Genomic DNA, 122,599 nt, shown 5'->3' on the forward strand with positions numbered 1-122,599 from the left:
AAATTAAAATGTGTGGAAGTCTCATCAGTGAGTAATCATCGTCACAACTTGATTACCTTCAGATATCACTCATTATTATAGTTTCGATCCAAAAAAAATCCTGGGTGCTACATTCCGTTATCGAAACTTGACCTTCTGTTTTTATACGATAGACTTCGCAGTCAGCTGTTAGAATACAGGACAATTGCAGGGCCAGTTGCTACGATCCTATTGATTCCAACAGTTTTGATCCAAATTTATCAAATAGTTTAGAAAATGGATTGCACGCATGAAAATATATTCTCTGTTTTATATTAGCCGGTATACGATCTACGATCATTTACAATAACAACTTTTTTCCCTTCCAGCTCACATATTTCTGCTGATTTCTAAAGTGCGTGAACAAAAAAATATAATATTCATTTCACCTTTAGCCGTCATTCTACCCATGCCATGGCAAAGGTGTCAAAAAAAGCTGATGGCGCCGCCGACTGCAGGAGTCAGTGACCTTATCGAAACTTCATTACGACACAGCATCGAGAAGAAAAATAAATTCACTTGCCAAGATTGCATTATCATATTTCCCTTCGCAGCTACAAGCACAGCACGGATTTACAGCAGGTCCTTGATGAGCCGCTGCACCACAGGAACAACCGTTAGCCTGGTGAGAAACCGGCGAGAAGTTCAAAAACGAATGGCAAGATTCAATTTTTCGGCGGAAACCGGTCCCGGTTATTTTTGGATGCATAAGTTCTGCACGCAATTGCATCCCGGCTGAGCTGTTCGTAGGAAGGCAGCTTTCACATATAAATGCAATGTTACACGTGTCTTGAAAATGGGTCATTACCCGTTTTTTTCATTTCTGGTTGCAGGTAGAAAAAAGAAGAAGCAGTAGGTCTTTCTTAAGAACCCTTTCGCACGTTACAGCCATTCGCAAAAGTATCGCGTTGCAGTACAGAAGTGCAAATTTTCAAACCAGGAGAGAAGCTATGAAGTTTCGACTGCTTATTTTGGGAGTACAATTACTCCTTCTGTGCGCAATGTTAATCGGCGGTAATGTGGTGAATTCTATCGTAAGAATAGTCGAGATTGGGATTGTTTTGAATTTTAAAACTTGGGGATTTGTTTTGTTTCACAGAATCGACTGGAATTGGAACGTGTACAGTCACAACTGAAGGGAGCTGATTACAAATTACACACAAGGAAATCGGCGGGATCGAAGTCGCCTCTTCAGGGTTTAAGATACTCAGTTTCCAGCTTAGAGAACATTTCGGGGAATGTGGCACGTGAAGATGTGATTGTGAATGTTACAAAAAGTGTACAAAAGCATGTTAATACAGTTCGTTCCACAACACTGAAACCTAGTAAGCGAGTAAAAGTTAAAGTCGCTCCAAAGGCTTCTTCAAAGAGTCCAGTTTCGCAACCTCAAATTGGCCCCGATGGTACAGGACAGTTCATCCCACCAACACCACCGGCTATTCTTGCGGCTATCCTAAATAGTATTTTAGTTCCTACCACACCTACGATTAGTACGACATCAACAGAAGAACCCAGCACTACACCGAATGGATTTACTACATCGACGCTGGAGCCTACTACCGTTGATACAACTGCAACAACATCGACCACAATTGATCAAACGTCAACTACCTTATCTTCGGTTACAGACACGACAACCACCGAAGAATCGAGTACTACGACAGAAAGTACCACGGCTGCCACTGAGAGCACTTCAACTAGTCCCGAAGGAGTGAGTACTACGTCCATTTCTACGTCTACAGAAATAATCACCCCAACCACTAATCAAGAAACAAGTACTACAACTGAAATCACATCTACTCCTACTCCTACTACTCCTATTACTGAAGTGAGTACCACGACAGAAGTTATTACAACGAGTACTACAACAGAAAGTACCACGGCTACCACTGAAAGCATTTCAACAACTACCGAAGAAGTGAGCACTTCGAGCATTTCGACGTCTTCAGAAATAATTACTCCAACACCCAATCAAGAGACAAGTACTACAACTGAAATCACATCTACTCCTACTCCTACTACTCCTATTACTAAAGTGAGTACCACGACTGAAGTTATGACAACGAGTACTACAACAGAAAGTACCACCCCTGCCACTGAGAGCACTTCAACTAGTACCGAAGAACCGAGTACTACGACCATTTCTACGTCTTCAGAAACAGTTACTCCAACTCAAGAGACAAGCACTACAACTGAAATCACTTCAACATCCACTGTTGCTAGCTCAACCACTACCGAAGAAGTGAGTACCACACCCGAAGCTGTCTCCGATTCAACTACCACAGATGTAACAACTACTACGACGGAAGTTACCACAACTTCAACGGCAGGACCACTTTGTGGTTTACCCTCAAACAATTTAGCAAGCAGTCAAATTAATACACTGGCCGAGATTACAAATACCGCTGTCGTCAACGACAGTCCATTCGGAGCAACCGGAAACCCGATTCAAACTGCTTCGAATCTATTTGCAGCCACATCGAACGGGCTTCAGGGGCTGGCAAATCAATTTATCACTGCTTCTTCGATGGCAGTATCGCAGTTAAACGATGCACCTGAAGACGATGCACCTACTGGAATAACATCTCAGATTCAGAACATTGGAAATCCAATAGTCGAAGGACTCCCGAACGCCAATATCATCCAGTGGAGCGATACACCCGTTGTAGGAAACGCTGAAACTGCTATACAAAACCTAGCTAACCTGCAGAACGAAGCTCCCCCTCAAGGCGTAGCACAAGACAGTAGCGTTTTAGGATTCTTTCAACAGTTGGGTTCACAGATCAGCAATGGTGCTGTCATAGATGGGATAGCTTCGCAAGTTCAGACCATTACAACGCAAATTTCCGAAGGTTTGTCGAGTGCTTCAAATGGTGGTACAACCGATAAGGCGAATACCACTAATACTACTAGCCTTGATCAAATAACAATACCGCTGCAGGATCTTACAACGCAAGTTCCCAGTGTTCTCTTGAATGCTTCAAATGCTATTGTGGATTATGACAACAGCACCAATAGTAACGGCTCGAGTGTCAATGAAATTTCGTCCCAGTTTCAGAACATTGGAAACCAAATAACCGAAGCAGCCACGAATGTTATCAATGCCTTCCTAGGTTCTACCAGAAACTCTACCGGTAACAACACTACTGTCAGAGCAATAACTTCACAACTACAGAACATCAGATCTCAAATATCTGAAGGGCAGGCAGCTAATGCAACCAGTACTATCCCCGACTCCAACAATAGTGTGGTTAGAATTAGCTCAAATTCGCGGGACATTGCAAACCAGTTGCAACCAGTTGTTTCCGATAATCCAACTACAATTACTAACCCAGCCCATAAACTGCTTGCCGAAAATGGGACAAAACTTGATCCAGAAACACAAAACCTGTTGAACGAACTCAGTCCAATCGGAGCCGCTGAGTCGGTCAAAAATTTAGTTGAAACCTTAAATGCTAATTCTTCCCAAGTCAAAAACCCTGTTGTGAATCAACTGCAGAACTTCGGTTCACAACTGTTGAACATCAATAGTGCACTCAACTGGAATGCTATCAATAAAATACCGGTAATTGGTGGCTGGTTTGAAACCAACAGCAATGAGAAACCATTACAGATTAGTCACAGACCAACGATTGATTGTCCCGCATGTGAACAGGTATGCGGAACAATCAACAATGCTGCAGTCGCATCCCGTCGATTCCGTATAGTAGGGGGAAATCCAGTTCAACCACCCAACAAGTATCCTTGGACCGTTCGCTTTCTATACTTCAACATCGACGCTGGTCAAGGTTCATTGATCAACGATCGAGCAATTCTCACCACGGCATCCGTTGCAAGGGCTATGCCACTCTACTCTCAAGCAACTGCACTCCTCAACGTGTACGATCTCCAGTCCAAAGCGGAGGAAAGACTAACGAAACAAGTGGCGAACATTTTCCCGCATCCTTCGTTCAACCCGCAACAGCCATACGACAAGAACATTGGAATTGTGATCGTTGATAGTCCCGTACCACTTTCGAAAACTCTTGTGCCGATTTGTCTGCCTACGTCATTCGATTCGTACGGTGGAACTGAAGCCGTAGTTGCCGGCTGGGGAGCCAACGTTCTCGGTGGTCCGTCCTCACCAGTGCCCCAGGAGGTACCAATTCCGCTCTACACGGACCAAGAATGCAAATTGGCCAACAGCAACCTAACGAACAACAATCTCTGCGGAGGTATTATTAAGCCTGCCTCGGAAGCCTCCCTGAAGTCGACTTGTGAGGTAAGTCGTCTAATTCGGTTGGTTGCATCACATATTTAATCTCTCTTCGTTTTATTGTTTAAGGGTGACGACGGTGCCGGACTGATGTCACCTTCTCGGATCAACCCGTCACAGCTAACTCTAATTGGCATTACAATTGAAGTTCCCGGTAAAGGGTGCGCTAACACCCATCAACCAGCGACGTTTACCAACGTACAGAACTTCATGGATTTTATTATTTTTTATGGAATTGGATGTGGCTGCTAGTGATATGATTCGATTTTACACGAAGAAGTTCCAGTTTGCGTACAATTATTTTATTCATATATTTTTTGATCTACCGACGTGACGGTGTGCTGTTCCACACTAACACAAACAGATTCTAATAAAGTAGCGTAAGTCTTTATGAGTTTAAAGAAATTGAGTCCTACAGGTGTAATTGCAGATGTGAAGGAAAAAGGCACATTGAAAGCTGTCACCGTGAGCAGGATTATTTTTTCGCATACATCTTCCTGCTAGCTGCAGAATTCTTCGGACCAGATTCCAACCAGAATGTTTCCATTTCACCTTTACCCTACAAGTAGAAATACAATCACAAGGGCGCCAGTTGTAAGCTAAAGCTAAACAATCTTTAGTTTCTTAGCTTACCTTTACCGCCACTTTTCCTCGAAACGTTAATTCATAACCTTTCTTCTTCAATTTAGCGGCAGTACTGCCGGATACCTGAATCCTGTTGATATCACCACTGCTCTCCATGCGGGATGCGGTGTTCACCGTATCGCCGAACAGACAGTACCGCGGGACTTTAATACCGACGATACCGGCTACGATTGGTCCTGAATGAAAGCCGATTTTCACTCCAACTCCCGGCAAGTTCAAGTTATAAATGCTTTGCAGCATTTCCAATGCCAGATCGGCCGTGTGCTGTACGTGGCAAGGATTGTCATCCGGCGCACCGCTTACCGCCATGTACACCTTGCCAACTGTCTCCACCTTGTACGCCATCGGTGACTGGATTAACTCGTCGAAAGCGCTAAAGGCCGCGTTCAACGTGTTCACCGTCGTCATGGCGTTCTTGATGGAGTCATCGGACATGAGCGATTCCTGAATTTCTGCAAACAGTACGGTAACTGCTTCGAAGCTCTTGCATGTATCCAATAGATATAGCTGGCCCTCCCGTAGCCGTTCGGCTATCGATCGAGGGATCATGGAGTACAACAGCTCGTCACCCTGCCGTTTCCACGAATCGGCCAGGGCTAACGATGTTTCCAGCTCTTCAGCTCGCTTTTCCTCACGTTCACACATCAGATCTAGCCGGGAGTTGTGCGAAAATCCAGTGAACACCATCTCTCTGCTAAGGCCATGGGTGTTTAGATCGTTTAGGTATAGACCAACCTCTCGAAGCTCTTCCAAACTGTTGATTCTGGAAAGAAAACAATAGTGTTCAGAACGATTGCTGAACTATTCGGTCACACTGCCATACAAAGGGCTACAGAGAAACACCAGTGAATTGATATCCTTAATGTATCGCATCTCACCCTTCAGTAGAATGCTTCTGAGTCCCTGAGATCCTCGACGGGCTACTGACAGTAATCTCGTGGGATCATCAAGCTCATACTGAGGCACCGAATCGACCGGTGCAGCAGCTTCTTCCATCCCGTTTAGGGTTGAACCTTTCAACAGTTGAATTTCAAAGTTCACAGTTTGAAGACGTTTCATCTGGAAGATATTCCATCATTAGCGTAAATTGTTAAATATTTATCATGAAAATTATAATAGTAAACTACATTTTCCCATGTAAACGTAATCCCAGTGGGTCGCCGTAGCTTGAAGTAATCGGTAACTTTAGATCCCATCAGTTCGGTAGGGGAACAGTTGACATTGTTCAGCATCCACGATTCGATTAGCTTCTCCCCGGCGGCAGTGATCTGCATCTGCTCGTTCAATATCAAGGCGAATGGGAAAAGATCCAGCAGAAGGCTGCTATCGACCGGTGCCAGCTGCAACTGCGACGGATGCGCCTCAATGTGGATACGTTTTCGCATCTGTAAGGTGGAGATTTACGAATAGGTATCGCATCAAATCACATTAGTGTATTAAAGCTTGAACTTTTACGCGTAAATACCAAATAAGTAGATTAAATCAGACAGTTCATACTCACATACTCCCGGTTATCGAAATCCAAACGATACTTTACAATGACTGTCTTCAAACCACCTTGAATTGAGATGGGGCCTGCCGTGCCTCCAGGAACATCGTTCTGACTTTCCAGCACCTTAATAGAGATATCCATATTGTACAACTGTTTCGCGATTTCCATCAGTTGCCCGCGTAGGTACTTGGAAAAGCCGGATCGAGTGCTCCGGTAGACCAGTACAGCACCGTTTTCGTCCATCTCGATCAGCTGCATCGAAGGGCTTTTCATCTTCCGGTACGTGAAGCGCATTTGCAGATGGATGTTGTCCACCGAATGTAAAAAGTCACAAAAGTATCGTCCGGTTGCCTTGATCAATTCATCGTAGCCGAAGTTACTGAAGAACCGTACGAAGCAGCGCCCAAAGAAGACCATGAATTCGTCAATGCTCTTTCCGGTGAGTGCCGACAAAGCCGCTGCCAGATCTGGTATGAGACTATCCGGGTATTGCTAATGGTGAGAAAAATATATTCAAGTTAAAGAAACACCAACAGCACAGACGTTCTCAGGTGATGCGCCCAACACATATGCAAATGACACGGATAGTGTGAAAAGCTCTGATTAAGTAATCGGTTGCCTACCTGATACGTGTTGAACACCGTCACCTTGCAGCCAGTAGCCTGTAACGCCAGCTTCCATGTATGCTCGCCATGCTCAACCTGCAACATTCGGGTGAAGATTGTGCCGAGAAGAGCAGAAGGTTGGAAAATTAATTTAATTTCCAGTGAACATCAGATTTTTCTCTGTACTATGGTAGGTAGCAGGTGTACAAGAAAAAGCAGACAAATGCTCCACAGCATAAATCACGTGGAGTGGGCGGAATCAGTTACAGGTACACTCAAGCGGGTTTTCACTGGATGAAAGATGGTGATGAATAATATACATGTTTGCTACTGATTTCTTTGGTGAAAATTTGAGCAGCAACACGGATCTATGGAGTATTGAAACAGTGGCAGCTGTAACTAAAACTTACCTCAATCTCAATATTGCTTTCAAAGCTGATGCGTACAATCCCTTCCGCAAGGATTTTTAGAAAGGCTTCTAAAGGCAGTGCTTAAAAGCTTGAAAAATCAATATCGTAGCACGAATCACATGAATAACGGATCAGACATCAGCTGCCACCAACAAGATTTGCAAAAAGAGCCCAAACGATGACCACTTTTTATTGTTCACGTTTAAATTAGAGGAACGTTTTTGTGCTAGATTTTGCTTTTATCAATATTTGTCAGCCAGGTAAGCTTTTCACTCCAAAATTTCAGTATGCAGTCGAAAAGCGAAAACCATTGGACTAGTGTAACCACTTGGTACATGCCAAAACAGTCTGCTCTCCATCAATTTTTAATCATATCCTGCAGCATTTTCTCCGCTTGAAAGCAGCAACTACACTAAGTGCCAAAATATGGGGTTTGTAAATTGGACTAAAATACTGTGGCAAACTAAAATCAAAATAGTTTGCCTTGCTCTTCAGAGCTATTTACGATTTTTGTAGATCATTGTCAATTTACTACCTATAATTTATATCGTAATTCCGAATATTACAGACTACATATTAGGGGATAGTATCATTTTTTCAAATGTATTGTTTAAAAAAGCAAGTGGTAAAAACGAATCAAGAATTTGGTTTCGGTGCTGGGTTCTCGCAAGTATAGACGGTTTAAAATTTTCTGAATGTGTCACTGCTGAAAGCTACTAACTCACAATGGAAACGACAAGTTGTTTCCAACTTTGAAATGCAACTGTGTCTGTATGAACCCGGTTGTGACTGGAAGCTTCCGGAGCCGGCGACACAGTGCTCAGCCCTTCTAGGGTGCCAACGACTTATGAAGCCCCAAACTCACGAAGTTTGCCTGGAATGCAGAACCAGCGCTTTGCCACAGGCTGTGCGATAGCTGGAAGTGTTGAAATGTGGAGTTAAAGTAGAAGCTTTAATAATGCTCTTAAATGCTTTGCAGGCAGGGCGACAAGCGACACGCCGTATGTAAGCAGTTCACGTTCGTGTGGTTTGTGTCTTCGCTTCAAGCTCAGTCACCTCAAAAATATACAACATTCATATTTCTCTATTCGCGGTTTCGGCCTTAGATATAGGCATTTCTGTAAATGTAGAAGAGATCGTATGCCGTCAACGGGAATTCAAGCCACACGAATTGCCTATTGCCGTGCATGAATGGAGAAACGTTCATACTGCATATTTTCAAGGCAACAAGGATGAAAGCGAAAACACACACCACTGACACATGAATTAGCTGTAGGGTAAATGATTTTTCAGCCCGTTCAGCATTGCGCGTACTTTATTTTGGCCCTATTCTACTATGTGTATTTTATTCAATGACAGATACGTATTTCGCCTACGACTTGCAGGCTTCCTAAGTGTCTGTTTTCGAACTTCGAAAACAGACACTGAGGAAGCCTGCAAGTCGTAGGCGAAATACGTATCTGTCATTGAATAAAATACACATAGTAGAATTAAATTGGATAAGTTTTCTTATTTTTTATTTTTAGGTTTCGTATTCTACTAAGACGCTCCAAAAACTTCAGCCTTTCCGTTTAATTTTGAGTAAAATAGAGAGCCCGCAACACATGGCCAAAAATACATCAATTACTCTATATAACATCTACTTCCGATGAATACTTTTTTTCACTTTAATTGGCCGTCTTACGACAAGGCCTGCGCAATATAATTTCTCCATCTATTTTGATCCATGGCAGCTGGTCTCCAGTTCCACGAGCACCCAGTGCTCGCTAGATTTCGCTCCACCAGGTCTTGCCACCTCGCTTGCCGTGACCCTCTTCATCTTGTTCCTATCGGGTTCGAAGTCGAAAACCATTTTTACAGGATAGTTGTTCGGCATTCTAGCCACATATCCTGCCAAGTATATCCATCCAGCTTCAACCACTTTCTGAATACTGAGTTCGCCGTAGAGACGCTCGACTTCGTGGTTCGTTCTTCGGCTCCATATACCATTCTCTTGCACTCAACCAAAGATGGTTTTAGTACCCGCCGTTCCAAAACTCCGAGTGCTCGTAGGTCCTCTTCTAGCAGTGTTCACGTTTCGTGTCCGTAGAGAACAACCGGTCTAATTAGCGTTTTGTACAGTGTGCACTATGTACAGGGGCTCAGATTATCCGACCGCAAGTGTTTGTGGAGTCCGTAGTGGGCCCGTCTTCCGCTGATAATACGCCTTTCAATATCACGGCTGGTATTGTTGTCCTATGTTGCCAGTGACCCACACTATACGAACTCGTCGACTACCTCGAACTCATCCCCGCTGATCACCACGGTACTGCCCAAGCGGGCACTGTCGCGCTCGATCCCGCCCGCCAGCATATACTTCGTTTTAGACGTATTTATCTTCAATCCAATCATCTCTGCTTCGCGTTTTAGTCTGATGTACTACTGATCTTCCCCCGCCTCAAATGTTTTGCCGAAAGCATCCACGTCGTCGTGCCCCGCATTTCGATCGCCGCTCGTCTTATAACACCTTCAAGCGCAATGTTAAATAGCAGGCAGGAAAGACCATCTCCTTGTCGAAGTCCCCGGCGAGATTCGAATGGGTCCGACAATCCACTCGAGATTCTCATACAGCACAAGATCCCATTCATCGTAGCCATGATAAGTCTAGTAAACTTACCCGGAAAGCCGTTTTCGTCCAAAAATTTCCATAGCTCTTGTCGGTTTATGCTATCATATGTGGCTTTGAAATCGATGAACAGGTGATGCGTGGGAACTCGGAATTCGCGGCACTTCTGCAGGATCTGCCGCAGGGTGAAGATTTGATCCGTTGTAGTCCGACCCTCCATGAAGCCGGTCTGGTAACTTCCCACATTCGCGGCACTTCTGCAGGATCTGCCGCAGGGTGAAGATTTGATCCGTTGTAGTCCGACCCTCCATGAAGCCGGTCTGGTAACTTCCCACAAATCTATTGGTAATTGGCGATAGTCAATGGAAGATGACTTAGAACAGCATTTTGTAGGCGGCATTCAGGATAGTGATCGCTCGGTAGTTCTCACAATCCAGCTTATCGCCTTTCTTGCAGATAGGGCAGAAACCCCGTCTTTCCACTCTTCCGGTAGTCGTTCCGTATCGCAAATCTTGACAATCAGTTGATGCAGACAGCCTGCCAACTTGTCCGGGCCCATTTTGATGAGTTCCACTCCAATGCCATTCTTTCCCGCTGCCTTGTTGTTCTTCAGCCTTCAGCTGGATGGCTCCTTTAACTTCCCTTGTAGTCACTTCCTCTGCTATCATGATCTTCCGCCTGCACGCCATTCAGGTGTTCATCGTAGTGCTGCTTCCACCTTTCGATCACCGCGCGTTCGTCAGTCAAGATACCTCCATCTTTATCTCTGCACATTTCGTTGAGTCTCTAATAGAACCTCCGTGTGTCGTGAAAGCGGTACAGCTGCTCGAGCTCTTTGCACTCCTTCTTCTCCTAGTGGCGCTTCTTCTCCTGGAATAGTTTGCTGTCTTCGCTTCTGTTTGTTTCGCTCCACATTCTGACGGATGGCTCTACGCAGCGTTTGTACCCGAGCTGCGTCATCCGATCCGAAAACATCCGATAGAATTACAGTAACTTACTTCTACTTACTTACTTACTTACTTACTTACTTATTCAGCCGAGAGCCGGGGTGGCTCTTGCCGTATCAAGAATTCCTCTACATTGTACTCGGTCCTGAGCTACTCGTCGCCAATTCGTTGCGCGTCTCGACACACGCAAGTCGGCTTCTACCTGGTCGAGCCATCTAGCACGTTGAGCCCCTCTATTCCTGATGCCGGTGGAGTTTTTGAAGAGAACGGATTTCACTACACAGTCGTCCGGCATCCTTGCGACGTTGCCGGCCCATCGGAGTCTCCCAACTTTCGCCAGGTGTACGATGGGAATCTCTCCAAGCAGTGCTTGTAGCTCGTGATTCATACGTCTCCGCCACTCTCCGCTTTCCGTTTGTACTCCGCAAAAAATAGTCCGCAACACCTTTCGTTCAAAAACGGCAAGTGCACGTATGTCTTCGGTAAATAAAGTTACTGTCTCAAGTTCGTAAAGGATTATCGGTCTGATTAGCGTTTTGTACATCGTCAGCTGCTGCGTCAGTTGTGCGGCGGGGTATACTCCTTGATCGAAACGTCTTGCGAAAGGAAAAGTAGACTCGATTTCCAGCTTGAATGCGTCGTTGGATCTCCTTACTCGTATTCCGCTATATCGTACACCGCTATTCACTACAAAGTGGTCGTCGGCGGTGACCAGAGATCCCAAATATACGAGCTCATCAACCACTTCCAGTTCATCGCCGTCAATAGTCACTGTCCGTGGGAGGTAAACGTTACTTTCTCGGGAGCCTCTTCCTACCATATATTTGGTTTTCAACGCATTAATTTGTAACCCTATCCTCCTAGCCTTCGTTTTTAGTCTGGCGTAGATTGCCTCCGCCGTCCCACGGTTTCTAGTAATGATGTCGAGGTCGTCTGCAAAGGCTAGGAGTTGGCTATTCTTGCTGAAGATCGTTCCTCTCGTTTCGATGCCCGCTCGCCGGGTCACACCTTCAATAGCGATATTGAATAACATACAGGACAGTCCATCCCCTTGCCGCAACCCTCTGCGCGATTCAAAAGGACTTGAGAGTGTTCCTCGAAACGCGCACGTAGCACATCACTCGTTCCAGAGCAGCTTTGATCTGCCGCGTCAGTTTGTCCGGAAAACCGTACTCGTGCATTATCTGCCATAGCTGTTCACGTTCAACGGTATCGTATGCTGCACTGAATTTTACGAAAATATGATGCGTGGGCACGTTGTACTCTTGACATTTCTGAAGGATTTGTCGGAGAATAAAAATTTGATCCGTAGTAGCACGGCCCCCCATAAAGCTTACAATTGGGGATAGACGCCGCAACAAAATCTGGGAGAGCACCTTGTAGGCGGCGTTGACCAGCGTAATGCCGCGGTAGTTACAGCAGTCTAGCCAGTCGCCCTTTTTGTAGATGGGACAGACTACGCCTTCCATTCACTCCTCTGATAGAATTACAGTACCACCCCGCTAATCCGACAAATTCATGGCCGGATCTACGAATTTTGACTCGATAATCCGGCAGCCAAACTAATGTCAGTGGGGGTTTGAAAATTGTCGTCAATACGTAATAAAGGTGTATTATACCAAGTAATGCTCAATTTCATCTATAAAGTACCTTTGGATTCTTGGTTAGCTTAGAAATAAGTGCCAGAACGTAATTCTATTGAGAAGAGTGATGAAAAAATGGAGGTCCTGCCAAAATTGAACGCAGTTATAAGTAGCACCATTTAATGCTGATTACAAGGAAAATTGCACCGTCCAAAGTGCGCAATCGCTCATAAAAGTGCTATTTTACATTAAATCGTTTCGGTTTCTTCTGCGCACTTTTTCGTTACATTTCAAGCAATAAGTGCGCCGAAGAGGCAAAACGATTTAAGCTAAAATAACACTTTTATGAACGATTGCACACTTATTGATTGGACAATTTTTTTTGCAGTCAGTAATACCATTTCCAATTAACTAGTTGGAATGAGTAACATCTTGACTCAAATGAAAACCCCCAATGAAGGCAGTGTTCGATTGAAAGAAGCCAAGTACAATGCTTTTTAATTCAGAATTTTCCGGATTAGCGAGATCCGGATTATCGAGTTGTCGGATTATTGGGTGTCGGATTAGCGGGGGCATGGTGTTCAAAATACCGTTATTAAAAAATAAAATATGCCATTCAAACGGCAAATGCCAGTTGGTTTGTATTGCCATCCTGCAGCTCTGAGCCAATTTTTGAAAAAATCGTTCGACGAATTTTTAAGTTACGCCCTTTTGAAGTTTGAAAGGGTGGATTGCTCATATAAAGTAAACAAAAATCTTCAATGACACTTCCAAAATGAACTCAAATCACAGCCACTATTGATTTTCTTGCAACGTATGCTAGTTGGTGACCATTTTAGGAGTTGTACGCTGTACTGGGACTAACCGGGAATGTTCCGGATTGAATTGTCACTGTGGCAAGTGGCCAGCATCGATCATGAACTAATACTGATCATGCGACACCTTGCTAAACAGCAATATGCTTGGCTTTCTCAGGTATGGTAAATTTATGGCAGAGCCAAAAATTTTTAGTACCGGGATCTTATTTCTATATGAGAATTTGAACTCCAACTTTGAAAGGCTTGATGAGCTTCATGACCGTGTATTTCAATAACATTTTTTAAAGAATGAATGCTTTATCTTATGCGGACAGTAAATGTATTTTTGGGAAGAACACAGTTTGCTTATCATTTTCCCCAGTTCATCCAATGTTCGTTCTTCACAAAAACGAATTTACTCTCTACTCTACTCTCTCATAAGATTTAACGATACTTTCACGACAGAGGAGACTCATGGAATACGTGGGTCATATGCGGCCGATTTTTATAGTTCTTTTCAACACCCGTGTAACCGCTTAGTAGGTTTCGAGGAACGTTGTGGATTGGAGTCCCACTACCACAAACTACCCAATATTTTTAGCCGCAGATCGAAATTTTCTCAGTATTCAGTTTAACATTTTTCACACTAAACGCTCCTCTGCCTTAATGCACCTTCCAGCATTGGACAAAAGGTAGAATTCACAACGACAACTCGGTAAGCGTAAGTACCTATACCCCCCCCCCCTTACTTTCCACTCTTTCCTATCCATTCCCAAAAAATCCTTCTTCATTACTTTCCCTTACCGTCCCTTCATCAATTGTCGAACCATCGTTTCAAAAAATATTAACGGGAAATTAGCAGTCATTAACTTTTCGTCGTAGAACTCAATTTCGGAAGCAGTTTTTGGGCCCAAAAGCGGGATTCTGTTTATAAAAATGTAAATACTGCATTCTTCTTGCCAATCTGAACACAGCGAATATATTTTCATGAACAGAATTTTTGATTCAAACAAAAAAACTGCTTTTGAAATTGGCAAAATCAATGACGACTAATTTCACCTTAATGTATGACTGACCGCATTTCTCTTTAGTTAACTCATCGCTTATAACATGGTAAACCATTTAGTAATTCGCTTAGTTCACTTAAAATAGTTACTCTCAGCTAAATATTTTCAATTTCGGTATATTTTTTCCTGAATCGACAAATCAAAATACGATTATCGTTTAACTTAAACCTATCTAAAAATAGAGGTAACAAATCATCTATTTCTATGTCGCTTACGGGAATGAATTCCATTCTTTTCCAAAGTCATTAGTTTACGTTGTTTGCTCGTGATGATATAGATAGGTGGCACGCACCCTCGATAGAGACATTTCATTTCCATTAATCATGTCAATTAAACTGATAGACTAATGCTGCAACTAATATCATCCATCAGTCTAACAATACACTAATAGGCGATAATGATTGTCCCTAGTGAATTATAACTATCGTAACAGATAACGAAATCTGATGTGTTAATTGACTTGGTCGTAAATATCCTGAAAAAAATTTTACATTGACATTTTCCACACATTTTACCTAAGAAGGAAATCAGAGAAAATGTATCTTCAAACATACTAGTCTTCAATACTTTGAATCGGCACTAACTGTTTGTGGTTTAAATTTTTACTGATGGAAACCTTGTTAACTTTATAATTATTTCTCTTCTCAATAATCTGGTTCATTCTTCAAAAGCTTTAAATTAAATGAACAAGTGCTTAAAATTCAAGTCCAGCAAATGAAGATTATTTGTGATGGGAATCATGTTTCCAGGAAAAATTAACATTTTACATCCGAAACTGCTTAATAAATGCTCTGTTTACATGTTTCAAACCATCATTTACCACGCACAGAATAAATATTCGGGAAAGGTAGTTTGGGGTGCTCTATGCTTGAATAAATATTTTTCTAATCTGGCCAATATTGTTCGCAAAGCAACCTTGCCATACGAAAAATCCTACGCGAGAATTTTCTTTACACCACCGACATCCGTCGGTGTTTCAGCTTTCACTGCAGCTTTTGAATGAAAATTCCAAATTTAGCTCGAGGGGTTCACGGTACACCACCAATTGAAAAAGTTTCAAAACGGTTTAAGCGCCGACCCAGAGGGAATAGAAACGGTGTCTTTTCAGTATGTAATCTCCATTTATATTTAACCTTAATCTTAAAAGTTGATAAAATACAGCCAACGGTTATTGACAATGGTAGTTATTCGTAAACGATGTACATGGGTTTTCCAGTAAGGGCATAGCCCTCTAATGTGACATTCTTTCAATATGAGTATCGTGAATTTAATGTGCCTAATAGCTAAATAATTAGAGTTCTCCCTAAAGGACGAATGATACACAAAATATAAACATCATGAATTTTATAACAATCTTGTGTTAGACAAACGTCAACACAAACCCATCAGCTTTCTTAATGTGTGAAGCTTCTTCTCCCACGTGACGGACACTCACGGTAGAAATACTTCTTAGCCTCGAAGCGGTCGTGTGTTCCTACTTTAAGAACCACCCGGCGATTAATAGGTCATCAAACAACACCAATCGTCCCCAAAGTTGATTTAAATGACTATCACTCCCGATATCGGCCGATAGCATGTGGCACGCCGCCAATTGTGTCATAGCTCAGGCCACACGTAGGCCGGTAGCGTTCGATTCGAGTGTAAATACGGTGAGACATAAAACTAAATTATATCCGAAATGGCTTATCACGAATGGACTTGCTGTCTCATGAAAACGATTAACCCATCCGGGCCCGAACATCACGCAGTCCGCTGGAAGGACTAAAAAGCTTGCATGGGAAAACAAGACGGATGCAATCGGAACTCGTTCGAATTAATAACGTTTGAATAGAGAGTCATTAATTTACATGCAGCTTCAATTCCATTATTCCCCACGTTAAACTTTAGAGTTTCTCATTATAGCAAAAGGTTCTTCGGTAATTATAGGATGTTTTTTCAATCCCCAAAGTAACACAATTTCGCTGTTTTATTTGTAGGTAGGTATCTAATTTGTTTTGAAACAACTGTCTTTTACGACTTTTCTTGCATGCTACAAAGATGCATCTTATTTCAGTTGGGCCTCTAGAGAAACGCTGTAAGCTTTGTAACTATGCGTTTTATTATTCCTCATTCTTCAGCACGATTAAATAATAATAAAACATGAACAAGATGCTTGCTCCTACACATAAAGCAGAATAGCAGAGCTGTAAAAACCAAGCTTTAAAGGACTAGAGTTAGCGGAATTGCACTCTGAGAAGCATCATTCTCTAAGCTACGAGAAATACCACAGTGAGGTTCAAATGGATGGAAAATACTCTTTTTAGTGAACAGCATGTCTTTTATTTTTTATAGTATCTTCTACTAAACTGCAGGGCGATCAATCTATTTTGAACAGAGCATGTTTGTATAGGGTAAATGACATTGGCGGAACTAGTGCACATTTCTAGGGGTGGCAATAGTCCCCGGCATTTTTTTCAACCTTTTTTGCGTGGGCCGGGTCCATTTTTCTAGGGGGCTAAATCTCTCCTAGGGGGCGGGGGGGTTAGCCCCCCTCCTGTTTCAGCCAATGATAAATGATACATTTAGTCCCATTTATTACACGTAATTTATTTCAGGCCTTTCCATTTATTTACATCATCAGTTACCCTATGCTCTATATTACGTGCTGCTCGAGCCAAAGATGCTAATACCTGATACCCTCCTATATAAACGTGATGCTTTAGTGAGTTGACAGTTATAGAGATATCACCCTGTAGGATATTGGCACCAAAATCGAACGGATGTGTCTAAAATACATTTGCTGAACGCTCAATCTAAAATAGATTAATCACTCCACACTGTCTATTCGGCCGTAGTCCACACGTTATTTCTGGTAACAAAAGAATGCTACCGTGGGTTCAGAAAAACAAAATTTATAAAATTCTGCTAATTTTCGCTTCAAAATAAAAATGATCATAAACGCAGTCGATTTTTTTGTTAATAATTCTCATAGTGTCTAGTATCGCTTAATCAAAGATCGCCGTATTTTATTCATGTTTTCAGAATCTTTTGATAAGAATATCATCTTGAATCACTTGACCATAGATGTGATTCATACAAACACAACTTAATGTTTTTCGGCAAGCAATATGATTAATTAAAAATTGTTTTCAAAAAACTTACATTTTTCCACCTGCTGAAGACAATCAAACAGCAATAGTTTGGGACATCAGTAAAATTCTGGACTGCTTAGGAAAGCACCTTGGCGATTAAAATGCGTTTCGATTGATTAAAATTAGTTTCAGTGCCTTAATTTTCAATGTAAAAATCAGAAGTTTACCCTAACAAATAGTGACTTTTAGGGGTAACAGCTTGAAGAATTAAAGTACACAAGAGGATTGGAATGTGGTTATTCCCCACTTAGTCAACCCATCGATTATAAATAATTATGTAAAACAATCAGTGATTTGCTTGGACTGTCTGAAATAGGTTCCCTACCCTATAAGAAGAATTCATTTATGGACAAGATTGGCACGCACAGTTTCATTCTAGGGTTTGTTTCTAATTCTCGTCGTAGCCACTCTAATTTTCATCATTTCTTGGATGGATTTAATGAATACTCCAAAAGTTTTTTTTGCTGATTTGACTCAAACACGCTTACCTTCCGAACCATGTACTTTGAATTCACTAAAAAGGGATTACATATTAAAGCATTTTATTGAAATTACGCAACTGACTTTATTTCTCAAATTCGTCGTACCGATTTAAAATCCATCCATCAAAATTTTTCATCGTCCGAACTACAAATTACAACAATGTTTACGGAATTAGCGCGCATGTATTTGTATAGGATGGCATGACACATGTTATTCTGCAAAAGTTTCTGCTGGTCGTGCAAATTTTCCCGGCTGCAGAATAACGACAATGCATTGCGTGAGTTATTTTCATTTTGTGAATGACGGAAATTGAAATGATTAGTCCACATTTTCTTCTTCGTCGCACGAAAAAACGTAGGAAATTTGGCTGCTAGGAATTCTTTAATGAAAATAAGCATTTGAATAGATCTCAGCGCACTTTGATTGATCAGGTATGATAGTCAACAAACTAAAATATTAGGGAATAACTAATTTTGCATTGTGTGTCATAATAAACGCTGATATTTTTAATAATTTGTGTTGGATAGGACGGGAATAGGCAATTACGACGAAGCAGCAACATACCCTATGTTGCTCTCTTGACGGTACCATCTCAGCCAAGCAGAATTTCCAACATTTATATAAGGGACAGTTGTAAAGTTGGTTATAGTCTACATTATTATAGAACTATTTAAGCATTACCTTTTGATAGTTATGGCGCTATTAAACTGTAATACCGTTGGTAGTAAAATGAGCAAAATTTAATTCACTTCAATCAATTCATCAAATAACACAAAAGAACTTAAACATAAACTTAAATAAACGAATAAACAATTACAAAAAGAAAAAAATTTGAGCTTATCCACTCAAATTGATCTGATCCAGTTGTAAGAATCAGGATTTTCTGCTGACATCTTGTAATAACACGCCTCGGAAGAACTTTTTTGATGGATTTTCTCATTTTGTGTATTTTTTGTGATCATTCGACATTTCCTGAGATGCGAAATATAGCCCGCCAGTGGCACAAGCTGTCCTTCAGGGAGCTTTTGAGCGAGGGACAGTATAGGTTATGCGGAAGAACCATAAAATTAGCCCTAGACTTTGGTATGATTTTATGTATGTCTATCGATTGAGTTCAGCACGAATATCCAGGGGAAACATAACCCTTGGTCTCTGGTAGCACCCCGTAACCTCTCAGGAGATTGTGCGACTACTATTGGCGGTAGTTTTATTTAGGTAGGTCGGTACTCAAAGAGTTCCAAGGAGCTTCGACTTGAACTTGAGCTTGAACTTGGACTAGGTCTCGGTTTTGATATTGGTCTTGGTCTTGGGCTTGGTCTTGGTCTTGGTCTTGGTCTTGGTCTTGGTCTTGGTCTTGGTCTTGGTCTTGGTCTTGGTCTTGGTCTTGGTCTTGGTCTTGGTCTTGGTCTTGGTCTTGGTCTTGGTCTTGGTCTTGGTCTTGGTCTTGGTCTTGGTCTTGGTCTTGGTCTTGGTCTTGGTCTTGGTCTTGGTCTTGGTCTTGGTCTTGGTCTTGGTCTTGGTCTTGGTCTTGGTCTTGGTCTTGGTCTTGGTCTTGGTCTTGGTCTTGGTCTTGGTCTTGGTCTTGGTCTTGGTCTTGGTCTTGGTCTTGGTCTTGGTCTTGGTCTTGGTCTTGGTCTTGGTCTTGGTCTTGGTCTTGGTCTTGGTCTTGGTCTTGGTCTTGGTCTTGGTCTTGGTCTTGGTCTTGGTCTTGGTCTTGGTCTTGGTCTTGGTCTTGGTCTTGGTCTTGGTCTTGGTCTTGGTCTTGGTCTTGGTCTTGGTCTTGGTCTTGGTCTTGGTCTTGGTCTTGGTCTTGGTCTTGGTCTTGGTCTTGGTCTTGGTCTTGGTCTTGGTCTTGGTCTTGGTCTTGGTCTTGGTCTTGGTCTTGGTCTTGGTCTTGGTCTTGGTCTTGGTCTTGGTCTTGGTCTTGGTCTTGGTCTTGGTCTTGGTCTTGGTCTTGGTCTTGGTCTTGGTCTTGGTCTTGGTCTTGGTCTTGGTCTTGGTCTTGGTCTTGGTCTTGGTCTTGGTCTTGGTATTGGTCTTGGTCTTGGTCTTGGTCTTGGTCTTGGTCTTGGTCTTGGTCTTGGTCTTGGTCTTGGTCTTGGTCTTGGTCTTGGTCTTGGTCTTGGTCTTGGTCTTGGTCTTGGTCTTGGTCTTGGTCTTGGTCTTGGTCTTGGTCTTGGTCTTGGTCTTGGTCTTGGTCTTGGTCTTGGTCTTGGTCTTGGTCTTGGTCTTGGTCTTGGTCTTGGTCTTGGTCTTGGTCTTGGTCTTGGTCTTGGTCTTGGTCTTGGTCTTGGTCTTGGTCTTGGTCTTGGTCTTGGTCTTGGTATTGGTCTTGGTCTTGGTCTTGGTCTTGGTCTTGGTCTTGGTCTTGGTCTTGGTCTTGGTCTTGGTCTTGGTCTTGGTCTTGGTCTTGGTCTTGGTCTTGGTCTTGGTCTTGGTCTTGGTCTTGGTCTTGGTCTTGGTCTTGGTCTTGGTCTTGGTCTTGGTCTTAGTCTTGACATGAACTTTGATTTCAACTTGAATTCGAATTATGAGTTTACTTTTTACTTTTCAATGTTTACTTTACTTGAACAAGTATCAGTCATCCTTGGTAGTGGCACAGTTGGTTCTAACAAATGCGTTATTAGCTGCGATTCGAACATATTACACAGTGAGTTGTCTTTTTACAACTACAGCATAGCCATAATTGGAAGTCAACCGCAATCATGAAGTATTATACAGCTATGTAATTAAGGTAACGTGTGATCATGAACAGTAATTGACAGGTCAAACAAAACAGTGGATGAAAAACATTCTATATTTTGCGATGTTAATTAGTGTGATCTGTCAACTATGGCCACAGTTACAGATTCCACAATATAACTACGTAAATTGCTGTGTTTTGTTTTCTTATAGGCTATTTCGGTATAGCTTTGGATGTAGCTTTTTTCCGTGTTCAAGTCGGAGATTGTGCGGAAACTGCACACGTGCACGAAAACACACAAGGCACACTAGATGTTGGAAACGATACAAACGTAAACATGAGATAGACACATTAGAAACGGCGACAGATAAATCACTTGACAAACTCAACGGAAGCGTAGGTATATCTTTGGTGAAACTTCATCAAGCGACAAGTTTACGAGTGTTCTCGATATTCAGTAAACTTGTATGCTGGTTAGAAACTTCTGAGTCCCGATTTTACTATTCCACTACTCGGTACTCATCGGAAAAAAAGCTAAATAAAAGTTTTAAGGCGTAGAATCGGCTCAGAGCTCTAAGCTTGGAACTCCAAGGAAAAGCGCATACAGAACCATATAGAGTAACGAGTAAAGGGAAAATATCAACAGTTTCGAGCTCAATTCAAAACATAGTAAATCCATGTCTCACGGCACTGACAACACAAACAGTTTGGCACGAAAAGGTGTTCAAACAAATAAACGTCACAACGGAAGAAGACAGCACAACCTTGGCAGTTCGGTACTTACCAGCACAGCTTGCTGCATTCCTACCAGAATTATACCGTACATTGCGTCTTGTATATGTCGTAAATCGTAAATTTCTATAACCAGGATGTGCCGTGACACTATTTCTTTGGGTATTTTTTTTAGATTGCTTTCAATACTTGATTACAGGTATTTAAAATCGCTTCCACTGAAAAAGTTTTTAACTTCTAGGTGCTGCGAAACGGGGGTAGATTGCGGCAGATTGATAGGAAATTGCTTGTCAGAATTTTTTTTTCTAATTAATCATATAAGTATTCTAGTTCACAATAGTACGACTGATGTTTAGTCGCATTCTCTAAAATTATCGAAATCAAACAAAAATGTAGGACTGTTGAAAAAATACAAAAGAACTAAAAAAAGTACTAACGAGCGACCGCTTATGTCAAATACAGTTATATAGTGCAAATATATAAGAAACATTTTAGTATGTAATAAAAATTAAATTAATCTTTTTACCTTTGTTATAGTATATAACAAAGGTTTAAAAATTGGTCGAAAAACACGAAACTGATCCGAGGCCCGGAGGGCCGAATCACATATACCAATCGATAGAGCTCGACGAACTGAGCAATGTCTGTGTGTGTGTATGTGTGTGTGTATGTGTGTGTGTGCAGCTCATTTTCTATCGCCTGTTTCTCGGATATGGCTGAACCGATTTATGCGTTATTAGTCTCATTTGAAAGGTATTATTGCCTAGTATATCACTATTGAATTGCTTCGTGGTCCGATGTTTCGTTTAAAAGTTATAAGCAAAAATGTGAAAACTACGTGACACGGTTTTCTCCGGAACCACACAACCGATTTCAATGATCTTAGTACCAAATGAAAGCTCTTGCTAAATTATAAAAATTTTCAGGAAGTTTTATTGAAAACAAACAAGTAGTTTAAAAGTTATGCTTTAAAACGTGTTTTGACAACGTAATATTTATCGCCTGTTTCTCAGAGATGGCCAAGCCGATTTATGCGCTATTAGTCTCATTTGAAAGGTAATATATCCGGATAGATCACTATTGAATGGTTTTTTGATTGGACTTTTAGTTTGAAAGTTAAGAGTAATTGAAATTACACGTTAAAATTTACAATACGTAACGATTTTAACCAAGATAATTTATCTAGTTTCAATTGTTTTAGTATTAAACGAGAGGTCTTAACACTGCAAATGTATTTACCAAATTTCATAAGGATTGGTTCTACTGGTCAAAAGATATTTAAAAATGATTGATGAAATTTATTCAAGAAAACCTTAATGACCAAACCTTTAATTGGACTAAACATTTAAAACAGAATAATATAGTAAAAATGTGTAATTTTTCAACGGATGTTTCTTTGCAGCAGTTAATTAATAAAATATAGCACATTTTCTTACACTTTTAGGGTGACCGTGAATCCACCTAATAGGGTGACACAAATTTTTGTTTTTTACATGCGTCCAAAAAAATAGCGTCTTCACAAAAATTCTAGAACACTAAAATAAGCAACTTTGCTGCATATAGTAACTATCTGTCTCTTACTGGTTGCGAAATTTAATGATTTGTTTGAAGAAACCACTTTAAAATCAAGCAAAGCAAAGCCATGGGTGTAAACGTCCTTCAGAACTTGACCCTTCTTTATCGACAGACTTCGCAGCCGGTTATTAGAGTACAGGAAAATTACGGGGCTAGGGCAAAGATCCTATTAACTCTGTAGCGACACCGATCAGTCGAGATTCGAACATACGACGATTGGCTTGTTAGGCTGGCATTGTACCCCGAGACAAACAGCCACTTTAAAATCAGTTCTACTCAAAAATTCTGTGCACGCTGTTTTCATTGCTTTCATATGTTCTATAAAGTTATTTAGTAGGTTAAAATACACACTGAAGATTGTTTATCGCTAGGATGCATATGGATGATAACTAGCACAGCATTAACAAACAATTGAATTAAGTTCCGAAGACGTGTCGATATCTGTATGATCATTTCCAGCTCAAAACGCTTAAAAAGACATTTTTTTCTCGACTATTTTCGATTGGAATTGGAATTTGAATGTGAATATAGTTTCTTTCTAATCCTAATATTTGACGGGCAATATTTCGAAAGGTCCAATGTGCAAATGAGATTCTTTTTGCGCCTCCTCTCTTACGCTTATTACGGCGGCATAAATGCACTTGAATGCATCTATTTTGCATGGAACGGTTGCCGGTGTTATTGGAAAGCTAAAATCCCTTAGAAAAATTGGGTTGAAATGCATTTATGTCTCCGTAATAAGCATAAGAGAGGAGACGCATAGAGAATCTCTCATTTACACATTGAACCTTTTGACATGTTGGTCGAGATTTCCACGTTTATCTGTAAGTAAAAAATAAAAAGGTTTGACAAAACGGGTCTTTTCTTTTAAAAAGGAGGTACTGCCACTAATCGTAGGGGGTATCAATCGGCACCAAATTTAAGATGTTTGCTTTCTGACCTATAATGAACAATCTGACAAAATTTGGTTCGAATTCGTGAAGGTCGATTACACGGTTATCGGATACTTTGCATGTGTTAACTTTAATAGATAATTTTTAGATTTCACGTCTGAATAACTTGAGAATGGCTGGGCCTGGAAACAGCTTATTTAAGACTTTAGTTCAAAGTGATGTGTATAGAATTTGACTCTGTCAGTTTTATAAAAATTACAAATTCAAATACAAATTAAAAATAATATTTGACCTGGAAATGCCCATTTCAAATGACATATAACTGGTATAACAAAGGTTCCTTTCACCACTAGGTGGATTAAATCGGGTTTTACCTTTGTTATACTATAACAAAGGTTTAAAAATTGGTCGAAAAACACGAAATTGATCCGAGGCCCGGAGGGCCAAGTCACATATACCAATCGATAGGGTTCGTCGATTTGAGCAATGTCTGTGTGTGTGTGTGTGTATGTATGTAATGATTTTTTCTATCGCCTGTTTCTCAGAGATGGCTGAACCGAATCGTTCGCTATTACTTTTGTTTGAAAGGTATTATTGTCTAGTAGATCACTATTGAGTTGCTTCGTGACACGACGTTTCGTTTAAAAGTTATAAGCAAAAATGTGAAAAATACGTGACACGGGTTTCTCTAGAACTACATGACCGATTTCAGCGTTATTACTATCAAATAAAAGCTCTTATTAAAGCAAAATTATTCAGCAATTTTTAATTGAAAACAAACAAGTAGTTTAAAAGTTATGCTTAAAAAACCTGTTTTGACAAGGTAATAATTATCGCCTGTTTCTTAGAGATGGCCAAACCGATTTATGCGCTATTAGTCTCATTTGAAAGATAATATATCCTAATAGATCACTATTAAATGATTTTTTGATTGGACGTTTAATTTGAAAGTTATGAGCAACCGTATACACCACACCAAAATTAACAAAAATTTATAATGATTTTAACCAAGATAATTTACTTAATTTCAATTATTTTAATATCAAACGAGAGGTTTTGACACTACGAATATATATGCAAAATTTCATAAGAATTGGTTGTAGCGGTCAAAAGATATTGACCCTCGAACACTCGCGCCAACTTTTGTAACGCAGTTACTCGCGCGCACAACAGCCCCAAACCAAAGAAAACGTGTGCACTAGAGTTTTGACTGGGAAAACTTGGTTTTAGGTTTATCGAACCTTTAGAATAGTTTCTTGAAATTGAAAGCTCTATCGTCTGGTCGAATCTAAATTTTGATTAATCCCCCTAAAAGTGAATAAAAAAAAATATTTTTCTTTAGTGTCAATATAACACATTGATGTGTTCTGCAAAGTTATAGAGCATATTATTACAAGAAATTTTGCTAAAGACAGTAACCTTCCATCTCTGCAGCTAAGATAGAAAAATCTTATTTATTGTATATGAATTTGTAAAATCAGGTTTTATATTTTTGCTCTTTTTGTAATTGTAGTATGATTTTTTCATGTAATACAAAGTTGTACAAATAATAAAAACACACAACTTTGCTGAATATAGTATACCTCTATATTTGCTTGTTTAGGAACTGTAGAACTTTGATTATAAAAAATACCCTAATTTTGACTACGAATTACTCGACTACCAGCAGACGGTTACATTTTAAACATTTTACATTGGGTAGTTTTGCTGCATACAGACACCATTTTTCCATATGGAGAAACGAGAGAAAATTCAATTGCGGTACACCTCGCTTGCTGATTGCTTCGTTTTTGTGATGGCGGTTTATGCTGATCTATTTTCCCAACAATTTAAACTATTAATGCATTGAATAATTATGACATTTTGCTCAGAATAAGTTTATTGAAGAATATACGTTAGTTAAACAACGATTTGTAACTTTATAACAATATGGCGTTGAAAAACCTACACGTGTTGTACAAAATACAACAGCGTGAGTAACCAAAGGTTAATAAAAATTGATGAAAATTATTCTAGAAAATTATTCTAGAAACTAGGAAATTATGCATAGTTCAAAAACCTATAAACTAGACCTTTACTACGCAATGTATAGGTTAAAGAATAAGATTACGCAACGTTGACCAATAGATGAATTATGTTCCGAAAACGTGTCGATTTCTATCTCAAATAGCAAGTAAGACCGTATAACAAAGGTTCCTTTCACCACTAGGTGGATTAAATCGGGTTTTATGTATTAACACTAACAATAAAACGTGCAACATTATCACTAACGTAAACTGATATTTAGAAAATCTGCCACAGACCTACCACCGAGCATAAATCCCGCATCAGCAACAGCACTCCATCTTCTGTGTGCCCTGTGTGTTTCGCCAAATCTGCCAGTACCGGCCACTACTTTTCCGCAAGCCACAAGCACAAACTTTTCCGCCTCTGGAAAGTGTTCTAATGTTCACTGCAGTCTGCAGAGCTTTTCCGTTGTCGTACCACCACACGGTACGGTGCCCTCAGTTGGGAATCTGAAAGCCAATTGTCGCATACATGATACCGACATACGTAGCAAAAATGTACATTAACATGAATTATAAACCGCTTTTGAAATTTTAATTTGGTTGTAGGATGTACTGCAGGAAGATGAACATTTATGGCAAACTAATTTCTAAAACGAGTGCTACGCGGCAGTTGAAGCGTAGCCTAAGGTTGACTGAAAGGGATAGGTATAAAATTTGTTTATTTTTAATTTTTAGCAATCATCTGAAATTAAATAAGGGAAGTGAAAGAAAACTAGCAACCCTCAGATGCAAAGTACCATAACCATGTAAATCATTTTTTGTAATTTTCAAATTAAATATTTTAGCAAAAAAAAAATATGCTAGAATAATCATTATTGAAATTGAAGCATTTTGTCTAAAGAGATACCGAAATTTTATTTTAAGTTAAAAGAAGCTGATAGTAAAAAGAATTCTTGCGTGACTTTTCAAAAAGTCTCAAGGTTCAAACGAAAACAAACCGAGTGAGAGTTATTGTGCATGGGAAAATAAAGTCCCAAACGGTTTATTTATGTTTATTTCAGCAATATATTTCACGGTCCAAGTGAGATTGGATAGGGTGGTTTTGCATCTGAAGACATCGAGTTTTGCATCTGAGAACATGGATTTTGACATTTCAGCTTATTTGTCTTTATTAGGATACTTTTGGTCATTCTCAAAAAAATAGTTTTTGACGAAAATTGTATAAAAATAATTTAGCAAAAGTTGTTTGATATTCGCGGAGGTTCGCTAAAAATATTTGTCAAATAAATAACAATTGATGAAAATTTTGGATCAGAATGATTTCTTTTGTAAATGCTGCTAAACTATTAAAACTACTCTACTGACAATAATTATGCATACTTCACTCACCTGCACGAAATGCTGTACGCTCTCCAATAGCATACCATACATGATGCTTAACTAATGCGGCCTGTCAGGGCCGATATTAAGGATGGTTGGTTGCACTTTGCTTAGACTAATTGAGACGTATCGCAGACAATCCGAGGTCACCAAGAGCTGCTTCCTGCCGCTAATAGACTCCTACGTCGAATACTCTTCACGGGGGAGAAAGGACCTGACAATAGATAACTGATGTTTTGTCATCATTGAATGTCCTCTTTTGCACACTTCAACAAGTCGTTTCACGCTTCTGTTCTCGCTTGTCTTATAAAACGGTGACTTACTTTCGCAACTCTATACACCGTAAAATTTATTTTTAGTCCTACAGTCGCGTTGATTTTTTTCCTTCGCTTATCGAAGCTTCACTCCATCGGGAGACCAATCAGCGTCACATCTGCGAACGGACGGAAATTAAATCAAAATCATATTCCTGCGTTCATCGTGCTGCACTTCGGTAGGTATTATATTTCGCTCAATCACAACAATTCCATAAATGATTTCATCAAAAATTTGATTAGTAAATATTGCTCGATTGCTGGTGTTGATGGGTGCCAGTGGATATTTCCTGATTACTATTTTATTATGAGCAACTAACTTCAACCTACTTTCTACACTGCTTTCCAATCAAAACCTCAATCACCAAACTGTAATTAGTTATGGTCTTTCTGGGAATCGAAGAAGCACGAATTCGCAAACATCAGTTATCATTCTAGGAGTAAAATTGAAATCAGTTCTACGAAAGTGGTAAAATAATCTTTTACCATCCAAAAGGAAGAAACACACACATTTTTAACTTCCGATTTTCACCTTCTGATTTTTCGATTTGAATGATTGGCCTTTTCGGAAGACATTAATCGACCTTGCCCGTTTCCGACACCAACAACGTGAAAACGTCTGTCATCAAAGGGAAAACTTTTCCAGCCAGCAGCGGTTGCGGAGCGATGGCAGGACGGTGACGCGCCGTGGCTGCTGTAATTGATATTGCTCTGTTTACTTTTATCTTGCCAACACTTTACAGTGTTCCGAGCAAAAATAGCAACCTCGTGGTTCGTGATGTGTATTGAAAAAGTAAGAGACGTGCCATTTTCCGGTCGTTTAACAATAGTCAATAGCGGAAAAATAACCGCTATTCTTTCGGTGATGGTGGGGTGCCTCGACTGGTGGTGTTTAAAAGTAGGATTACAAATTCAATTATGATATTGATTGTACCTCATCACTTGGATGGCTTTTTATGTACAGAACGAACAACGTTCCTGGCAATCAAAATCTTATGAGGGCTCTTCTCCTTTTATATCACGGACAATAGCGTGTAGACTGTTTAATACTGTCGTTGACGGTTCCTTAAATTTCACAATAAGAACGCGTGGTAATAAATTGAATATTCAGTGTTAGGAAACACACGGTTGAAATCAAGTTATTTATATTTGAATTATCGGTTGATTATCTGGATTATTAACATCGCTCACCATGATTAAATGAACATCAGTATGAAAATCCCAATTCAGCAGAAAAAAATGTACTACTTTGATACTGAAATTTGAAAAAGTAATTTGTGAAAATCGCGAAGGTTTCACCCCATTAGTAGATTAAAATGATTGCTAAATAAACGCAGATTGAAGCGGTATATCTAAAATCAGAATAACCCCTTACGTTTTACTGGAACATAAATGTAGCTCGGAGCAAAGCGACTGATATCGTCACGTAATCAAATCAAGACCGCATATCGTATCTGAGAAATCCTCACAAGTCAAAAACACTCTCGTTTAGGTTGGTTATTAAACGCTAGCAAACAAATAAATTCACCAAGACGCAAGAAAGCGGTAAAATATTCAAGAGATCAATCTATTTTATCCTTTATTAGATAAATCAGATTCAATCCCTGTACTATAACTTGTTGCGTTGACCCAGTTCGTTTGGTAGGAAGCCGAATAAATTGCCTAGTAGGTATATGTACAACCGTAAAAAGCGAACCTATAACGGTAACGTCTCGTTACCCTTGCGATTTATTTTTCTACTAGGACGAACAGCCAAAAGCCAAAAACATGTCACGTTTCTCCTTACGCATGATAGCACTCGGTGTAGTTGACAAAATGGTATGTACAAGGCTGCTAGAGAATAAGAAATCCAACAATAAAGATGCGTAAACATCACCTTTTTCAGCAAATAGATAGCCTTTTGTTGGTGAGAAAAAAAATGAAACGAGCGTTTTCCCAGGACAATGTAAAGCAGACCATACGACTTCCGGTACAGGTGATAGGACCATGGTGAGCGTGTAAGTTTGAAGTGTGCTACCTGTCACTGATAATAAGGAAGAGGCAAAAAAAAGTTGAGTCCTTCTCACTACCACAATATATTTTTCTGATTTGTTTTTCTTATAATTATGAAGGGACAAACAAGTCCAGGAAACTGAATTCGTGAATTTAAAATTACGTACACTAGAATTAAACAGACAGACAAGAAAACATAAAACAATTCAATTTATCAGTCTCTGTCGATAATCAAAACTGTACAGTTTTCTAGTGCCTACTGATATTTGGCTACAAATGGTTACAACGAAAGGAACGCTTTTTTAGCAGAACACTGATAAATCAAGATTTTTCCACCCGTCGTCGTCGTCGGGGGAGGGTGGACAAAATTGTAAATGTTTTGCTTGCCGTTGCTCCTGCTTTGAAGTGCTCATCTTGGAACACGACGCGACGACACATGCAACAAAGTCAAAGCTCTGTTACCTACCGGTTTGGTGCAACCTGTCTCATAGCCTCCCAATTTTTAAAATTCCTTTTCTTGCAAGGTTAGAACAAATTCAATTTTATGCATTCAATATAACTTGATTAATCAATATTTTAAACTATCAATTCTGGGTATCACAGTGGCAAATTCCATTCATGGTAAAGGTAATTTCCTCGATAATCGTAAAGATCTGTTCTCGATGTGCCCGACGAAGTTGTGAATTTTATACATTTGTTTCTTTCCACTTGGAAAACTTACGAAATCATTCCACTAAGTTATTTTTTTTTCTAACTTTGGTGGCAAAGTTTCATGGTTTCATTTGAATAAACACATCGTCGGTGGAATTTCCAAGACGACATTACGAAAGATCTCAACTATCTTTTAGGTGAACTCGCAAATGTTTGTCTGAGTCTGGTCCCTTCTGAGAACAATGCCATGTGCAGAGCAAAACTGTTCGAAGCAGCCAGACATGTTTTATTAGAGTCGCAAAACATTTTTCGTTTTGTAGCCTGAAAACGGAACAGAAGAAATTGACTTTTTTTTGTCTAGAAAAGTTTGCCATCGGCAGACTCGTGGAGGATATTCTTGAGGGTATAACGATTATGTATACAAGGAAAACCGGTGTCAATCAGCAGATCTCTGCATTTTATTCGACGAACTGGTTGGGGTTTACCTGCCGAGCTTTTGGAATGGAAAAAAACAAACAGCATGGCAAGCACCAATTCGAATTATTTCACATTTTTCTGTTGTATTCGTAATACAACGCTTTCATCATTTTTCATCTTTCATCTTTCATCTTTCATCTTTCATCTTTCATCTTTCATCTTTCATCTTTCATCTTTCATCTTTCATCTTTCATCTTTCATCTTTCATCTTTCATCTTTCATCTTTCATCTTTCATCTTTCATCTTTCATCTTTCATCTTTCATCTTTCATCTTTCATCTTTCATCTTTCATCTTTCATCTTTCATCTTTCATCTTTCATCTTTCATCTTTCATCTTTCATCTTTCATCTTTCATCTTTCATCTTTCATCTTTCATCTTTCATCTTTCATCTTTCATCTTTCATCTTTCATCTTTCATCTTTCATCTTTCATCTTTCATCTTTCATCTTTCATCTTTCATCTTTCATCTTTCATCTTTCATCTTTCATCTTTCATCTTTCATCTTTCATCTTTCATCTTTCATCTTTCATCTTTCATCTTTCATCTTTCATCTTTCATCTTTCATCTTTCATCTTTCATCTTTCATCTTTCATCTTTCATCTTTCATCTTTCATCTTTCATCTTTCATCTTTCATCTTTCATCTTTCATCTTTCATCTTTCATCTTTCATCTTTCGTCTTTCACCGTTCATCGTTCATCGCTAGGGCAGAACGTGACACGTTGTATCGAAAAAGAGCCAGCTTCCTGATTGGCTGCCTTCATGCGTGAACTGTAGAAACAAAAAATCACCAGAGAAGCGCAAAATTGTTACTGCATACCACAGCGGAGACAGCAAACCCGACTCTTCGCGGTGAAGGAGTGCGAAGAACTTGAGCAGCTGTACCGCTTTCACGACACACGGAAGCTGTATCAGACACTCAACGGTGATCGAACCTCGAACTCTGGAAGCAGCACTACGATGAACAGCTGAGCGGCGTGCAGGCGGAAGACCACGATAGCGGAAAAAGTGACCACATTGATGTAGTAAGCAACGAAGATGTGCCACCCCCATCGATAAGGGAAGTTAAAGAAGTCATCCAGCGGATGAAGAACAACAAAGTAGCGAGAAACGATGGCATTGGAGCAGAACTTATTAAAATGGGCCCGGACAAATTGGCCAATGGCCAGCTGTTTGCATCAATTGGACGTCAAGAGTTGGGATACGAAGCTACTACCGAAGGAGTGGAAAGACGGGGTTATCTGCCCTATCTACAAGAGAGGCGATAAGCTGGATAGTGAGAACTACCGAGCGATCACTACCCTGAATGCCGCCTACAAAGTGCTGTCCCAAGTCATCTTCCATTGACTATTGCTAATAGCCAATAGATTTGTGGGAAGTCCGGTCCAGGCCGGCTTCATGGAGGGTCGGTCTACAACGGATCAAATCTTCACCCTGCGGCAGATACTCCAGAAGTGCCGCGAATTCCGAACCCCCACGCATCACCTGTTCATTGATTTCAAAGCCGCATATGATAGCATAAACCGACAAGAGCTATGGAAAATACTGGACGAAAACGGCTTTCCGGGTAAGCTTACTGGACTTATCACGGCTACGATGGATGGAAAGAATGAAGCACGAGCTCGCGCGTCTCTGTGGCGAACCCAGTATTCAAAAAGTGGTCAAAGCTGGATGGATACGCTGGGCAGGACATATTGCTAGAATACCGGACAACTATCCTGCAAAAATGGTTTTCGCATCGAATCTGGTAGGTACGAGACGAAGAGGGGCACATCGAGCGCGGTGGCAAGACCAGGTGGAGCGAGATCTGGCGAGCACTGGGTGCCGGCGGAACTAGAGACCTTCTGCCATGGACCGAAATAGATGAAAAAATTACGCTGCGCAGGCCTTGTCGTAAGACGTTAGGCCAATTAAGTAAGTAAGTATACCACAGCAAACTCCTACACTACCCAGTTTTTCACTTTACTAGGTTTTTTAAGTTTTTAGCGTGTTGACATCACAACAACTCAATAAAAGTGTAAGTGTAATTCGGTCTGATTGGATCTATTTTTGTGTAATTAGGGATCAACTAGGACAAATGTCTTCTTATGATCAACTGGAGCTGGAGTTCAAACATTCTTGAAAACGCTTTACGTTGCCGTTGTAAATTTTAAAAGGGAACTACCAAAACAAAATGCAAAATAACAAGCCATGTCCTAGGTTCATTGTCAAACAAACAGAGGGATACTCGCATTAATTCCTTCGTCCAATCAAAAACCACTTATATTTTCAAAAAAGCAACATGGCCACACCGCAGCGATTGAGTGTAATTTTAAGTTTTCAGTATGAAACCGTACAAATGTAAAAACCTTCAGTATAAAACCCTACAAATATAAGTTCCGCCGCAACATGCATAACAGAGGGTACTGGTGTGCAAGCATAATGTGTAGGACGATGGTTTTTAAAGGATTATCTTCTACTGATATGACACAGTCAGTTTGTCAGTGGTTCATCGTTCATCTTTCATTTTTAATTTTTCATCTCAAAGTGGTAAATTATAATTAAAGCTATTAGGATGATTTGTCAATTTTGGACAGATGACACATTCCACGCACTTATACACGAAGAAATCGGCATTTAAAACTGCATATTTCAACTCATATTATACTGGATATAAACCAGCGATTAACTACAAAGAAAACGTAGTTCTCAACACAATCAACGTACAGAACGTTTAATAATTAGCACATTGAAGTGTACACATATTAAAACATGGTCGAAAAAGCGCTATTTCTGCGATAGTGTCCCGTTACGAAATGTAACTTATTATACCTACCTAAATAACAATCTAAATCAAAAAGTAAATACTACATTAGAAAGTACATTTAACAGACATACATAATTTAAAACTTGTTTAATAACTTAGTCACAGACGTATTTTTTGCTAGCGGGAGCAAAATGTCAATGAAAGTCAGGTCCTCGTCGTAACGGGACACGCTGGAATGTATAAGATGTTAAGTGCCAAATAGAATGCTGCGTCAGTTGACGGTTAATTCATGGGAAAACGCGTACTCTATTTTGAACATTAACGGCAAAATCAAATAAAAGTGTGGAAAATAAAGTAGGTAGGGTTTATTTCTAATTCCCATCGTAGTAAAGAAAGCCACTCTAATTTTCATCATTTCTAAGGTGGATTTAATGAATACTCCAAAAGCTCTGCTACTGATTTGACTCATATACACTTACCTACCAATCCGTGCCCTTTGAATTCACTAAAAAGCGATTAATAGCGAGTATTTGATTGAAATTACGCAACTGACTTTATATCTTAAATTCGTCGTACCGTTTCAAATTCCGTCCATCCAAATTTTTCATCGTCCGAACTAAAAATCACAATAATGTTTACGAAGCTAGCGCGCATGTATTTGTGTAGGACAGCATGACAAATGTTATTCTGCAAAATTTCTGTAGGTTATGCAAGTTTTCCTGGCTTCAGAATAACAACAATGCATTGCGTGAGTTATTTTCATTTTATGAATGGCGGAAATTGAAACGATTAGCCCACATTTTCTTCTTCGTCGCACGAAAAAACGTTGCAAATTTGGCTGGTAGGAATTCTTTAGTAAAAAAAAGCATTTAAATAGATCTCAGCTCACTTTGATTGATCGCGTATGAGAGCAACAAACTAAAATATTAGGGAATAACTAATTTTGCATTGTGTGTCATAAAAATCGCTGATATTTTTAATAATTTGTGTTGGATAGGACGGCAGTAGGCAATTACGACGAAGCAGTAACATACCCTACACTTAACTAACGCCTGTCCAAAACACATGAATTGGCCAAATTATTAAAGTCATCAACTTTAATTTTCTTCGCGAAAACGATATAGTTTAAAGTTCAACAACTACAACACCGACGCGACGGTGTAATGTAACCAAGATACAAAGGCAGACACGTTCGCCCCTATTGAACACCCCCGAGGGTGTTTAATCTTCTAAGTTTTTCACCGGCTTTCCATCCTCCGGTCGTTCAATCGGTCGTTCATTGATTGCTCGAATAAACTAGGTAAAGAGTAACCCTCGGGAAATGATAAACATTGAATGAATAGGATTTAGACTTAATTCTGCATTTTGAAATGTAATTTGAAAGATTTCAATAAATTATTATACTAAATTATTGGCTTGTAGTTTAAAACTTCAGCGAGCTTCAGAATCCATGAATGCATTTCACTTTACAATGATTGTATTTTTTAAAGTGATGAGAAAACCGTACGGTTACAACACTAGCAGACTGTTTTCTATAGTAAGCTCCCAGTGGGTCGCATGTTAAGTAGGTACATTATTGTTATCCTCCGACACGGCAGCTTGCATTTAGAGTACGGTACTGTCAATCAAAGTAAAATCATAAACTCCCCTAAGTGACAAAACGTGTGGGATTAGGATAAATTGGTCCTAACCCTCCATAGTATTGCATTTAAGCATGGGTTGCGAGTTCCACTTTGCACGAGTTTGAAACAACAATAATTGCTGACAGCAGCTGTCACAACATGGCGGCACTGCTGAGGTGTAGTAATGGCACGAAAAGGTTCCTAGCGGTCAACCTGCTTCAAATAGAGGATTAAATTCATCATTTAATTATGGTTGATATGAAGTAATCAACCTAATTGTATGGAATATTGATAATTCAACAGAAATCACGATACACATATCGCCATCTTCTAGGATTTAAAATAATTGAAATATTTTAATGGCTCGCGGAACAAACATGACGCATGACAGAAACCGCTTGCACAAAAACAGAAAGAGAACAAGGAATTGTTCAAGTAACCAAACGCAAGTCAACAAAACGCAAGCTTCTATCAAAGAGCTAGAAATCTGCCGTGTAAAAATGGCCCAAGGGGTAGAACTATTTATTTCATAACTCTATTTAAATATAGTTTATTTACAACCAACTAGTACAACCAAGAGAAGACTTATATGCTATTTTCTGTTTTCCAGTGTTTTGTAACATAACCTGATCAGGGGGCCATAACAAAGTTATAGTGTACTGTAGATGTACTAGTAATGGTGGAAATTCGAAACATTTTATTATTTTGGGATCCCGACTTGAGACCTTCCTCAGTATCAATACTAAGTATTGATAAGTATTAATACCGAGGAAGATCTCATGTCGGGATCCCAAAATAATGAAATATTTCGAACTTTTACCATAACTTTTATATTTCGAATTTTCACCATAACTATTACTGGTACATCTACCCTATTAGTTTTATAACACATCATAATATTTATAACATCTTCTGTTACAAATTGGTAACAGATCGATCAAGAAGCAATACCAAACTTGCCGGAGGGACTGTCGGTAACGCACTGCTTGTTCCTACCGTTCTAACCGAGTAGATAACAGACTATCTTCTCAGCTGTAGAAACAAAGAGCATTAATACAAGAATAATGTCAACGCTTGAAACAAGAAAAAAGAATAAAACAAAACTTAGACTACCTAATATAACGGGCGGTAGTAGTTTAGTGAGTAAAACAATCGGTTGCCAACCGAAAGAGCGAGCCAACCCAATATATTTTTGGACATCTAAGCCTTCTAGTTCATCCGATTAATCCTTTTTCTCAACAGACACTTCCTCCCTTTCCAAAAAAGAAATTAAGTTTGTAATAGAATCTTAACTTATTTAGTGATGAACGAGCAATTAAGCTTCCGTTACTAAATAGTCTTATAATTATAAAATATTACATAGCCTGTAATAATTTTCATACGAAGTCTATAGAAATATCCCCTCCAGTAAGGTGTTTGGGTAGGGTTAAACGACATACTGCAAAAGCGCTTATTGTAAAGGTCGGGCCACTTGTGTAGTCATGGTTGGGCCACCAAAATTTTTAGCACAGAAGGGCAATATTCACCAGAGAACGTCAGTCACGTGAAATGTGATAAAATAAAGCAATATTAATACGATAAAAACCTAGATAGAAAACCTAACCTAGACATTTTGGAAAAGACGATTGTGGTAATATTGAATTTACAAAATCGTCAAAATTTGTGCTTATATTGGCCATTTTTCACAGAATTTATTCTTTTCATGTCTAGTATTTCAATACGTATTTCTTGAATTTTCAGCAGAGGCCCAACCTGTACAACATATCCCGCAATGACAACATTTTTTGTCTTCACATAAATGCCTATAACTTTATTATTTTTCAAGCAATCAGTTCAAGATTTTCCAGACATTCACCTTATCCTTAGACCTTTGCAACGATGAATTCAGGCGGGCGAATGCAAAAAGGTGACCCAAGCACGACGACATTTCCCTAATATTGGAAAATCCACCTGTTTACCCAAGCAACAATGTGAGTTTTATTGTAATCTTATGGTGGTCTTCATGACCAATTTTGGTCTTCAATGCTATCATAAGTGTGTAATAAAACTAAAATTGTTACTTGGGTAGACTCCCACGCGAAAATTATTAGCGTGTTTTTTTTCTGCGTCTCACATACACATTTGTAATTTAGCAATTTGACGCCTCTGTTCACCTTTGAATAATGATTATTCTAAAAAAAAGATGCGAAAAAATACTTGAAGTGCAGTATAAGTTTTCTTTTAACAAAACTACCACAAAATATGAATATAATTAATCCGCATTCAGAATGTCACTTGGAATGCTTATTAGCCAACAATTTCACACATTCTATGTCGGGTTGAGGGATGGTGACAAGGAACAAGCCTAAAATCAATAAAATCAATTTTCAATTACATAATTACATATTCAGAACATTTCAGAACATAGTGCGACACGTATTCAGAACTTATTTTGTACACCTATGGTTTAGGGATAAAAATCATCATTTTAACCCATTCCCTCCCAGCGTTGCGAAAACGCAACTAACTAAACTAAACTACTAAACTACTAAAAAACTACCTGAAACTGTTAACTAACTAACTAAAAAATTGTTAATGGTAATAGTTAGTTGGGAAAATGAGGTTTGGCAAATAAAAAAACTTGAGATTTGGATTCAAACAAATATGGGTACAACATTACGATCAAACAATAATTACGTACAATTGTAAAGGTAATTTGTTACATTTTTGATATCGTCCGTAGAGATGCAACCAGTTGTCGTACGCTGCAATTTTTGTAGAACTCATCACAATTTATTTCACTAATGTTGAACAATCTGTCTAACAGTTTATATCACACTACAAGACATTTCCTGAGTAGAATTATTATCTATGAATAATTAAGCTTTAGGTTAGGGCATTTTTAAAAACATGAAGAGAAATACCCTACCAGTAGAAAAATGTCATTTGATTTAAAAATGCTCTGGAATTAATAAATGTAAAAAATACAAAATCAACCTTAAAGAAAAAACCAAAACACAAAAATTGTGCACAATCTTTTTACCGTCGTTACTACATCACTTTTCTTTCCTTCGAAGGCTAGGCTACAACCACTACAACCGTGTTAGCTTAATTTACCAGCTCATATAAGCCCGTACCTTGCTAATAAAAACGCTTCCAGTTAAGATTTTATTACCATCAACATTGCTTCCGATATTTATCTCATTAATGTGGCAGACACGAGTTAACCATATCCTCCAAAACTTCTAAACTTCGAAAACTTCTGTACGTAGGCTGAGACTGTGTCCCCGCTGTCGTGTTCCCAGCACCACAAAGTTCCGCAGAAAGCGGTTTCTCTAACTAGCACTTCCACATTAATACACAGTGTAAATCCCTGCAGCGACGTGAGGCCGGAAAAGCCGAAAAACAAAACCAAAACCGTTTCTGAATGAGAGGCACACACACGCACCAATCACCAAAAGCCCGCAAAAGTACTGCCACCTGTGGGACTACATCCCCTTTCTCCCAAGCACCCACCACAGAACCACCACCAGCAACGAGCAACCGAAACCAGGAATTGCAATCAACCGTCGAGAGTGAACTTTTTACCCACGCACCGATTGTGAAGAAAAGCACCAACAATTTAAGCACATCCGCTCGCGACGGCCTCTCACAGCCGACTGAAGTTGACCGTCGGCGGAGTGTTCCTATTTTATAGCAAACCACTCAGCAGTAGGCGCTTTTCACTCCCTCCATTTTCAGGCCGCAAGCTGTGAGCGATCGAGTGTCACGAAAGGACAGCCGATGGATGGGTGGCACCATATCCGGTGCCGAACCACAAGCATTGTGCTGCGATACCCTGTATGCTGAGTGGGGCTACTCTAGTTTTTCCGAGGAAAAATGACGAATGGCTGCCGAACCGAAGACTTTATCGTGGTAGTATCACGCTGAGTTTTAGCCTTTTTGCTTGCTGTGTGAAATTAGTGATGCTCCTGCTCTGCCTGCAGGTCGCCATAAGGCAAAAGTGGAGTGAGTGAAGGATTCATGCAATACAATCGCGATCGACGGGAAACTGTCAGTAGTTAGTGAGCTAATAGTTATTCTTTCTAGCAATCGCGTGATCAACCGCTGTCAGGCACCGGAATTGGGACAAACCGATTCGATTGATATTATTCCTTCTCCTCACACGGAAAAACTCCATTAATAGCACAACCGACGGGTTGCGGTGTGAAATATTAGAAAGTTTTTGTCAGTTTCACTTTTTTTGACCGACCAAGGTATTACTATAGCTAAATTGTGATTGGTTTTGACAGCTGAATTAATGACTTGAAGGATTTGAGGAATTAATGATTTAAAGGATTCAAATTAATTTTTTTTTTTGTTGGCAGCATTTGTGGCTTGAGTAGCACGTTCCTCACAATTGATTGAAAGTTTTGTGCCAAAAACGCAACTGACTGGCAATTTTACTGTACGAATTATTCGAAATTGCAAGTTCCTTTTCAAATTGTGATAGTGGCCATAATCATTTTTGTCGATCAAAACGAAATTGCCACATTTCCAAAACCCCACTGTAAAGTCAGGTCAATTTCTCACAGAAGTAGAATTTTTGTCTATCTAAACTCAATCGTTTATTTATAAACATGTGAACATATTTATTACATCCATCTATAGCACTAATAATAAAAAATAGCCAAATATATACAAATTATTTTAAAAAATCATAAAGGAATCGACGATCATAAGAAGTTACCGGAGTGATTCGCGATTGGAGCTCAACTGGCAAATTGTAAACAAATCGTTTTATTACACCATCAGGCTTAAAAAGGCTGATAATATCCTTGACAAGAATCCTTTCTTCTGTTTTAATCGTTAGAATTATTTAAAACAAGTTTTTAGTAATGAGCAATAGAAGTGTTTAATCAAAACAAAGGACAATTTGCAGTTTAGCCCCTTGCATTGTTATGAAGTGACAGGCTTATTTGCAAATTGTTTTGTAAACAGGCAATAGTAAAGAGCGAAACTGCGTTGTTTTCAAAACACAGGCGCATTGTAAACAGGCGAAACTAAATAAAAAAGTCAACACAAGGCGAAACAGGGCTGGACGAATCTGATTGTCAAAACGCTTTGAGGCTCATTCCAAGGGGTTCAACTATAAAACTTAGATTTTGAGCTTGAACGCACAAATTTTATGCAATATTGTTGCGAAATTATAAGATTGATTTATTCTACACCAATTTATGTCTTTAAACTTGATTTTTGTAACTTTTTTTAAACTGTTTTGTTTAAAAATGTTCATGAGATATAAACTATATTTTACTCCGCTGCTCTACGCATCGACTGTTATAGAGTCGAGTTAATAGATAGCATTATAATCAGAGAGCTTCACATTAAATATTACATATAGAGATGAATCGATAGAGAAGTGAGATATGTTTCCAAACAACCGCTGTTACCAGTTTAATTAATTATTTGTCAATCATAATCAATTCAAGCTAAGCCACTACATCCCATTTTTGACACCGAATCCAAATGCCTAACATTCATCGCACCACAGCACCAATTAAAAAGATACTGCTGCCAATGTTTATGTTCATTCCCCCACTGAAGCACAAGCGATTCGTTTGTAACTCACGGGTTACCCATGGAGAACGTTCGACATTTGCGTTCGGACTCAATACCAACATTCCAAACGAATCTAGCATATTGAGTTTTTTCATCTTCTTGCATGGTTGGAGAATTGAAATACATATCTATTATCAACTCGCACTAGTGTAAACACACGAATGGATAGGATGATGTTAGGAATCATCAACACATTCATTCTGACCTACCTCAATGACCACTATAATGCAAAGTCATTTCTAAATGATAAATTAATAAAAATATACTAATTAGATGCAAAAATTCAATTTCAGTTGAAATACTATAGATCAAACTTTAAAAATCATGCGAAACTTTAAGAAAAGCATTCTTCCCATTGGCTGGTAGTATATTGAAACTGCAACGATAGAGTCACACGTCTTAGGAACGCCTAAACCAATTTTACATTTCTTCGAAATCGGTCAAATGTAACCCGGCCAAATCATATGCCATGGGCAGAAACATATTACGCTGACCAACAAATAAATTCTTGATTAATGCAAATTTCATATAAAAGAAGTTTTGAATTTTTAAATTATATTACACGAATCATTAGATTTGAAATTATTTCTAGGCTTAGGCATAACTGCTGCTTTGCATAAAAGTCCACCAGAAACATTTTTTTTTATTTTGACGAACACTGTTATTTACATCATTCAAAACGAAGGGATATTGAATTGGGGTAAATCCTCTAATTGATTCTTCCTCTACCACCACTTGGTCCACCATTGAAAACATAACTCGTAAATATTCCAGTCATAGCCAATGTGGCTTTATTCAAATCCGGAAGCGGAAAAGCCGCCAATATATTTTCTCCGTTGTTGGTGGGAAAGAAAATCTGACAATCATTCAAGGTTGCTCGTAGTGCTTCGTTGACGGTTCATTGGTAGTACTATAGAATGCTACACAAGATTTGTGTTTTTTATTTTGGCTTTCATTCCATAGCCAGAGTAATCCATCAATGGGATATGAACAAAGAAATCAATCATTCAATTCCGAATGCCAATCGGTTTGTTCGGGAATTGAACATTGGTTATTGAATAAAATTTCCAAACAAACTTAGGTCGAACTCAAACTGTAACTGGTACAAAACCGATTGAAACTTTTTCATCGAAGAATTTTAAAATATTGGCTTTCTATATTGGATGTTTACAATCGTTGGAAGTATCTTTGCTAATAAAGGTGTAACACTCCGGACTCTCAGGGATAAACTAATGGCATTTAAACCAGAAACCAAAAAACCAAAACCAACAAAATTTCATTCCAATAAAAAATATTCGAGACAAACCGTTTTGTTAGTTGAGTTGGAATTGCGCATACAGTGCACTTAGGTACACCCCTTTCCTTCCAAGTTAAAACCAACTTTTATTTTGCACTTTTTTTCATGTTTCGGTAACGGTAAATGGTAAACGGTAAAATTTTGACATGAATTTTCTAGCATGCATAAACCATGCTCAAAGTATCGTTTCCTACCATTATCTCAATTTGTTCAATTTTGTCATTTACACCCCTTTCCTTCTAACCCCCTCAAATGAAAATAAACCAAAAAAAATTGTTTAAACAAGGCCATTGCAAATCATTTTAAAAGTTTTTGTCACCCCCCCCCCCCCTGCCCCCTTGGAAATTGGCTTGAAAAATCGCAGGGCAAAATAATAATTTGTAGGATATGAGTCAAATTTTTTTTATAAAATCAATAGTCTGCGGGCTCTACAGCCTGACAAACTTGAAAAATGAGTGTACGAGTTTAGTTAACGCTTCTAGCATGAAATAGAAATGTAAATTCAAACAGCGGAATTTCCGAAAATCGGCCAAAAAATTTTTTTTTCTTCGTTTTTGTGTGTTTTTCGTAGATTTTTGCATGGAAATTAATAACTATATATTAAAAGCAAGAATAGATTTGGTTTTCACGTTTAAACTTAAAAAAAATGCCTAAAATCCATTTTTTTTTTGCTCGGTTAAAAAATTCTCTTTGTTTTTTTCGGCCCCCCTTCAGTGGATTTCTACTACTACTACTACTACTACTACTACTACTACTACTACTACTACTACTACTACTACTACTACTACTACTACTACTACTACTACTACTACTACTACTACTACTACTACTACTACTACTACTACTACTACTACTACTACTACTACTACTACTACTACTACTACTACTACTACTACTACTACTACTACTACTACTACTACTACTACTACTACTACTACTACTACTACTACTACTACTACTACTACTACTACTACTACTACTACTACTACTACTACTACTACTACTACTACTACTACTACTACTACTACTACTACTACTACTACTACTACTACTACTACTACTACTACTACTACTACTACTACTACTACTACTACTACTACTACTACTACTACTACTACTACTACTACTACTACTACTACTACTACTACTACTACTACTACTACTACTACTACTACTACTACTACTACTACTACTACTACTACTACTACTACTACTACTACTACTACTACTACTACTACTACTACTACTACTACTCGCATGGCCATGAGCCGGAACGTGCTGTTCAGCTACGTTTGAATCAAAACCGCTAAATTTTGAATCAAACCCGAGAGTTACCTTTATTTGTGAAGGTACACTCCGTTTTGATTCGAAATTCAACGGTTTATGAGCGCCTTGTCGCCTCTGCAATTTATAGTCTCTGTAGGGCTACAACCCCTGGCATTTCTTCGACCATTTTATTTGATCGGCCAGCTCCATTTTTCGAGGGGGGTTGGCTAAATCTCTTCCAGAGGGGGCGTTTCGTTTGGCCCTCAACGCTGAAATTAAGACCTCCGTACCTGCGAATCGACAGGGAGACATTAGCCTGAAGTCATCGCTTACTACTGCTAGATCCGTAGCTATTCGGCATAATTCTAGCCAACGCGTTGCAACGGATTGAAGGCAGCGATCTGACAGACATAGTCCTCGTGGCTATTCAAATGAAGCCGATCGTCGATCATCACTCCTAGGTGTTTCAGTACTCGCCTCGAGGCTAAAGCGTGCTCTCTAACAGTGATTACCACCCGCTGCACCGCTTTGAAATTACTGACCAACAACACTTCCGTTTTATGGTGAGCTATTTGCAGCTTCTTTCCTTGCATATATTTCTTAATCGTACCGCCTGCCGGCCTGGCCAGCATTTCTACCTCTTCCAGCGTTTCATCTGCTACCGATAGTAAGATATCGTCTACAAAGCCAACGATCCTTGCCTCGTTGGGTAGTTTAAGAGTTAACACACCATTGTACATCTCGTTCCATAGCGTTGGTCCGAGAATAGAGCCTTGAGGAACTCCTACCTTTTGTCCAAACGACTACTTGTTAAGCATAGCTACCAGTACCCCCCCCCCCCCTCCCTCCTTTCTCACCTTTCCGCTCTTTCCTCTCCTTCATCAAAAATTTTCATTTCTTTCCCCTACCGTCCCTTCATCAATTGTAGAACCACCGTTTCAAAAAATATTAATATATATGTATGACCGCATTTCAAGGTCAAGGATAAAAACATGAGATTAGTCTATTAGGCCTTTACATAAATATGTATTAATATGTAATTCCTCGAATTACCTGAAGTCGCTACTGAACACGCGTAAAGCCTTGAGGCGAGACGAATCTCTTCTCGGAGACTGCTGGGATAGCGTTAATGCAGCCTTCAGCAGCGCAGCGAAAGGTGCCATCGGGTTCGCCGAAAGGAGTCGTCGTAATGACTGGTTCGACGATGAATGCCAGAGGATGTTAAACGAGAAGCATGCAGCGCGGGGACGATACTGCTGCAGGGGACCCGTCAAAACGTGGAACGATACAGACAGAAACGAAGACAACAAACTCAGTTTTTCCGAGCGCCACCTGGAAGAAAATAAGTGCGAGTGCGTGGAACAACTATTCAGCAAAATTTTACAAGAAACTGAACGTATCCCGCAATGGCTTTGTGCCGCGAGTCCAAACATGTCGCGATAAAGACGGAGGGATCTTGTCGACTGAACGTGAGGGGATTGAAAGGTGGAAGCAGCACTACAGTGAATACCTAAATAGCACGGAGACGAATTCGCAAGGCAATAGGGGGAATGACTAAACTAGTACGGCGGATGACGGTGATGTGCCGATTCCCACAATAGGTGAAATGATCGAAGCGATCCAGCAGCTCAAGAACAACAAGGCAGCTGGCAAAGATGGCATTGCAGCGGAGCTTATCAAGATGAGCCTGGATACGTTGGTTACCTGTCTGCACCGGCTGATGGTCAAGACCAGAGAAACAGAACAGCTACCGAAGGCGTGGCTTTCTCAGAACATCTTTCGCCGTCTATCACCGCTAGCGAGTGGATTCGTGTGAAGATCAAACCGATTTTGTGGACGTGCGATCGATAACTAAATCTTTGTGTTGCGATAGTTCCTCCAAAAATGTTGCGAATATCAAGTCCCTACGAACCTATTCATAGATTTCAAGACCACCTATGATACTATCAACCGTGTGAAGAGCTATGGAAAATTATGGACGAAAACGGCTTTTCCGGGAAACTGACAAGACTGACCACGATGAATACTGTACAGTGCTATGTGAAGATATCGGCCGCATTATTAAGCCCGTTTGAAACACGCAGGGGACTTCGGCAAGGCGATGGTATTTCCTACCTCCTGTTCAACGTCACACTAAAAAGTGTTGTGAAACATGCGGGTTTTAACACGCGAGGCGGGACCTTCAATAAATGTAGTCAATTTATCTGTTTTGCTGACGATGTGGATATTGTCGGAAGGACGTTGGTAGTAACCACGTGAAACGTGAAGCTGTGAAGAATGGATTAGTGGTGAATACGTCTAAAACCAAGTACCTGTTAGCAGGCGGAACTGAGCTCGATCAAGCAATCGCATAAGCAATAGTGCGGTAGTCGACGGGGACGAGTTCGATGTGGTGGATGAATTTATATACCTCGTGTCGTTGATGACGCCGTATACTTATTACGCCCGCCGTGCTTATTACGGACACCACGAGATCTTAAGGTCTGGCAAGCTTTACTCCCATACTAAATGAATAAAATACAAAACGCTAATAAGACCGGTAGTCCTCTACGAGTACGAAACGTGAACAATGCTCGACGGGGAGCGGGGACTTGAAAGTGTTCGCCTCGAATCCGGTTGATAGCAGATGCAGAGGTGCGCAGCTAGATGGTTAGACCAATTGAAGCAAGTGCTGGAAGTGTGGAATACACTGCACCAGGATAAGTATGTAAGTAAGTATGAATACGTAAGAAAAAGAACGACTGTCAATTTAGTTAAACCTGAATCAAAATATTTAATTAGGTATGATAAAAATAATATGAATAATATAAAATAATCCGAGTTTGTTAATAAATCCCGTCGAATTTGTTTCGCTGGATACTGGGACGTTCTGTGATCGGATCCTTATAAAATCAGTTTCGAAATAAGCTTATAATCCATAGAATCGAAATCAAAAATAAAAAATTTCAAGTTTTAAAATAAGCTTTCCGTTAAAGGTACGTATTCTCATATCACTACCCTATGCTATTAGTATATTTTTCAAAGTCATTAGATTAATAAATGACGGATTACAACTGCCAAATTTATGCAAAACCGGGTTAGCAATAACGGTTTAATATGGCAATAATCCTTCATTCCGTCCTTGAATCTTTGGATTCAAAGAAAATCACCTAACAACAAAATGATTATTACTGATAACAACTTTCTGGTGCAAAAGCGTAATAAACTATCAACCATGTCGTATGCAAATTTTTCTGCTTGCTCGTTTGTAAATTAGTAAGTGTATATTAATAACTGCGACCGCCAATAAATCAAGAAAAAGATGTCTGCAAACATATTGAAGACACAGCGGCGTCAAGATCGTTGACCAGTCGCAGCACCGTTTAACTGGCACGTGATTAGTTCTCAATCGTCAACATACACTGCACTCTGATTGGGGTCAACGTTTATTTACAACGCTTGATTGGTAGTCTATCGCACATAGTATACGCAAATTTTACGCCCATAATAATCTCAACAGCAAACTGAACCCGGTCGCAGCCACGATCACAGTGGTCGACAGGATGACCGAAGTAGCTGCTCCTTTTTCGGCCTTTTCATTTTCCTGCTTCAGGAACTCGTACAGTGGAGCATAATATTCCAATAGAGCATCCGTCTTCAGTTCCGTTTCACCCGTCATAATCCGTAAGGCCTCCGACCAGTGCTCGGAGCGACCAAGACGCAAACCAGCCCGTAAAAGATCACCGGCTGCCGTAGATCCATCGATGTCACACTTGTGCAGGAGTTTCTCCGGATTGTTTGGTTCGTATTCACCGGCTACCTGGCAGAGTGCTTTATGTAGTTGTAGATCCAGAATGTGAGCGATGAAGTATCTGTCGAAAGAACAATCGAATTAAATTCAGTAGAGAATGGCTATGTATGTAAAATTACGAAATATATTGACTGTCGAAGGGTATATGGTACTTCGCACCAGGATCGAAAGCATCCAAGTCTCGTTCGACCGGAGCTGACACCATCTGGTACTCTTCTCTGAGCTCCCACCAGCGTTTGTTCCAATCCGGGAAATCGACCTTGCCGGCGAACACCTCCCAGCGCCACATATCGATCAGCAGTCCAAACGGCAAAAATGCTACCCGATCCAACGCCTTCAGGTACAGTGCGTTGATATCGTTCTCTTGACTATCTACGTAATCTTCGAGCAGACCTATCTTGTTGAAATGTTTCGGCGTAGCCACCGACAACGCGATCGTATCGCCGACAGCTTCGTGAAAACCTGGATTCGCACCGGCTCTTAGGGCCACCGGTAGATCTTTATACAAGATGTAGTAGTTAATGTGGCCCATTTCATGATGTATTGTAACAAAGTCCTCCATGTTCATGCGGGTGCACATTTTAATTCGGAAATCCACTCGATCGCAGAAGTCCCAAGCCGAAGCGTGACAAGTTACTATACGATCCGTGGGCTTCTCAATCACAGCTCCAAGACTCTCGTCGTAACTCATACTGTTATCAGGGAGCCCCAACCCGGTATAGAAGTCGTTGGATATTTCAAACAACTGCTTGATGGTGTAATTCTTTGCCACTAATGTTTTGGTAATATCCAAGTCAGACGCATTTTCGAACGGTTTCGTACGTTCGTATAGATTGACCCATGATTGAGCCCACATATTACCCAGCAAATGGGCCGGAATGTTCGGATCATCAGCGTCCATCTTGTCCCCATAAATACCTATTAATTTACGACGCACGTATTTGTGCAATTCGCCGTAGAATGGTTTCAGCTGCTCCCACAACTGCTTCATCTTGTCGACAAAGTTTTCCTCTTCGAAGGCTAATCTCCACAATTCTCCCATATCGTCACTGCCGGCAATCCCGGCCGCCTTGTTCATATACTTAACGTAGTCCGCATAATCGTTCTTCATAAATCGTCCCGTTTTATCACGCCATTCTTTCCAGGCATACAGCAGTTCATCATAATTCTCAGAGTTGGCTAGAACTCCGTACAGATCCGGATCCAAGCTCATGCTAGGTTGGGAACAGTTTTGATCATTATAGGGGCAAATAAGAGTACTACTGTATATATTTTGCATTCGGCCTAAAGCACTATTCAACTGTAAAATAATAAAAACCAATTAAACCGATTCAATAGATAGCAAAATTAACATACCGCAACGAAATCCTCGGAAGGAAGCCTGTTAACTGATATCTGTGTCAGCTGCTGCAACTGTCGACGAATCTCCGCCTTTTCATAGTCCGAAATTTCAACATCGGAAAAATATTTTTCAAAGTTCTCCAGCACAAATTTAGTATTTTCGGTAAGGATTTCCGTTAGCTCTTGTAGTAGTGTTACATTACCGACATCGACCTGTGTAGCATATTGAGCCTTCACCTGCCGGTTACAAGCTACCTCATATTGTGCATTGTACTTTTCGATGATGGATTCCATTTCAGCATTTTTAAACTTTTTATTCTCCTGTTGCAGGAAGGTACGTAACGGAGCAAAATACTCCAACAAAGCTTGACCGCTAATGTCTCGCCCGTCGGTCAACTTCTCCAGAGCGAGCCTCCAATCTTCACTGTAACCAAGTGCCAGACCTTCCTTGAGCTTGTCACCAGCGGCTTTGCTGTTGTAGAAATCACATTTATGCAATGGATTGGTGGTACTGTTGGTTGGATCATACTGGCCTGCCTCAATGCAAAGTGACCGATAAAACTGAAACTCTAAGATGTGCGCTAGGAAGTACGCTATGTACTGTGAGCTGGCAGGGATATGATACTTTGCTCCTGGATCGAAGTCGTCTTCCGATCGCGGTACCGGCGCGTATACTTTTTGATACTTCTCCCGCAGATTCCACCAATGGTTGTTCCAGTTACTTTCATTGACCGCGCCACTGAATACATCCCAACGCCAAAGATCAATAAGATATCCGAAAGGCAGGAATGCCACTCGTTCCAATGCCATTTGAAACAGTGCATTTATGTTGTCTGCTTCACTATCTGCGTAATTATCGAGAAGCCCAACTTTTTGCAGATGCTGTGGGGTTGCCACGGAAAGCGCAATCGTGTCTCCGACCGCTTCGTGGAACGCGGGAGTTGCTCCCGTTTTGAACAACTGCAGCTGATCCTTGTACAGAATGTAGTACATAATGTGACCCATCTCATGATGAACGGTAATAAAATCTTCCATATTAACACTGGTACACATCTTAACGCGAAAATCTTCACCGTCACAAAAATCCCACGCCGATGCATGACACACCATCTTCTGTTCAGGCTTCTCAATAATGGCTTTCGGCCCATAACTCATTGCACTGCTCGGCAAACCCAAACTCTGGTAAAACTCGTCTGACATTTCAAACATCTTCCTAGCGTTGAAATTCAGCTCTTGCATCTTAGCGGTTACATCAACCTGACTAGCATCCGAGAAGGGTTTAATCCGATCATACAGATTCACCCACGATTGAGCCCACATGTTTCCCAACACATGCGCAGGAATCATCTTGTTATCGCGATCCATTTTATCCCCTAAAACATAGAAAAATGTCTAATCTTTTCATTCTCGCAATTCCATAAACTCACCGTAGAGATCCAGCAGCTTATATCGCACATAAGTGTGCAGCTCATTATACAGAGGCTCAACCTCAGTCCATAGCCGTTCCAACGTACCCCGGAGATCCGAATCATCATACCGTGCACGCCACAGTTCTCCATAATCGCTGTATCCATTTAATGTGGCTGCTTCATTCACAAACTCAACATACTGTTGGTAGTCCGCTCGCATTTTCCGTCCCGACTCTTCCCGCCAGCGACGCCACACGTAGCTCAACTCATCGTAGTCGGTCGAAGTGGCAAGCCTTTGCTCCATCTCCGGATCCAAGGTCCACTTCGGATCAGCATCCGTGCACTGCTGATTGTCATACGGGCATATTTCTGCCAACTGGTAAGCCATATCCAGTTGTCGCATCACCTTGTTGTACTCTTCCAGTTTGGCCTCCGGCAGGGCTGCCGTTCCCAGATCTTTTAACAGGCGCAGCTGCTTTCTAACCTTCTCATCCTGGTAGTTCTCCACAACTGCATCCTTGAAGTAGCGTTCGTAGTAGTCGTTGCGGAACTTTGCATAGGCCAGGGTGGCCGTATTCTGCGGAAGATAAGAATTGTAGTTGAATTTGTTAGTGAATCCATTTTAGGAAATATTTATTAGCAAATCAATGTCAACAGTAATTTGCACACAAATTAAATGATTTTCCCCTAACCAGGTGTTCAGTTTGCCGAAGCAATTATTTTTCGTATAAACGAGACAAGTAATGGAATGTGCCGTGTAATAACAATAAATAACAACAATAAATAATGGACGTCATACGAATAGCCGTTTTATTGATTATGCCAAGCAATCTCTGTATTCCAGACGATAAAGTTTTACGCCACTTCATCCGCCAGTGCGAGCATGTTATGGCGGTGCTATTAATCATAGAAAATCTATCAGTCAAAATTGACACCGAGAGTTATTTTCGCTCCAATGTACTATCGTAATAGGTACAATGAAATTAAAAATTGATTGATTTTCAACGCAATTCAATCAACACATGACTGCATTACACTTTTAATAGACCATTTCGCCATTTATGACTCATGATGGCTAATTGCTAGATGTCAAAAATCGTTCTTCCATCAAAATGCTAGTATTTTTAAGAATCACAGTTTTCAATTTTGATTGTAGTGCTTATTAGATGCTTATTAGATTAGATATTAGATGACGGGCAAAGCCCATATATTTTGACAATAAATAAATAAATAAATTTTGATTGTAGCGCTTGAAATGCAGCCCTGCGTAATTCTACTAGCGGCAACAATTTCTAGTTTTGATTTGTGATTTTTCACATATGAATAAAAGAGTTAGAGCAAACTCTCTCATAAGATTTACACGGCAAGAGCAAAGCAAACTGTTTTATTCATATGGCCTACTAAGAGGGGAGATGTAATGTGAAAATTAATGGATGTGTTCGCTCAGGAATTCGGTGGTGGATCAATAAAAAGAACAATGGACTGTATTTCCTAGTAGGACATGAGTTAACAGCGATAGCAGAGCCGTTTTACGACGGTCTAAAGGAGTCGACGTTGTCCCGATACCAATTAATTCAGAGGAGAAAGCAAGCGTTTTGGCGTCGTTGGTCTGCAGAGTACTTGACTAGTCTACAGAAACGGAGCAAGTGGTTCAAGGATCCCACTTTGTTGCGTAATGGTTTGTTAGTTGTGTTGAAAGAGGATAACATACCTTCACAGATGTGGAAGCTGGGGCGCATAATTCAAACACACCCCGGTAAATCATACGGGTGGTAACCGTGCGAACAATTGATGGTATCTACAAGCGAGCAACGACGAAGATAGCTGTATTGCCGACAATGTTGCTATTCATCGATAAAAGTACTGATTCGGTTCGAAACACACTCAAAAGTGATTCCATAACGTTAAATTCTCTGACAAAGCTTTTCTAGCTGAGAATTATTTAATGAGAATGAGAGAAAAGCGAATTACCACTCACTCTTTTTCATGCAATGATTTGATCGCTAATGATGTTAATCAAAAACGAATACCTCGCATTTTACTCATCGCGATGAGTAGCTATGATTTATCAATTTTGGAAAACAGGCAAAAGCGCTATCGGATATTGAATTATACCGTCAAAAAAACTTGTACCTAACACTTATGTTGGTTTTTGGGTTTTTTAGTTCGACTATTAGCACCTGAGGTACTTGGAATATACATTTTTGCGACAGAATACATAAATGCGCTTCAAAACATTAACGTTCTTCTATACCCAGAAGACTTTTAATCTCATAAAATTATTTTAACATCTTATTCATAATTTTTCTACATTCACGTTTAGTGCAGCAACGTTTGCAAATGTTTACAATATACAAGCGATTTTTCAGACTTGTTGGCAGGATCAAATTTTGAACAGTGGCCGACGATATTTTTATTATCAACCTTCATCGTTAGTCACACAAGAAGATTTTAATATTGCACCAGGTTTGCATTTCATTGAAACTAAATCTTGAAACCATTTTGTTTGTCCGTGTGCCGCTTGAAGTTACTGGTTGTGTATGGCGTCGCAAGTATATGTTGACGTTTGACAAGTACTAATTATTATATGTGGTACGAATATCGTTTTATTTTTGAACGAGCAATATTTTTTTTTGTAATTTGCCAAAAATATGCTTGTTTACGTTTCATCGCAAAATACATTCTTGGTTGGATGACAGCAAGTAACGATGATTAGCAATGAGTGTGAGACAGAGATACCGAGCGAGTATTTGCGAGCGTAATCCATTCATATTTTGCTCATCAGTTTTTGCGTCGGCGATTCATCGCGAGCAATCAGGATACGATCGAGTTGCCAGTTGATAAAATTCAAATCGCTGACGAGCAGGTGATGAGCCTTCATCGTGATGAGAATTTGCAACATTGATTGCCGATAGAGGACGAAACTGTTAGCGAGCTAGTTGGATCGAGCCATTCGGCTCCCGGGGGAGAATGTTGACGGAAAATTTTACCGTGTACGAGATTTAATAATCGTTGTTTAACGTGCAGCACAGCCCTATGCTGTGTCTTGACACTTTGTTTTTATGCTTTTATTTTCTTGCTGTGTGTATTTTGGTTACTGTGTGAAAAACGATTGCTGTACTTCACTTGAAAGAAGACCGTTAATAAGTGCGGAAGTAAATACTAGAAAATACAGTCCATTGTTCTTTTTATTGATCCACCACCGAATTCCTGAGCGAACATTTTGATAAATACACTCACTACACCGCAAATGCTTTCGGCTCTACCACCACTTTCGTCAAATGCGTGGCAAGCGCATCGGAAATCACTTTTCGTTTATTCGAACGTTTGCCGGAATGAAACCAGGAGTTTTCTTAAAGGCAATCTACCCCTATGGCGGATTGTTCACTTTTTAGCTTTTCTGCTGCTAAACTCGGTTCACTTCACCGGTTTACGGACGATCAGTTCACACTAATCCACACGAAATTCACTATCCGGGCTGATAGGACCAAAATGTTCGCTCAGGAATTCGGTGGTGGATCAATAAAAAGAACAATGGACTGTATTTTCTAGTATTTACTTCCGCACTTATTAACGGTCTTCTTTCAAGTGAAGTACAGCAATCGTTTTTCACACAGTAACCAAAATACACACAGCAAGAAAATAAAAGCATAAAAACAAAGTGTCAAGACACAGCATAGGGCTGTGCTGCACGTTAAACAACGATTATTAAATCTCGTACACGGTAAAATTTTCCGTTAACAGGATGAAAAATCTAAAAATGCATTGAACGTAACTTACAGAGTGTGGGTTAGAGCAGCACCTGCCATTAAACGACCCAATATATTTTTGGTCTCATATCGAAAATTCCCAGTTTCTCGAGTTTACTACCATTCTTCTCATTAAACGCTCCTCAACTTTACAAAACATGGCTTATAACCGAGAACTGGGACATTTTCCTGAATAAACTTAAGATGACGTGTTACGTGTGTATCACGAGAATACTCTCGAGTCTTTTAAAGTCATGTAGGGGATTAAGACAAGGTGATAGACTTTCGTACTCGCTCTTCAACAGCGTCTTTGAGGGTGCCATATAGGGAATTTCGGAATTTTCGAAAGGAATGTGCCGCGATTAAAAATGTTCCAAAATTATCGTTTAATATTTGAAATTAGAACCACTGGTAACCTCAAATGTGGATACAAGGTGGTCCCGAAGTTCGGTGTGGTTCAATAAGCTTTTACAACGATGGTTCAAAAATAAATAAAGCTACAGGAGCTGGCATCACCTGTCCTGGAATAGATCATTAAGTTCCCATAGAAAACTGGTTCAGGCAGAAGCTAAGTCGTCTTAGAATGCATCTATGCGTCCATGGATCTGCCTAAAGAGAAATTGCCGACACGCGAATATATGTACTTTCTCTGACAGCCAGACAGCACTCAAGGCGTTAAAAGACGCAATGTGGAATTCGTCCAAACTGGTGTGGGAATGTATTCTTTCATTGTGACAGCTAAGTCATAAGAACTAAGTCAATCTATACTGGGTTCTGGGTCAGTCTGGAGTTGAACGGAATGAGGAGGCCGATTCACTGGCAAGAAAAGGATCATCTGCTAGATTTATAGGGCCACAATCATTTTGTGGAGTTTCGCCAAATGCTATATTAACGGAACTTGACGACTATGACAATCAAAGAAGTTTATAGAACCTAATATCGGACAAAACCAAACACTGCTGAGGCTCAACAAAAAATGTTGTTTGGCCGAGCAAACATCATCTCATGAAGACTTTTTTCCTGTTAGTATAATAATAATTCCGTCTTATATTCTAAATATAAGTGTACTAATCACTATACAAGTTTTGGCTTTTCACATTAGGACTTGGACCGTACACAATACACTGGGACTGCACAAAGAACATATTCTGAGTTTATACCACTGAAAAAATCTTACCTGTTCTTCTTGTGCTGTTACGTTCTCCGTGTCGGTTGCAACATTCCAGTTGGCAGTAACCTGACGGTTACAGTAGGGACGAACTTCTTCATCATACTGTTGCAGTACTGCGACAATCTCTTCATCGTTTAGAACATTGCTTTGAACTAACACTTGGGGGATTCCAGAAGCCAACGGTAGCAGGCAGATCACTAGAGGCAAAAGCTGGTTGAGGTAATGCAAATTGTAATTAAAAATATTTCGACATGTCTTGAAATATATATTTCCTACAAATAGATATTGAATAAAACTAGCTCTTAAATAACGAAATTGATAATCGAATGTTGAAAGTTGAGACTATAGTCATCGGCTTATAAGCCATAACTAAATCTATTATCCACATCACGTACGCCGCACCAATTAGGTGCTGTGAGGTATGCGACAATATACATACACCCTTTTGGTCGTTTATGCTCGAGGTTCGACCCCTCTCGACAGCAGTGCTGTAAAGGCTTGTTTGCTGACGTGTTTGCTGACGTCAAGTAACGGTGGCTGCCAGCACTGTTCCGCCATGACAGGTAACGCGTCCACGAGCAGCTGTCAATGCTGCCATTGCAAAGTGAACTACGATTGAGGTAAGTTGTGCTCTCCTGCATCATTGACTAAATCACCCTCTCTATGCCGGGTGATTCCTCTTCGGTAATCGAATTTTACATTTGGCGACCGTGACAGGACCGGCCGTTTTAAAATCTACGATTGTAACTAAATATTCGCAAGAGAAAACGAAGGTGGAATCACTCGACATGGGGAAAAAAATGTGAAAAACAAAATGGCGGTCAAAGTGAAAAATAAAATTTTAATGTGGTGTTCTTTACGGAATCATTTCGTAAGAATATAAGCGTGTTGAGACAACCGCTTAGAATTAAAGGCGAGTCGGGACAACCGCCTGGAAAAATTGAAGTGGCAAGTCGGGACAACCGCCAGAAATGAATGAAAGAGGCGAGTCGGGACAACCGCCTGAAACGAATGAAAGAGGCGAGTCGGGACAACCGCCTGAAAAAAATGAGAAGCGAGTTGGAAAACCGCCAAGGAAAGTATGGCAGGCGTGTCGGGACAACCGCCTGGGAAATTTGAAAGCAAGTCCGATAAACAGCCTTGTAAAATTGGGAGGAGAACCGCCAAAACCAAATTGAGACCGATGATGTTTAGTATGGACTTCTTTTTTTCAGGTTATCGTTGATTATTGTTTGCACTGAGAAAAGCAATTCAAAATGTCAACCGGTGGTAAATATGTGCGCATTGCGCAAGGTCATGATAGTGACTCTGATGCAGCAGATCACATCATGGATGAGGTAGAGGTAGTAGAGCACGTAGGAAGATACGTCCGAGCACCGGAGTTTTCTGATGATGAGAAGCAGGACCATCAGTATGACCACTACAACGTAACAGTCGATCCGGACAGCGAAAAGGAGGCAATGAGGCAAAAGATTGCTGAAATGGAAAAGACAATTGCAGAATTATCGTCGAAAAGCAAAACGCCATCCGAGTTCATCAATGAAGCCGTTGATGCAGAGGAGAGTTGGAACTGTTTCCGAGAAATTCCATCTTCACAAGCAGAAGAAAGCGCGGCGAGCATTAGATGGGATCAGATAAAACCTTTTCCGAAAGGGATACCCGCTAACAAAATGTGGGAGGAATGGACCAAATACAAAGAAAATTTCGAGATCGCTGCCTCATTATCCAACGTTCGCAGTGCAAAACGTCGAACACAATTACTGTTCATTTCTATGGGTGATGAATTGGGTGGCATCATACGGGCTGCCAAGCTGCGTCCAAATTTGAACGATAGTCAGTGCTACATCACCTTCGTCAGGAACATTGAACGCTACTTGCGTTCGATGACGGACACTTCGGCGGAACACGACGCTTTTATGGCTATGTCGCAGGCATCGGATGAGTCAGTCGTGGGTTTTCATGCCAGGCTGGTTGAAAAAGTGCGGTTGTGCGGGTACAGCATTAGCGACCAAGAACGTTTCGTTAGGGTACAGCTACTTAAAGGTATGCGTAATCAAGAGCTTGCAAAGGACTCCAGAACATTAGGCTATGAAACAAATTTTATCGTGCAGTCGGCAACGCGCAATGAAGCTTATGAGACTGGAGCTGCGTCGGTTGCTGATATTAACCCGTCTATCAACCATGTGGGTGGTATGCGAAGGTCGATGAAATGCGGCAGTCGAAACGAGTTAGGCGTAGGTGAACGAAACAAGCAGCCTCGCATCAATCGCTTTCCATATGTAAGCCGACGTGAACGGTGCCCTAGATGCAATCGAGCAATTCATCGAAATCAAATATGCCCTGCGGTGAATCAGAACTGCAACTCTTGTGGCATGCGTGGGCACTTTGCAGCGACCTGTAGGCGTAAGCGCGTTGACGTCATCCAGGAGCTAGAGGTTCCTCAGGATACTAAAGTTGAATCCAAAATAGACGAGGTAAAATGAGTTTATGAATCCTATATATAAATAAAACGTAAATATATGGCTTATTTACTTTTCATAATTCGTGTTCCTATTTGACGTTTTTCCTGTTTTTTCCCAATAGTTAAACGCCTTATCTCTGGAGGATGTGTTGGTAGATTGTCATCTGGGTTCTTCGAGTGCGATTAAATTCCTTATCGACTCGGGGGCAGATGTGAATGTTATAGGTGGCAATGACTGGCAGCGTCTTAAGGGTGAATACGAATCCGGAAAAGCACAGTTAGAACCGATTTCAAGTCCCGCAAACAAGAAAATAGAAGGTTATGCAGCAAACAAACCTATGGAAGTTGATTTTTGCTTTAGAGCGAAAATTCATGCAACTGGATCCGCTAACTCGGTAGTTGCTAATTTTCTAGTAATCGTCGAAGGTAAACGTTCATTGCTAAGTAGGTCTACTGCAAGTGACTTGAAGCTGTTGTTCGTGTGTGCTCATGTCAACAACTGCAATGAGGCCGAGTATGAAATCTTTCCGAAGATGCCTGGTGTCAGTATCAAATTCAGTGTAGACAAAACAGTTTCACCAGTAAGAAATGCTTACTACAATATTCCCGCTGCATATAGAGAAGGGGCTCGGCGCCGCCTACTAGAAATGGAAGCCAAAGGCATAATTGAAAGAGTTACAACAGCACCACAATGGATTAGCGGTATGTCGGCGGTAGCAAAGGCAAAGATGACTTCCGTTTGGTCGTCAATATGCGGGCACCAAATCGGGCTATCAATCGCGAATACTTTCGTCTACCGACTCTTGAGGAAATGAAAATCAAGCTGTACGGCGCCAAGTATTTTACGAAGCTGGATCTGAAAAATGCCTACTATCACCTAGAGCTGAACCGCGAATCGCGTGATCTAACGACTTTTCTGGCAGAAAGTGGCATGTTCCGTTTCACACGGCTGATGTTCGGTGTGAATTGTGCGCCGGAGATATTCCAAAGGGAAATGACACGTGTCCTAGAAAGCATTGAAAACAAAATTGTCTATATCGACGACATTTTGATTTTTGCTGATGAGTTAGGAAAGCTTCATAAAACAGTCGCAGATGTGTTAAGAATTCTTGAAAATCATAATTTAACTCTAAACACATCAAAATATGAATTCGATAAAAAAAGAATAGTATTTTTGGGGCACGAGTTAGATCAAGATGGGTTCCACATTGAAAAATCTAAGGTAGAAGCTATTCAAAAATTTCGGCGCCCAACGTCAGTCTCAGAATTGAGGAGCTTTCTAGGTCTAGCATCGTTCGTTAGCCCGTACATACGAAATTTCGCTGAAATTACAAGCTCGTTGTGGACAGTTGCGGGTTCCAAAGCATGGATTTGGGGAGAGCAACAAGAGAAAGCATTTCACAAAGTGAAGGAGCAAATAATTCTTTGTACGCTATCTCTAGGCTATTTTTCAGAGCGCGAAAGTACCATTCTCTACACCGACGCTTCTCCTAATGCATTAGGAGCCGTGTTAGTTCAGGAGGGTGCAAATAAAACGCGCCGCATTATTAGTTTTGCGTCTAAAGCCTTGACAACCACCGAACGCAGATATGCCCAAAATCAGAGAGAAGCTCTAAGTGCAGTATGGGCTGTTGAGCATTTTTCTTACTTCCTATTAGGGAGACACTTTACTTTGCGCACCGATGCTAGAGGTATAACTTTCATTTTTGATCGTGCACGCGAAAATACGAAAAGAGCGCTGACTAGAGCAGACGGTTGGGCTTTGCGTCTCAGCCCATATAGTTATACTGTGGAATATGTGAAAGGCCGAGACAACATAGCTGACCCGTCGTCAAGACTGTATGAAGGAAATGATGTTCCATTCGACGAAGACGCAAGCCCATGGGAGATCGCTAATCTAGAAGCCAACGTCGTTAGCTTTCTAACCGAGGATGAAATCAGAGAAGTTACCGCTGAAGACGAAATACTTAAACAGGTGATTCAGGCGCTTGGCTCGGGGTGCTGGACTAAACCGTTAAACCGATATCGGGCGGTATCAAGCGATCTTTCTGTAAAAAATGGCTTGATTACGAAACTGGGATGTATCGTGATACCAGAAAAGCTTCGTCAGAAGACACTTGAAGTTGCTCACGCTGGACATCCCCTGGCAGCAAAACTCAAGAGCATTCTTCGAGAGCGCGTATGGTGGCCGGAGATGAGTAAGAATGCCGAAGAATGGGTTAATTCTTGTAAAACATGCGCAGTGAATGGTAGGCCTGAAAAACCAACTCCGATGCAACGCATATTTGCTCCAAAAACCGTCTGGGAAACGATAGCTCTGGACTTTAACGGTCCATATGCAAGATACGGCGGAATTTTAATTCTAGTTGCGATTGACTATAGATCCAGGTACGCTTTCGCCAGAGCTGTGAAATCTACGAGTTTCGAAAACACAAAAAAGGTTCTCGATGAGATATTTAGGATGGAAGGTTTTCCAAAAGCTATAAAGACCGACAATGGTCCTCCCTTCAACAGTGAGGAGTATAAGAAGTATTGTAGCGAACGGGGAATCCAATCCATATTCTCTACACCGTTTTTCCCACAGCAGAATGGCTTAGTGGAAAATTTCATGAAGATCATCAACAAAGCAATGTCAGCAGCAGTGTCGAATAAAACTGACTATAATGAGGAACTGCAGTCTGCTGTGCAGGCGCACAATGCGGCAGCTCATTCAGTCACTAAGATGGCCCCAGAAGAGGTTTTATGCGGGCGGAAAATTCAAAGGGGACTTCCTTTGTTTATCCGAGGCAGATCTAATGTAGACGATCAGCTGTTGGATTCGAGAGATTCGAGGGCAAAAATTCAATCGAAGGCTCATCAAGATCGTAAACGTAGCGCAAAACCTTGCAGAGTTGGCCCTGGTGACACTGTTATAGTCGAACGGTATTCTAAAACAAAGGGAGAAGCAAGGTTCGACGCGAAACGCTACACTGTAGTTCAGGAGGACAACGGCAATTTAGTCTTAAACGACGATGGTGGTAACCTACTGAAGCGACATGTTTCTCAGGTCAAGAAAGTGCACTTTTGGCGGCCTACGCCTTTGATTTCGAGTTCCGCTAAATCGGCAACTTCAACGTTTGCGGCAGTTGATAACTCTAACCCAGCTGCTATTTCAACTCGCCTTCCAAGGGATAGAAAGGCTCCGTCATATTTGGTTGATTATAAGGTTTGACTGTTACTGGAATAAATAACCTTTTTAGAATATGTAATTTGAGTGTTTAATTACCTTTTAAATGTCAATCCAACAGCGACCTTGAACTTGACCTGATCTGCACTTTGTTGCATTCATGCTTGTTTACATATTCTGCAGATTTTGTTGCGGGATGCCAGAAACTTTTGGCCATTGTACTGTTGTACTCATCTTCTCGAAAGCTGAAGCTTCGAGCAAATTACTTGGTAGCGCTCTTGTTGCGCGGTTTTGGAAAATACTCCAAGCAGTTTTAAAAGTTCTCAGAAATTTCTTTTAATTAGGAAAATTTAATATGGTTATAGAATAAAGTTATAAATTTCGACAATTGCGGAATATCTTCACTGCATTGTGATTCGCACACGGACTTCAACTACCTATAATTCAGCGAATCTGGAGTCCCTGCTACTGGCACGGTTACTATAAAACGTGGGAACTGAAGCGTAGCGAAATGTCAGTGGAACTTTCGTTCAAGTTTTTCGTTATATGCTAGGGGCTTTCCAACAGCAGTGATTACTACGCACCTTAGAAAAAGTTACTTTTGATTACTTTACTGATTACCTCTGATTACCAGTAATCAATCTCTTGTGATTACTAAAAATTAATCATGATTACCAATGATTACTTAAGATTATCATTGATTACTATAATGATTACCATTGATTACCTAATTAATTCGTAAATGATTCCAAAAGTAATCTCTGGTTACGACGCACTGATACGCCTTGCTGGAAACCCCTTGGTTATATGCATGCAAACCATGCAAACTCGTGGGGCAGTATACACTGAAGGAAGATTCATTGTTTTTTTTTCAATTGACAGCAGTTATGTATTAAATTTTGCGTTTATTGTTTTGATTTGGCAAAAGAGGGAATAGATGTTTTATTAGAGAAGGAGGGGAATGTGAGGTATGCGACAATATACATACACCCTTTTGGTCGTTTATGCTCGAGGTTCGACCCCTCTCGACAGCAGTGCTGTAAAGGCTTGTTTGCTGACGTGTTTGCTGACGTCAAGTAACGGTGGCTGCCAGCACTGTTCCGCCATGACAGGTAACGCGTCCACGAGCAGCTGTCAATGCTGCCATTGCAAAGTGAACTACGATTGAGGTAAGTTGTGCTCTCCTGCATCATTGACTAAATCACCCTCTCTATGCCGGGTGATTCCTCTTCGGTAATCGAATTTTACAGGTGCGCAATCTTTTTCATGGAAAATGAGACATAGTGCACTTTTGGTGCCTTCTGATAAGACGATATAATAATAATAGTTCGTATACCGCTTAGGCGCCGCAAACTTAAACTTGAGCCGATACCAAACTAGGGCAGGCAACACGTTGTCAACATCTGCCGGGGTGCCGGCACGCAGTGTTTTCCAAATAAACATCGAGTCTGTCGGCATACGGTCGTGTCACGTGCAGCAGTTCATGCATTCTGTGCAGACACAATTAACTTATGACTTTCTCGTAGAAAGGGTTATAACTAAATAGAAAAAAACAAAGTTTAGAAAGAGGCTAAAATGGCCCAGTGTTAAATATCGTTTGAATCGGTTGACAACCCCACCGTGTGATTATTTCAAATATTCACGTTTTTTATAGCCCACAATGTAAAATTAATCCTTCACTTGTATTTTTGTTAGTTGGCTATCATGCGAGATCAATAAAAGTAAGCTGAGACCTATTTAAACGCTTTTTTTCTTTTCATTTATTCATTCATTTCATTATTTTTCATTTATAATTCTAATGAAACTGACTTTTTTAAACGTACTCATTCTAACGAACGCGCCGGTATAAGCTTCCCTATCTGACTCTCGATCGCAGCCTTATGCATTGTGACGAGTTTTTGCGAGTGTGTGTTTAGCTTAAACACTTAAAAAACTCGGCAAAATTTGCCGAGATTTGGACAGCCGAGCTTTCAGTAAAAATTTCGGTCGTGCATATCGACCTTTACGTGATCTTTACTAACGTTTGGTATCATAAAAAATTTTATCGAGCGCTCGGCTGTCCAAATGGCGGCGAAATTTTGCCGACTTCGGTGCTTCTTTTTAGGTGTGTACAGCTACGATCGCCATACCTCCCAGTTGGCTACGAGGTATTGCGCTGGCCTAATAAGCCAGTCGTCGTATGTTCGAATCTCGACTGGGAGAGGCTGCTAGAGTCAATAGGATCGTAGCAACTGGCCTTGCAATTGTCCTGCACTGTAACAGCTGGCGGCGAAGTCTGTCGTATAAAAACAGAAGGTCAAGTTTCGATAACGGAATGTAGCACCTAGGCTTTGCTTTGCCTTTACAGCTACGATCGTCGCCCTCGTTCTTCGTTGCAGCCCGAGTCGCTGAAACCGATTACTCGCGAGGGTTTGCACTCTCACCCGTGAGTAGAATTGAGGGCGAGAATGAAGAAGGAAAGAAAAAGTAATGCAAACCAGTGCACCACTACGCCTCACGGGCAGCTGATTGCTTAGGAGTTATTTGACTCGCGAATAAGCTGCAGGAAGGCGAAGTGAGGATGTGCATGCGCGAGTGTGTAGATAACGCAACGCAACGCAACGGTGGTAGTTTGTTTTACGCTTGCATGTGCGGTGTAAGCGTTGAATGCTATGCTTCTCTTACTCACTCGCGTGAGAGTAGACAACGTTGGTTTCTCGCTCGATTTGCAATATTGGTGCTAATTGCTAGTTTCGCCAGCAAATTATGTGAAATAAATCTTCCACTTTATTTACAGAGTTGTTGGCGATTTGAAAGTCTAAAACAGAACTATTTTACTGTAATTAACTGAGAGAATCCTCATGCCATTATCGAAACACCGTTTCATCCTAAAAATAGTACTGTTTGCTGAACTTTATGAGCCGATAGAACAACCGCTTGATAAGCTACTGTACGATAAAAATGTTCTGGCCATCCACTACGTAACAGGTAATGATGACCTTTACAGTGCCACCGACTTTTCTGTACCACAATTGAGCGCCAATACTGTGGAGTAGCTGTGGTTTCAACAAGACTGCGCAGCATACTACGCCGCACATGCAACAACTGAACAGTTGATACGTTCGACGAACAAAATAAAATCGCATAGGTTGACCTTAAAGATCATGCCGTTGGACTATTGTTTGTGTTGTGGAACCATGAAAAATTTCTTGTTTACACCTCTACGCTACATACGGCTGACGTCTGGAAAGACACCTTATTTTTTAGTGATATGCATCGCGAAAATCAAAATCACAGCGAAAATCACAGTGGAATTATTACTTCTTTACTGAAGTCCATGCAGGCCTGAAATTTCTTTGTCAACTCGAATAGTGTCCAAGCTAATATAAAGCTCGATTTTTCAGAATCGTAGCTCTAGGTCTTAGTCGAAAAGCAAGCCGTTGTCTTTTTTGTTTCAAAATGATTTCCGGTATTGTCGGCTGCCTCGGAGGAAGTCCAATCCCAAGCAGCACACTTTTGGCACTTTCAGTTGAAGAAACATATTTACGACTGAAATTGGTTCTTTCTAAACAGTTACCACAACTGCTTTATAACAACTGTGCTAGAAGGGATGGAAGAGCCCTTTTTGCAGCAATCCACACGGTCTGGACTTCGTTGCAATGAACCTGCAGGAAAACGGACATTTTTGAAAGAATGGGATCAGAAATATCCATTTAATTGTCACTATTTCTTTAAAAACTTCTACACCTGGTACACCTTTAAATTTCTGATATGTAATGTGAAAAAGTTTAAGATTTCTAGATAAAATATAAATAACAAAGGTGTCTTACATAGTTAAATCGTGAAAACATGAAAAGACGAATGTATTTCATGATTTTACAGTTATTAAACAAAATGATAACTATAATCCAATTGGTGGCAAGACCAGGTGGAGCGAGATCTGGCGAGCACTGGGTACCCGCGGAACTGGAGACCAGCTGCCATGGACCGAAATAGATGGAGAAATTATACTGCGCAGGCCTTGTCGTAAGACGTTAGACCAATTAAGTAAATAAGTAATCCATTTTTTTCTAAACAGCTTATTAAAATAATCAAAATCAGCAAACCGATTCAAAAGGTTCAAAAGCAATAAATTGAAAAAAATGAAATAATCCAGTACTCAATTCAAAACGATTGTGGGATACAAAACATTTCCCTATGACTTTTGCTTCAGTTAGGCAATGCAGTCGTATGACCACAAGTGAACGTAAGTATGACGAACATAATTCGCAATGGTTACTGTTACCCAAGAAAAGCCCGATAATGCTATAAAATAAATAACGGTGAATACGAAAGTGTGACACGTAAGGTGATTTTGATGTTATTTCACTCTAGAGGGAATATTTTCTTAGCTGAACCAATTAAGGTTTCGTGTAAAAGAATTTAAAAAAAATAATGTAAAACAATTTTAAAACAAACATTGACGTCTTACCGCAGCGTGTAATTCCAAGATCTAGACTTAGACCAGCGTTACAAACTAATGAAAGATTTCCGATTCAGAACAGATTTTGATGGTTCGTACACCATTTGATTCATAAAAGATCCAGAAATTGAAACGAAAACGTTGATTTCCACAATGAAAATTAACGAAAACTTTCAAGGTCGAATTTTCTCATACATTCTCCGTGCGTTAGCCCTGCTTCCCAGGCACGGACGACCATTACATACCTATGTACACAAAGGCGTGGCTACTTTGGGGGTTCAAAAAAAAAGAAGAAGAACAAGAAACTTACGTTGGTTGCATAGCCCCGCTTTTTGACATGTAAAGGTTACAGAGACTATAGATTACAGAGGCGCCGAGACACTCAAAATCCGCTAAATTTTGAAACAAAACGGAGAGTACCATCATAAATAAAGGTAACTCTCCGCTTTCATTTAAAATTTAGCAGTTTTTGAGTATCTCGGCGCCTCTATAATCTATAGTCTCTGTAGTAAAGGTTACTGACATGACATAAAAAGAAATACCGAGTCATTATCGTCATCCATTCGCTGTTCGACTACCATTCCAAGTTTATCCGATTTAGATATCGTCATTCGGAAATACATTGTACAACCTTCAAGGTATAATAACCGTGTTTTTAGCTTGCTACATAACGCGGTAAACAGACGACATATGCATTCATGGACTGGCTAATGTGAATCAATTTTCGTGCCTTGATGGATAAAGCCGCAGCTCAGGAACAAAGAAGTATACAACAGAGAATTTTACTTTTTGATAATTATCAATGCGGACAATCGTACGCCTAATGTAAAACTATTTAAAACTATTTAGGTAAAAAACTTATTTGCCGCCCGCGAAATGAATTCAAATAGCTTCCAAATGTTGTCAAAACATTGGAAGAACAATCAAATCCTATCCATTCCATACTGTACGAAAGGCAAGAATAGCATATTTTGCCCAAACCACCCCTAAATACATAGTAAAACCCAATTAAAGCGATTCAAACTAATTCAAAAACAGGGGAATAAACTCGAAGAGCACCAATTCATTTGGGTCTCAAACCATCATAAAATAAATTCATGCCTCTAAGATCCCTCAAATGCCAAATTTGGTTCCATTTGCTTGATTAGTTCTCGAATTATGAGGAAATTTGTATTTCATTAGTATGGGAGCTCCCCTCATTTGAGAGAGGTCCTAATTCCCGTCCCAAAGAGAGGAGGGGTCTCAACTCACCATAGAAAAAAAATTTGCCTCCAAAAACACCCACAAGCCAAATTTGGATCCATTTGCTTGATAAGTTCTAGAGTTATGAGGAAATTTGTATTTCATTTGTATAGGAGCCTCCTCCTAAAGTGAGGGGGGGTCCTAATTTACCATAGAAAAAAATTCTTGACTCCAAAAACCTTCACATGCCAAATTAGGTTCCATTTGCTTAATTAGTTCTCGAGTTAAGAGGAAATTTGTATTTCATTTGTATAGGAGCCCCCCCCCCCTCTTGAAGTGAGGAGGGGTCTCAATTCACCATAGTAAAAAAATTGCCTCGAAAAACACCCACACGCCAAAATTGGCTTCATTTGCTTGATTAGTTCTGGATTTGTGAGGAAATTTGTATTTCATTTGTATGGAAGCCCCCCCTCCCCAAAAAGGGGAGGGGTCCTAATTCATCATAAAGAAAATTCTTGCCTCCAAAAAACCCCACATGCCAAATTTGGTTCCATTTCATTGATTACTTCTCGAGTTATGAGGAAATCTGTATTTCATTTGTATAGAAGCCCCCCTCCTAAAGAGGGGATTCAACTCACCATAGTAAAACATTGCCTCCAAAAACACCCAGATGCCAAATTTGGTTCCATTTGCTTGGTTAGTTCTGGAGTTATGAGGAAATCTGCATTTCATTTGTATGGGAGCCCCCCTCCAAAAAAGGGAAGGTGTCCTAATTCATCATAGAAAAAAATCTTGCCTCCAAAAACCCCCACATGCTTAATTTGGTTCCATTTAATTGATTAGTTCTCGAGTTATGAGGAAATTTGTATTTTATTTGTATGGAAGCCCCCCCTCTTAAAGGGGGAGGAGTCATAATTCCATTCCTAAAGAGGTTAAGGCTCCCAACTGACTATAGAAAAAAACCCTGCCTTCAAAAACACCCACATGCCAAATTTGATTCTATTTGCTCGATTAGTTCTCTAGTTATGCAGAAATTTGTGTTTCATTTGTATCAGCAAATCCCCCCGCCCCCACTTAGTTGGGGAGGGGTCTGTTACCATCATAAGAACCTTCCCCAGCTCTAAAAACCCCTACATGCAAATTTTCACGCCGATCGCTTCAGTAGTTTTCGATACTATAAGGAACATACGGACAGGCAGATAGAAATTTGTGTTTCATTTGTATGGCAGCCCCCTCTCTTAGTGTGGGGAGGGGTCTCTAACCATCATAAGAACCTTCCCCGGCCCCGAAAATATTTCACGTGCGGCAAATAAATTTTTATATTATTTAATTAGCTCTTTCCATGAGTTTTGGGGATATTAGGGCCAAATGGACCGCTCCCGGAGTCTGCACAAAATGGATCTTTTACAGAGAAATTTACAAAGAAATTTTTTACATAGGAATAGGCATCTTGCAAGATTCTAAACTAGCGGCTTCAAATTATTGGGATTACGAGCTCGTTTTTACCCTCTAGTTTGACTCTAGTCATTGCCAATAACATTAAAGGTATGAATTTCCATGTATTTTTTGACGTTTGCTGGGTGCGTGAGGGGACTTTTATTATGAGGTACTCCGATTTTGGAAACGGTAAAAATATTCGTTTTTAGCATCACAAAATAGCTCACCTATCAAAAGTACGATAAAACGCATATTTAGCAAGCAGTCTAAACATACAAAAACTTATGAATTTATGATAATAAACAAAAGATAATAGTTTCGGTTGTTTAGGAAGGTAATAGGGTAATGAACCGGTTAATCAGTTTAGAATAAATGAAATTAAAATGTAGTATTTTGTTCATATTTTTCAGAACCATTTGATATGGACATCATCTTGAATCACTCAACCCTAGCTGTAGTTCATACAAATATTGTATACTGTGTTTCGACAAGAAATATGATGAATTATAAATTGTTCTTAATCGCCACCTCGCTACTTTGGGCACAGATTACAGTATTTCTAATAGTCAAGCACTTAACTTTCACATACCATATTGTAGAAGACATGTGAACGCTTGTGTCATTTGATGTCATGGTCGCAAGCTTAATTTGTGACAAGTTTACAATACATTAGTAAAATTCAGGACAGCTTAAGAAAACACCTTCCGGTTGATCAAAATAAGTTACAACGCTTCAATTTTTTATGTAAAAATCCGAAGTTTCAGTGACTTTCAGTGGTAACTAACAACTTGAATAACTAAAGCTAACAAGAAGATTGGTATGCGATATCCCCCACTTGGTCAACCCATCGCTTATAATAAGACACAACAATTAATGATCCGCTTAGACTTATTAAAATAGATTCCCTGCCTTAGCATTATTGTTGTTATTTGATGTTGTTATATGATTTGATGATATTTGTTTTTACTCACTTTACGCTTTTTTGGCTACAATAATATTTAAACTTGCCTAATGTAGTTGTCCGCCAACTATGCGGTCGTGTCTACAATACAACCCTAATTTTATTTATTTACTTTCTTTTTTTTTAATTTAAAATATGGTCATATTTTTGGTGCTATCAGTTTGTATCTTCTCTACACGGTGACGCTCTTTTTATTGGAATTCAGTATCGGCCCATTCAACTACTATAGCAGCTGAAAAAGTCACACTCTGCATTCGAAATTTCGATACCGTGAAGACCCAGGTAACCAATAAGCATTTCCAATTCAATTTAAAAGCAAGCCAATAAGCATTTAAGTTGCTTTAAATGCTACCTAAATGCTATTTTGGCAAAATATGCGGCTACTTTACTGCTAGCCCTCTTATAGTGCTGACAATGCTTATTTGCAGCTAGTTACCAACAAGAAGAATTTAAATAGAATTGTGCATGCCAATTTACAACAGTTATGCAGTCAAAAAGCTGATAAACAACAACCTGCAGTATAAAACGCCAGGGATGCTAATAAACGACTGATTTACTGCTTATTTTAATGCTTATTGGTTACCTGGGGAGAGTTACACTTTAATGGATATTAGCAGCCTTCTTAGAATCCACAATGAGAATCTAAAATAACGCACTACAATTTTTCTCCAAAACAAAACCATCGTTCAATAATCCATTAGATTTCTGGGTAGCATTGTTTTTACAAATGCAAATTGTAAGTGATCAGTAAATATTGCAAGTAGTTTTTTTGTAAATATAAAATGAAGTTTTCCAAAAGCTAAGCATATTCCAAAACAATAATCCCAACAAAACTAAATTCCCGCATTAATATGGCGAACTTAAAAGCCAGAATACATCGAATTATCTCCCCAGAGTCCATTACTTATCAAATTTCAGAGGTAGCAGCCTTCAAAAATAAAAAAGTAGAAGTTACTATTTTGAATTACCGAAAAGATTTCTAGTACTTATATGCTCCACAAAAAACACGGATTCATTACATTTTATTTTCATTTTAAATACCATCATAACACTATAGAACAATTTACACAATCGAAAAAAATTGCGATCTTTAAGATCCTATCATTTGTATAATGTAACGCGTCAAAATCGCAATTAACTTATCTAAAAACGTATAAACAAGCACCCTTTACTAAAGCGATCATCTGACTGCAAACCAAAAAAAAATAATCACTCAACCATCTTCGATACTTCGCGTCAAGCTGAATTTCAATGGGTCGTTTATCAGCGATTGATTGATTGATTCAACACATGTACAATCGCGTTCGTTTTTTTTCTATTCTTGATCGACGGGCCTGAAATTCGATATTCGCTTCCAATTTTACGACAATCAAGTTTTGCAAGATAATCCGTCGTCACCAGTACTCTGTTCCCCAATAAATCCTGATTTATTACATCAACTGTCGGCATGTTGGCATTACAGATTAGCTGCTTGTTAAATTGTTGTATTGTTTTGATCCCGTACATCGCAACAGATTCACCGACTAGCAGTGTGTTTGGAGCCCTTGGAAAACCCGCCTCGTCACCCAAACACTTACCATCATGACCCAGGCACTTATTATTTCAACAAATTGAAGCAAAAAAACGGCTCATCCACACTCACTACTCCGCACTGGACATCGGGAGCACGCGTACGCCGTAACTTATCCCCGGCTGCCGCCAAAAAACTGCCGAAACCAAATCTGTTCGCCCGTAAAAAGTTTCCACCAAAAACACCACTGGACGTAGGCAAATTGCTTGACAATAGTCCTATTAAATATTTCAATCACATAATTTCTCCACTGGCCGGACTGTCCGACACCTGCCGCTCTTTCCGGTAATTCACCAGTTTCGTTGCTGCAATTGTAGGCAACGCTGTTTGTCAATAAGCCCCCAACGGTCTATTATAGTTATGAGTACCAGTACATATACTAGACGCCCGCCAATGCACTCTTCTCACTCTCTACGCGCGATACCTTCACGCCTCAACGAGCTTCGATTGACTGATGGTTAATGACTTCTAGCTTCCAGTAATATTTGCGAGCTTTTTCACTATTCTTATAGGAAATGCTGTTCATTCACTGCGAAAAAATACATCCTGCAAAATTGATCACACTGCTAGATGGATTAGCTGATTTTTTTCGTAACAATAAGCCAGGCAAATGTTGCACTTAAACAGTCCACCCACCGGGCTTTTCAAAAACTGGACTTAGTGGAATCTGACACTCAAGAGTAATGAGCTTGGACTTACCCACAGTAAATAGTAGCCACACGGGATGGGCCTCAAAGTTTGACATAGCGACCATCGCTACGTGAGAATATCGGGTTTAGCTTTTTTTGCTGATAAGGCTCCCCACCTCTTTTGCCTAAACTAGGTACATTGCTGAAAGCTGATGAAAGCGACACTTGACATTGGAAGAGGTTTTTGAAATGCGTTTAAATGCGCGCTATAGCTTGCTACTAGGTCGGATCGAATGACAGCATCTTGTGTTTCGTTGTATTGCTTGCAAAAGCCGGCTTACACCGGTCGTTATTGCAAGGCATTTAATTGATCTGTTTGCGCATTACTAAGTGGCTTATAGTTAGTAGCAGTGGCTGGAACGAAATACAAGTGAGATAACGACGCTCCGTCGATGCGTCGGAAATACGGTCATTAAAACGCAAAGGGTTCAATGTTTCTTTTTAAACTCTTAGAGAGATCTCCAATCGAGTTTCGATTTATGCGAACAATAAATTTTATAAATTTTTTAATGAAAAGTTATGAATCTCAAATATGATTAAAAAAAGATTTTTTTCTCATTTAATTTTACTCGGTATTATAACAAATACTCAAAACATTGACACGCAACTGATTTGTAAACAAAATATTCTCTTTTAAACAGTCTGTAAAACATATTATTCACTAGCACAAAAATATTGCTGGTCAGGTACTGCTGAAGGATGTAAGCAGCAGCTAGAATACGTGTCTGCGAAATATTTTTGTGCAAGTGAAAAATTCTTGATATCTGTTTAGTGTCTTGCACTACTCTGAATCCCTATTTTGTGTAGCACACCTTCCCCTCGTAGTAATTTCTTCTACCGTACGCTAGCATAGACAGGAATTCATGAGAATAAGAGGTTGTTATTTTTAATTCAGGAGGTGGAATGCCAATTGGAAGTTGGGGATTCGCTTGACTGACAACGGAGCAAGATGACTGTAATATTCATCCCTCCAAGCTGAAGTTTTCCATCCGGCCAATTATACCGCTCACGTGCAAAGGACCAAACAGAATGCTGCGTTAACGCGTCCGTCAGCGCAAATTTGACAGTTAACCCATGCGAAAACTGTCCGAATAACGTGCGAATAACACTGACGGACGCATTGATGCAACATTCTGTTTGGCCCTGCACTCACACCAGACTTGATATTTCATGAATTAAATTTAAGATCGAATGCAAAATAGTGCGCACTTAAAAATCCATAGTTTTGTTTATTTGGTGTGGACGCGTAGAAGATTTTCCGATCGATTAGCGCAAAAAAGCAAAACCTTGGGTTATAGACCTCTTTAAGACTTGACCCTTCTTTATGACCCTCTATAGCAGCACCGACTCTATTTCTGAACTTAATTTGGGATCATTTTCCTTTCCGACCTTTTCTGGCCTTTATAATGGGTTTGTACCGAGCTCAAATAGGGACCGTTTTGTATTTCGGCCTTTCCTTAGCCTACGGTTACGAACCCTGCTTTGAACAACGATTCGTTGTGGGTTCGAATTTTAGTAGAACCAGACCACTCAATGTCAAGTGACTTTAGTATGGGTTTATTCTCAGGACCCTCATTTACCCTTCCGTCATCCTGAACTCTATTCTCTATTTAATGATCCTTTTTGCTTTAAAGCCTTCTACAGTTCCATCGTTCGGTCTATAGACCCGATCAGGAGGCCATAACAAGGTTATTTCAGTTTCAAAACGCATCATGATATTTATAACATAATCTGTTACAAAGTGGTAACAAATTGATCAAGAAGCAATAATAAAACAAACTAGATTTGTAATCGATTCTGCTAGTTGTAACTCATTTAGATATAAATGAGTAATATGGGTTGCGCCACTAAACATGCTAGATATCACCCTTATAACCATTTATTATATTTGTTAAAATATTTTAATTTACTGTCATATTTTTGAAATATCTGAAATTTTTCAAAAATAATTCTTAAATAATTCAGCTACCGTGGAACGACCCACAGAAATTAACTCCATATGAAGATCGTTGTAAGTTGCTGGGAATCGAAACATTGGCCAAAAGGAGACATAGGTCACAAGAAATTTTTGTATGTAAGCTGCTAAATGCCCAAATTGATGCGCCAGATCTACTCTCACAAATTGGACTGTACGCTCTATCGCACTGCCAGCTAGGGCAATATTTCAGGAAGAATTTCGTTCTACGTAATACGCCGCCAACTCCCCCGGGCCATATCGACAATGATTCGGCAACTCAATCGATTTCTTCTACTTTTGACGAATCACTTCAATTGTACCGCCAGCGCATTCTTGGATCTTGTTTTTAATATTAAGAATTCATGTAGACAAACTTGTCCGATGGATTATTCTTATTCTTATTCTTATTAATACCATCACAGCCACAACAAAGGATTCCTGGAAATGATTTTAATTATTTCTAATCATAGAAATATTTCAAATTATTTTCTTGTCTGTATTATTGTCAATTGCGATATCGCTCATAAAAGTGCTATTTTGCATTAAATCGTTTCGGTATCTTCGGCGCACTTTTTCGTTATCTTCCAAGCAATAAGTGCGCCGAAGAGACCGAAACGATCTAAGCTAAAATAGCACTTTTATGAGCCGTTGCGCACTTATTGATTGGACAATTTTCCTTGCAATTGACAATAACATTTCCTATAAATCAGAGATATATTGTAAATGTTTAATCGGCCAGGCCAACTGTGAAGTATTGCCGCAAAGACGATTATACGAAATGGATCTAGTTTGAATTAGTTATTCATACATAGATGCATTTCAAAATCAACAGGGGTAGAAGAAACGGGAACGTCTCGTATCAACCGCTTCTGATTAACTGTAACTTTGTTTTCGTTGGGAGTATCTTTGCTAATAAAGGTTAAATGATACTCCGGACCCTGACGCGTAACTGTTACTACTTTATATTTTTCATAGAATACTGTTCAATTTACATTAATTAAAACGAAAAATTCGCAACGTCAAAATTTTTCGCGTCTCAAACAAACTTGTCCGAGGGATTATGTAAATAAATTATAACATTATAAATTTCACTATGGAAAGTAGGGTTTATTTGGGTTTATTTATTTGGGTGTAATTCCCGTCGTAGTAAGTAAAGCCATTCTAATTTTCATCATTTGTTGGATGGCTTTAATGAATACTCCAAAAGTTCTTGTGCTGATTTGACTAAAACTCACTTACCTTCCGATCCGTGAACTTTGAAATCAGTGAAAAGCGATTATTAAAGCATATTATTGAAATTACGCAACTGACTTTATTTCTTAAATTCATCGTACCGTTTTAAAATCCGTCCATCAAAATTTTTCATCGTCCGAACTAAAAATCCCAACAATGTTTACGAAACTAAGGCGCATGTATTTGTGTGACATTTTTTTCTTCGTCGCACGAAAAAACGTAGGAAATTTGGCTGGTAGGACTTCTTTAATGATAAAAAGCATTTAAATAGATCTCAGCTCACTTTTATTGATCGCGTATGATAGACAACAAACTAAAATATTAGGGAATAACTAGTTTTGCTGATATTTTTAATAATTTGTCGGGAATAGGCAATTACGACGAAGCAGCAACATACCCTATAAACAAACTTTAGTTTCTCATTGAGCGAAAAAGCAACTGCACGGGAATTCCAATGTTGCCATATCTATCATTTACTATCGTCATATGCAACATTTTTTGCACTGTTGCCGCTGCGAAAAGTCTAAATAGTTCTTTTGTGTCCCGTATCATGGGCAACCAAAAAGTGTATTGACATTTTGTTGCTTAGTTCACTCCTCAATGAGTAGAACAATGTGCAGTTTGCTGTGCAATCACAGTCACGAAAAAAGAGAAAAGTTAAAAAAAAACCCGATTTAATCCACCTAGTGGTGAAAGGAACCTTTGTTATACGGTCTTACTTGCTATTTGAGATAGAAATCGACACGTTTTCGGAACATAATTCATCAATTGGTCAACGTTGCGTAATGCGTTGGTTTACATAAAATTTTTGAAAATTGAATAAGTTTACAAATTTTGAACAAAATAGGAACACTTTTAAATTTTGATAGATCCTTTTTTCATGAAATTGCTGAGTAAGGATAAGTAAGTTGTTATTAATTTGAGTAAGTGCAAATAAAAGTAAGTTGTAAGAGAAAATCTTATTCTTAAACATATACATTGCCTAGTAAAGGTCTAGCTTATAGATTTTTGAACTATGCATAATTTCCTGTAATGCCATTCTATTTGATTCACATCAATAGAGTTTTCTAGAATAATTTTCATCAATTTTTATTAACCTTCGGTTACTCACGCTGTTATATTTTGTACAACACGCCATATTGTTATAAAGTTACAAATCGTTGTTTAACTAACGTATATTCTTCAATAAACTTATTCTGAGCAAAATGTCATAATTATTCAATGCATTAATAATTTAAATTGTTGGGAAAATAGATCAGCATAAACCGCCATCACAGAAACGAAGCAATCAGCAAGCGAGGTGTACCGCAATTGACCCCAAGTGGAATTTTCTCTCGTTTCTCCATATGGAAAAATGGTGCCTGTATGCAGCAAAGCAACCCAATGTAAAATGTTTAAAATGTATCCGTCTGCTGGTAGTCAAGTAATTCGTAGTCAAAATTAGGGTATTTTTTATAATCAAAGTTTTACAGTTCCTAAACAAGCAAATAAAGAGGTATACTATATTCAGCAAAGTTGTGTATTTTTATCATTTGTACAACTTTGTAATACATGAAAAAGTCATACTACAATTACAAAAAGAGCAAAAGTATAAAACCTGATTTTACAAATTCATATACAATAAATAAGATTTTTCTATCTTAGCTGCAGAGATAGAAGGTTACTGTCTTTAGCAAAATTTCTTGTAATAATATGCTCTATAACTTTGCAGAACACATCAATGTGTTATATTGACACTGAAGAAAACTATTATTTTTTATTCACTTTTAGGGGGATTAATCAAAATTTAGATTCCACCAGACGATAGTGCTTTTAATTTCAAGAAACTATTCTAAAGGTTTGATAAACCTAAAACCAAGTTTTCCTAGTCAAAACTCTAGTATGCACGTTTTCTTTGGTTTGAGGCTAGAGATGGTCGGGTTTCATATTTTCCAAGCCCGAACCCGACCCGGGCCCGAAAAATTTTTTGCTGTCAAACCCGGACCCGACCCGAACCCGAATTTTTATTTTCTGTCAAACCCGAGCCCGACCCGAACCCGAAATTTTATTTTCGGTCAAACCCGAACCCGACCCGAACCCGGATTTATTTTTTTCGCTAAGCCCGAACCCGACCCGAACCCGTATTTTTTTTTCGGCCAAACCAAAACCCGATCCGAACCCGAATTTTTATGTTAGGTTAAATTTGATCCCGCCCTGAACTTGAATTTCATAATTATTTTCATAAAACTCACACCTCGATTTAAATCTCGGCAGTTTTCTTTTCGTATTCTCTATAACGTTCGAGCTCTAGAAGCTCTAAAATTCATTTGAAATTTTAGGTTTTTTCACCCTTCTATTTCTTTTGGAACCGAATTGAAAATTCTAAAAAACTAGAATCGTTTCTTTTACTTTTCACGGGAATATCTCTTAAGTTTTCTATGAAACCTGTAAAAAGCGAAAAGAAAAATTTACATGAAAAATTATTTTGAAATGCTTGGATCTTGCTTCATTATGTAATACCGGTATCTAATAGCCAAAAGCTAGTTCTTAGTCTAAAGCACTAGCAGGTAGCAAACATAAAAGGGATTGATTTTAACACTAAACATACCGACTTCACTCTACGAATATTTTTCGCGAGAAGACCGAAAATCCCGTGATTATCAATAGATTAGCGTTAATATCATTGGCATGAGCTCGGATGTGATAAGACATAGACTAAGTTTATACTTTAGAGGACAATTACGATAAATCGAATACTTTTAATTTTTAAGACAATTGTAATGCTGTGCGTGTTGAAATTTATTTATTTGTAAGCCTATGTTGTAATATATATTTAAGAATATTCGAAATACAAATCAAATATTTTTCTTGATAAAAAAGAAATAGTAGAGCACCAAACATTGCATTATGTTTTAAATATATTTTCTAATAAAACAGAATTGTGTTCTACAGCCGTGAAAATGAACCAAAAAGCAATGGGTCAAATGACCCCTTCACGGCCGAGCTTCCATAAATACAGTTATTTGTGCATGCATAAATTTGGGACCCTACCGTTTTCTCCGGAGTATTTTATTTTCTCGATCTAATCTTTTAAATAACATAAATAAATAGTTTATGAAGTATTTTAAAATAGAGGACCATTAGTAGAGCCAGAAATCACAGCAACTGAAATAATTGATGGGTCCCAAATTTATGCATGCACAAATATCTGTATTTGTGGAAGCTCTGCTGCACGGTATGTTGTGTGTTAAAGACAGCTAAACTTACAACTATTCCAAGGCACGAAACTTTTTGGAAATCGGAATAGAATTTATGATAGCAGACAATTCTAGTCTTCTGTCAGTCCACCCAACTAGTTTGGGCGCAGTTATGACATGATCCAACTAACGAATTCTGGCGAATTCTGGAATATATAACTTTTGGTCTAAACTCGATCTAAATCTGAAAACACACCGTCTAAAAAGCAACCAGTTCAGTGTAGCTGATATCTGAGTCATACTAAATATCAATAAAGTACTGCTTATTTTATTATGTTAAAATAATACTTTTACAAGAACTGAATGTGGAGATGGTTCGGCTTCTTATTACCCAAACCCGAAACCCGGACTTAATTTTTTCGCTAAACCCGAGCCCGACCCGAACCCGAATATTTTTTTTTGGCCAAGCCCGAACCCGACCCGACCCCGACACCTGGTAAAAGTGGTAAGCCCGAACCCGACCCGAACCCGACGGGTTCGGGTTTTTTTCGGGTTTCGGGTCTGAAAACCCGAGACCCGACCATCTCTAGTTTGAGGCTATTGTGCGCGCGAGTAACTGTGTTACAAAAGTTGGCGCGAGTGTTCGAGGGTTAATACCTTTTGACCGCTACAACCAATTATGAAATTTTGCATATATATTCGTAGTGTCAAAACCTCTCGTTTGATATTAAAATAATTGAAATTAGGTAAATTATCTTGGTTAGAATCATTATAAATTTTTGTTAATTTTGGTGTGGTGTATACTAGAGATGGTCGGGTCTCGGGTTTTCAGACCCGAAACCCGAAAAAAACCCGAACCCGTCGGGTTCGGGTCGGGTTCGGGTTTGACACATTCACCAGGTGTCGGGTTCGGGTTTGGCCAAAAAAAAATATTCGGGTTCGGGTCGGGTTCGGGCTTAGCGGAAAAAATAAGTCCGGGTTTCGGGTTTGGGTAATGAGAAACCGAACCATCTCCACTTTAATGATATTTAGCATGACTCAGATATCAGCTACACTGGACTGGTTGCATTTTAGACGGTTTAGTGTTTTCAGTTTTAGACATTGGCGGAACTAGGGGGGGGGGGGCTAGGGGGGGCTAAGCCCTCCCTAGAAAAGATTTAGCCCCCCCTAGAAAAATTGACTAAGTTTTTTAATTTTTGAAAAACCAATAGTTAGATAACTATAGGCACGAAAAACTTCAGAGTAAAGTTTATTTGCATGACTGTTATAAGATTCCAGGCATTAATGTGCATTAAATTTTAATATGCCGACGAAATAAAATGGTTGAAAAAAATTCCGAGGGCTATAGCCCCCCCTAGGAATGAGCGCTAGTTCCGCCAATGGTTTTAGATCGAGTTTAGACCAAAAGTTATATATTCCAGAATTCGCCAGAATTCGTTAGTTGGATCATGTCATAACTGCGCCCAAACTAGTGATAGGGTGGACTGACAGAAGACTAAAATTGTCGGCTATCATAAATTATTGGTTTCTACTCCAATTTTAAAAAAGTTTCGTGCCTCGGAATAGTTGTAAGTTTAGTTGTCTGAACTGTTCATGAACACTGAACATACCATCATGAAGCAGAGCTGCCACAAATACAGATATTTGTGCATGCATAAATTTGGGACCCATCAATTATTTCAGTAGCTGTGATTTCTGGCTCTAACTAATGTTCCTGAATTTTAAAGTACTTTATAAACTATTTATGTTTTTTTAAAAATTAGATCGAGAAAATAAAATACTCCGGAGAAAACGGTAGTCCCAAATTTATGCATGCACAAATATCTGTATTTATGGCAGCTCTGCCGGGAAGGGGGATCGCGGGATTTCCGGTCTTCTCGCGAATATTTGTAGAGTGAAGTCGATATGTTTAGTGTTAAAATCAATCCCTTTTATGTTTGCTACCTTTAAACTAAGGTGCTAGTGCTTTAGACTAAGAACTAGCTTTCGGCTATTAGATACCGGTGTAACATAATGAAACAAGATCCAAGTATTTCAAAATAATATTTCATGTAAATTTTTCTTTCCGCTTTTTACAGGTTCCATAGAGAACTTAAGAGATATTCCCGCGAAAAGTAATAGAAACGATTCTAGTGTATACTTTAATTTTTTTGAATTTTCAATTCAGTTCCAAAAGAAAGAGAAGGGTGATAAAAACCTATAATTTCAAATGAATATTAGAGCTCGAACGCTATATAGAATACGAAAAGAAAACTTCCGAGATTTAAATCGAGGTGTGAGTTTTATAAAAATTAATATAAATTTCAAGTTTAGGGTGGGATCAAATTTAACATAATATAAAAATTCGGGTTCGAATCGGATTTTGGTTTAGCCGAAAAAAAAATTCGGGTTCAAGTCGGGTTCGGGCTTAGCGAAAAAAATAAATCCGGGTTCGGGTCGGGTTTGGGTTTGACTGAAAATAAAATTTCGGGTTCGGGTCGGGCTCGGATTTGACAGAAAATAAAAATTCGGGTTCGGGTCGGGTTCGGGTTTGACAGCAAAAAAATTTTCGGGCTCGGGTCGGGTTCGGGCATGGAAAATATGAAACCCGACCATCTCTAGTGTATACGGTTGCTCATAACTTTCAAATTAAACGTCCAATCAAAAAATCATTCAATAGTGATCTATTAGGATATATTATCTTTCAAATGAGACTAATAGCGCATAAATCGGTTTGGCCATCTCTAAGAAACAGGCGATAATTATCACCTTGTCAAAACAGGTTTTTTAAGCATAACTTTTAAACTACTTGTTTGTTTTCAATTAAAAATTCCTGAATAACTTAGCTTTAATAAGAGCTTTCATTTGATACTAAGATCGCTGAAATCGGTCATGTAGTTCTAGAGAAACCCGTGTCACGTATTTTTCACATTTTTGCTTATAACTTTTAAACGAAACGTCGTGTCACGAAGCAACTCAATAGTGATCTACTAGACAATAATACCTTTCAAACAAAAGTAATAGCGAACGATTCGGTTCAGCCATCTCTGAGAAACAGGCGATAGAAAAAATCATTACATACATACATACACACACACACACACACACACACACACACACACACACACACACACACACACACACACACACACACACACACACACACACACACACACACACACACACACACACACACACACACACACACACACACACACACACACACACACACACACACACACACACACACACACACACACACACACACACACACACACACACACACACACACACACACACACACACACACACACACACACACACACACACACACACACACACACACACACACACACACACACACACACACACACACACACACACACACACACACACACACACACACACACACACACACACACACACACACACACACACACACACACACACACACACACACACACACACACACACACACACACACACACACACACACACACACACACACACACACACACACACACACACACACACACACACACACACACACACACACACACACACACACACACACACACACACACACACACACACACACACAGACATTGCTCAAATCGACGAACCCTATCGATTGGGATATGTGACTTGGCCCTCCGGGCCTCGGATCAATTTCGTGTTTTTCGACCAATTTTTAAACCTTTGTTATAGTATAACAAAGGTAAAACGCAGCAGAATAAATCTCGACTAAGTAAAGTGTGAATTTTTCTCTTCTCTTTTTTTATTCTGAGGATGAATCATCCCTGGTGCCATGCATGTTAAAACCCGCACGTTTCATAACACCTTCTAGCGCGATGTTGAATAGGAGACAGGAAATACCATCACCTTGTCGAAGTCCCCTGCATGATTCAAACGGGCTTGATCACACAGTACCAAACACCATCCATCGTGGCCTTGATCAGTCTAGTTAGCTTCCCGGGAAAGCCGTTTTAGTCCGTAATTTTCCATAGCTCTTCATGGACGATAGTAACGTAGGTGGCCTTGAAATCTATGAACAGGTGGTGCGTAGGGACTTGGTATTCGCGACACTTTTGGAGGATCTGTCGCAGCACTAAGATTTGGTCCGTTGTCGATCGCCCGTCTGCAAAACCGGCTTGATAACATCCCACGAATCTACTTGCTAACGGTGATAGACGGCTAAAGATGATCTGAGAAAGCACTTTATAGGCGGCGTTGAGAATGGTGATCGCTCGATAGTTCCCACATTCCAACTTGTCGTCCTTCTTGTATATTGGGCATATTACTCCCTTCTTCCACTCCTCCGGTAGTTGTTCTGTTTCCCAGATCCTGACTATCAGCCGGTGCAAACAGGTAGCTCTTGATGAGCTCCGCTGCGATGCCATCCTTGCCAGCTGTCTTGTTGTTCTTGAGCTGCTTGATGGCTATCGTGGGGGTCGGCACATCACCGTCATCCGCCGTACTGATGTAATCATAACCCCTGCTGTCTTGGTATTCCGTCTCCGCGCCATTCAGGTACTCATTGTAGTGCTGCTTCCACCTATCGATCACTTCACGTTTATCCAACAAGATCCCTCCATCTTTATCGCGACATGTTTCGGCTCACGGCACGAAGCCTCTGCAAGATACGTTCAGTTTCTTGTAGAATTTAAGCGTTTCCTGAGAACGATACAGCTGTTCCATGTCCTCGCATTTCATTTCTTCCAGGCACTTCTTATCCCGCAAAAAGTGAGTTTGATATCTTCGTTTCTGTTTATATCGTTTCACGTTTTGACGGGTCCCCTGCTGCAACATCGACGCCCGCGCTGCGTTCTTCTCATCTAACATCTTCGGGCATTCCTGCGTACCCAATGACACCTTCCGCAGCGCTGTTGATGGCTGCTTTAACGCTATCCCAGTAGTCTTCGAGGGGGGCTTCGTTTAGCTCTCCCTCCTCTCCGGCAGCGCAGTCTCAAGGGGTTGCACGTACTAAGTAGTGACCTCAGGTAACTTGAGTCGTTCCAAATTGTACCGTGGCGGGCGACTTTATCGAATGTTGCTAACAATGGAAAGTCTTTGGCGCATTTTAACTATCAAAATTTAGTGGTCAGAATCGATGTTTGAGCCACGATAGGTTCTAACGTCGATGATATTCGAGAAGTTCCTTCCATCTATCAAAACGTGGTCGATTTGCGATTCCGTCTATTGTGGTGATCTCCAGGTTTATTGATATGGAAGGCTGTGCCGGAAGAAGGTACTTCGTATGACCATGTTTTTGGAGGCGGCGAAGTCAATGAGCCGATGGCCGTTTTCGTTCGTAAGCGGGTGTGCGCTGAACTTACCAATAACCGGTCTGAATTCCTCCTCCTGACCAACCTGAGCGTTGAGATCTCCGATGACGACTTTGACATCATGTCTTGGGCAGTTGTCGTATTCTCGTTCAAGCTGCGCGTAAAAAGCGTCCTTATCGTCCTCATCACTTCCAAGGTGTGGGCTATGCACGTGTGCACGTTGATAATGCTAATGTTGAAGAAACGGCCTCTAATCCTCAACTTGCACATACGCCAATCGATTGACCAGCACCCAATCACGCGCTTTTGCATGTCGCCCATCACGATAAAAGCTGTACTAAGCTCGTGTGTATTGCCGCAGCTCTGGTAGATGGTGTATCTATCTCTATTCGAATATTCCGCAGTACCCTTGCAGCATACCTCCTGCAGCGCTACAAAATATTGATCATATTCAAAGTGTAATCAGCAAGACTACTTAACTTTTCTGTGACAAACAGATAATCGCCAAACTAGATATAACCTCAACAAAACAAATATGAACGTATAAAAGTGACAATTCGGAAAGCTAAACATCTCTGCTAGATTATTTTATGATTTATTTCTTAGAGGAATGTAACATTGAATGGCTCTAATTGGAAAATAACACTATCCTTTCTGCAGGATAATCAGCAAAATGCAAGCATCACAGTTTGCAATGTTCCAAGTGCAACACCGGTAGATCTTTCACTATTTCGATCGTTTCGTGAATTACTTTTTCGTTTTCGTCCAGCGAATACACGGCATTCACGACGCCTTCCTTGCTTACACTTACGGCCGAAGGCCTCCTCAGCGACGATGGCCTCCTGATTGAGCCGAGTCGCCCCGTAAGTATGACCGTGTCTGACTCTTCAGCAAAGCTAAGCTTGCCATCATTCGCACCGACAACGGTTCCATTTGTTATACTCGCAACCGTGGTCCCGTTTTCCGCACCTTCACCGACCTGTTTGTACTTATCATTCATGCGCGCTTCTTCGGCCAGGGTTTTTTCCTCCCGTTTATGCACACCGTACATCCATCTGAAAAAATACGTTCTTGTAGTATAGAAACCGTAGTCATGTTTTACAAACTTGCAGCATGTTTTGTTTTCTAGTTTAACATTAGACTAAGCATTAAAAATTAGATAACTTACAGGAAAATCACCACTGCCGGTGCTGTCAAAGCACCACCCAGCAGGAAAAATGCCCCTGGCAGTACGTTGATTGTTGCAGCATACACGGTAGTATACATCGGGGCGTATACAAGTGGCATCAACGCTTCAGCTACACCGAAAAGTGAATTCAAGTGAATTCACCTTTCCTAATTCATCGCTGGCTACCAGCTTGGAAGCGATCGACCGCATGGAGATAAACGATGTACCATTCAGCATTTCTACAACTGGCCCTAAAGAAACAAAAAAAAACGAAAGTCACACATATACTTCAAAGAAAATATCCTGCTACTTACCGAGATATAACTGCCACGTGGTGATAGCAAAAGCGTACACAAAACTCGACAAAATTTTCGACATACAGGACATCACACCGATCAGCGCGTCATCGATTTTCAACAGATGTGAAAACACACCCACCGAAAAGATCGTTCCGACCAGCCCAGTCAGCATGCCGTACGTGGAGAAGAAACTGAACTCAACCTCGCTCCAGTTGAACCGATAGCGCGTGAAGAGATATATGACGGACATCTCACCTGCAATCGAGTGGAATGATACATACACTTTAATTTTCCCAAATTTGTCGCCATGGATGCTAAACATAAGAACTGTAATGCATATTTTATATTCGAGAAAGAAATATTACTCGCCCGCAGCAACAAAAGCAATTAAATGTCAGAAATAATTCATCTAAATCGCAATTCATAATTAGAATTTATGAAGCTTTCCTTCATTAAGAAAGCAAACAGAGTAGAATAACTCAGACCAGTAACCGTACTTTGTTTTCAAAGTCAATGACGGCTACGGCTAAAAGCCGTTCCATGCACAGAACTAATCCCGGTTCTCAAATGAATTCAGGCATACCGCACTGATTATCGTAAATTGAAACAAACAGCTTGTCGCCAATTATAATTTACCTCCGCCGGACGAAATGACTGCGGCGTACCCCCAAAAGCGGCAAGCGACTTACCGTGCAGCGGTCCGATGACAACCATGACCACGATCATCAGCATTATTACCCGCAACCGGCGTTGGCGCTCGCCTTTTTTGAATGCCACCCGGAAGGTTTGCAGTACGTGCTCCTTGTCGAAGAAATCCGCCACCATATTCTTCTCCTTCGCTTTCAACCGTTCTTTCTCGTCGACAATGTCCACCTCCTTGAGGAAAAACACACCGTAGAAGAAGGCCACCAGATACAGGCTGGCCGAAATTGAGAACACACCGTAGAAGCCGATTTGTCTGCCAAAAAAATAAAACAAGTTGTTCCAAGTTAGTTTTGATACACAATCAATTAGTGTGTATACCACATGAATACCAAATAGAGCTCGAAATGTTCCAACTGACATTACTCGTTACTCACTTTAGAAGAATTCCACTAAATGCCATTCCAATGGGAACGCCCAGCGAAAAGCACAAATTTACTATGCCGATTCGTAGTGTCCGCTCCTCGGTGGTGGTAACATCTGCAATGTAACTGAATACACCCATAAACATCGTAAACCACCCGCCGGATAATGCCGGAAAGAGGGCCTCCGTTACGGCCGCAACCTCCATCGGAAGTCGTTCGAAGTAGGTGCACAGAATGAGACCGATCGCCGTGGCAAACTCACCGATTATCGGAATTAGAATACACGGTTTCCGGCGACCGTGCCGGTCACTCCACGAACCCCAGAACAAAATCAGCAAACAGGGCAAAGCGCTCTGCAGAACGGTTTTCCAACCGGCCATGCGAGCAACCATTTGCTGAATCATTTCCTCTTCGCTGAAAAATAAAGGCACTATCTTGAAAATATCATCATTCAATAATTCTTCGCTCTTACTGTGTATAGTTAGCCGTTTCTCGTCGCGTCAGTGCATCGCAAACCGTGTCTCCATAGTCCAGATTCACCCGGCAAGCCTTTTCCAGATTGAGATTCTGTGTGGCAAGTCCAGCCAGCACGCTGGGCATAATGTAGCAGGCCACAATGGGTTCGACTGTGATGTTGTTCTTGAAGTAACGAAATTTTTCCAATAGTGCGCTGCTAGTCGTCTTTGGCCCTTTGGACTGCTGCTGCTGCGCTGGCAGCAGGTGCTTTTCCTTCATTTTCTCCGATACCGTGCTTGGTTCTTTGGTCATTCTGGCCCTGCATCGTGTTAGAAGTTAAATACCATTTAGCGGACGGCTACAGTTCAAATGAACAAGTGCAAATATTTAACTTTATTACATCTGGCTCGGGCACGCGCTGCCTTACTGGGAGAAAATGTGCAACAATACAGTAGACTGTAAATTTCAGTTAATTTTTTTCTGAATTTGCAAGTTATTCAGAATTATACAGTGTTACACTGAAATTGCATTGCATTATTGAAACATTGGAAATGAGCATTTAAGAAGAAGGGAAGTAGACATAATGTTCCGGAGGCAATTTTCACTCTCTGCTATCCCAATAAAAGCTGGTTATTATTAACTATTATAGCCAAGCTCTATTCGCGATTGAATTTATCGTTCGTGCGTAAGATTTTTGTCGTTGTTTTCACACGTCAAACACGGGCTTCCACTAATTAATCTACAAGTTGTATGTATAGTGTGTTTCCGTTATGCCCGGGTAATTTCCACTGGATCTGATCAACTTTGTTGTGCAATATTTACCAGAAACCCCTATACAAATTCCCGCAGCATATACTTTTTTGGATACAAAACAAAAATTAGTGCTACGAACATCGCAAACATTTTTAAATTTTTCTTTGTAGTATTAGTAAGGGTAGTTTGGGAGTGGGAACTTTTTTATTTAACTTAGCGAAAAATGTGTAATTTTTTAAATTAAATTTCTCGAATATGGGTATGGCACTGACGAACTGACATGACGCATTGAGGAAATTCCTTTAAAAAACATCGTTCTATATATTTTGCTCGTAGATTCCCCCTTAATTATGCATTTTGCGTAGTAACTTATATTTGTAGGGTTTTATACCGCAATGTTTGTACATTTGTAGGGTTTTATACCAAACATACGAGTGCTGCCTTTGGCCATGTCGCAAAAAATACTTTTGTTTTGCAAAATGAGTGCTTTTGCCTGGGCGATGGAATTAATGTGAGTATCTCGTCTGTTTGTCTGTGGGTATGGTTTTGTTCGGTAACGTGGATAAAGGGTGAGTGGGGTATTGTTTTGTACTTTGCCAAACCGAACAGTGGATTGCATAAAAGGGTTTTCGCGTACAGAGAGTGTTTCTATTAGATCAGTTTTGTACTACCTCAGTAGCAATTGATCTATTCATTCCCATCAGTGTTCATTTGGTATACCACTTACCATTTGGGGCAGCTGCGGAAAAGCGAATTAAAATTAGCGCCGGGTTCCGTATGATTGCCGACCTTAAAAGTCCAGACACAATGCATACGGATTTTACTACGTTGCGGCAATTTGAAAGTTTTCCCATGGGTTTTCTGTCAAATTTCCGCAACGTAGTAAAATCCATATGTATTGTGTCTGGGCCTTAAGGGTCGACCAGCCTTTCCTTCGATACATTAAGTTTTTTACTTCGACCCTAGCTATATTGACCTTGTTCTATCCTATTGCAATTCACCGGTGAGCGGCGTTGTCTAGATGCCTCGGTTTTCGAGTACAAGGGGTGTTTCTATTAGATCAGTTCTGTACTACCTCTGAGGTAATAATACCAAAAAGTGGAACACATTCTATCTAATCATCTATTGATTTCAACCAGTGACGTTTCATTTGGTATCTGAATCGAAACGATGGCTAAATTTCAAAAACTGAGGATCAGATAGATTCAGATCATTGGCTGAAGGACTGCTGAAGGTTGAACACGAAAAAAATCCGGACATACGAGAAAAGGTTGGTAAATGGTTGGATAATGCGTAAAACAGACCCCATTGTGGTCCTTAGCCTCGTATCCAACAACTCCTACCCTTCCACGTGGTACCAGCCGGAATACGAGCAACCTTAGCGGAGATCGGGTATTCAACCCCGGTGGAAACTAAAGTCGTATACCAACAGGGAAGTAGGCACATTGTGTCTCGACACAGTAAGACGGCAGCCCCATCACGAGACTCGGTAGTATAGGCCTTGGTACGGCTACCTACCTAAACTCTAAAAGCTAAAAAGAGTCAAGAAAATCTTACTCAGAACATTCGGCATGGACAAAGGCGACGAAATAAGGACATGGAATGGAGATTTGGTACCTGGAACTGCAGATCGTTAAATTTCGTTTGTGGCGACTGGGTGCTGCTCGATCAGTTAGAATCCCGAAAGTTTGGCATCGTGGCACTGCAGGAGATCTGTCGCAAAGGCGAGAAGGTGTGGAGGATCCGTGGCGGCAAAGCCCAATTTTCCTAGAGCGGTGGTGCGACCAACGAGCTAGGAACGGGCTTCGTAGTGTTGAGCAAAATACAGGATCGCGTAATGGACTGGAAAGCGATCAATGAAAGGATGTGCGTGTTGAGGATAAAAGGCCGTGTCTTCAACTACAGCATCATAAACGTGCATTGTCCACACGAAGGTAGACCCGACGACGAGAAGGAAGCGTTCTATGCGCAGGTGGAGGCAATGTACGACAGCTACTCACGACGGGACATCAAGATCGTCATCGGGGATATGAACACCCAGGTCGGCAGAGAAGACGGTCCCGGTGATCGGGACCCATAGCCTGCACACTGACACGAACGATAACGGCCAGCGATGCATCTACTTTGCTACTTTGCAGCTTCCCGAGGCTTGGTGATCAAAAGTACTTTCTTTCCCCACAAAGATATCCACAAACCCACCTGCAGATCACCTGACCAACGAACTTCGAACCAAATCGACCATATCCGCATCGAGGGCCGGTTTTTCTCGAACATCACCAACGTACGTACATATCCACGATAGAGAATTTGGCTAAGTATCGACGAGCGCGGAATGATTTGACCACGATGCTGAGGAGAAAAAAGCGCCAGAAGGAGGACAGAGATCGTGAGGAGCTGGAACAACTATTCCGGGCTAATGACACGCAGTTTTACGAGAAAGTGAACCAAACTCGTAACACCTAAACCACAGACAAACAGACATAATACTTGGAAGAAAAATGAACAAAAATTATCGTACCACACATTTTGCCTGAACACTAGTGCCATCTATGAACGACATTCCCAAATATCAAAGAGCAACAAGAGTTTCCCTCGAACTAGCAAGTATTTTTATGAGGGGCCATCCCCTTCTTTCGTTAAAAAGCGCTACTTTGACCACAACGGAGACATTCCCAACTAAGTCCAAATTTAAAATGACGGTTTAATCGGTGCGAAGAATGGAAAACGAGTGTTATGTCTGTTGTCTGTGCCCAAACCTTACATGTGTAGGGACTAGGGACGGGATCTAATCACAAATAAGCGCGAGGTGATCGACCGGTGGAAGCAGTATTTCGATGAGCACCTCAACGGCGATATAGCAGCAGGAAACGCAATGGAAGCTAACCTCGGAATAACTACAAACGATAACAGCGTGTCGGCTCCCGATCTCGAGGAGATCCGGCGAGAAATTTGTCAGCTGAAGAGTAATAGAGCCGCCGGTGAGAACCGACTCCCGGTAGAGCTCTTCACGAATGACCAAGAACCGCTATAGCAACGGTACTTCATTGGATAATTTCTTGGATTTGGGAGGAGGAAAAACTACCGCAGGAGTGGATGGAAGGTGTAGTCTGTCCCATCTACAAAAAGGACGACCGGCTAGATTGCTATAATTACCGCGGCATCACGTTGGTCAACGCCGCCTACAAGTTGCTATCCCAGATTTTGTTGCGTCGTCTATCCCCAATAGCAAGAGAATTCGTAGGGCAGTATCAGGCGGGCTTTATGAGGGCCCGTGCTACTACGGATCAAATTTTTACTCTCCGACAAATCCTCCAGAAATGTCGAGAGTACAACGTGCCCACGCATCATATTTTCGTGGATTTCAGGGTAGCATACGATACAGTTGAACGAGAACAGCTATGACAGATAATGCATGAGAACGGTTTTCCGGACAAACTGACGCGGCTGATCAAAGTAGGCTGTGCTAGGTGCACGTTTCGGGGACACTCTCGAGTCCTTTCGAATCGCGCAGAAGGTTACGGCAAGGGGATGAACTGTCCTATATGTTATTCAATATCGCTATTGAAGGTGTGATTCGGCGAGCGGGCATCGAAACGAGAGGAACGATCTTCAACAAGAGTAGCCAACTTCTTCCTAGCTTTCGCAGACGACCTCGATATTATTACTAGAAACCTTGGGTGGCGGAGGCCATCTATGCCATCTACAAATCAATGCGTCGAAAACCAAATACAAATTACCTTACAATTACAATTACAATCTTACAAATTATATTAAAATGTATAGACGAAAACAACTCGCGATGTTTACAACAACCAATTATTAGTACGTGGTACTAAATATGTAGTTTAAAAAGGGGAAATGACGTATAATCTCAGAACGCTTATCTATTTGATCATTCATCAAAGTTAAAGTCAAGTTTGGTGTCACAGCTTGACAGTCATTTCGCTTGACTGTATCGTATGCCACCTTTAAACCTGCAAACAGATGATGACTCTGCAAGTTGAACTGTCAGAACTTGTCTAGTACCTGTAACAGAGAGTGAAACACTTGAAAAACATCAACACATAAACCATCTGACACCATTTTGTTCTGCTGTTGAAGTCATCAATCCACCGAATAGGCCCCTGAACCAAAAATCAGCTTTACTGTCAGTTGAGCAACCAAGAAATTACGGTGGGAGTATGCGCAGCATGGTTTTTTGTATCATACAAGCGCGTGATATAGGCTGTATATAGAAACAACACAGTGTCGCAGGCCTAAAATAGCCGCTGCAATCCCATCATTGATCGCGACTATAACTTAAACTTAAAAGCGTTTTATTAATACCAAAATGCACTCAGACATTCAGTAAGTAATTCCCAATCAATAGGTGCGAAAAACTTGTCTCGAATAGATAGAGTTTCACCATAATTCATGAACGCAGGCTACCACTTAATAGACTGAAAATGCCCTCCCATACCCTATGAAAATTCTTCCAAATTTACCATGACGATTGTTTACATCATCAGAAAACAAACATGTCATCAAACCTTCATGTCACATAAGCTACAGTCATGTGAAGCTCAAAGCTCATATAAACAATTTTTTTTTGCAAAATCATGCAGTTGAAGACGCCTTGGCTGAAAAGGAAGAAGCTACTGTCAGGTAAGATTAGCGTTATCTAATGGGACCAGACGAATCAGCTGTATAGTTTTGTTTATCAAGCATAAATCATTTTGTTTTAAGCAGCCGGCTAAGACGTCGCTGTTTGGGGTTTCGCAGGTCATGATTGGCCACTGCAGATTGTGTAGGTCGTCATTAGATACAGCCAGATGATTTTTTTCATTTCCATTCGTTTGTTGACGTCGTGTTTGGCACACATACAGCAGCTCACGATAAAAAGCCAGCATTCGTGCCATCTTGTTTCAGCCAGTTTTTGCTGGCTGTAAACCAAAATACATAACAGGCTAAGCCAAAACTTGTTTTTTCACTGGAACTTGCTGCTGGAAGGGAGAAAGTGCGAATCTTTGACCTGTTACAATCTAATGCAATTACCAGTGACCCTGGACGTAAACAGCGATCTAAGGTGTTTATACTGATAGTGACTATTTATAACGAACATTCACCGTGATTTTATCTTTTGTTATCCTTCTAACATTGTATTCATAATCATACAGAATGGAAACACTCTACTCGATATTAGGACCCACAGCCGGCGAATCACAACCGGTTGGCAAAGTTCAGCAATGACCTGGTTATGACAAAAAATATGATTTGCATGACTGATTGAAAATAGCTGCTGAAATTATCCATCAACAATAGTGGCATATCATTCGCGACCAGGGATGCCAGATATACAGACAAATCTGTATTATACAGACTTTTCGTTTTCTGATACAGACATGTTTTTGACTACAGATTTTATACAGACATGCGATAAAAATTTCGCAAAATATAGTTTTACTTTTGTCAAGGTAAAAGTATACTTCGATTTTAACTCGCACTGAAACCTCAAAACAATATCTCGTAAGCGACCATCAATCCTCATAAGGAGAAAGACTTTCGTCACTGAGCAAGCGCAGTGCCGATATTGCATCCGACCATCAGCTTGTTATCGCTGAAATAGGTACTCAACGACTGGAGGAGAAAGCTGGGTGTCGTTTCGATGTCCGCCGATTGGAAATCCCAAGGTGAAAAGGGTTTTTATTTAACAACTTGAATTCCGAGCCTAGAAACTGCTACCTGGTGGAACTGTCCAAGAGTAATGGAACAGCTTCAAGAATGCCCTCATTACAAACAGTGATGAAACCGTCGGCAAAGTGCGCAGCGGGCGGAGAGAGTGGATTTCAGATGAAAGATCGATGAGTAGAGAAAGGCAAAAGTTGGCATAGGCGAGGGCGAACCAAAGCGACTAAGACGGCTGTCCGCTAACGATATGCCGAACTGGAGGGGGCTGTTAAACGAGTTTGTATGTGGGGCAAGAGAGCCTGGACTGACTCCCGAGTCGACGAAAGAGTTCGTCGTATTAACCGCGTCAACTCGAAGGCGTCATTACTGGATGAAATTGAAGCAGCCTCGAAGCAGCCATAAAATGCTATAGAGCGCCAGAAATAAAGGCGACCTAACCGAATGCGGGCGTGGCATCACATTGCTCTGTATTACTCTCAAAGTGCTCTGTTAGGTAATCCTCTACCGGATCCAGGAGAAGATCAACGCTACTCTCTGGCGGCAGCAAGCTGGATTCCGCACCAGCCGATCATGTATAGACCATATCAAAACGCTCCGCATTATGTTGCAATGTTATGAGCATATTCGCGAATTCCAAGACTCTTCTTCTAGTGTTCGTTGGCGTTTGGACGACTCAACCACGAAAACATCTGGGGCGCATTTAGGCGTAGAGGAGTTCCAGATAAGCTGGTCCATCTCATCGAGGCTCAGTGCAAGGTTTAGCACAATGGCGTCTTGTCCGACCCTATAAGGGTTACTGCTAGCGTGAGATATGGCTGCATTTTATCATCGCTTCTGTTTCTCATTGTTGGAGCAATTGACAATAGATCAAATCGAGAATTGCCTTGGAATCCTCTAACGATGGAGCAACTAAATGACCTCGTCCTAGCCGACGACCTCGCACAACGCCGAAATCCCCTTAACTTCGCAGCAGCGCGACAAATTGAGCGGGCGGAAGCCTCAATATCTAGCCAGACAACGTCCGTTGGTGGTACCAAGACTGATATAGCAATACGGATCAGGAAGGCCAGAGTACACGCATAGCGATCACCAAGCTATACGGTACACGATTGACCGACGGATGGCATGGTCACGCTGGTTAAGGTCGCCTGGGAGGAGGTGGAAAGTGAAGGCCTCCGATAAAGACCTGTTCATTGAAGCACTCAGCGCAGAGAGCAACCGCTCAAACCTGAGTGCCCGTGAGCTGACCAACGTCCTAATACAGGCATGTGATACCACTATACACAGGACGGGACAGCCAACGAACCGTCGTCGCTCGGTATACTGGTGGAGCGACACCATTGTTCAGCTCCGCTCCAGATACCACAGAGAATGCAAGCGCAGTCGGACCGATGCAGATGCTGAAGCTCGGGGGGTCGAACTTAGAGCGGCCAGGCTGGCGCTCAACAAGGAAGTTAGGCGTAGCAAGAAATCCTGTTTTCAGGAGCTTTGCCGCGATGCGGACATGAACCTCTGGGGTGGTGCATACCAGGTGGTGATGAAAAAGATGACGGATGCATTCGCTCCGCAGGAAACTTGCCCCCAAAAGCTGAATGTCATCGTGGAAGGGCTCTTCCCGCAACACGATCCAGTTTAGTGGCCTCCGACCCCGTACAGTCAATCGAATGATGTCCTCATTCCGGTCACGAATAAGGAACTCATCGTAATTGCCAGGGGTTTAAAAACGAAGAAAGCGCCCGGTCCTGACGGGATTCCGAACGAGGCACTCAAAACGGCGATCCAAGCATATCCCGATATGTTTAGTGAAATGGAAAGTCCAAAGATTGGTACTGCTGCCGAAACCGGGGAAACCAGCGGGTGATCACTCGTCGTACAGGCCAATTAGCCTATTGGACACGTTAGGCTAGAGTGGGTAATCCTAAACAGGCTGACGCCTGTGGCGGAGAGCAATGTCGGGCTGCCAAGCTCGCAGTTTGGCTTCCGTAAGGGGAAGTCCACTGTAGACGCCATAAAGTCCATGGTAGAGAGGGCCGAGAAGCCTATATGAGACGGAAAAGACGAGGCGACAGGTATTGTGCCATAGTCACAATCGATGTCAAAAACGCCTTTAACAGCACTAGCTGGGGTGCAACCGCGCTAGCGCTGCATAGGATGAGGGTACCGGATCATCTATGCAGGTGGCTTAAAAGTTACTTCGAGAACCGGATGTCCAAACAGTGTTAGGAGAGTTTCTAGAAGAGATGGAAATGCTGGCATCAGACGCTATAAGCATGATAGAGGGCTGGATGGCTGGCGTCAATCTACGATTGGCCGGGAGGGGTTCAGGAAACGGAGCAGGAGAGTTTTTTGTAGGTAGGTGCATGTTGGCACCTTGTAAATCTAATTCGGCACCGTGGAGGTGCTGCTGTAATTTTCTCCCTGCATAAACAATATAAAAAAGAGGTGCTTTTGCAGCAGAGAAGCAGAGAACCGCTCGATTGGAATCAGCAAGGACAGCGTAAAAGTGGCAGACTCATGGGCTCATGGCGACGTAGCATAGCCAACGGCATCCAGGCTGTAGACGAGAACCTGTCCTGGCGATAGGTTAAAGCCATGGCGGGTAATCGTCGGCAGTGGAGATCTCTGATTTCATCTCTTTGCTCTGCCGGACCGGCGGACAAGGACACATAAATAAGTAAGTTCTATTTAGTAAATGTTTCAATGAAGTTCTCTTGCGTTTCCATATTCTTAGAGCTGGTTTTCTCAAACAGATCTGCTACTTTTCCAAAATCTGATTTTGTGCAAAAGAGCCGCATTAAAGCAAAACAACCTAATCTAATGGATTGACAGATATTGCGCAGCGGGTGGTTGGTTTTCAATGGACCACAGACTTATACAGACTTTTACAAATTATTATACAGACCTGTCAAAAAAATATCTGGCATCCCTGTTCGCGACACAGAGCGAACTGTTCAATGGTTTGTGGACAGAAGCCCTGACCGTTACGGTTGAATTCTTCTATCTGTGGCCAACGATGGACCAGCAGCCAGCGGTGCAGTAACGACCGTAACGACTCTACCGGCACGTGTGCTTGCTGAAATCGAAAATGTAAAAGAGTCACTTCCTTCTGTGATGTGCCATCGTCGTGGGTGTGCTATTCTGGTCTAACGATGAGTGCTAATGAAACGTGGTTGTTTCAGTTGTGATGTGACAAATTCACAAATTGACAAAACGAACAAAATAAAAAATCATGAAATCAAACATGTGTCACAATGTGAATGATACAAAATAACATACGGCCGGCAGTAGGTAGTGACTCGATTCCGTAGCAGTTTGTGATCTCACTCATCCGCCTGTATTATCACATACCTGCATGCACATAATTGTTATCATGCACACTGTAGGTTAGGTATTTGAAGAATTGTTTCTTTGTTAGTTTTTATTCAATTGAGATGCTACGCTACTGCGTTACAGTGTTTACGAAATCAGAAACAGTTGCTCTGATACGGGCTTATAAAGGTTCTTTAATTACCAAACTTGAATAAAATCAAATAGTTCCAGTCAAACCGCAAAATAAACCAGAAATGCTAATCGTTGGGAAGATGATGACTTGCTATATGGAGTCAACAGTTTTTGGGAAATGAAATGTCAATTTCATAACTAGATAGGCTGATCAAATTATTTCAGCCATCTATTTTTTCGGCCTATGGCCTAGTTCTAGTGGAAGAACGACGTTCTTTGAATAAAAAATAGTAGATTACATACAGTCTTGAGAGAATAGTTATATTACAATTGTATGTCGGCAAAGTACATTTATTGGCGAAAGAAGAGGCAAATAGGCTGAATTTAAAAACCTGCTGAAAATACCCTCCCGTACCCTACGTATGAGCAAACATTTGGTTTCCTTTTATAAATATTTTTGCTGGAAAAATGTGATGTTCATAGCGTTTCAATATTTATATTTCACATAAGTTCAACAAATTGTATTTTAAACTAATTCGTTAAACTATTATGAAATAAGCAAAAAATTGCATCAATTTTGTTCCACTTACTGTGAACGAATAAGCACATATGTTTAATTTTTCTCCTATTAATTGCTGGTGCTAGAACAACACTGAATACTCGTGCTATTTTCTCCAATAACATCTAAATACAAAAACCGCACGTTTTGCGGCACCTGTTGGCAGATGTGCATTCTACAATGTGTACAATTACACTTTAGACTTCACAATTGAAAATTATGAATCGTGTTTCACGACAGCCAGTATAGCTCGAAAAAAAAGCTGCGGGAAATCATTACAGAGAAAACCTCAGTGATATATGTTTATGCATTAGTAATGCCGCACTACCCGGGACTATAGTGCGGTAGTTACTATCTTGCATAAGCGCCTTAAGTTTGTACACGATTTTAGCGCTTTTATAGCTCATTTTCCTATTAGCTAGACAATAGGTATTCCCTTTTGCAGGTTCAAGTGCATCTTTGTTGGGATAATGAAAAATTGCTTCTCGCATTACGTTAATTTCTAGTGAGAAAAATGTGGCTCCATCTTATCTTTCCAAGCGATCGTCAAGATCGCAGTATAACGTGAGTCGCGAGACAAAATGCGACAACGCTTATCGCTGAATCAGTCATGCCGCTAGCCAATTGTCAAATCACGATTATTGTTCTGTCAATTGATAGTTTAGTAGGTAATCTGTGACACAAAGTATTTCAAAAATCCCACTTTACTGCTTCGTTGCTAATTTTCGTTCGTTCACCTACTAATAGTGTCCCATACATTGAATTTTCATCTCAAATTATCAATTTACAACTTTTTATTTCCTTTGTAAATTCTGCCAAAATAAATGTCTACGCAACAGTCCCCGTGAGTTCAGAGATATCACCTAACGCCAAGCATGATTAAATGTCCTACAACCAAGAACTTTTTTGTTAGTCCTACAACACGAATACTCGTTCAATTTTCTTATTACTATCTTATCCTCGTGTATTTTGATACAAATTATTCGAGAAGGTAAATTGTTACAAACTTTCTTTGGGCAGTGTAGTCTAAATATATCGTGACATAAGTGTTAGGGTCATTTTTCTGTTGAATTGTGTCAATGCTACTATAGTGTCCAATAGGCTGCGCAAGGTTTTCAAAAAACAACTAAATTTTCAGCATCTCTGGAAAATTTTCCATGCGACCATCTTGCTATTTGTGATTAGTTTCTGTCGTTTTCTCCGGTACTATTTTTCTCGTTTAATTACCAAATGCGTAGTTTAAATAAATCTCCAAAAAAGGAATTGCAATCAGCAAGACGGTTTATCTTCTGTTTCCTGTGTGAGCTACTATTCATTTTCGGAAGCTTTTGTTTATCATAGTTAATGTTGAAATATTTATTACTTTTATCTTATCCTTTACCATCCTTACCTTTGGATTTTCATGTAATTATTTAGGAGGCCGTATTTCAAACTTATCTTTATGATGAGGAAGAGTCTCAGTGATTTTGGAAAAAGTTATACTTCTTCTTCTTCTTCTTCTTCTTCTAGCAGCATAGAGTAGGAGTGGCTCTCTCTGTATCAAGAATTTCTCTCCACTGTGCTGGGCTACTCGCCGCCAATTCGTTGAGCGTCTCGACAGACGTCAGTCAGCTTTAACCTGGTCGAGTCATCTCCCAGATAACACAAGATTGTAATAGAAAGTTCACATAAAGTCGTGTGCATGTCAATTTTACATTGGAATGGAACAATAAGTTGTTTTGCAGTCGTGCGTGTCCTCATACAACGTGACTGTGAATTGTAAAGCAATATTAAGTTATATCTTAATCATATATTCTGGAGTATTAAGTTGCGTGTTCTAAAAACCACACAAGATTACAAATGGTTGTCAAAATTTTCGCACGTATATAGCCTGCACTTTGGTACTTACAGTGACACATATATATTCGAACAAAAATCATGTTATGCTTGCAACGGCATATACCGTTAATACAATCAAACTAATACCATGTGTGTGTCATCATGACTTAAGTCTTACTTGACGTAGTTTCATTTTCGTATTGTGTCTCGCTCAGTTTGCACGTACCAATGTTCGAATTACGGTCGTTGATAATAAATAAATGCCGAAACGCTGCTTCATGCGGTACTGCAAAGAGGATTTGCATACTATACAGGACAAAAAGTTGCCGAGACGGAACTTGTTGAAAACCGCAAAAAAAACGGAAGAAAACGAAGCGTTAGAACTGCAGAGATCAAAAAGGTTCTTCGAGAGCGAATTCGTCGCAGTTGTCACCGATCCGCGCGGAAAATGGCAGTTATGCTGCATATCAACAGAGAATTTCTTCATCGAATTTTGAAAACAGATCTGGATGTGAAAGCATTCAAAAAACATAAAATCCATGGATTAACGGAAGCAACAAAACAAAAAGGGCAGGAAAGATGCAAACTGCTGCTCCGTCGACACGCTGATTCATACCTTGTTTGTTCTTCAAACCCCGCATCATGCTCAAAATTATCGGTTGTGGTCGGTTTCGATCATGGACGTTCCAAAGCACAAACGGAATGTTCCACGATACCAAAATTCATCAGCGGTCATAGTATGGGAAGGCATTTCAAAGAAAGAGAAACATCCTCTTGTATTTATTGAGAAGGATGTGAAAGTCAATGCAAAAGACTATCTAGAAATGGTCTTCGAACAAAATTTAATGTCTTACATTCAGGGAATATATGGTGAAGAATATTACTGCTTTCAACAGGATGGAGCTCCTATCCACACTGCAAATCTTGTGTAGACGTGGTGCAAAGCCAATCTGACGGATTTCATATCGAAAAAGGTATGACTTCCAAGTCCTCCTGATTTGAATCTCTGGATTTTTGTATATGGGGGTACAGCTCAAGGATTATGAATATCATAATTTGGATAAATTTAAGTTAATTATCAACAAGATATGGGATGACATTCAGTCGGAAGTAGTGCGCTGCCCATAAACGTACAACAGTCCCATATGACTTTTCACCATTTTTGAGATAAACCTGGGAATCATCTTTAAATTACCTATTCTTTCAATATTTCAAACAAAAAAGCTATGTTTGTTCCCAAAATGTTGAAAAAAATATTAAACTATGTCAGTCCCATATTACAAATAAACGCATAACAGTCACAGTAGTGAAAATATATGAATAAGCATTTGATTTTGGAAATTTCTGAATCGATTTGACTGCAACAACTACCAAACGAAAGATTTTATGGCCTACAAGAACACTATTGAAGAAAATTTGGAGCGGATAGACGATTCCGAAGCTATAGTCGGAACAAGTTGCGGAATATATGGAACTTGAACCACAATACAATATAATACAATATAATGAATAATAATTCCATTATACGACACCTCTAAGTACTCGAATTTGTAAAACTAGACCATTGGTAGTTGCACAAAGTGTTCAAGACGTCATTGACCATATCTAACCACATATCCGGAAATGCTCCGGATACCCCTACGGGGATCAGTTTCTGAATAGGACTAAAATACAACATGTGACATCTCTAAGTACGCGAAGGTGCAAAACTAGCTCAGAATAGTTCATTTGTCGTCATATAATATGTCTAGGATCACATTGGTCACACTCGGACACGTTCTGGGAGTGTTCCTGACACAAGAAAGCGACCAGTTTCTGAGTTGAACAAAACCCCTTATGCGACCCCACGATAATAAATTACAAATAAAAGCAGAAAATGCTAGGAACTGGAAGTTTATCTTCAGAGTTATCCTTACTTCCGTAAAATTTCAAATAGTTCAGTACAGACATTTGAAACAGTTGAATTAAACGTGAACGTGAATCTTGAAAATACTCCACCGGCAGTCACCGGCAACGCAAGGATCAAGGCATGCTGTGAGTGTGACTGTTATGCGTTTATTCTTGCTTATTCAAGCACAAATAAACGCATATCAGTAACTTCGGTAGTTTTTATAAGTTTTGGAACAAATTGGAGGTCACTTGTGAACAAATTGCTTGTAAAAGTATTCTATAATGTACATTCAAGTAATATTATGATGATTTGGACCATTTGTTTCCAAAATTTACTCAATATTAAAGAAAAACTGTAGCGGTTTCAAATGCGTTTTTCGCCGCTGCAAGTTTTTGCATATGTGACTGTCTTCCATTTATGGGCAGTGCGTGCCGCATATAACGACTTTAAACAGCATTCAAAGCGTGTTATCCAGGCAAAAGGTAATTCAATAGAGCAATAATTGTTTCTTGCGTTCTGTATCTATGGGTAAACAACTTCTTAAACTAAAATTCAAAAAAAAGCCTTTATTTACAAAAATATATGACTTTGTTTTTGTTCGAATATATATGTACACTATATATGTTCTTATGTGTTGTGAAATATCACTTTTTTGAACATACATTATTTCGTCTGAAATTGAATAAAAAGAAGAAAACTCATCCAATTTAATTCTACTATGTATATTTTATTTACGACAGATACGTATTTCGCCTACGAGTTGCAGGCTTCCTCAGTGTCTGTTTTCGAACACAGACACTGAGGAAGCCTGCAAGTCGTAGGCGAAATACGTATCTGTCGTGAATAAAATATACATAGTAGAATTAAATTGGATAAGTTTTCTTCTTTTAATTTAATTTTAGGTTTCGTTTTCTACTAAGACACTCCAAAAACTTCAGTCATTATTTCGTATTTCTCTACGTTGGGCACCTCAGTTTCTCGATTCCGGGTTTCACTGCACAGTCGTCCGACATTCTTGCGATGTGGCCAGCCCACCATAGCCTCCCGATTTTCGATGGGTATCTCTACAAGCAGTGCTCGTTGTTCATACGCCTCGGCCATTTTCCGCTTACCATTTGTACTCCGCCAAAAATAGTCCGTAATACCTTACATTCAAATGCGCAATTGCACACAAGTCTTCCATAAGCAAAGTTGCAGTCTCAAGTCCGTAGAGGACTACCGGTCTGATTAGCGTTTTGAACATCGTCAGCTTTGAGCGGCGGCGTATGTTCCTTGATCGAAGCGTCTTGCGGAGGGAAAAGTAGGCCCTACTTCCAGCTTGAATGCGTCGTTGAATCTTCTTACTCGTATGGTTATCGGCGGTAGCCAGAGGTCCCAAATATACGAACTCATCACTTCCAGATCATCGCCCTCAATAGCCACTGTTCGTGGGAGGCGAACGTTATTTGTTCTGGAGTCTCTTCCTATCATAGGGTACGGGAGGGTATTTTCAGCCCATTAAGCGGTAGCCTAAACAATATTCAGGAATTACGTTGAAACTATATTCATTCCAGACAAGATTTTTACCACCAGAAGCAAGTGGTTGTCACTCAAATACTAGCTATGCCAACACGATAGAAGAGTTTCAGGCGCAACTGCATCACATCTTGGTAGTAGTGTAAATAAAGCACCATATGCTGAAATTAAAAGCAAAATGCTGCAGATTGCTAGTGAATGAAAATTGATTTATATTTTCATATCAGAGGAAAATTTTTGTGTTCTTCCGTGATGAAAAGAAGTAGAATTGTTCTGTGACATTGTCTTATATCGTGATCATAATTGTGTGTTTTCCAAACTATCATCAAGAGCGGATACGCGTAAGCGATTGCTGCTGGTTTTTTTTCAGCCTGATTACGTGCCAGTGGAAAAACAATGGTTTTGATGTTTATTGAATAAAATTTAGCAAATTACTTACATTTCTATGAAAATAATTGTAACACATTAAAGCTTGTGCTACATTTCGTTTCAGTATTGTTATATAGCGGCAAAGTTTTTATTTGGGAAAGCGCAGCAAAAAAAGGTAATGTACGCCGAATTTAGTAGCGTGCTGGAAATACCCTCACGTACCCTATATTTGGTTTTTGATGCATTGATTTGTAACCTAATCCTCCTAGCCTTCGTTTTGAATCTGGCGTAGATTGCGTCCACCGGCTTAAAGTTTCTAGTAATTATGTCAAGGTCGTCTGCGAAGGCCAGCGGTTGGCTACTTTTGCCGAGGATCGTTCCTCTCGTTCTGAAATGCCCGCTCGGTGGATCACTCCTTCAATAGCGATGTTAAAGAACACACTGGACGATCCATCCCCTGATCGAAACCCTCTGCGCGATTCGACACAACTCAAGAGTGCCCCGGGAGCACGCACATCATTCGCTCCATGCTAGCTTTGATCAGCCGCGTCAGTTTGTCTGGATAACCGTTCCCCTGCATTATCTGCCAAAGAGTTTCGCACTCGTCTGTATCATATGCTACCTTGAAATCCGCGAAAATATAATATGTGTGGACACGTTGTATTCCCGCCATTTCTAGAGGATTTGGGAAAGTTGTTAATTTTAGAGATATGTTTTGTGCTATAAACTGTTGATCCCATTAAAAAAAGACTTAGACTTAAACGTTTTTTCTAAGACATTACGCTTCTTTTTGTCGACAGACTTCGCCGCCGTCTGTAAGAGTACAGGACAGTTACGGGGCAAGAGCAAAAATCCTACTGACTCTACCTAGCAGCACCGCCTAGCCGAGATTTGAACATATGACGTTGAACCCAGAATCATTATTAATTAAAGGCTGCTCAATATCTAGCAGGTGTGCTTCAGTTACTTCACTATTCGTAGATTTTTAACTGTATTCTACATTGTAATCCGATCTATTATAATTAAAAATGCAATTCTGCATTTTAATTAAACGCTGCCAGATAAGTAAATAAAAGCGGACAGCTGTAAAACTTGTAGTGCTAAAAAAGTAGATATTATTATTTTTGAAAATATTCTATGTGTCGACTCCACACACTGCAGGAAAATATTGTAGTTTGTGCGAGTTCATCACTTGATAAAATGCGAGTTAATGAAAAATTGCTTTAATTTAATACCATGTCTTATTTGTATCATTTTTAATGCAATCTCTAAGAAAACAAGCAGTTTTACTACCACAGACTTAAATTTGATCAGCTGTAAACGTTTTGCAAACTACGATTGCAAACTTTGTCATTTTCTCCACGATTTTTGAAGATTTAAATATTTTGAAATTTATTTGATAGAGCTTACTATTTATTCAATCAAACGGAACAGAGTCGGAGTGAGATTTCGAACTTACCATTCCCCCGCAAAACTATTCGTTTTTGACAATATAAAATAGTTTGCCTACCAGAAATATGCTGAAATGCTAATAAACATATTTGTTATAAAGGACAACAATACTTATTAATTAACTTCAATTACTGATTTGTGCTAAGAACTGGTACAAATCTTCGTTCCTACAACAAGGATATAATATCTAATCCGAAACCGGTCGGCGGAAAGGTAATACATCCTTATTGTAAGAATAAAACATAGAGTGGCCTATTTGCTTAAAAAAGTCATTATTTTATGAGGCATAAAAGGCAACATAAAAGGCAACAATTTGGGTTGTGTATGAAGTATTCAATATTATTTTTATGCTATTTGCTACCCTATATTGGCAAAACATGGTGCAGAATTACAAGAATAGTTTGATTATTATAGGCTTCATAGAAGAAAAATACCTAACGCAGCACTGCGCCAACCATGCGGTCGTGTCTATGATGCAACCCTTCTGATTTTTGGACTGACAATACTGTATTAAACGATAATTTGGTCAATCTGTTTCGTTCCAAGTCGTTACAAGAAGAGAAGATTCAGATATTCAGGATAAAAAATATCCTTGATTTAAAATATATCTTAACCCCCCAGCTAGCACCAACTCGTATATCAATGTACGAAAATTATCGTAAATATCTCCTAACAAACTCGAAATCGTAACTAAAGCTGGATAAAGTGGGACCAAGTTGATTTTCTATCGTATATAATGATAATAACTGACATACATACGATTTGAGCACAAAATCGCGCTTAATCGGATATTATCGTATATAAATACTTATATAGTCGTAACGCTCAAAATTATTCGTAATCAAGTATAACGCCCTCAAAAAATTACGGATATGCCAATTTTGCGCATCAAATACGATTTATTAGCATGTATATCTGTACGTAATGCTAATTTTTATCTTTTTTATGCATATGAAAATGCTAGCTGGGCCTTGAATGCGCACGCTGAAAAAATTCATTTAAAAAGAAAACTTAATTATCTAAAGGCGGTAAACATAATTTACTTTGAGGATGTTTTTCACTATGTTATTTTAAAACAACATTGCGCATTTAAGGGTTAAGCGTCGATAAGTAATAAATAGTGACACAAATCATGTAAACTGTTTTGTAAGTTACAAAAAAAACACGTTTACAACAAAAAATAGAATTGCTCTCGACTAAATTTACAATTTTTTGTGGTTGTTTTGATTGGATACTGAAGTTTTTGGAGCGTCCTAGTAGAATACGAAACCTAAAATTAAAAAAGAAAAAAACTTATCCAATTTAATTCTACTATGTATATTTTATTCACGACAGATACGTATTTCGCCTGGATAATAAGAGGAAGCCTGCAAGTCGTGGGCGAAATACGTATCTGTCGTGAATAAAATATACATAGTAGAATTAAGTTGAATAAGTTTTCTTCTTTTTTAATTTTAATTTTAGGTTGATAGGATAATCAAAATCAAATAAAATCAGGAAACTTCGTTATATATAAAATTGTCGTTTATTGTATGCATGGCCAAACCAGAGTCAAAAATTATTAAATCCGTGAATTCATACGATAGGAACAAGAATGATAGTGGATTGCCAGCTGCTGCTGTTGCTGCTAAACGATAGTCACATTTTTTATCGCCCAACCGACATCCAAATCATGGTTCTAGATGTGCAACTTTTAATGCGCTGATCAACCGATTCCGCATCTTCTGGTCCGAAGCATCACCCAAAGCCAAAATACACATAATGTATTCAAGGCTGCGAGCACATTCGAACTATAGAAAAACCGAAATAAAATTGCTTGGGAGAATCCAGAAAGCGTCATTGTATAGCATGTAGCTTCCTGGTTTCTATGAATAGCCCACGGAAATTAGAATTTAACTAATGAATTACCTGCTTGATTGCAACAGCTTGGCGTTATGTTTACCAGCAAAAACTTTGCGTTTTTCCAGCCACAGTGGTTGTTTGTAGCTATTAACTTTTTAACATATAACAATAAGTGTGTTTGAATTTTTCTGGATATGTTTTTACTGTTAAATAAACAGTTAAATAAGGTTGGAAAAACAGCACTCAAAACTGTTAGCAAATGATTAAACAAATCATAGTGTGATGTATTGTTTTGCGGCGGAAGTGTTAGAACTGTTTGTTATCAGGCATTTTTCATTTAGTGTGAATCAAAAGCATTGAGCACATCAGAACATAAAAAGAGTAATAAAACGTAGAACCTCGAAAGTTAATGATAGATTAATAGATTCGATTGTTAGTTTATAACGTTTTATAGCGTATTAGAATACCTACAATAAAAAAATTGATTGGAGAACATATGTAACGTACAATTTACTTTATTCTAAATGCAATGTTCCAGGAAGTACATATTCAGCAAAAATAACATGTACCTACACATACATATAATTAAACATCTTTATTAGCAAGGAAAAACATATAGGGTAGGAGCACCAGTAATAGTGGGTGTACCATTAATAGTGGTAAAATAATGTTTGTCATTGTTTTCGCCTATTTTGGAATTATATAGTAATGTCAGATATTTTATTGTTACTCTCTAGAAATACGTCTACGATTTGGCTAACTTTAATTGCTTCTAAAACTCATAATAACAATGACTTTTTATTAATTTCGTTCGACAATCATAACTCTCCGCTACTGGAACAATTTTAGTATCCCTATTCCAGTAATAGTGACAACGTGCGATCAAAGTTTTACGTTAAGATTTGAAGCAATTTTCTAAAAAATAATAAAAATGTTTTTTTCAGACTGATACATGAGTAAGAAAATGAACAACTCACATATAGATGAACTATTTCAAAGGCAAAAATTGAAATTCCACTATTACTGGAACATTTTCCACTATTGCAGGAACATTACCGCTATTATTGAAGCAAAGCACGTTACTAAACTTTTCTATTTTTACATTTATTTTTTATTGGGATGCTGTAATTTTCTGTGTAAATTAGAAAAAATGGTTTTATTATCATATATATAGAAGTATTTGCTCAAATACCGTGAATTCGGGTGAAATTGATCACTTTTTCGAGTATTTTTTAAATATCTTTGAATAGAAACATATTTAGGAAGATGATTCAATTTTAAAATAAGTACTGTAGTGCTGGCTACACGACAGTATCATCTATATCTTATATAAATAGTTTTATTTTAGATAAAACTTAATGTAATCGTGAAATTGAAAATTTACAAATAACGGGTGAAATTGATCACGTAGAAATCAAGACGATATTGCTATTAAACCATACGCTCTGACAGCAATAACCTAACGTGCAGTATAAAATCTGGCGTAATCGAGATATTGCCTGTATGTAGGCAACAATGTCGCGTACAGCAACTAGCACAAAAATCAAACAGTCAGCTCTACATTAGCATGGTTGATGCATCTGCTAAATAAATATGAACGATAGAAAAGATATTAAGCCAATTTTAGCATCGTAATCGTTTGTTTTTGTTTAAATTGCTGTATATATGTGTAAATGTACGATTTTCGTATACAATCTTCACCAATCTAGTGAAACAAATAATTTAATTCTCCTCATATACGGGAGCTTGACTGTCTCTTTGAATGTGTAGTTGCATTTCGCTATGTAAGCACAAACCGATCTCTTGCACTCTCATGCAACTGCCATATGGAGCGTTTGTAAAATTTGTGCGAAGTATTGTCTGTCTTTTGCACCCTTTTATAAATCTCCATTCTGCTTTACAGAAAGAATAAACTTTCGCAGGTGGCAGTTCCATTTCGCACCCATAGCGATCTAGAAATCTATGTTGCCTCAGTTCATGATGTTATCAATCGTTTTATTTCGTAAAAGGTCAAATCAAACAATTTCTGTCGCATAATTTTATTCATGGAAATTATCAAAGCACAGCCAGATAATTAGAGAATCGAATTAGTTCTATCAAAATTTCCTTCTGCAACGAAATTTGTGTTAACAGCAAGGAGTTTTATCGGGCATGTTGAAAATTGCGATTCGATCAAAATAGTAAATTTTAAAAAATCAAGCCATTTACAAGATCAATCTTGCTGAAAGCCAAGTGACTTTGACCTGTAACTCAATCTTTATATGGATGGGTGCATATTCAGCTTTATGAATCAGTATAAACGTAGAATAAAGAGTTTTTTACTCGTTAGTCCAAGCTGATCAATTTCACCCGACTGATCAATTTCGCCCGAATCGACGGTACCCGAAATTAATATCATTTTTTGTACTTATTTACCGCACTAGTGCTTAACCCATTATACCACTATGCTGAACTCTGCTTTACCGTTTATAAAGCCTGTATCCGGGATTGTTATAAGAATGGTCGGGGTACTGTACAGAACGCACCAGCGGGGTAGGATGGCACGTGCTATTAATTGTTTAAAAATGTGGAAACTATTTTATAAAATTATAAATACTCATTTTATTTTGGTGTAAAACACGCTGATTCATACTTTTGCTTGCACGTAAAAACACCAAACATAACAGCATTCAATGAAATTGAGCGATTATCTGCCATCTTATTCCACGTTTATTATTTACTAGCTGATTACCCGATCTTACTCTGTGTCCCTTTGTCTCTCAATCACTTGTACATCTGTTATAGTAACAAAAATTCTCATAATGCAAGAAATAAAACTTTAATTTCATTTGAATGTGTCTACTGCCTTTGTCAGTTCCCCTCATATTGTCTCCCAGCCACTTGTAAATCTGTCTTCTTCTCGGCAATCTCTATAAATCGACATAACATAAATCCTTTTTAGGTTTTTGAACCTCCCATGCTATTCCCCCTTTCAGAAATCCAGCAACTTGGACAACTGCTATCGCTCCAAATGCAAGAGAAATGCACTCCTTTACACATTTGAACTTTTTTCTCTCCTTGTAAGAGACCGTCTCCCTCTCGGTTTAAATGCAAGAGAAATGCAACATATTTCCCGAAACCGGTCGGTTTAAAAGGTAAACTATCCGTTTTGTAAGAACTATTAGTGTTGTGTTCCGTTAACTAAATGTTGAGAAATGCAACCCCTTTTGCTTTTTTGGGCATCCCCCCTTGTTAGGGAAACCCCCTCATTTTGTCAACCTCCCAATGCTGATTGCCTTATGTCAAGGAATATGTGCGGCAAGTTTGATAAAGAACCGTCCAGGCGTTTCAAAGTTAGAGCCTCCCGCCCTGTTATGAATCCCCCCCCCTTTTGTCAATCCCTTTAGTTTTGATTCTCTGATGTCAAGGTATATGTATACCAAGTTTGATGAAGAACCATCCAGGCGTTTCGAAGTTATGGCTCCCCCCCTGTTAGTGTAGATTCTCTTGTATCAAAGTACATGTGTGCCAAGTTTGGTGGAGAACGGTTGAGGCGTTCTGGAGTTATGGTGGAACATACAAACATACTCACTTTTATATACATACAGTCAGTCCACAATCATGGGTCACACACAATTGTGGGTCATTTTAGCTTTAGTTGCTAATTTCTGTTTAAATATGACTTAATGATTGATCAAATTATTAGTGCTACCTATGAGTAACGATTTTATCAATCAATTAGTGAAATATTCATGCATTAATCGGACTGACTGTACATAAATAAATAAATAATCATGGTTTTCTCAAAGACTATTATAATCCATGATACAGGATGAATAGTAATAACTGTCAGTGTTCTTTTAACGTGTTTAATTAAAAATGGGATAATCACGGATGTGTCTGCATATTTTTCGTTTAGAGTCTATTCAAATGTCAACACAGCTTGCAAGTTTGTTTTGAATTTTCGTTCGTTTAAGAGTCGTGGTAATCATGGACGCACAAAAAAGGGCCATGTGATAAGTCTGGTTTTGAAAATTTTTCATCCGTGTGACATTTTAAAGAAACAGAAACTCGGGATAAACGAAAGATTAATCTTTCGTACCATCAAGCGACACAAGGAAACTGATTTCCACACCGCACTGTAAGGACACCGGAAGCCATCAAACGAGTAAGAGAACGAATTCGACGGAAACCAGATCAGTCTGGACGTAAGATAGCCAAGGAACTGAGAATTTCGCAGTCAACCATGAGGAATGTTTTAAAAGGTGATTTTCGACTGATTCCATACAATCGGCAGCTGCTCAATCGGCACGGTGAAATACTGTTTTGGATGAAAAAATGTTCCTGCTACAGGATCACAACCAACAAAATGATCGGATATATGTAGCATTTTTAATGCTCCTCGGAACCAACCGGCTTTTCAAAAGTTCCAGGATGTTTCCAGGGGTATGATATACATATTACAAAAATTTGAAGGTTCCAGTGCTGTTCATTCAACCTGCTGTTGAAATCAACACTTAATATTACATCGAGTTTGTTTTCAAGAACCATTTGCTTCCCATGGTCAACCACTACAAGAATGCATCATACTGCTTCCAACAAGATTCTGCACCGTCTCACCAGGTGAAAGCTATACATGCTTGACACGAGGACAACTTTCCGAATATTATTTCTTCGAAAGAGGGGCCTGCTTTTCCGCCTGATTTAAATCCACTCGACTTTTATGCATGGGGTTACATGGTAGAGAAACTAGGGAGCACCAAAGGATTGACTTATCCCTTGAACAAACAAGTATTTTATAAGTGACCTTCCTTACCTTTCATTAAAAAGTGCCCCTTCGAAGAATACGGAGACATTCCCAACCAACACAACATTTGAAATGACTGTTATAGCGTGCGAAGAATGGGACAGTGACTATTATGTCAGTTTGTTTGTGACAATACTTTGTAAACATTTCTAATAATTGTTATTTATGTGCTCAACCAAATGACATAAATGTCAAAGTTTTACTTGCTACACTCATCATTAGTAGTATATCTAATTTATATTTCCTACCAGGTGTACAACCTGGTACTCGATCAACGTGACGGGCCTTATTCTGAGTTAATGGTTTTTATTTTATAGCCTCTTTCATTACCATTTTCCGAGACACTTACAAATGACACTTACAAATCCATGCATATAATCCATTTAATTGTTGTCTATTCGAAACTGGATCGTGACCAACGACGTTGTGAAAAATGTTTGTATTTTTTTTGTGATTTGGTATACGTTCATTTATAACGAGAGTCTAAAAACTGGTTTAAAATGACTTAGATCAATAGTTTTCGTTATATTTTCCTAATATATTCTCAAAATTCACGTATTGGATGTATAGATGTTTTTGCAATTACTCAGATTCTAATTTATGACGAGATGACTGATTCTTGCGAGAAAATTTCCATCGAAATTGAAACACTTTCTGCCTTGCATGAAATTGAGGTGCAGTCGAAATATGCTTGAATTTACAGAAAACGAAGCTAACTTCTGATAACCCCTGGGAAAGGTCGCATAGTTAGCCGGCAAATCATCACAAATGCATCAAAACTTTCGTAGAACCGATTAGCAAGAACCAAGAACGTGGTGTGCCGTTTATAATTGGGTGAAAGTCTACTTTCATTGCAACACGATAAGGCAGCAATTGAAACTTTAAAAATGAGACCTAATTTGACACCCCTTTTTTTCTTAATTCAGTGTTCTTTCCTGTGTTTATCATGATTCGCATTACGCTCCTTATGCAGCAAGGATAACGTGCTCCTTGGCTTGCCTTCTTGCTTGATAACGTGCTTTTGGCATCGTTTTGTTGTTTGTAGTTCTACTCGGTCTATCTTCTTCGCAATTAACGTGTGACATAAGATATTCATCATGCAGGAGAACCAAGATTCATAACTGTGCGCAGTCATGTCCAAAACCAATCAGCGTCAACTCAGGAGCAGGTGAAACTGCTTGATTATCATAAAAGTTTAGTACAAGAAAACTCTCACGACTGCCTGCAAAGTGCAAACCAAGCATCGCAACCGAGTAGAACCCATCAACTGTGGACCAACCGGAGTGGATCATCAACTGCGATTGACCCAGATCTCGTTGACTCTCGGATCGGTCGCCTCCACGCAGATCTAAGTCAAATGATAACGATTGATGGCCTTACCTGGACATGCTTCATGTACATACTGAAGCAGCTAAGCTAAGAGGTGTGCGTACTTGAGCGTCTGTACCCCAGATGAGGGGCGGCTCACACAGCGTCTGTCTCGGAACGAGCGGCTGATTATGAAATGCGGTATCCCGCAAGCTATCCCTAAGATGGCAGACCCATCAACGGGATGTAGTAGGTATCGCAACCCCGGTAAGGTATTATACCGAAACTCTCACCTATCACGAACAACGAAGAAGGAAATACAGGACGGAACAATCGGTATAGGACACGATAAGGAACCACGAAACGAGTAATGGATAAAAATTGGCAACTTGGTACCTGGAATGTTCGAACTCTCCATGAACCGGCACGTGCTGGCTTGCTTGCTCTAGAGCTGCATCGACTCGGAGTGGAGATTACTGCTATACAGGAAGTTCGATGGCCAAATTCCGCAGAAAGGGAGTTCCGTGCAGTCACTACTTTCAAGTACCACATCTACTACAATGGCGGTAGAAAAGCAGAATATGGTATTGGTTTTCGTAGTGTTGGGAAAGTAAAAGCAATGAGTTATCCGGTGGAGGCCCGTAGATGACCGTTTATGTGTGTTGAGAATAAGGGGAAAATTTTCAACTACAGTCTAATCATCGTCTTCGCACCGACAAACGATAAATCCGATGATCCGATGATCCGACGAGTTCTACGACAGGTTCGAGAAAACCTATAGAGAGTGCCCAAAACATGACGTGAAAATCAACATCGGAAATGCAAATGCGCAGATCGGGAGGGAGGAATTCTTCCGTCCAGTCATTGGAAGATATAGCCTTCATCAGTTGACCAATGATAGCGGTCTGTAGCACATACTTTCCACTTTGAATATCCGGAAACACACCTATAGGCATCCAAATGGAGACTCTAGCTATCAGATCGATCATGTCTTGATTGACGGTCGACACATTTCGGTGACATTGATGTACGGTCTTTTCGGTGACCAAATATCGACACTGACCGCTATCTCGTGGTGTGTAAGATTTGTGCAAGGCTGTCGAACACGGCGAAGGCTCGCACTGAGAGGACGCTGCGTTTCAACATCCAGAGGTTGACGGCAGATGGGGTGGCAGTGGAGTTCGCAAGAAAGCTTGATCAACGAATCGCAGTCAAAAACGCGTCGAAACAGAGAAAGGTGCAGAGAACTTAGAGCTGCAGAAAAAAGAACCCATCGTTTAAAAAACCGCGAGTACAAGGAGTACACGCTCGTCGGCGCGGAGGAGCAAGACGCCAGCAACGACACACGGAATTTCTACAAAACGGTGAGATGCAGGAATTTTGCCATGCCTGTGATGTGCAATGATAGTGCTGGCAACCTGCTTACTGACAAAACGGCGGTAGCAGCTTGTTGAAAGGAGCACTTCCAGACACTGTTGAATGGAGAGGTAAATGCGGAGATCAGCAGGGACAGGATAAGAATTGTAAGCGATGGTCAAGCTGTGGAACCACCAACACAGGAGAAGGTTAAGAAGGCAATCAGTAAACTGAAAAACATTAAGCTGCTGGGAAGAACGGTATCCCGGCCGAACTTCTAAAGCGGTGAGCGAGCGGCTGTACGAGTCATCCACCGGATCATTCTCAGGATCTGGGAGAAAGAACCAATGCCAGAGCAGAGGAGTGGTTGGATGGCCTCATTTGCCCAGTTTTTAAAAAGGGGCATCGACTCGAGTGTAAAAGCTGTCGAACAATTACATTACTCAATTCTGCCTATAAGGTGCTCTCCCGTATCCTGTTCTGCAGACTGAGAACGTTAGCGGAGTCCTTCATCGGCGAGTACCAAGCTGGTTTACGTGAGGGTCACTCCACGATGGATGAGATGTTTACAAAACAAGTTCCGGGAGTACAACTTGCAGACACATAATCTGTTTGTGGACTTTAAAACGACGTCAGATTCAGTCAAACGAAATGAGCTGTGGCAGTTAATGCTAGAACATGGTTTTCTGACGAAACTAATTACGCTGATTCGTGCGACGCATGATGGGTCCAAATGATGCGTTAGAATAGCGGATGAGCATTCGCACGAATAGTTTGTTTCGAACGAATCGGAAAGCACTATTCTGATATTCGAATAAACAAAAGAAAGGGGCGTTCGAACGAACTTAACTTTCGAACGAAAACAAGAATAAGGGTGAATGTTATTACCCTGATCTTCACAAAGTTACTCGATTGAAAGAATTGTTATAAAAATTATTATAATTATTGTCAGAGCCAGAGCCTTGCTGAAGTTCAGGCTCTTTTTGGCGCCTCTAAGACCTCTGGGTTGGGGGCCAATCTGGCCAACCGCCATCTGTGATCCGCGAGTAAGATTATAAAACTTCTGAATTCACGCCGTATACAGTGTTCTTAAAACCTACAAGAATGCATTAACTCGGTAATCAAACGTTGAAACTATCAACTTGACGAAACAGTTCAGTACCGCCCGCAGCACAGTAAAAAGAATTCGCGTTCAGGAAGGTTTTTAGTTTTTACGTAGTCTTATCGAGCCAACAAGCAACCTAACCGGCCCCTTAAACTACATAGTTGACTAAAATCCATACTCTGAAGCATTATAACGAATGCTTGTCATCGATCGACGAATAGCTTCTCTTGGATCGGCAAGGTATCTACAGTTGTGGCCGGAAAACTTAGATGTTCATTACAGAAAATAAGAAGAAACCGGTTCTTTACGAGGAGTGCCTCCAGAAGCGAGTTTTGTCATTCACCCCGTGATGTTTTGGTCAGATCTTCAAGGCAACAAGGTTGTGCAGCACCGGGGAAAGACCTTAACCTACCCAATTGTCCCCAGTTCCGAACAACTGGGAAATGTTAGGCCATCTCTGAAGGGAAAAGTGAAGGCGCAGGATAAAGTGATCAAAAACACCACTCAAATAAATAAGATGGTCAAAAACATAGGAACGAAGCAATTATGCACCCCGTAATGTGCGAAATTTTAAGAATGGATAATAATCTAAAGTGGAAGGCTAAAACTAATGCGACCTGCCAGAAAGTTTCTTTAGAAAAGATCATTATTATCGTATCAAGGAAGTAAGTCTTATTTAAGAAAAAATTAAAAGAGAGCAGAGTTTTTAATTTTTTCAACAGACGATTAACATGAATTTCTAGCACGGTGAAACGTCACGCCGCAGCATAATTATTTTTGTCAGCGTCGTTTGTAGCTCACAGGCAACAAAGATTTTAAAATTATTTCGGAAGATAAAACCAGATAGTTCTCCGCGGGGAATAGATTGATCAGAGTGTATCGCAAATCGTACTGTACTTCTATAACTTGAAACTAACAAGTGAGCTGACCCACAGCGGGAAAGGAATGTAGCAGCAAAACAAACTTGTCGGAAACTTGACTTTCATCGAATCTGCTATGGTCCGATTCAAGTACTTGGGCATTTTGAAGGTAATTTGAAAGCGAGTGTGGAAAAAGACCCCCCCTAGAAACAAATTAGTTCTCTATAGGAAAAGTTCTTTTTTCTTGAAATAAGTCTTGGACGTTCAGTTGTTAGTAACGCCAATGAATACAATTCGACTGAATATATAGCATGGAAATTGATTTTAGCACTCTTTAAAAAAAGTTGTTTTTTGACAGTTTCTCACATATAAATGGCACAACTTTTTGAGCAAAGTTCAATAATAGATGAGAAACGGCCACCTTATTATTAACAAAGCTAAAAATAGGTCATAAATGAATGTATTACGAATTGTACGCTAATTAACACTCTCGAATTGGGTACCTAATTGAGCTTGATCGATCCAGCTGAGTCAAGTGTTCATGTGATTCCATTGAAAAATTATAGATAAATAGTGTATGCACAAACGCGAATCCACAATTCGCGTTACAAATCTACTTTGTACTTCAATCTCTTCATTTAACTGCTGGAAATTGACGCAGAAAGGCTTCTTAAGTAGAAACATTAAACGTTCTATGGCAACATGTCTGTTATTGTTATTGTAAATTGATTTTATCTTGCTATTGAATGGTCGACGTAAGTAAAACAGCTTTGGCAGATCATAAATCCCCTTCACTAAGGATGATTATTATGAAACATCACTATGCAGCTCTGCATTTGAATTTCCAGCCGTAACTACCTACCACTCGTCTATGTTTCCACTTGATTCCAATAAGCAAAATGCAATCTTCTCTCTAAGGACACCACTTAGGTTCAAACGCTAGTGAACCATTTGTTCAAATCCATCTGTGTCAATCAAGAACAAGTCAGCGAGCAGCAATAATAACCAGCCAGCCGCAATGCACAGCTTCAACCGACTCTCCTCGGCAAGGTAATCAAACGTAACGCGCGTAAATCTAATTTAAGCTGGCAAGCTCAAATTTGTCAGTAACTTTGCAAATCCTATTTCCACCAGCAGAAGCAACGACAATGGGACGCATTGCACCACATGTGATAAATTGTCTAACCGTTATCGCGAACAACCCGATAGAAGATCTCTACGGGAAGATTCACCTGCACACTCGGCCGTTCTAGCGTTTCTACTGTCGTTCATGCAGTAATTCCAGTAGTCGAGAGTCAACGCGAGATGCCCACTTCCGGAGGATCCGTTCCAAAAACCCGTCCGTTCAGCGTAACGGTTGTCGCGAAACTGATCGCCCGGTTTGGCTGACCCAGAGGCTCAAGCTGCTGCAAGCTGCACGTTTTTCGGCCTCCACAATACCTAATGGCAGCAGTCAGTGTGACAAATTTTGCCTAGCTTATGCGACACAGCTCGAGCTCGGCACGCGATCATCATCGTTGGCAGCGCAAGCCCGCGCGCGCTCGTTCGTAATGATCATTGAGCTTTTCCACGTCGCCGCTGTCATGCTGCGACGCGCCAAACTAAATCCGCCGGTGGGTGTGGGTGGCGATGAAACTGATAACCCGCTTAATTGAAGATGTTCTTTTTTCCAAGGAGGTAATACGAGAGGAGTAAAGTGGAGCTAATGTTGGTACTGTTGCGAACTTTGCACCCTCAAAATATAAGCTTATTACAAATAGTAAAAGAAGTTGACTCATTTCTTTGTGACACGAACCTGTTGTTACTATATAAACAGTTTAAACGTTATCGCTACGTATAATATTTTGATATTTTAAGTAGATCAATGCAATTTACTAAGGTAAAAAATTCGTATATTTTTATTTGATCAAAAATGATGTGAGAGTAAAATGTGGTTTGATAAGATAAATATTATCAAAAGATAGTTAAGCAGCTACGACAGGTGTTCGAAAGGTTCGTGCAAAACTGAAAACTGATTAGCTTTCCAGAGCAAACTTTTTTATTTTTCAACCTAAACTAATATGCTTCCATACAAGATTGCTCCCTTGGTGGGTCCTAAATATATGCATGACGGTGAAACCACCATCAGTTCAAGGTTCTGTTAGTGTATGTGGGTAGACTTACAGTAGTTCCAAATTTGATTATCAAATGAATTTCGCACTAAAGCTATTGCAGAAGGGCCAATAGTGGTTGGGCGGCCCTACATGCGCATTCCGGGATAACGAGAAACCCCTTCTAGCATTGGTAGAATCCTTACGTGGAATAATTAATTTCGCTGCACCAGCTTTAACCAGCTTTGCTTACTTACTTACTGGTCCATGTCCGCCGGTCCGACAGAACAAAGGGATGCAATCAGAAATCTCCACTGGCGACATTCACCCGCCATGGTTTTACCTGTCACCAGGACAGGTTTCCGTCAACAGCCCGGATGTCGTCTGGGTCTGCCTCCTCTACGCTGGCCTTGCGGATTCCAGTCGAGTGCTTCTCTGCAGATTTCATTCGCTCCTTTCTTCAAGGTGTGTCCGATCCACTTCCACTTACGTTTACGAATTTCTGTTGCTATCGACCGTTGATGACACTCGCGATGGAGTTCCTCGTCAAGCCACCAGTAGACGAATAATATATCGCAGGCAGCGAATACTAAATACCTCCAGTTTTTGCGTTGTCTCCGTTGAGATGCACCACGGTTCGTACGTACGGATTTAACGTTTGAGTTGAAAATTCGGGAATTCGTATGAAGAGTAATCTGGTTTAAGCACCAAATGTTTCGCGAACATGCTATGGCACTCCTGGACTTTCCGATAGGCGTGGCTATAATAGTCTTGGTACTACCATTGAGCGTTGTCTAGCTACCAAGCTATTGAAAGGCTGCACCTTCCTTAGCTTTCTAGAGAAGCTTCGGGTAAAAAGGAACTCAATGGTTCTAGGGTTGGAGTCTAGTAGTAGTTTATACTCTGTAGGTCTGTGGATTGTGCGATTTTTTTACTATTTCAACCTCCGGTACTTTTGCGCCATCCACTAGAAAGTAGATGTACCGATAGTGTTTTGAAGCCAGTACTCGCTTCTCAGGGGAGGTTCACCGGAGACCTACATAGTAGAGATGGTCTGGAATGAAAATTTGAATACACGAACCCGACCCGAACCCAGCGGGTGCGGGCTTCGGGCAAATTTTCCGCTACCCGACCATCTCTACTACATAGTATGACGTCTCTTTAACTACACTGGGTTAGCAAAGAAAAATGAGGTATTTCGCGGATTTCGTAACATTGAATCCAGTATGCACAGCTCAGGGATAGTTTCGCCAAATACACTCAAATCTCGTTTTACGTCCACTATTGGGAGGACGTAAAAAATTGGTCATAAAAAAGAGAACGTTAATTTAAATTTTGGACGTAAAACGAGAGGACGTTAATCCAAATTTTGGACTTACTTACTTATATGTCCTTGTTCACCGGTCCGGCAGAACAAAGGGATGAAATCAGAGATCTCCACTGCTGACGGTTACCCGCCATGGCTTTTACCTGTCGCCAGTACAGGTTCTCGTCTACAGCCCGGATGTCGTTGGCTAAGCTGCGTCGCCATGAGCCTCTGGGTCTACCTCTTCTACGCTGTTCTTGTGGATTCCAGTCGAGTGCTTCTCTGCAAACCACGTTCGCTCCTTTCCTCAAGGTGGGCCCGATCCACCTCCACCTACGTTCACGAATTTCTGTGGCTATTGGCCGTTGATGACACCGACGATGGAGTTCCTCATTGGATATACAGTTGTCAGGCCACCAGGCACGAATGATATATCGCAGGCACCGGTTAATAAATACCTGCAATTTTTGCGTTGTCTCCACTGAAATGCACCGCGGTTCGTACGTACGGATTTAACGTTTGAGTTGAAAATTCGGGAATTCGTATGTAGAATAATCTGGTTTGTGCGCCAAATGTTTCGCAAACCTGCAAATGCACCCCTGGCCTTCCTGATCCGTGTGGCTATATCAGGCTTGGTACCACCATCGGGCGTTGTCTGGCTACTAAGATATTGAAAGGCGTCTACCTGCTCAACTTGTTGTCCCACTACTTTGAAGTTGGTGGAATTATCAGTGTTCACTACCATAGACTTAGTTTTCGCTACATTGACTGTGAGACCTGCTGCCTGGGAGCACTCGGAGAGGTCATCTAACTTGCTCTGCATATCATTTCGGCGTTGTGCGAGCAAGACAATGTCGTCGGCCGGGTCGAGGTCATTTAGCTGCGCCATCGTTAAAGGATTCCAAGGCAATCCTCGATTTGGTCTACTGTCAATTACTCCAACTAATATCTCATCCATAACGATGAGAAACAGAAGCGGTGATAAAATGCAGCCCTGTCTCACGCCAGCAATACCCTTATGGGCTCGGTCAAGACGCCGTCATGCAAAACCTTGCACGAGAACGCCTCGTACTGACCCTCGATGAGATGGACTAGCTTATCTGGAACTCCTCTAGGCCTAAGTGCGCCTCAGATGTTTTCGTGGTTGAGCCGGTCGAACGCCTTTTCGAAGTCCACGAACACCAGCAGAAGAGAGTCCTGGAGCTCGTTGATCTGCTCCAATATAATGCGGAGCGTTGTGATATGATCTACCCATGATCGGCCAGCACGGAATCCAGCTTTCTGTCGCCAGAGAGTAGTGTCGATCTTCTCCTGGATCCGGTTGAGGATTGCCTTACAGAGTACTTTGAGAGTAATACAGAGCAACGTGACGCCACGCCAGTTACCGCATTCAGTTGGGTCTCGGACTTTGACCAACATGCCCTGCATCCAGTCCACCGGAAAAGTTGCTGTTTCCCATATATTGCTAAAAAGCTGATGCATCATCTGGACTGACAAACACCCATATTCTGTATTTCGAACGAGTTGAAATATTTCGATCGTCTTGGCAAATATTTCGTTCGAGTTGTTTTTTCCTATGAAGATCTTTCGTTCGAGCCGCTGTTTTTTCGAACGAAATGTCAGTTTTGAACGAAACATAAACCCGTTCGAAATACAGAATAGGGGTGAAAGATGGGTCAGCTTTGAGCATTTCTGCCGAAATACAGTCTATCCCGGGCGCTCTATTGGATTTCATACTCTTGATGGCTGGTACAATTTCATCCAGCGACGGCGCCTCCGAGTTGACGCGATTAATTCGACGAACTGTAGGCGTCATACGCTGCTGGTTTTGTTGGTCTGACATTTGAAACTCGGAAGAGTTGTTCAAAATGTTCAGTCCATCGCTTAAGCTGTTCTGTACGGTCAGTCAATAGTTGACCAGCTCTGTCCTTTAGCGGCATCTTTGTATTCATCCTAGGGAGTTGGTCCAGGGTTTCTTGTCCCGCCTACATGCACGTTTAACAGCCCTTTCCAGTTCAGCGAATCGTTGAGGAGCAGCTGTCTTAAAGCTTGCTTGCTTCAGATAGTATTGGAACAAAAACAATTGCTTGTATTTCAGTTATTTATCATTGAATTCAAGATCTTTCCTTACACAAATGTAGCATTTTCTTCATACTTTTAAGAAAAAATGCGGATAAAATTATTCGTTACGGTTTCGAAGGATTTCTCGAACTTTTCCTGTAATATGGCTCATCAGGCGGCGCATACTTTCTTCGTCCATCGTTTTGGTTATCTTATTCCGCAAGGTCTTCATCTGATTGATGTCTTTGACAACTATTCCCTTTGCCTTGAGTCTCCTCTTCATGATTGCCCTTAAGCCTTAATTGGCCTAACGTCTTACGGCAAGGCCTGCGCGTAGAATTTCTCCATCTATTTCGGTCCATGGCAGCTGGTCTCTAGTTCCGCAGGCACCCAGTGCTCGCCAGTCTCGCTCCACCTGATCTTGCCACCTTGCTTGCTGTGCCCCTCTCGTCTTGTTCCTACCGGATTTGATGCGAAAATCATTTTAGCAGAATAGTTGTCCGGCATTCTAGCAACATGTCCTGCCCAACGTATCCGTCCAGCTTTAACCACTTTCTGAACACCTGGTTCGCCGTAGAGACGCGTGAGTTCATGATTCATTCTTCGCCTCCATACACCGCTCTCTTGCACTCCGCCAAAGATGGTTCTTAGCACCCACCGTTCGAAAACTCCGAGTGCTCGTAGGTCCTCTTCTAGCAGTGTTCACGTTTCGTACCCGTAGAGGACAACCGGTCTAATTAGCGTCTTGTACAGTGTGCACTTTGTACGGGGGCTCAGATTGTTCGACGGCAAGTGTTTGTGGAGGCCCAGCTTCCGCTGATTAATTAATCTGATGATTAATTTAATCTCACGGCTGGTATTGTTGTCCTTTGTTGCCAGTGATCGAAGGTATACGAACTTGTCGACTACCTCGAACTCATCCCCGTCGATTACCACGGTACTACCCAAGCGGGCCCTGTCGCGCTCGGTCCCCCTCGCCAGCATATTCTTCGTTATAGACGTATTTATCTTCAATCCAATCTTCGCTGCTTCGCGTTTTTGTCTGGTGTACTGATCTTTCACCGCCTCAAATGGTCTGCCGACAGCATCCACGTCGTCAGCAAAGCAGATAAATTGACTGGTCGGACCTTTATTTATTGAAAATCGTGCCCTGCATTTCGATCGCCGCTCGTCTTATAACACCTTCAAGCGCAATGTTGAATAGCAGGCAGGAAAGACCATCTCCTTGTCGAAGTCCCCTGCGAGATTCGAATGGGTCCGACAATCCACCCGATATTCTCACACAGCACTGGATCCCATCCATCGTAGCCATGACAAGTCTAGTAAGCTTACCCGGAAAGCCGCTTTCGTCCAAAATTTTCCATAACTCTTGTCGGTTTACGCTATCATATGCGGCTTTGAAATCGATGAACAGGTGGTGCGTGGGGACTCAAAATTCGCGGCACTTCTGGAGGGTCTGCCGCAGGGTGAAGATTTGGTCCGTTGTAGACCGACCTTCCATGAAGCCGACCTGATAACTTCCCACAAATCTATTGGCTATTGGCGATAGTCGATGAAAGATGACTTGAGACAGCACTTTGTAGGCGGCATTCAGGATAGTGATTGCTCGGTAGTTCTCACAATCCAGCTTATCACCTTTCTTGTAGATGGTCTTCCGCCTATACGCCATTCAGGTGTTCATCGTAGTGCTGCTTCCACCTTTCGATCACCGCACGGTCGTCAGTCAAGATACCTTCATCTTTATCTCTGTACATTTCGACCCGCGGCACAACATCTTTGCGAGATCCGTTGAGTCTCTGATAGAACTTCCGAGTGCCGTGAAAGCGGTACAGCTGTTTGAGTTCTTCGCACTCCTTCTCCTCTTGGTGGCGCTTCTTTTCCTTGAAGAGTCGGGTTTGCTGCCTCCGCTTCTGTTTGTATCGCTCCACATTCTGACGGGTGACTCTACGCAGCATTTGTACCCGCGCTCCGCTCTTGACAGCCAATATCTGCTGGCATTCCTCGTCAAACGTCGTTACGTCGATTCGGTGCCACACGGCCTAGGACGTTCTCCGCTACGCTATTAATGGCTGTTTTCACGGCATCTCAACAGTTCTCAAGAGGGGCTTCATCCAGTTCACCCTCTCCCGGCAGCGCGGTTTCGAGAGATAACGCGTAGTTTTTGGCGACCTCCGGTTGTTCAGTCGCGCTAGATTATACCGTGGCGGGCGTCGGTATCGTATGGTGTACACAACAGATAGTTTTTGACGTATCCTTACCATCACTAGGTAGTGATCCGAATCAATCAATGTTAGCGCCCGGATAGGTTCTAACGTCGATAATGTCTGAAAAGTGCCGAACATCTATCAGAACGTGGTCGATTTGTGATTCTGTCTGTTCATGATTGCCCCGTATTTTTCAGTAGGGCGGAACTGGGGGCAATTGGGTGCGTAAAAGTCTTTCGGAACAAACTGCAGCACTTTCTCTGCGTACCATTCTTGAACGACTTTGCTGTAATGATAGCTTGCCAAATCTGGCCAAAACATCACGGGATGGTGGTGGAATCGAATGAACGGCAAAATTCGTTTTGGTACAGTTCCGACGTCATTCTTATTTGTAAACGAAAACTTTCGTTTTTCTGCCACAGCTGCAAATGCCCTGCCAAATCATAAATTTTCGTGTTGACGCATAGCACTGGATTGCAGTAAGATTTCTAATCCGTGTTCTAAATCTGACCACCATTATTTTTTCGTTTATCGGATCCCACTTCATCAGGGTAGTATGTGCCCCTAGGACCAGTAAGATACCAACTCCTCTTTCTCTCTCGAATAACACTTTTACCTCGTATGCCATAGTAGAGCAAGATTTGCCCGGCCGATGTCTTGTGTTCGCCAGACCACGCTCAGCCTCAGAATTTCAAGCTTCAGGCGGCTAACTTTCCTTGCAAGTTGACCCACCTTACCGTGCTGGGCAAGGGCCTGTATATTCCATGTTCCAATATGCGTCGTTTTCAGGTTGAAGGTCGTTGCGTTGATTGTAGTATAACAGTTGCTGTGCAATGTTGCAATGGTTGACTGGTGTTCGACGGATCAGAAGACAGTGGTACGTCTTTTAAATTCCATACCACGTCCGAAAGCTTTTCAATACAGAATAAGTAACAACGGAATACGTACGATTTGCTTTATTTCAACTTGATATATA

At 40.3% G+C, this 122,599-nt stretch overlaps 4 protein-coding genes across 4 annotated transcripts; 1 reads left to right on the top strand and 3 right to left on the bottom strand.

Annotated features, from left to right (window-relative positions):
- Positions 1-1,019: 1,019 nt before the first annotated feature.
- On the top strand, positions 1,020-4,525 carry LOC128745528 (uncharacterized). Its single transcript, XM_053842603.1, has 3 exons — positions 1,020-1,052; positions 1,118-4,279; positions 4,343-4,525. Exons 1-3 carry the CDS (start codon positions 1,020-1,022, stop codon positions 4,523-4,525), a joined length of 3,378 nt encoding a protein of 1,125 aa, XP_053698578.1.
- A 223-nt stretch (positions 4,526-4,748) lies between these two features.
- Positions 4,749-27,361, bottom strand: LOC128745530 (soluble guanylate cyclase 89Db-like). Its single transcript, XM_053842604.1, has 7 exons — positions 27,320-27,361; positions 7,034-7,111; positions 6,420-6,902; positions 6,046-6,303; positions 5,742-5,977; positions 4,907-5,681; positions 4,749-4,832 (listed from the first exon to the last, which is right to left on the bottom strand). Exons 1-7 carry the CDS (start codon positions 27,359-27,361, stop codon positions 4,749-4,751), a joined length of 1,956 nt encoding a protein of 651 aa, XP_053698579.1.
- A 19,341-nt stretch (positions 27,362-46,702) lies between these two features.
- Positions 46,703-70,292, bottom strand: LOC128734909 (angiotensin-converting enzyme-like). The gene is made up of 6 exons (XM_053829314.1): positions 69,939-70,292; positions 54,720-54,923; positions 49,812-50,370; positions 48,400-49,757; positions 47,163-48,343; positions 46,703-47,104 (listed from the first exon to the last, which is right to left on the bottom strand). The coding sequence occupies exons 1-6, from the start codon at positions 69,942-69,944 to the stop codon at positions 46,729-46,731; spliced, it is 3,684 nt and encodes a 1,227-aa protein (XP_053685289.1). The 5' UTR covers positions 69,945-70,292; the 3' UTR covers positions 46,703-46,728.
- Positions 70,293-82,831: 12,539 nt separating this feature from the next.
- Positions 82,832-115,336, bottom strand: LOC128734920 (solute carrier family 46 member 3-like). The gene is given in 9 exon segments (XM_053829325.1): positions 82,832-83,305; positions 83,419-83,567; positions 83,569-83,669; positions 83,733-83,972; positions 84,407-84,675; positions 84,797-85,198; positions 85,257-85,559; positions 94,563-94,733; positions 114,825-115,336. Coding segments are annotated over 7 exon segments (1,830 nt in total). The 5' UTR covers positions 85,553-85,559; positions 94,563-94,733; positions 114,825-115,336; the 3' UTR covers positions 82,832-82,932.
- Positions 115,337-122,599: the final 7,263 nt, after the last annotated feature.

The sequence above is a fragment of the Sabethes cyaneus genome, chromosome 1 (genome assembly GCF_943734655.1).
Source record: "Sabethes cyaneus chromosome 1, idSabCyanKW18_F2, whole genome shotgun sequence".
Taxonomy (NCBI): domain Eukaryota; kingdom Metazoa; phylum Arthropoda; class Insecta; order Diptera; family Culicidae; genus Sabethes; species Sabethes cyaneus.

Coding starts and splice junctions, on each gene's coding strand:
- LOC128745528 (XM_053842603.1), top strand. CDS start 1,020: ATGTTAATCGGCGGTAATGTGGTGAATTCTATC. Junction 1,053..1,117: donor GTAATGTGGTGAATTCTATC/GTAAGAATAGTC, acceptor TTTGTTTCACAG/AATCGACTGGAATTGGAACG. Junction 4,280..4,342: donor CCCTGAAGTCGACTTGTGAG/GTAAGTCGTCTA, acceptor TTATTGTTTAAG/GGTGACGACGGTGCCGGACT.
- LOC128745530 (XM_053842604.1), bottom strand. CDS start 27,361: ATGTATGGTATGCTATTGGAGAGCGTACAGCATTTCGTGCAG. Junction 7,112..27,319: donor GCGTACAGCATTTCGTGCAG/GTGAGTGAAGTA, acceptor CGAATGTTGCAG/GTTGAGCATGGCGAGCATAC. Junction 6,304..6,419: donor ATTTCGATAACCGGGAGTAT/GTGAGTATGAAC, acceptor TCCACCTTACAG/ATGCGAAAACGTATCCACAT.
- LOC128734909 (XM_053829314.1), bottom strand. Junction 49,758..49,811: donor TAAGCTGCTGGATCTCTACG/GTGAGTTTATGG, acceptor TCTATGTTTTAG/GGGATAAAATGGATCGCGAT. Junction 48,344..48,399: donor CTTCCGAGGATTTCGTTGCG/GTATGTTAATTT, acceptor ATTATTTTACAG/TTGAATAGTGCTTTAGGCCG.